Consider the following 144,179-nt stretch of genomic DNA (forward strand, 5'->3'; position numbering starts at 1 on the left):
GTAGCGTGGCTGCTGCACTGCATATCAGCAGGACACATTTGACACATTGTCTAACCTGGAAATTAGGACTTTCAAGAAATTATAACTTTCAAAAGTATAGGAAAACTACTTCCATTGTCAGTTAAGCATTAGTTACTCTAATATCTCCAAAATATATGCATTCCTCTTCAATCCTTGCACTGCACAGCATTCAGCATTCTACCCATGATGTATTGAGTTCCAGCTTGTCAGTAGTAAATCATGAAACTGCACAATACAATCGGTGAAATCAGTTGGTTTTCACACCCAGCTTTTATAAGATCTGGAGATATCATATACACTACCACGTCCTTCTGCTGTGCCAACTTTTCTCTGCCACCCACCCACCCCTCTCCCTCCTTCTTTTAGCTTTTCTCCTATCTATTCTCTCCTCCCCTTTTCCATCTCCCCACAAGTACACATTCTCCTTGCTCTTACGCATAATCTGAATGGTTTAGTCACTGCTAGTTGAAGCCTCTAGACGTCCCTTGGGTTACTGTGGGATAGTCGTGATGACAAGATTGCTTTGCTGTGGTCTGTGGAATAGCTGATTAACATGCCTATGGGGAGATAAGTGTTGCTCTGCCAGGCTCCGTCCAACCCTGTGTCTCTCCTACAGAAACCAACCAGTCTCCCACCCTCACTACCACTATTTTTGCCATGATCTCAGTGACACTGTTTGGATAACACGGACTGGTTTCCACAAGGCAGGTGAGTCTTTGTTCTTTTTCTTTTTCAGTATGCGTCTCATGAGTTTGATATTTTGATAATAACTTCAGTTACATTAGCTGGTTACATGAAGCATCTTGACTTAGAGTGAGTTAGATTTCTAACTTGTATTCAATATAACCATAAGAACACAGAGGCAGTCTTGTGCAACTGGCGACAGGTAATTAAGCTTTAAAAAAAATTGTTGATAGATCTATAGATATTAATGTGTTAGCATGGTATTCCCCAATCAGTGTTGAGTGAGATATACTGTAGGTCATCTGCGTGTCCTTAAGATTAACACTGTAGGTCATCTGCATGTCCTTAAGATTAAAACCTAAAGTTTGATTCAACACTTGCATGGGCCTGATTTCCCCTCTGTGACTTCCTGCCTTAATTGAAATCCACTCTGCATTCATTTGAGAATAATGGAACCTTCTTTTCAAAGTGCTTTTTTAAAGAGAGGTTTCTTGGAAGGCACCCTACTTTCCTGTACACTCAATTCACCTTCATCAGGGCTCTCTTGGGTGGTGATGGTGTATGGGAGGCATGTATCTGATTTAGAAGGGGTGAGGGCTTAGTAGGGGGCCTTTGACAGCATTTTATAAACTTAAAGACGTAATGCCATCCTGTGTAACTGCTAATGCATATTCATGATTTTTCATCAGTGTGAAAGTTTCACATGTAGTCTTTTCAGCTTTAGATTTTGTCCCTCTATGAGGTTGCTTTAACTGGTCATGTCTTAACAGCAAGAAAGTGTGTGTGTGTGTGTGTGTGTGTGTGTCTGTCTGTGTGTGTGTGTGCATGTGTGTGAATGAGGCCATATGTTGCAAGGCTGTAGTATGGCCTGCACTAATTAACTTTCTCATTGAAGTTGCATTTTCAAAGTTCCATAAACTGTTTTTACTTGTTTTGTACATTTCATAAGCAGCCTAATATACATACACTTTTAATTATATTCTGTGGTATTTTTTTGTATAAAAGATAAAGATGGGTTAAATCCAATTCAGCAGGGCCCTTGGCTTGTAAGTGAGTATTGTGTGAATTGTCCTGGTTTAAATGCATATTACCAAATGAATAGGACATGCGCATCCAAAATTTAGGGCAGGTGCAGGACAGACTTTTTTTTTTATCAGAAAAAGGAAATATAGTTTGCACACTGCAAAGCAGCTTCCGAAGCAGTTGCACATTTCAGCGTACATGCATTCTTCAGAATAATTCCTCTGTTGTGTGCAGAATGTATTCCCCCCTTTTTATTGAATTGGTTAGTCAACTATTTAAAAGTCTTTGTAGCTGGCCAAAATGACAATCCTGTGTAGCAGCATAGTAACAGTTGTTCTGTGTACATCTGTCTCAGATGCCTGGGACAGTCCTAGGTGTGTTTTAAAAGAAGTACTTAATTAAGGGGTGAGAGGGATGTTAACCAGTGTAGGACAGGGACATCATCTGCTCTGATGAATGGTAGAGTGGATAGTAAATCACCCACTGGGGAAGAGCAGTCAGATTCCTCTCTGCGGTGATGTCACCACAATCGTGCGTGAAACAGATCCAGACTTGAACAGCCCGGCCTGAGCCAGATGTTTCTGTTTCACAGCAAACTCCACGCCAGATAGCACGTACTCAGATATGCTCTGCGCTGGCAGAGGAGCGTAGTGGCTTAGATCAAACTGTTCTTATATTGACAGTAATGTAGTCAGACAGTCAGATAGTCAGAAGATGGTATGTAGCCTGATTTAATAATCGCCTAAACTATACTGTATAGTATGTATAGGTCATCTGGTGTTTTTTCAATGTTTGTATAAACTGTATTTCATGTCTCTCTTTATTTCAGGTAATATACTGCTTGATTCGACCATCAGCGAACAGGGATTACAATGGCTAACCAATACATCAAGCATAAGTGCCTTTGGATCTATGTTCTGAACTATGACAAAGTGTAATACGGAAAGAAATGGAGATTGTTCCAATGGTGAATTTGGAGGAACATCAGTCGCTGACAATGTCAGGATTGTCGGCTGTGGTCTTCTCAACACCAGATTCTTCCTCAGAATGTTCTGCTCTGACAGAGGACCCCTCCGCTACCAGCTCACAAGAGCACAGAGAGAATGAAAGTCTACCTGAACCCCAAATCTCTGAGCCATTGGGATCAAATAAGGGTATTCCCAAGCAAGAGAAGCATTTTTGCGGTGTCACTGAATTTATGGCTCCCAGGTTTTCTAAGGAGCCTGGCCATGAGCCACTTATCCCTGCGCGAGCCCCTTGGGAGCCTGCCCAGAACCATAATCTGCTGGTCTCATCTCACGAGCAGTGCATCGCACCTCCATCACCAAAGCCAGTAGATGACTCTTATGGTGAAATTCCAGATCCTGTCCCTTTCATAGAAGGACACCCAGACGTAGAGTATCAGAAATATTTTGCTGCTGGCATATCTGTTGAGGTTGTCAAGAATGTTGACTCTTTTAGCCTGGCAGAAGACTTGAACTCGGCTTATAAAGTAAAGGGCCACCTTAAGATGAATGGTCACATCATTACACCGTTGTCTCTCAAGGAGGAAGATTGCTCTATCCTCCCTCTTACACCTACTGTGGATGATTCACATATACCGTCTCTCCCTGTGACCGCCAGTGAGACCTCTAATTCGGGCCCAAGGTCCTGGGATCTACCGCGCATTGTAAAGCACAAACCTAGCTCCATCACCTTCTCGGATTATACCTGTCCCATCAGCGCGAACCAGGGCATTGTCATCAATGAGAGCTCTGATGGTGAAGAAGAATCTTCACTAGAGGACGATGGCGATGGTGACGGTGGTGACTGCGATGACGATGATGGTGACGACGATGATGACGTGTTCCCAGAGTTGCCTCAAAGCAGGGAATTCCTTGTCAGTCGCAAACGTAGAAACAATGGCAAAGACAAAATGAGGAGAAGTGCCATGAGTTCTCAAGCAGAGTCCATGGACATCTGTCACACCGACAGTAATGGTGGTTATGAAGCAGAACGAGAGGCCAGCAGTAGAGAGGTATGCTGGCTTTCATTTTAAAATGATCAACAGTTAATTTTCCTCTTTACATATCAATGAAACATTCATCTATATATATATGTATGTAAAGGTATAATTTTACCTCACTTATGCTTTTGGTTTTAGTACAAAAATCCAATGTTATAAAGAGAATAATCATTGTTTGCCAGATCTCATGTTGATATTATAGATAATCCATAATTAGAATCAGCGTTTAGGAGTAATATTGACTCCACATTTTTAACCAAATAGCCTTTATTAGTAAAACACAGGGCCAGAAGGAATGCAAACAACTTCTGCTTTCTCTCTCTCCACTCCTTCAGCTAGCAGCACTGTTTTGACAGCATACGTTTCGGGGCATGGTCACACAGAATTTATCCCCCCATTACCTACAGTTCCCCTTTGTTTTAACATGTCAAAGTTGATCTGTGTCCTTTTCTCTCAACCTTTACCCTGGCCTTGTTAATATCCATCTCATGACCTCATCCTCCCTTTTTTATTAGTCTTTTAAAGTTTCAACTTACTGTAACATTCATAAACAAGGTCACAAACGTCCAATATATTATTTTGTACATTACGGCCAGAGGGAGCATATCAAATAACACATAACTGTCATGCTTCTCTAAACTGCTGATAACGACATCCAGTGGTGTTGGCTTGACAGTTAGTTAGTGTGACACAGTGTTTTAAATGGGTTGTTTGGGAAAATCTTTGAAGAATGCAGGGAAGTCAGGAAACACATTTTAGCGAGGCATGCTGGTGTGCCGTGAGACAAGATTTTGTGACACACACAAAATATTGTTGCAAACTATACAAAAAGTTATGAATTATTTAATATATATCAGTACTTTGCGTACACTCATTTTCCAATACAGAGGCAAATTCTATACCCCAATTGCATTTATTTATGTATTTATTACCACTTTCAACCCACCATCCCTATTTCGGGCATGTATACAGTAGGCAAAAATATATATATATTTATTTTTTTAAATTGCGAAAATAGCAGATCTACAATCAACGCATCACTGTGCAATGCATTGTGACCTTGTAGATCAGCAGTTTTCACTATGAATAAAGTTGTGCCTTGAGATTTTGACTTGCCCATTGGTGTTCCTGGTGGACAAAAAGTTTGAATACCATTGGCAAGCAATTCTTGGAATGTTGAAATGTACAAAAATATTCAAATGCTGTACATAAGGAGGATTTAGTGCAAGGTGTTGAAGAAAGGGTTGATTTTGTGCTGGCACACGAATGCAGTTCTCCAAAATAGCCATATGAGGGCATCATCTGCACAGTGATCTGATCTGTGACTATTCATACTTGAATCATTTGTTTTAGCAATGATATATATATCCTACTGTATATGCCATTGCCTTTTCTAACTTCCCTGCTGTTTTGTGCCTGTGTTCAGCTCATGTTTTGTATCATAGGCTGTCAGCAGTGTAATTTATGCATTGTATTAGCCAGGTAGTCATTGCCCTTTCGCATGACCGACTGCTACATTCTGTTACCTCCATGGTGATCTGTGGCACTTGGTGGGTGGCGTAGCCAAGGCACGGAGCCCAGAGCTCAGACACTTAACTCCTCATTTCCATGTCAAAGACACTGTGTTGTGGTTCACAATGTGGCCAATTTGCGCTGATAAAGTTATAGTCGGTTCACATTTTATTGTCCACGGAAGATAACATTAATGCATTTATCTAGAGGATTGACTCATACCAGCCCGGTTGCCATGGCATGGGGGGTTCACACAATTGTTGGAACTGGAACAAGGAAAGCAATGAAGAGATGAATCAAGGGTACTGTCTGGTTTTAGTCTCAAGCCTTCTCTGGAATTTGCCTCATTCTGTGCAGAAGTGCCTTCATTCCAAACCAGCACCTTGTGCGGAATGCGGATGGCAAGAGACGGTGTGAATGTGTTCCAGATTTGTATTGAATGTGTGCCAAAATAGGGCATCAGTTCCTTGCCTCTGTGTTGGCCTGAATTTAGGGCTTAACTAGAAAACTGCACCACTCGCCAGGCTAGGTTGCCTATCCTGGTGGGGCCCTCCTACTCAGGGCCCGCAAAACTTGGAAGTCAGTCATCATGGCAAATTGAAATGGAATAGATAATGTGTACCGATCTGTGTGAGTTTTGGACAAAATCTGTAGTAGCAAAACTTGTGTTTTGAAGAAAACGCAAAATGGCAGAAAATCGAGTCTGGCACAAATGGCTGGGCCATATATGGCGAGTTGCGTCATGGTCCAAGGAATCCAGGTTTTGTCTTATTTTTATGTATGACCTAATTATAGGCCAAAACGTGAAGTGGTCTTTTTTTGGGGTGGTGGTTAACTTCCTTGTTCATTCCCCGGCTATGTAATGTGTTGAGGTGTCCCTGAGTAAGACACTTAACGTGCGCCCACGCTATCCCTTGGCACTATGCGTTATCCGTTAATTGCGGACAAGGCAGTTGGCGCTGCCTCTAAATGATATTGTGCTGACTGCCTTATTTGTGCTCGAAGGTGTGGCTGATGTGTAGTTGCGCTATCCGTGAAATTACCACACGCGTATGGGAATGGGAATTGCGGGTCCTCAGACCACCATCCTTTTGGTTATTTGCTAAAAAAGTGTACCGCTGTCTACTTGCCTACAAGTGCGCCGGTCATGGAGTGTTTTTTTTTTTTTCATCTCTCTCTCTCTGCGCAGCACATTCACTTTTACTGTAAAGTGTGACTGCATGTTAATTCCTTGTGTTTTTATCAGCAGTTGCCAGTTAAGTTTATCAAAGACAAATAAAATGTTGTTTCATCTGCGTTCGTTATAACCACACCAGACCATTCAGTTTAATTAATCCAGAACACAAGCAATTGCTGTAATTGAAAGTTATCTATAACAGCAATGTGTGACTGATAATTCTGTGTATCAAATATGAGTTCATTACAAAACAATCAAATGCTCCAGCTTGAAATTTCGGGATTGCATCTTCCATATGCAGAGATGAGAGAGTGTATGACAGCACTAGACATACTGTCCCAAACCACCATAAATGCCCAAACCACACCTATGCATAATGTAATGTGTTTTAGGGGTAAGGCTGGTGGCGCACGATATCAACACGGCCGTGGGAACGCCTCTTGCGCAATGCAATCCCCAAATAGCAAGTAGCGCAGCAAGAGCGCACGATAGGGCCCTTAACCCCTAACTGCTCCCTGGGCGCTGCCCCCCACATTTCACTGTATAATGCAAATATACAATGAAAAAAAGACCTTACAGGAGTGCAGACCAAATTATTATAATTATAATTAAATATTATTATTAAAAAGTGCTGACACACACCGGCTGGACAGGAGCAAAAACATAGTTTCCGGCATTCGGCCATCTAGCCTGGCAGAGACAGTATAAGGATTGCACCATGTTCCACCAATAATACATATGGCCTCCTATTTCCATAAGCAAGAGACACGTTTGTTTTGTCCCCTTTCTGTGACCCTGATGTAGGCTGTACCACTCCATAGAGCGAATGAAAGAGGAACATAGAAAAGGTAATAGTGACAGCAGCATACAGGATTTTCTTCAGTGTATGGGTTAATTACTAGATGATGGTAGTATTGCCATAATGTAAAGTATACTTAAATTGCAAAAGTTCAGGCAAACATATTTTACTATTAAGTGTTGACAGGGTCACTAGGCTGCATTTCAATATGAGATCATAGATTATAATCAGTAGATAAGTGATTTCTATACTTGAGAGTGTTGTACATGGTGAAGGGCTAACTATACACAGTGGGTGCTGCTGGCTGGGTTAAAAGTAGAACATAGTTTAAGGATATAACCTGCGCTATGGTTTAGACTTCTTTATTTAACAATATAAAGAAGTTTAAACCATAGCTTGGTGTGCCGGCTCTATCCTTAAACTAGAGTTCTGCTCTTAGGAGGCCATAAGAACAGCACATGATATTGAGTGCTTTTGGTTGCTGGTAAGTGCAAGTGAGTGCTAACTCTCTAAACACATTGATCCTGTGTCTACCATTCTATGCACACACTGGTCAGGCACACGCCTGGGAGCTACGGCAGCAAAAGGCAGCTCTTTCTCTCTCTCTCTCTCTCTGTGACCCCCGGCTATGTGACCCCAGGCCACCTCCCAGGCCCTTAGACGCCCTGAGAGGTCAGGAGGAGGGGGTTGCTGAGATTTAAGTCATTCCTTGGAGATTGAGCAGGGAACATCACTTGTCCTCTTGTGCTGGGGTCCATCAGCTGACCCTGGGTGGTCGATGAAGTCAATGGACTGACTGGTGTCTATTCCTTTAATTCCTTGTAACTTTGAGGGGGGAAACGGATCACTTTCAGCTTTGAAATACATGTTTTATACTGAAAGACTGATGCTTATTTCACACTCTGTCTGTTGGTGTCGCGCACCAAAAATAGGCAATCTATGTGTTCGTAGATTGGCTATTTTTGTCGGGTGACGCCATCCTACGACAAAGTATAAATCAGTCTTTAAGCCTCAGTGAACATGTACTGGCAAATACAGAGAACACATGTACACAGGGGGAGAAGACGACAGCCTCCACGCGGCCTCCCCTGCAAGTAACAAGAAATGGTGCAAGACCAACTTGTGAAACAAACATATGTCGCCAACCAATCATTGAGCTGGAAGACCAGGCCATAAGAGGCCAGGGGGACGCAAGTCCACGCCAGGACCATCTAGCGCCAAGGTCTTTCAGCGCTCCAACTCAATGTCGAGGGCCTTACCAATGCCAAATTGGAGGTCATACGCCATCTCGCCGAGTCCAATACAGTAGCTGCTGTCCTTCTTCAGGAGACCCACTGTCCATCTTATTTGGTGCAGCTTCAGTAGACACCATGGTCTGTCAACCTTTTGTGAGGGCTGACCTCAGCTGGACAGACAGATGGTTCCTCGCCTGGCTCCAGTGTCGAGTGACCACATCGGCTCTCCTGCTGGCACCCGCCATCTATGGGATTTCAACTGGGGATTTCAACTGTCGGCATACACACTGGGGATACAGCCACACATCTGCAGATGGAGAGTCGCTGAGCACAGATGCTCTTCTCCTGTACGAACCCAAAGAGCACCCAAGCTTCCACTCTGCCCGATGGAACACCCACACCAAACCGGACCTGGCTTTCACCTTGTGCCACAATGCTGAACCCACACCAGAGAGACGCGTCCTTGACAGGTTCCCCCGATCCCATCACCGACCATCCATCATCCAGGTCCCTTCTCTGGTGCAGCCAGTAGCCTGTCAGGAGGAGATGGAACTTTAGTTAGGCCATCTGGCAGGCATACACAGCAGAGACAGAAAGAACATCAGTCTGTCTCCCGGACCCAGATTCTCCGGATGTGGACGCTGTGTACACTGCCTACTGCGACGTCCTCTTAGGGGCAGCAAAGAAGACCATTCCACGAGGCTACAATGAGAGCTATATCCCAGGTGGGATGAAGAATTCAGCCACCTGCGTGACCACCAGCAGGCTATCGCCAGGGAAGATGTGGATGTAATGGCAACGGCACTTCTCCAAAATCTGGATGCCACCCGTAAGGCCAGATGGACTGAAGTCGTCTAGTCAGTCGACTTCACCCACTCCAGCCGCAAGGCGTAGCAGACCATCAACCGGCTGACTGGCAGAAAAACAACGCCCCCCACTTATCCGGTGGCAGCAGATGCCATCGTGTCCCACCTCCTCAAGAACGGCCACTTCCCTGGAGTGGATAAGACTTTGCCCGCCTGACATCGTGCAAGGTTTCTTCCCTCTCCAGGGCAGCCCGTGCCGATGCCAACTTATGAATTTAGTGCAGTCATCAGAAAACTGAAGCAAGGCAAGTCACCAGGACGTGATAACATCGACCCAGAGTTCGTGATCCACCAGAGTGCAATAACATCTGCCTGGCTCTGCGCGTTCTTCTCGTCTTGCTTCCGGAGGTCCAAGCTCCCCAAGACCTGGCGCTGTGCTGCTGTCATAGCCCTTCGGAAGCCAAACTTGCCTGCGGAAGACCCTAAGTCCTACAGACACTCTGCTCTGCGTCCCATTTAAGATCTTGGAGAGGATGATCCACAGCCGCATTGAGCCAGTGGTGGACCCACAACTTCCAAGGGAACAGGCTGCTTTCCGCCTGGGCAGGTCAACAGTGGACCAGGTAACACTGATCACGCAAGATCCTGGATACCGCTACATCAGTGACCCAGGAGATGGCATCATCGAAGAAGATCTACCACACAGGCAATGGACTCTGCTGAACCGCCTGCCTTGCTTCAAGTCAGGAAGTGGGGCCTGGCAGACAGCGCAGCATGCGAGTCTGAGCAGACTGCGGAACACATCATCACCATCTGTCCCCTGTACAGACCACATTCAGAGGCCGGCCTCTTCCAAGTGGGACCAGAGACAACGGCCTGGCACGGCGTGAGTTTGACATTTGACGATGATACACGAAAGAAAGAAGAATGAGATGTACACAGCAAATTCCTGAGTGTTATAACACGCTGAAGTTTGCTGTCAATTTTACACCGTACCTCTGTATATTGCTATTATAATTCGAACCAAACAAAGTCAGCCATTGCTTAAAAAATCTAAAACGGTCTCTATTATTCAACTTGGTATATCCTTCACATGCAGACGATGTATTTGATTGTCATCAATCGATTTACAGATTTACACTTTTCCAGAAGCTTACAGGAGCCCTCCAGACAGGAATCACATTTTGGTAACCCATTAAGAACAATAATTGCCTCTTTTTTTTATCTTTTTTTTATTTTTGCCGAAGACACCCTTCAATAGAATGATTGTGTTTGGAGAGAGTGAACTTCAATGCGAGGTTGTAGAAATGACTGGCTCCAATGGATTCACTCAGGCCCCAGACAATATTTTCAGATTTAATTCCAGGAAATGAATGAATAGCTTTGTTGTTTATGTCTTTGAGTCCAGTAGCTGTGCAGCAAAGCTCTGAATGGGAGCTTCAGTATTTAATTTCTAATTGACACATGTGTGCACATAGGCGCACAACGCACGCTCATGCATACATATATGTATATACACACACACACACACACACGCACACACACACACACACACACACACACACACACACACACACACACACACACACACACACACACACACACACGCTCTCTGTCTCTCTCATACTCTGTCACAAACTCGATCGACCAGCAAAAACATCAACTTGTTCTCATATCTGAAGTCATTTCTTTCTAATCAGCCTAATCCCATGAAGATGGTATTTTTGGCATCTTCAAGGAGTGGTTCCTCCATGCTTTCACACATGGCTCTCTGTAAAGACCATAGTCAAAGATGGCATTTCAGGTGACAGACCATAAGGCGTCACAGCCTTTGACCATATCAAACATCCTCATCATCGAGTGTGAAAATGCTCGATACATACAAAATCAAATATAATTTAACAAATACCTCGATATTGACATTGTGACAATAGCCTTTTTCCCCAAAAAAAAGTGGCAGATCTACAAGCTCACAATACAATCTATTTTTGCAAATTTTTGATCATTAAAGGACGACTTCACCCATTTTCAACCTATCTTCATATAATTGGTCCTCACTAATACTCATGATAAAATTGTACCCTTTTTTTCTCTACTCGGTCTGTGTCTCATAGGAGGGCTGTGGACAGTCCAGAAACCTGTCTACCAGTGACATCATGTCTTCTATTACAATGGCTTCTATTATTGCATTGCAACTTTCCAGGAATAGAAAGCCTGCCGTTTCTATTAGCTTGGATTCCCCATCAATGATGTCACTGGTAGACAGGATTCTGAACTGTCCACAGCCCTCCTCTTGAGACACAGACCAATTATATGAAGATAGGTTGAAAATGGGTGGAGTCGTCCTTTAAGTGATTAAAAAACAGGAAAAGACAAAACTTTCAGGGGTTGACATTAAGGCATTTTGTCACTGGCCCTACCAATGTAACCACTGCTTATTAATTGAAAAAATAATGAACTAATATGGTGCAATAGTAATGTATTTTAAAATGTCATTCTAAGTTGGAAGATATTCTGATACACAGTATTTCTAGAAGCCTGCATCTATCTCACATTGACATGTAGGATATAAGACTGCAGTGAACATGTACGCATCTCACAGCAGTGAGCAGTGAACTGCTTGCACTGCAGGGTGCGCTGTGCTGTGGGTGCAGACCAGTGAAGACAGCAGACGGCTCTGTCTCTCTGTCTGTCTGTCTGTCTGTCTGTCTGTGCCGTGGTGCAGACCGATGAGACGGCTCTGTCTGTCTGTGCTGCAGGTGTAGACAGCAGACAGCTCTGTTTGTGCTGCGGGTGCAGACAGCAGACGGCTCTGTCTTTCAACCACGGGTTCACAAAACAGAAAACACATTTGTTGTAGTGGTAATTACCCAGATGATTTAATATAAATTACAATACATTATATAGGAAATAATTATGTGAAATTATTTATTTATTTATTTTGAAGGCATTCGTTTACTGGCCCAAGTGGGCAAGTTGAAGGTTTGTTCTGCTGGTCCGTAGGGTTTAAATATTATTTATATTATATTTATAATGTCGATCCCTGTATGTCATATATAATGATATTGCGATATCCAAAACACCACACGATATGATATCACAATATCGGTATAATATCAATATATTGCTCAGCCCTAAGACACAGTGTCACTGCTTGATTTTTACCTGAACCATTTTCTGGCTCTGGAGTTGGCCAGTGAATCCATAGTGGAATTTAAATTCTTGTTCCTTAGTGCTGCAGTGAAATGAAAGTAGATTGTAATTAAATACCTAATGCCCTACCCCCCCCCCCCCCCCCCAACATTAAACACACAAACACACACACACACACACACACACACACACACACACACACACACACACACACACACACACACACACACACACACACACACACACACACACACACACACACACAAGCACAATGCTCTTCTTTCTCTGCCAGGCCCTGTTCAGATGGCAAACTAACAATGTTAATTTATGCCACAGTGACTGAGGTGCATCCTGCTGATTTATGAGCTTGAACCTCTGGGTCTTCAGACACAGCCCGTGTCTGTTTGTGGATGGTCTATTTATATGTACTGGGTGTCTGGGGAGTAGTGAAACCTATAGGCAGGGAATTCCATCATACTCTGTTTGGCACACATGCCTTGACTCCTCGTCATTTGCTCTTTCACCCTGGGCATTGGCTGAAGGGATAGTATTTCCTACTGCGGCAGTGGGGCAGGTTGGCTGTTGGCTCATCTGCAATTTACAAGATACTGTTTTGGGTATTGCAAGTAATTTTTGTTTGAATTTAGGCCAGCATAGTAAATCGACAGATGTCTTTCTCTAATTAAAAAGTTTGTGGGACTTGAGCAGGTTGGCTGGGCCCTACGGGTGCCCAACCAACCTGTAGGAGTAGCTATAGTGCAATGAGTGACAGATCTACGTCCTCTGCCAGTTTCCCACCAGCTAACATGGCAAATTGTGTTCTTTGGGAGCGCCTGGCCAAGCCGGAGGCACCATGGAGGAATAGAACCCCAGTCTCCCCGTTGGTGGGCAGGAACGTGATGTTACCCCTGCACTCTGACGTCCATGAACGTGACTTTTCGCTCAGAAGTGGCAGAGGCCATCGGAGTGTGTAATGATATTATAATATTGAGATTACTGTAGATTATACGAGACAAAGTAGATCATATGAGAAGTCTGTTGAACTGTTTTAAATCTCAGAATTGTTGCAGTGTCTGCGATGCCAATCCACCACGGTCGTGTGTCTTTAAAGGAACACAATTGGCCGTATACTGGAGAGCTGCACTTGCAACTCCCACAGGCTGTGGCGGTGCCTGTCAGCAAGTGGTGTTGAATAGTGAAGAGTAGTAGTATAATATCTATGCCTCTTGGCCAGTTAACAATTTTAAAAGAGTCACTAAGGTTAAATACAAAATAAAAGGACTGAGGTTCCTGGTAGGGTACAATAGCAATGGCAACACAGAACCCCCCCCCCTTTTAGAGGGGGGGGGGTGTTGCAGTGGACCAGACAGAATCCTTCTATTCTGCAGTACATTACACAGACCTGTTATTAGCATGACCATTCCAGCAGCTGCACCTTTAAGCCAAATGTATACTTCATCGCACAGCTGTGTTGCTCGCCAAAAATACCAGACTTTCAAGCTAACATTGACGCAACACATTGTAATGAGGATAGGACAGCCAGTAATGGTGAAAAATGCAATGAATTTTTCAGAGCTTTATTATATCAAGTTTTTCTTATTTCAGCAGCGTGTTCATTACAATCCAGTGATGGTTGAAAAGTAGGTAAATATGTGGTAAACAAAAATAAAAATATAATGTTTTAGAAGCAAATAATTTTGGGGCAAAAACAAAAGCGGATATATCCCTCTCGCAAAATAAAATGACCCTGATATCAGATATCCCTCCTGCGAAGACAAATGGCTTCTGTGAGCTGATGCCACTAGCTCTTTCTTTAACAAAAGTGAAACATAATTATCTTTATTCTCTGATTTCAGAGGGATCACGGTGTCTTTCTTTATCTCAGTGCTTCCTTGTTTATCCACAGAGATTTCCCCATGTCAAGTCCCCATGGTCTGAGTCTATGAACCAGCTGATGAGGAAACTGGACCAGCTCAACCTGGATATAGAGGAGGCCCTGAGTGCCAGCTCCTCCCCCTGCAATACTCCCTGCACCATACGCAAGAAACAGGTGAGAAGGTATTTTCAAATCATTTATTTTATCATGGCCATCAGGTGCCTCAATTTTGTCTGGATGCTCCAACAAAGACAATCGATTCGACAGCGTTTGTGCGTGGGAAGCCGGCAGGAGATCGTGTCCTTGTCGCTGCACTAGTGACTCCTACTGATCGGCCTGAATGCCAATTCAGCATGCAAGGGAACTGGAGAAGACAGCGTGAACCTTTGTGTGTTGCATTCTCCCAGATGCCATCAAAGAACAACACTGTGCAACACTGTGCCTCCGTCTCAAACACGGAACAGGAAGTAATCAGTTCATGGGAGCCCCTGTGGCGTGTTTGATATGAAGTTGCGCTGACTATGGTATCTATAGCAATACGCGTCATCGGTTCCTCCAGCAAAGTCTGTGACTGTGAACATGGACGTTAGACACTTAGGACTTATACATATTGTAATACCAAATTCCGCACACATTCTAATGGAACATTTAATGCAAATCTGCTCATGCTTTTTTTGCTTTCCAATATCAATTTACTTTTCAGTGTAGAAAGGAAGTCCCAATGGATTTGTAGGAGCATTCAACAGGATTTAATGTCCCAGTAGGTTGAAGAAGAACTGCATATACATTCAAACAAGTTGTACTAACTTAACCACTTAAGCCCTGTATACTTTGAATAGTGAAAATAGCCGTTCTACAAGATCTTGTAGATGTGCCTTTTCACTTCTTTTATTGCGACTTTTTGAAAATGAGACACTTTTCATCGATAAATGACATAATCAAAATAGGGATGCCAGGTTGAAAAGTGGTTAAGCCATGGTTTGGGGTTGGATATGTTTGATCTGTCATGAGTCATAAGCTTGACTGTATGACTTAAAGCTGTTGGATAGGGTTATCTGTCTATGACACTATGGGCTTTGTCCGTCTGTCTTTTACTATGTTACTGACTGGCGTCCATTTTATGATGCAAGTCTCTTAGATGTGACGCTAGAGTCTGCAGTGCTCCACCCGAATCTGGTCAGAATGGCATGGCAGAGACAAACAGCCATTGTGCTTTGAGGTTCCAACTGGGACCATGTAACGCTGTTCCTAAAAAAGGCTCCTCTCATGGTGGCATGTATCATGAAATATCCCACTAGAGTTAGCATTTGGGAACAAAAGTGCTCTTTTGGAGTCCTTATGTACCACACAGAGAGGCTGTTGTGTTGAAGGAAGATGTTTGTATGATTTAGTCCATTAGGAATGGTTGAGAGAGTGGTACATGCCTCGCAGGCATCTGCATAACCATCCCAGGCATTCACTATTACTCGCTTTAACTAATGGCAAGGAACCGGGCAAGACGAGACATCTTTACTGGGGTATTTGACAAGGTCATAATCTCTGTCCTCTCAAAGGACAATACACACATACGGGCTCCTTTGTCTTGTCTCTGTCAAGCTGAAGTGAGAGTGGAGATTTTGCTTCCCCAGCCGCTGACCTCAGCCTCTTGTTTTCTTTTCCCTTGGCCACCAAAGAGCCCATCCTGTCCTGGTCTCTTCTGGCAGAGAGAGAGACGGATCCAGTGTTGATTATTGTCCTGTTGTTGTTGCAGAGCGATGCTGTTTCAAGGACCGCATTAAACCAATCCCTCAACAGCCAAGCCCTCCGAAGATCAGAAAAGGAAGAATGCCAGAGCCACAATAGGTCCCCCACTCCTCGTAGCACATCCGTTGGAATAAGAACAAAAAACAAAAAGACGGTAAGCTCTGAGGCTCAAAGCCTTTTCTCCAGTCCTTCTAATTGTTTGCTTGACTTTGAAAATATACGATACATATGTGGTGGAGAACTTTACTACATATTTGTAGCCAAGTTGAAGAGCTCTTGCTTCTGTCTGTGAGCTCCCGAGTTCCTTGCAGTATACAATACTGAAAACATCCTTTCTTCAAATGGGATCTGATTTGGGATTTTTGGGTGACTGCCATGACCTGCTCAAAGCATGTTTCCTGTACTGCAAAAAGTAATTTAAAGATTGTACCCCCTCCCCTAATTCAAAGTTCCTGTCTGTTGGTGGCTGGGAAATTTTAGTTTGGAACTTTTCCCAAATTAACACAAATAATACCAATGAGTCTGTTACATTACAGCAGTCATCTTCAGTGATCCCAACATGCTGTATTGATCACATTGTATCTGGTTAGCCAATATGACATGTTTTGCCATGGTGAGCTATATTTCTCAAATGATTGTTCCTGAAAGGATGCTGAGACGGTAGATACAAGCAGGACAGGTGATTACAACCATTCCCAGGGAGGGAATCAATGCGTCTGAGTTGTCAACATTTTATTTTTTAAATGTGAGTATGGCTAATAAGATTAGCATTACCCTAGGAAAACACAATTTAAAGGTAGGGTAAGTGATTTTCTTTGGTTAAAATAGGTGTTAAATAGCTCTATATTCTGATAGTACTCATTGCTATAGAGTGTTTGTTCAGTAAAAGGAGTCTTCTTGTCTCTCCAGCTCTTTATAAAACAGAAAATGCATTTTCGTTGCAGTTTCAGTTTCATTTCCAATTTTATCCAATTAGGATAGAGAACTCAATCAGGATATAGATTAAACAAGTGAAATTGGAAGTGATGACACTAAGAAATGAGCATGCAAAATTGGAACTGGAAACTATACAAATGAAGCTTAAAAATGGGTACTTTCTCCTGATTGGCTGAGATTTTGACACCTACCGGAAAATGTATTTTCTGTTTATTAAAGAGCTGGAGAGACATGGAGACTCCTGTTACTGAACAAACACTCTATAGCAATGATTACTATCAGAATGTAGTGCTTTAACCTTTTAACAAAATACTTGGACATGGCATGGATGGCAGAGTGATTTACAGAAGGTAAAGACAAACAAATTAATTTGTAACAACTCGGTTATACTCTCTAACCTGTCCACTGGGATAGATGTCTTTATTTTTGTTTTTCATCTAAGCTTCAGTGACACAATGCTACAGAATGGGTTGAATCAGAGTAACACCTGGAGGTGCTAAAGCCTATGTTATACTTTGTCATACAGCAGTGTCGCTCGTCGTAAATACCCGATCTACACACTCACAACACTTCAGCAGTGTAAATAAGGGGCTATAAATTTATTTTTGCTATGTGCACTTCAGCAACAGATTTCATAGTCCACCTGTCCATTTTGTGGAACCCATACAACCTCTCAAGAATGGCAACAGCATAACTGAAAATCAGACCGAGGAAGACAGGTGGGAATGATCACATAAGTCAGAAACAATTCTTTTGGCTGTAGTTTAAGCTTAGGTATGGTGCAGTTACATGTGATAAAAATGTCATACGTGTTTAGTCACAGGCTATGTGTAGGTCATGGTTGAGGTGTCTTGGCAGTCATTGATTAGCTGTGCATTGCTAGCGTGTTTTCATCCAGTTTAGTGAGTACCAGGTTCTTTTACATTGACCCAGCAGGCTAATGATAAGCCTGGGTCTAATGCTCTACAATCCTCAGCTACAAGCTCCATCCCCAACCCCTTTTAAATGTGAAAAATCTAATTTCATACCAGTCACACTGATGACATTTGCAACCCAGTGGAGCTCAGATAACATGTTATGAAAGCAGTTTCAACATAATTCGGACAAAAATCACCCGCCTTCATTTTAAGGTGACTAGGTGAGAATGTACAACGTAAAATTCTCAACGTTAATTCAACGCAGAGGGTTTTACAGTGTAGTCGGGCTGTTTGTTGGGTGCATCTAGTTTTTGTCCTTCCTTCTCCCTGCATCTGCCAACTGCAGGGAGAAGTGAAAAGAATTTGCAGCTCTGATGGATGAACATAATACTGTAACAGGACCAATGTGGCTCATTAAACTGGGATTCGCTCTGCCTCGGAAAAGGGTGAGCTGAACCTTGTACCACGGTTTAAGCGTGACCTTGTTAAGCTTCAGAATATAGATAGGTGGAGAGGTCAACCACACTGCACACATTCACTGCACATACACTCCCTCTTTTCCTGTCATGGTTCCCTCACAGACCCCTCTGTATCTTACGTAATAACTATTGAGTCAGTATGAAACTCTGGGCAACAGGGTGTGAGAATGCAATGCAGATTAAATCACAGTTGCAGACTCTAAGAATAAACTGACCAAATGTGTGCGCTTGCTGGTTGTCCTATGCTTGGATGCGTAGTTATGAGATGTCTTTTGTTCATGTGGATGTGGATATATAGCATTAGATAACCCTCCAGCTATCATTCTACTTACAGTACATATAGTCACAGGCTGTGGTTAAATGGTAGAGCCTTGGCCTCAAGGCCCACAGGAAGTATCTGGGGCTATCCTTCTAGCTGAACCACAGAAGATGAATAAGTATGGTGGTTCACATTCTGAAAGGAAACCCTGGAGTGCTAAGCCAGGCTGCGTAATATTTATTGTGTATTTCTCCTCTCGTCCTCCCTTTTCTAACAAATGTACATGCCAGTTGGGCAAACCTGCCAAGTAAAAAATAAAAATAATCTTTGAATGAATAGCTCATGAACTGTGTTTTGGGAAGTCTAGAGGGGATATGTTGAGGAATTGTGTTTGCTAGGGGCCGAAATAATTGCATAATATAAGCAATATACTGTATGTGCATTATAGAATCATGCCAAAAACACAAGTAATCCAACAAGATTTGCTGAACTTGCTTGAACTTGCAGTTAAATGTCTAAGTCTCTTTGCGACTTACATGTACGGTATGTTCTCATCAGTTTTACTTTTGCTATTCAATGCAGGTTCAGATTGTGATAAAGGCATCTGGTGTGTCTCCCCTTTGCTCTGTTACATTGTCATTGAATAGAGACTATTTGAGTTGAGGGTTCCTAATTTTAAGTGGTGTTGACAGAGACTGATGGAACCGAGGGTGCAGTTCTCTGTCACCTGGCCTGACCAGTCGTGTGACTGTGCTGTTGACTCTCAGGGAGAGTGTCATTTGTGCTGGGAGAGCAGCTATCATTCACCAACACAGACCTGTCATTCCACATAAACATCCTTGTTGATGTTAGCAAGGGTAACGCTCCCACTGACAACAGTCCTGAAAGGGACTCTGTGCTCTTCCTGCATGGAGGCTGTCATTTGTCGTGACCCACAACCTTTGACATGTGTCCACCATCTGACTGGAATTAGTTTGAACTGGGGCGCTGTATGTATAAAGTGGGGCAGGACTAAAGATATGCTTGGATGGAATACTTTTTTGCTCCGCTGTCGAGGGAGAAAGTGATGTTTTCAACCCTTTTGAAACCTTGTAAAATAGGCTCATCTGTGCTGAATCTCAGCATTTTGTTCTTGGGAGCGCAAATTTTCATGACTTTCTTTTTGAAAGTAGGTCAGATGCTGTCTTGAAACTAGCTTATAGGTCATATTTACTGAAGCAACAGTTCCTTCTCAAGAAGCCATCACATGTGGGATGGTGAGCCAATAACCTACTGTACCCCCATGTTTGTACATTAAACCCTGTCTTTGAGCCTTGTGACTGAAGTGCTTGGTTATGTAATGAAATTCTACTAGGCTGTGCCAAATCTCACAGTCAATAAACAGGAATACTTTGGTAACAACATCAGTGACTGCACCTAATAGTTTACAGAGGCCCCACACCTCTGCACATTTTTCGGGCAGAAGTACAAATGTCGCTGCAAACTCCTCTTTATCACCCATAGATCTTTGTTATTCTGCTCCAGTTCAGGTGTTTTGCTCTTTCTTCGTCCTAATGGGACAACATGGCTTGGCTTGTGTTTGTTCTTATGTATAACATATATTATAGATATAGAGAGGATGTACTGTGCAAACGAACACCACCTGTTCCTTTTATGCAATCTATTGATATTACAGTCAAGTGGCAGCCATAGGTCAGTCATCGACAATAGACCTCTTTCTGAATTGTTGTGCCGAAAATAGCTGATCTAAAAGCTTGTTGAGAGTCTATGGCACGAGTTGTGAGTTTGCAGATCAGCTATATTAAGTGCACAACACCGGCGCACAACAGTACAAATTAAGCATTACAGTTGTGTGAACCTTACGCCATGGCAATACTGTGCAACCCTGATGAAAGATGCACTGTACAAATAATTTTGTCAAGTTAAAGTTTTCAAATTTCAGCTAGCATATTGTCGACCATTTGCCAATTGCTATATCTTTTTTGACAGCTGATTTACAGTAGTGGAGGAACCTGCACAGTAAAATCCATAGTGTTAATTTAACTCAGAAGAGTGTACAAATGTAATGGATCCATTTAATTACATGTGTAAACTCTCGGAATTAAAGATTTTACTGTGTATCTCCCAATGTCCTCCACCTGTATGAATGAATGAACCATTGTAAAGCGCTTTGAGCACTTGGAAAAGCGCTATAAAAATGCAATTCATTATTATTATTGTCACTGTATGGAACCAGTGTATCCACTTAAAAACAAATAGCAGCATCAACAAAGAAATACAGATAGAGCAACATTATGCCATAAACTGTTAGTCCGTCATAGTCAAGTCATCATAGTCTGTTCCATAATACATACAATAAATCTTAAAATAAAATTCTTAAAATATTATTATTCCTTTTGGAATTCAGGATAAGTGCTTTAGAGCCAAAATGTCTGTACAATTTGTTTTACAATGTAGAGCTGTACATATTTGTGTGCATTACTAATAGCCACTCTCTCTTTTTTTTTGTCTTGCAGATGTTCAGCAAGATGACCAATGCAGGGGCAGGTAAGACATTTTATGTGTAAATGGATAGGGTCCATGTTACAAAATGTAGTTTTAGACTGAATGGCTGAAGGTCTAGTTTAACTGAATTATTTCGTTCCCATCACCAGGTAATGGAATGTCCACTGGTGTAAAAATATCTATGTTTATGCTGAAAACCAAATGAAACATTTTACAGTGCTAGAAATGGCTGCTTTTAGACTTACTTTGTGAATATAGAAACTCCTGTAAAGTAAAACAACACGTCTTTTATGTTTTCAAAGTATCATTCTCTTTTCAGAGACACCTCTGAATTGGCCTATAATTAAATGATCATGAATATTACAAATACACCAGGCTGGACTGGGTTCACTCTGCTGTCTGGGGCAGTGTGTTGCAGACAGTTTCTCAAAACTCAACCTCCAAAGCCTCAGAGTGTTCTAGCCAGCAGGGTGGCATTGCTCAAGCCTTAAACAATGTGAACCAGAATGACGGCCACAGGTGTCCATGGCCTCCCTCCCAACCGATGTCTAGAGAATGTCCAACCACACCGTCTCTTATTTTAAAGGCCCTATTATATATTGGTCACTTGGCGGGGCACAGTTAAAATTAGGAAGCATGCCAAATCATTGTTTCTGTTTTGCTGAGGGGAAATATTTGGCCCGCCGTGATGTGGCCCTTGGGGGCAGCTGCAGGATTTGGGTAGATGCCATTTTAGGCTCAGGTTGCACTCTCACATGACCTCTGTTGTACAAGATGGTACCGGCGCACAAGTGTACAATGTGGTCTGGAAAAATTCCACTGCACTTTCGTGGTTTAGCCGACTAATGCGCGGCCTCTCAACGTGTACGTGATATGGATCGTGATTGATTGCTGGGCATACCTAATAGTCATTTTTGGAAATCCTAAGTGGGGGTGCGTGTGGCCATGGTTGATAACTTCAACAACTTTGTCAACACGTCTTTCACGTCCTTTTTCAAGGCATTAGTCATTCATTACCCTGTATTTTCCTATGGTGTACCGTCCTCTTTTTAATAGCACACTGTATATATAGCCACATGGCTGGTGACATACCATTTCCTTTTTAGTTGGGTATCTTGGCTGAAATAAACTGGACCAAAAGTGACCGTCAATGTCAACTTCATTTAGACTTCTCACAGCCACAATATACTTAGCATGATATAATGAAAATATAACCATGGAGGGTGGTATGGTAGTATCATAAAATGGTGAAAGCTCTGAGACATTCAGGCACATGTACACAGACACAGTACAGTATGTACGTTTGTACGCTTTCAGACTTAAATGAACGCTCGGGATTTTGCAATATACAACATTCCCAGCTTGTATTTTACAGCTGAGCTAAGCAGAGCTCCTTTATGACCCCACTATGAGGGGAGCAGATGGTCTGCAGTATGGACCTTAACAACAGTGTTCACTTCATTATGATGACATTGTCCAGTGGGTGAAAGCGTACTCCTTGTATCCAGATCCCAAACACCACAGTGAATGAAAGCCATGCTTCTCTGTGCTATAAAAGCGTAGACCCTGATCATTACCTTGATATGGACATGATTAATTCACACTACGCATGCATGCACGTGTGTGCGTGTGTGTGCACACACACACACACACACACACACACACATACACATACACATACACATACACATACACATACACATACACATACACATACACATACACACACACACACTCACATTTATTTTGTATTAACAGCTAGCTGTAAAAGGCAGAATGCTCAGTCTGTGGTCATCTCTGGGGCTTAGAGTCATTTGTCAGACAGGGTTTGTGTGTGTAATAAAATCCATTCAAATGTGTAAGTTTGAAAGATAAATACACAACATGTGTGTCACTGATTGAGTACAAATGGGCACATTGGTTTTTGAATGTGCTTTTATGAGGAAATCTCATGCAATATTTTTTGTATGAAAGTCAATTCCCCACAGTCTCTCTAACAGTGTTGTGGAAAGTAGCATTGCTTTTCTCTGGTAGATAATATAATGAGAAGAGGCTGGAGTTTTCATCTTTATAACCCCTGCAGCTTTAAGTGACATTAATCAAAGAGATAGCAGATGGCGATAATTTACCATTCAATTCTCCATATGGATAAGTAGCCAGGTCCATGTCAGAGTTATTGTACAGATACAATAATTCTCCATTCATCTGTTTTGTTCATTGCAATAACATTAACAATGCTTTGTTAATACATGTCTGTAGATGTGCTGCTGTAACATTTGTCAGACCATTGGGTAGCAGGCAAAATGTTGTGTGTTCCAAGCAATCTGCCATCATACAGTGTCCTCAAAGACTTTTAAATTGCTGTGTGCAATACTGTAAATTCCACTGTACTCTGCTAGATATTGATTTCTAAACACCTGTATAGTGGAGCATGATATTACTGAGGCTTGGGTCTAATTCATTATTCGTACAGCCGTTTCGCTCGCTGAAAATAACTGATTTTCAATGTGATTCATGGTGATAATTCAGTGGATAATTTGTTATTTTCAGTGAGCGACATGGTCGTATGACGAGGTATGAATTAGGCCTCAACCAGAACCCTGTCCTAGAAGTGTCAGGCTGCCCGCTCTGGCCCTCAGGATTCAGACAGACAGAGGCCATTTAGAGAGTCTCTGTGAATAAATACGCTAATCTACTTTGACTGTGGAAATCTCCTGTCACTGACTATGGGAGAAAACAAAGAGGTAGCTCTCTGAATCCCTGGAGGAGCTTCTTTTCTCTTATTAAGACCCTCTGTCCCTCACACCTCCATGTGAATGACTCTTGGGGAAGCACTCCAGAAACTTGGCTTACTTCCCTGACCAGAAATAATGGAATCTCTTTTTTTCTTCTTTGAAATGTTTTGGTTGAGTTGCCAGCTTTTTTTCCATTCCCTTTTAGTAGTGTAAAAAAAATCACATTGTGATGGATTCCTAAAGGCAGCTTGCTGGCCCTACTGACTTTGATTTCAGAACACTCTAATCAAGTCTCCAGATTCTAGTAATTTGCACGCACTATAGATTGTAAGATGAAATAGCCAGTGGAATGCAATCAACTTTTACACTGTAATATCCTGAATGTTGCTAAATTGATAAATTAACACTGACGATTTTTACTGTGAATTAGATTTAAATTTTGGTACTTTTTTATGCATTTAAATAACTTCTGAGACTTTCAGTGAACACAGTGAAACATATAATTATATGTTTTGGAATTATTATGTTGACAGAGGTAAAAACATTTAGTATTTTCCCATGACTCCCATAGATTGGTCAATGTGAGCATTCATCTTTGTGTGAAACGACCCTTTTGTAGGCCCCATGTGTGTATACAGTACTATAAAACACCCGTGCAGTTACGGTGGATATTATATAATGTCTGAGGTCTCTAATGTATTTCAACAATGCTGTCGTGTCTTCCTTCAACCGTCGTGTGTTTCTCCAGTGCTGTTCAGCTGTTCTCCCAGGCCCAGGCCCCCTGTCTCACCCAGGGTCACTGCGTCCCAGTGGTTATGGCAAGTGACCCCTAGACAGCTGCAGTCTATCTCTGCTCTGTCTGCGTCTCTGGAGGCCTGTCTCAGGCCTGCCACAGGGATACACACACCACAGGGCCTCATTGCATTGAATGAGGGAACAGCCTGTCACCTGCACGATCATAATCAGAACACGTACAACAAAGGAAGTGGGTGGATGGGTGGGGGGGGGGGGCATATTGGTATCAGATGTTGCTGAATGTCTAGAGCTATGAGAAGGGATATTAAGTCTATTCTCACTTGTATTCTATCCTCGCTGCTGTTTTCTTCATGAAATAATTTAGCGTTGTTAGTCAAGGTGCAAACTCAGAAAATCTAATAAAAATACTCAGTGGACTGAGTGCATTGAAAGTCAACAGCAGTCAGGTACTCAGTCTTTGGAAACACACAGTCCTTTTATTAACACCACACAGGAATAGAAACTAGTTTGATTTTCAAATGTTTTATAAAATGGTTTTATACAATTTTCAAATGAATACAAATACAATAATTAATACAATAATACGACATCCATCAAATTAAAAATAAAATAAATAATCAACCTCAGGTGTGATGGATAAAGTATCTAAATGTTTGAGCCGAGGCTCTGCCCTTTCAGACAGAACCTCGGCTTAAAGAAAAATGCCTTAGAGATGGCCTGAGAGGACTGAGCAACTGTAAACTTTTCCTTGGCCATGATGACCAAGCATTTTTTTCTACTCAGTGACTATTCAAAGGCCGGACACTGAAATATCTCTATTTGAAACTAGTTTTACGTTGTAGGGGGGGGACACTTTTTCATGTGATAATACTGTTATTTTCACTCCCACTCACTTCCATTGGTGAACAGGTGCCAAATCAATGACATCATGAGTTAAATTTATAAGTCAGTCGTCATTTGTAGATCCAGCGTAGACTATAAAGGGTGCTGCTGGCATGGCTAGTGCATGAAAAATTCCACACGTGGAAAAGATGGAAAATGACTTGTGGTTTCCTGAGTGCAGAGGCCAGCTTGGCTGTTTGACAGAAAGAGAAAAAAAGGAGGCCTGGTAGTATTTCGAGACTTTCCTCTGAATATACAGTAATTTGTCAAGGTTGTGAAAACATTCGAGAAAATTATTTGTTTAACTTCTGTGCAAAAAACTTTCATTGTTTTCTGTGTGATTTCAACATTTTTATTGCAATTATTATAGCTATCTGACATAAATGGCTCATAATTCTAGTTAATAATGCCTCACGGGCCCCCACACTGAATTAGATCATCATAATGTTTTAACAGCCCCTGTCAGGTTTTGATTTAATTTATTGCCAGGTATAATTCTTCTAGGTTGATTGCGCAATTTAGTGTGTACTATTGATGAAGCAGTTTGTGCAAAAATCAATGTCCTTTCTTTCAATAGGGAAACAGATTTATTATCCTGAGTACCAATTACAACCAAGCTGCCTATTAAAAGAGAACAGCCAGTAAATTTAAGAAACAACTTCCTTAGGACAAATAAGGGGTGTGTGTGTGTGTGTGTGTGTGTGTGTGTGTGTGTGTGTGTGTGTGTGTGTGTGTGTGTGTGTGTGTGTGTGTGTGTGTGTGTGTGTGTGTGTGTGTGTGTGTGTGTGTGTGTGTGCGCGTAGCATACATGTGTCTTTAGGAATTCAGGTCTGGGTTTTGTAAACTAACTGCGAAGGCGCTGTGAGGTAGCCCTGTCACACAGGCGCTGTGTGTGAGCGTGAACCAGCACAAAGACTAACTGGTTGGTCCAGCACTCAGCTGCCAGTAAAGAACACAGGCAGAAACACAAGATTTTGCAAGGAATTACCGAGCCAGTGGGTCACAGTACATCAGGTATTTGCACAAAAGTGTAACTAAACAGTCAACATTATGTGTGTGTGTGTGTATATTAGTTTCCAAGGAACAACTAATCTCTCTCTCACACACACACACACACACACACACACACACACACACACACACACACACACACACACACACACACACACACACACACACACACACACACACACACACACACACACAATCTGAGTTCAAGCCAAGACTATATCTGTCTAGAAGATATAGTAACCACATTGGCTGTCTTACTGGTCTCCCATCGTTCCCACAAAGACCACAGAGATTCCAGATGTTGCGAGGAGGCGAGCAGTCTGCACGTCCAGAGCCTGTTCTCGGTGCCAGGAGGGTACGTACGGCACGCGGGGCATGGCATGGCTCGCACATATCACACTGCACTTTTGCAGTGAAGCAAGGTTGTGTGTAACCACGCTGTTCAAGATCTACACGGCTTTCCATTTCCACCTGTATCCAGATAAAGGGCCCAAAGAAAAACAGCACGCCAATGAAAAGGGGCAGTGTTTCAGGGCAGTGTACCACAACAGCTTTCTTGTGGGTTTTAGATCTGATTAAACAATTTGACCCAGTAATCACAGAGCAATAAAAGACTGAGAGAGTGCAGACTTCCTGCTGTCTGGTCCTACACCTAGGGGGTTTGTTTGTGTTTTAGGTTGACTGAGCACAATGACTGTACTGTACTTCACAGCAGATTTTAGCAGCACTGATACCCATGGATGGTATAATTTAGTCCACATCTGTTGACAATTGTGTATATATTTAAGTTTTTGTTCAATTGTGGAATCAGTAAGGTGATCTAGAGACTGTTCTGAATTTGGAAGGTTCAGAGGGTTTGAATGTTATGACAGCCTTCTACCTGTCCAAGCTTCCTCAACTCCTACAGTACCTGTCCACTCGGGTTTAAGTTTAATATAGTTTGGTGCATCTGGCGAAGCAGGTGATCATGGGTATCAATACTGTGTGTGTGTGTGTGTGTGTGGGTGTGTGTGTGTGTGTGGGGGTGGGTGGGTGGGTGGGTGTGTGACTGTGTGTGTGTGTGTTCGCAGGGGCTTTGATGGATTTTAGCTTTAGGTAAAGCTGCTTCTCATCGCTTATTTGTCTGACTGTTGCCAGTTGTTCTCTTAGGTCAGTGCTTTTCTTAAAATAGATCAATACCATTCTTTAGTTAGTGTGTAATATAATATAACATGAAACAAGACACGAGCTTCCTATTGGCCTTGTGTTATGCAGGCTTACATTGTTCCCTCAAGTATTGCATACAAAGACTTTGTCAGCCTCTGTCATTTGACATCTGTCATAAAGGCACTTAATGTGTGTGTTTTAAAGAAACTCACACATCCTCAGTGTTCATTTAACTCTGACACTGAAAAATGAACCCATAAAGGGACAAATTTGTCCATATACGTAGCTGTATACAAAATGCAACATACTAATAACCCCCCCCTACCCTGACCAGAAATGTAATTACATTCACACATACCGGACAGTTGTTGTTTTTTCTGTGTGAAATGGTCTTACATCCTCTGAAGAAAACAATAGAAACATAAACCTGTATGACAACAGAAAACCAATCATCATTGTTAAGTGTGCATGTGTAAGAGAGAGGGAGAGAGAGAAAGAGAAAGGTACTTGTGATGTGATTAAATCCTTACTGTTCTAATGAGGACCAGGTGGTGAATGCTGTAAAGGTTTTCCCAGGGATTTTTTTGTGTGGGGGAATGGAGCCTTAAACCTGACAGCATTACATGCTTTGTCATTCCCCTCTTTTCCAACAATTAAACAATAGTCATGTACGCTTGTCGTGCCAGCTTTACATTCTTCAAGCCTCTTTATACAAAATGTCTTTGAGCCCTTGGAGCAGTCACTTCTACAACACATTTATGATGATCTAAACTAACATTCGAGTTATTTTTGTCTCACTTATTGTCATGCAGGCAGCCAGGTTATGTAACGTATGCCAATACAACAGGCAAAATGTAGATTGGCCTAAACCATAATGGTCTGTTATCCAGAGGATGGTTCATTATTCGAAACTCCACTCTCTGTATGGATCGTCTGTTGTCTTTTGAAAAACACAAGAGATGACTGGATCTAATTGATTGTCAGCGGGAGATTAACAGTTCCATGGAGGACATCCTCCGCTGGGAAGAGGTAACCATGACGTTATAGCTGTCCTCTAAGCAAACAGAATTAGTGACCGGTTTAAAGGATGGGGAACCGGACTCTGTGTATGCAGAGCGCGGCTCCTCCTTCCCCAACCCCATAATCTAAACCCAGATATACACCACATGTGGGACTCCTCTGGAAAATGAACTCGGCTTGGGAATATATGGTCAGGAAATTTATAGCACATGCCTGGGACGAGCCTTCGGGGGCCAGGGGGGAGAGCTCCCCGAGCCTTGTTTCCATTAGGCTGGGAAGTGTAATCTCCCAGACTATTCAAGGGGCCTGGTGTGGGACCTCCTGGCCAACAAATATGACCCAATCACAGACTAGAAATCGGTTTCCTCACATCTGGGATTTTCCCACTGCAGCTATCGGGCAGCATTCCACATCAGTCACCGGACACAAGCAGCACGCTCGCGCACGCACACACACACACACACACACACACACACGCACACACACACGCACACGCACACGCACACACAGACACACAGACACACACGTGTTATGGAATCTGGCAACTCAGTATACAAATAAATGTGTGTGTGGGTTGTGCATTTGCGTTTGTGTGACAGAGAGAGCGAAAAGGAGAAATAGACAAGAAGAGCGAACAATGAAATGGCTCTGAAAATATGGCAGATTTTCAGGGAAGGAAGAAATTTAGTGTTTTCTAACATTGTCTGGCCAAAACAAACAAGTGAGTGAGTCAGTGAAGGCAAACATTCTCAAGCTGATTGACATTTCCTCTTCTTGTATCTGCTATTACTTCCACTATTACAAACTGCAGCCACAGGTCGAGTCATTGTCTAGGCACAATAATATTTTACAAGATAACGACAATCGGTTTCTTTTCTTAAAGGATCAACACAACCTCTAGTGGCCGCTGGCGGAGCTTTTAGTCTCTTAATCTTGTTTTCGGGAAAAAGAAAAAAAGATGACAGTGGTACACTGAAATCTTCAGTGTTGATTTAACCACTTACTTGATCCCTATATACTTAGTTGTCCGGGGCCCCCCCCCGGACTCTATACTAGATACTCTAGTATTTTCCTCAACAGCAAAACTCTTTGCCGAATATAGCACACATCGCAGCGCAACTCTTTTGTTAAAAATAGATAAATTAACACTGAGGATTTTACTGTGTAAGCTTGCTTGCCTCTTTGGTGATTCATGCTGAAAGAGGTCCAAACCGGTCGTCTCGCTCCATACATCACTTTTACTCTCTTTTTGGTTGACAGGTATGGCATTTGTCCAGTCTAACCCTGGATTCCACACCCTGTCAGTCACTTAAGAGCTGGAGATGGACACCTTGTTTACAGCACTGCCATCCAAATACACTCATTCATTATCCTTCTTTCACCCGGACACTTTATATCAGATAATTGATTTGATTTTGTAGATGATGAATGGACAAAAGCTTTAGTGAAACTCTTTCTGTCAAAACGAAACAGAAGGACATGTTTATTTTTCTGTTGTAAGCTCAACTCCTCTAAGAAAGGAGACACTGTGTACTTGTGAACTTATGGAATGACTGATTTTTTTATTCAATTTAATGTATTTTGGCTTGTCTAAGGTATACTTGGTGTTGCTAGCAAAAGATAACTGAAATCAATGACTGATAGCTGATTTTTGCTGAAAATCTGTTATTTTTGTCAAGCGACACTGTGTTAAACGAAGCATGGTCTGATCTGATCAGACTTAACTTTCCTGTTATCACTGGAAAATAATGATCTCCTAAGAATCTTTTACTCTGAGGCACACGATCTATTGAAACAGGTTCTCTAGAGTCTAGACTGTGTGTGTGTGTGTGTGTGTGTGTGTGTGTGTGTGTGTGTGTGTGTGTGTGTGTGTGTGTGTGTGTGTGTGTGTGTGTGTGTGTGTGTGTGTGTGTGTGTGTGTGTGTGTGTGTGTGTGTGTGTGTGTGTGTGTGTTGTGTGAGAGAGAGAGAGAGAGAGAATGCATCCAAATATGCAGTTTTCTGTCCTGTAAGCATAGACACTAGACAAGTGGGGCTGAAAATAGCATGGCAGTCACTGTCACCGGTGAGAGGTCACACACTCAAAGACAAAAAGCAACACAGTAATGACAGTATGACATCTGCCTAGGTCCTCTTTAACATTTTTTTTAAGTGACTTTTTGAGTACTTGTAATGCATCCCTAAATAAGCTTCTACAGTATATTGTGTGGCGTAAAAGTTGTTTCACCTGACCAATATATCTTTCTAATGTGCCCAATTTGAGGCAGTTTACTGGCTCTTATAATGTGCAGGCTAAATTCTGACACTGCCATCATTTCAATTGAAGATAGGCAATGCTGTGCCATAATTGTTTCCATCCACACACAATGACCATTGGTAGCCGCACATTTTACGACAGTATGTGACCTTAATAGAGTGTGTGTGTGTGTGTGTGTGTGTGTGTGTGTGTGTGTGTGTGTGTGTGTGTGTGTGTGTGTGGAGCATGAGAGAAGAGAAGATTCTTAATAGTGAAAGTCGTGGGGACAGCGAGTTACAGGGGGGAGGTGGGGGTGACTGAGTGGTCTTTAGCCTTGCCTTGCCTACTGTGTGGATGAGCCTGGAGCCACACATACACACATCTGGTCTGAACTGAGAAGATCTAACTTGGTTCAGCTGCTTACATATCACTGCTTTGGAGACGGGACGGATTTCCTAACGGGACATGTACTCGATTATTTTTCAAAATGTTGAGGACCACCACGGCCGGGGTAACTTCGTTTGAGGACCACCAGCCAGCCAGAGCCACAGTAACCTAGCAGTAGACTAGTGTGTTTCAAGAAAGAAAGGTGCGCTTTTCGGGGACATAGTAACGGATCGTGGGAGAAGAGGATTGTGTTATTATGACCGAGTCAAGGACTTTATAATGACATCTAAACGACAGTCATTGAAGCTCAGGCGATCTTTCAGTGAGCAGTTAAGGAACTCAACGTCCAAAGCCTGGGATTTACTATGGAGGAACATCAGGGAGCGGCGGCTCGCAGGTCAGTAGGTAGTCTAATTCACTGGTTCCCAAACTTTTTAGTTGGAGACCCAAAATAGAAATTTGATGTCTCCCGGGACCCAAGCTAGTGAAAATAGCAGATCTACAAGCTCACCGTGATGCCTTCACGGCTATTTTCACTACTTAAAAGTTATATTTGTGGATTTTTATTGTAATCTGTTTCGTTTCATTTCATGAAATTATTTTGAAACATTTTAGAGTTGTTTTTATGTATGAAAAACTGAATATGAATTAGTTTTTATTACATTTATTTTGAAATAACGATAATTTCGACCAACAAAATTCGGTCCGCGATCCACAAATGCATTATTTCTTGTCCAATGTTTTTAACCGACAAAAAAAATACAAAAGCACCAATCTAAACTCAGGTAAAAAAAAAAGTTTATTCAATCTAAATAGAATTAAATTAAGCTAGAAACTAAAATTTAAATAAACATGGTTGGTAGGCTAGGCTTCCTTTAAGGATTCTGCGGTATTAATAGTCTACCGTACACACTGGAGAATTTTACCTATGAATTATATGAAATGTGCCGAACATGTTTCTCACAAATTCACTTTCTATTTTAAAGTAGCCTAGGGCTATTGTTGCCACGGGGTGGCGCTGATGCTTCGCTCTTACTTGCAACGCACAAAAGTAGGATACCCTGCCTAGTGCCTACATTTGTAACTTGCATTCAGTGGTGGAAAAAGTTCTAAATTGGTTTACTTAAGTAAAAGTATCAACACCATCATGTAGAAATATTCTGTTACAAGTAAAAGTCCTGAATTCAAAACTGACTTGAGTACAAAGTACAAAAGTATTGGTGTCAAGATATACTTAAAGTACCAAAAGTATAAAGTAGTCGTTATGCAGAAAGTCCCATTTTCACAAGTTTTCAAATGTATAGGCTAATCTATAAAAAACTTTTGAAAATAGCAGATGCAATGCATTGTGAGCTTGTAGATGGCTATTCTCAAATGGCCGAAATGTATATAGGGCTGAAGTGGTTAATGTATGTTTTGTAATAATAATCAAAATCTACAAAGTAACTAGTAACAAACATTCTCAAATGTAGTGGAGTAAAAAGTACAATATTTGCCTCTGAGTTGTAGTGGAGTAGAAGTAAAAGTATTGGAAATTGGAAATACTCAAGTGAAATACAAATACCTCAAAATTGTACCTAAGTACAGTACTTGAGTAAATGAACTTAGTTACTTTACGCCACTGTAAATTAGGCCTATGTTTATTTAGTGCGTCATCATCATGTGTCGGTGGGAGGGACTAGGGCGCCAAACGCGTCCACGTGTTTAAAATGGGTTACAGCAGGTGACAGATGATTGTGATCAGTTGACAGGAGTTGAATGTTGAATGGAGGGGAGGGGGGGGGGGGGAGATAGAAGCGCTTCATTAAGAAGTTCTGAGTGGGACCGAAAAAGTGCTTGCCGATTGGTTTATTTAATTGCAATATTGATAGTTTTGACACTTCTCTCGACACTTCTCTAGACGAACCTGCAGCCTATCAACCTAATAACTACGACTCAGTATAGGCACCTTATCCTTAATTAGCCTATAAATGTAATTGGGCTGTCATTGCCGAAAGCATGGCCCTATGTTTCACTACTTCCTTGTGCAACTTAAAAAGTAATTAAAACATGTTTTTATATAACAAATATAACATATTTAAAAAAAAATGTAATTGATTTAATTGTAAGGCACTGTTTCTGTATGTTTAGGGGGTTGTCTTATTTTTTGATGGTGTGTGTGTGTGTGTGTGTGTGTGTGTGTGTGTGTGTGTGTGTGTGTGTGTGCGTGCGTGTGCGTGTTGTGCGTGTGCGTGTGTGTGTGTGTGTGTGTGTGTGTGTGTGTGTGTGTGTGTGCGTGCGCGTATGCGTGTGTATATTATGTATTTAGACATTGAGTTTAAAGCTCTTGCCATTGGTCAGTAGCTCAGGGTGGACCATGATGAGATAATCAAAGTCTACCACTAGGTGCAGCAAAACCACACATGAGCTATTGCTCTAATAATTACAGCAATTAGAGTCTAATTGGATAACCTTCAGTGATCAGATGATAGCCTACCTTTGCTTTGTTCTCACTAAACCACAACTTAATTGAGCCTGTAGACAATTATTACAGTTTTCCAGATTCAGATGTGATATTCAAAACATTGGATTCAATATTTACATTAGTGCAGTGTTCTCTTGTGGTCTTTTTTATTTTGTGCATGAGATTTAAGACAGGCACAAGTTACAACCTCCATTGCAGCAGCCCACAAAAGCATTTAACTGCTGTAGCCTACAGGAGCAGCTGACTCCTGCATTGTTTGAACACTAAATACATTAATCACATTCCTTTTCCATTCCATGTGTGTTTCAGTGACGTGTCATGAATCTGGCAGCCTGAACAATCTTACACAGTAACATCCTGTGTTAATTTGATACATTTGGGCCCATTTGTACACTCTCAGAGTTAAATCAACTGTGTCTGGCCTTTGACTGCTGTTTATATGCTCCCTAAAATAATGAGAGATGATGTTCCTGGCTTACTGGTTGACATATGGACAGACTGCCTATCTGTCCTGTGTGCTGCTTAAAAAATGTGTCTCAATGAATGGTTGTTGTTGCCTCATTATGTTTTGTGGCATATGATAATGAGAACATTGCTCAGCTGTGGATCTTGGACTGCTGTGCAGTGCCATTCTCAATTTTAATTTAACTCTCAGATCATAAAACGTGACCCAAATAAGCACTTTTAAATTATCACAGAGTCTTACTGTGTAACAGCAGTGCATGTATGGCATGCAGTGAACTCTAGTGTATAAATGGTCATGCAGAACAAAGCATTTTTTATAAATAGATCTGTCTGTTTGTCTATCTAGATATCCATCTAGCTATCTATCTAATAGGCTATGCGTAAAAAATACATATCCAGTGTAAAACTGGATTCTGTATTGAGGTGTCGTCTGTGCTGAAGTGTGAAAGATCAGCATAATATAATTTGTGTTTTTTGATACTACATTAATAGAGCTGTGTGTGCTATTATAATAATCATATGTGAGAGGGCGTTCTTTACTGTGATTATGGGTGGAATGATGGTGGTGATGTGGCTAAGGATGAGGTTCAGGGTGGCCTGATGGTTTGAAAGACCATCCTGCAGGTTCTATACTGAATCTGTACCCAGTGGTGGAAAGTAACTAAGTACATGTACTCAAGTACTGTGCGTAAGTACGATTTTGAGGCACTTTTACTTTACTGGAGCTTTTCAAATCTTCAGTACTTTTACTTCTACTCCACTACATCTCAAGAGACAAATACTGTACTTTTACTTTTACTATATTATTACAAAACCTACATTAACCACTTCAGCCCTATATTTTGGCTATTTGAAAATAGCCGATCTACAAGCTCTGCTGTTTTCAAAAGATTTGTATACATATTGATCTTGTGAAATGAAACATTCTGCGGAATGAGTACTATTGGTACTTTAAGTATATTCTGACGCCAATACTTTGGCATCAGAATTTCAGATGTTGTATTTCAGATATCATTCTCAAAAACAAAACTAAAAACATAATCATAATCCTGTACAGCTTCCGACATAGGCCTACATGTGTTCGAGTGAAAGCCCACCCCTTGTACACAGCTGCTTAAGGGAGGAAGGAGGCCTTATTACTGAAGATGTGTCTAAGGTTTGAATACCAAATGATGCATGTGTACAACAAGAGCATTGCTATGCAGACACATTTAAGTTGTGAATCATAGTGGCAGCAGTCCCTGAAGTGGAATGCCTGCTGCTGTTACACTTCTATCATCCCCTGACACTTTGTTGATATTTGTGCTCTATTAGAAAGAAAAGACATCCCTCCATCATAAATCGTTTTGACTATATTCAGTTAACTGCAGTCCATCACCAGAATTAAACGCAGCCGGTCAGGCTGTTTGGATCACGGGGTGGAATTCATCGTCATATCGGGACTATTCTTAAGCCTTCTTCTTCCCAAACCACAAACATAGCCACGTCAGAGCCAAGCTTCCCTGGGCAGATTACACGTGTCTGCTTCTGAAAACATACCACATCAAACTGGTACCTAAACATTACGCAGCTCCCTCTGATCTCTCTTATGTGCAGCCCTGGGCCCCAAACTGACGCACAAATGAGAATCCCTTGTGACTACACCTGTCTGGATTCTGAAGTGATGGCTGAGTGCTGAATGACAACTGGACTTCTCTTACACAATGACGTTGCCGTTTCAATGGAATTTAATTGGTTGTTCCACAATGACATCAAGAGCATTACTGTATATAGAACAATACTACGTTTGTCATCTGTAACTGGACAAGGCTTTCCCTGTGTGTTTGTGTGTGTGTGTGTGTGTGTGTGTGTGTTTGTGTGTGTGTTTGTGTGCGCGCACGCGGAGAAGTATATCAATATTGCATTTAAAAAACGAAATCATGAAATCCCCTTTTTCTGCCACACTCAGACATGTGTGCGTGCGTGCGTGCGTGTGCTTGCATACGTTTGCATGATGTGAGACAAGACCTCCTTTGCCAATGCTGTCTAGTAATTCAGCTCTGAAACGTAGACAGGGCGTGTTAGAACAAGTTTGATAAGGACTGCAGCCACAGCGGCTGACACATGACACTCCTTCCAAGGACATAGAACAACAGCTATTTCTTCATGGCATGCAGCTCCAGTTAACCACCCAGCACTGCCAATACGTCTAGGTCTCATACACAACAATCTGGGAACCCATTCGGTAAAAAGAAAAAAGGAAAACAATATTTGTTTGCCTCCTTCGTTTTTTCCTCTGGGGGCACCACCTCCTTTTTTTGTGTAGAAACAGGAACTTGATTTGGCTCCTCCCCTTTCTTTGTCCACTTCATCCCTGGTGCTTCTGTTTATTCTGACTAACAACAACACTACATGTTTAGGGCAGTGGTGCTGACAGATTCTGCTAATGTCTTGAGATTACATACACAGTAACATCTGCAGTGTTCATTTAAAATACTTTTCAGTTTTATCCCATCAGGAATAAGAACTCATACAGGATAAACAAGTTCAATTGAAAGTGTTGAGCGGTCAGGTGATAAATGATATTTTTGCCATCTTTTATTTGATCCAATCAGGAGAGAGAACCCCACGCTCTCCCTCTTGATTGGATGAAATTGGTACACGACCTGAAAATGTACTTTCTGTTAACTAAAGAGCTGGAGAGATGGGGAGAGCCCTGTTACTGAACAAACACTCTAAAGCAATGATAACTATCAGAATATAGAGCTTTAACATTTTAGCAAAAAACTCCTCTCTCTCTCTCTCTCACACACACACACACACACACACACACACACACACACACACACACACACACACACACACACACACACACACACACACCACTATTAACACTTTACTATGTACTGTAGTTCGTTCACAATATTGTGCTAGACATTTGAGTGAAGGTACTGATAGAAAACATCTCAACATCGTTCGTTATGTTGTTGCAAAGTGGCGTGATTGATTTCGTAAGATGAGATGTATATACTATACTCAGTCATTTTCTTCTCCTCTAGACAGGGAGGTAGGGGGAAGTAAATGGGTTCAGAGAGGTTACTATGGGCACACCTGTCACTCAAACAAACTGCACATTTTTTTTTAGGATCTGGTACCTGAAGTAATTGCTACTCCTGCAATGTGTTTGTGTGTATGTACACAGTGAAATCCACAGTGTTAATTTGAATCAGAGAGAGTGTCAAACTGGGAGTGTGTGTATCTGAAAGATTAACAGTTGGGTCAACACATGAAATCATCTACTCAATGTCACACCACCACCCAATACCTGAGCAAACAGCACTGACACTTTTAAAATAGCTCCTGGTGGAGGTGTGTAGAACACCGTTACGCCCCAGACAGCTTATATGAAAATGTCTGGGGGGCTCTGAAGTGTGCTGCTGAATTGTGATCTTTGTGTGCTTAAAAGCTAGGGTGTGTTTTTTGCCAGTCACGATGTGGGACCAGACACAGGGGTTGTGTTGTGACTCTATTCATAATATGTATGGCCCCTGTGCTTTCATTGCCAAGGCGGTCTGTATGGCTGTCGAGAGTGGCTCGCTTTGATTGGGTGGGTGGGGTCTGTTTGCATGGATATGGACTCTATATTTCAGGTGTGAGGGGCGTTGTTTTCCATACTGTAAATCCATTGATACAGCTTGTATTTTAAGGAGCTTTACTTTATTTCTTATAGCATCAAATGAACATACGGTATAATTGCTTTAAAGCCATTCTATGTTTTGACAGAGAAATGACATTCTCCTTTTTGTACTATAAAATTCATGGATTAAAGTTTTCCGTCACCATGACTGATTCAGTCATTTGTATGTATACCATAGAGTCCAACATGTCTTTCTCTTGACTAACTCTTGGCTTTTGCTGAAGGAGGATTTATACTTAGTTGCTCACCACCATAACCCATGTGGCTGGTAAAGACAAGCCATACAGTAATAGAAGATATTAAAGTTCCTTAATGAAACAGAGTGAGGAGGGGAGGGGGGGGGGACTTGACCTTACAAAACTTTTACAGTCATGGGATTTTTATTTAGCTTACATGAGCTTTAGTATCATGCATTACACTAAAAGAGCACCGAAATGTTTTGACTTCCATTCAGTCAGTCTTGAGTCCATTTCAACTGAACAAAAATGTCAGGTTTTGATTGTAGGGATCTAGATTCTTCATTATATAAGGTGTTTTTCTCACACTTTGTGGAGACTTGCTGAGAGTTAAGAGGCTTTGGCTTGCTGGAAGCTGGGGGTTGCGTGAGGGGGTTGGGGAACAGAAATTAGCATTCTAACACCAAGAAAACAACCTCTCCCACCCTCAGTGCTTTTCACGGCAAAGCACAGACTTACTCTGGTAAAGTGAAACTGGCACGTGCGTGAACGGCAACAGCAGGCGAGTTGTTCTTGTGCTGGGTGGGTCTAAAGGCCACTATTTTCCTAAGCCTTCCACTACCTCTCCCCTTACTCAGTTCATAGGCATTCCACTGGTATTTATATTTCCCTCCAGACCAGGGGAAAGCTGACAAGCGCCCACACAGACGTTGGATTCAGTTCAGCATGGTGGGCAGGACTCCAAGTGCTTCCTGACCATTGGCTGCTCTGTGGTCACGTGACTTGGAGAAGGTAGAGTGAAGTGTTGGCACTCCTCCCCCTAAGCTCTACTCCCTCTGCTCTCTCTGCTCATTTTTTTAGGCTGTTGCGCCTGTATGTGAAGTCTGCTGTTAGTAGGAGAGAGTAGTAGTGGAGTGGTCAGGGACCAGTTCTGGGAGATCATACCAGCCAAGCCATGTTTAGGGAACTCCCAAGGTCCCCAAGCAGCGAGTGCCTTGGGAGTATGACCCCAGAGACTCAGGACATCTACCTGAGAATGGACCATCACAGGAGACGCTCTGGATACAGATTGGGAAGGATCATTGCCAGGCAGCAACTGTTGAAGAAGATTGCTGGAGGTATGAAAGGAGTTTGGATAGAAGTGCAAGATGTAAAGGCAGAAATATGGTCCTATACATACCTACCTAGTAGCCTACATTTTCTTTGACCAGCCAGTCATAGTGTCACTTAACACATTTAAAGTCTATGCTGTTGGCCTATCATTTTAATGTAACTTGTTGCTAAGCTGCAGTCAGATTGTAGAATGTAAACCTAAAGCACATTTTTAGGTTTACATTTGATTTTCTATTGTAGATGGTTTGGAGGTGATCAAATGCCAGGTGACCCTCACACACAAAGTTGTATTGTGCTACTGACTCATTGGTTTGGGGACAGCTGATGACTTTTGTCACAACAACTCTCTCTTGTTTTTCCTGTCACTAACCCCCACTGTCAACAAAAGATGGAATTCCATACAAATAATGTGTTGGAAAGGAAACACTGGGTGATCCAATGTTTCTTAGTCCCAGTCTAATCCCTGAAGTGCAATAACAAGGAACACCATACTTGACCTTCAGTTGTCATGGATTCCTTTTTTTGGCTACTCACTGCACTGTAGGTGATAAGCATCGCATTGCAGTAATCAGACATGTACCTAGAAAAAAAAGATGATGTAGAAGACAATATCTTAATGTCTGGGGGGGGGGGGTCATTGGAGGACAATTGTTGTATATATCTAGACAAAACAGTGCCGCTCCCCTCAGCTCCCCTCAGCTTTGTTCAATGTTGTCTTACGACTCGCTTGACATAAAATCTACCTGGTGTTTTTAGGCCAGGTCTGTGAGGATGGGGGGTGGGGCTCACATAACAACACTAGCTACCACGCCCCTCCTTCCTGCAGGTGAGTGGCCTCGAGCTGGATCAAAGTGGGGCCACATTTCATAACAAAACGTTACATTAGCAGAAGCCTCCGCCACCACTAATCGATCCAGAACATAGTTTTCCTCCCAGTCACAGTCCTTACACGGTGACACATCAGTTCCATAATGCACCCTACTCTGGGGGAAATAACCTGTAGCATCACAGAGGATTAAAGCAACACATCAAGCGTGTCTTTTGTTCGTTCTAGAAATGAAAGACCCACAGGACTGAATGATGTGCTGTGGAGCAAATGTTGATGGTCTGATGTCTCCAGGCGTGTGGAGTCATGTACCGTTACTGGGCATGTGTTTTCAGATTATAGCTGTCTGGCTTGTCAGCAAACCAACAATTTTTGTCATCTGTGATGTTCATCTTTGAAATGTGTTCTATACAAGCTTCAGTCTTGTTTTACTCCCTTATTTGCATCATTTTTTTAGCCTACTGCCAGAATAGATGCAGCTTGCGAAAGAAAATAATTTATGTTGATTTTGCAATCTGTCTACCACGATTTCAAAGCTGCCCAGTAGAACAGAGATCTTTATACCCCTACAGCTGGTACTGTAACTCCTCCCAGGAGTCTGTAACTCTGTGTGTGTGTGTGTGTGTGTGTGTGTGTGTGTGTGTGTGTGTGTGTGTGTGTGTGTGTGTGTGTGTGTGTGTGTGTGTGTGTGTGTGTGTGTGTGTGTGTGTGTGTGTGTGTGTGTGTGTGTGTGTGTGTGTGTGTGTGTGTGTTGGAGTGCGTGTTAGTGCATGTGAGTGTATGTGTATTCAGGGTGTGTTTTCAGTGTGCTTGATAGCATCAGCAAGGCCAAAGGCTGATCAAACTCACACTGATTGGATCATGAGTTGTCTCACACTGTGTCATTGTAAACAAAGCAGCACGACTCAATCAACTGATACAGAGGATAAAACAGCTAAAACAGCTATAACTGTATGTTCCAGAGAGTGTGTACTGTGTATCTGTATCTTAAAGTAGATTGAATTTAACCAGGAAACGTGTGTGTGTGTCAAAGGGTCCTCCTGCCCTTTAGGTCAGTAGTGTAACAATGTATAGGAAAAGTATAACCTGTATATGATACAATATGTTAAATAAATCCTATCAATCCTCTTCTAGCGTTGAGGTAGGACGGCAGTCTGGCGGGTCAGGAGAGTGATCTCCTTGCTTTGCAACGGCTTCTGCATTCCAGCTGGTCAGCCCTGTTGACATAGCAGACTGAAAGTGAGTGGGGGCCGCAGTGACTGGCAGAGTTACTCACATATATTGTTTCACCCTGAATTCCAGGGAGGCTTGTGGGGGTCTTAGTCATGTTTCCGATTTGATGGCATTTGAGTACCACCAGAACTACGTATGTGCGTGGGTCCTCATTCAGTGAATCAGTACACTCATGACCTGCTGTCATTGTGCCTGGAATCCATCACTGCTCTGTATTCCCTAAAATTATATATTGTCGTTGTTGGCCAGAAACCATTTAATCTTTTTATGTTTTAAGTTTTTTTTTTTTAATGGAAGCCCTATTTTCTAATTTGTTGTACGTATGACAATGTCGCGTAAAAGTAGCAAAGCCGCTCTACAAGCTCACGTGTCGCATTGCGACACATTGTGAGCTTGTAGATCTGCTATTTGGGCAAAAAATATTTAATGCTAGAAAATGGTCTCCTATAATGGCATGCCCTGGCTTAAAACGGTTAAGTCAGTCCGTGGGTTTTAAAAATATTAACCAAAGAAAAGTAAGAGCTTGTGACTAAATAATAACTACATTGCTCCAATGCAACACAGGTACTTTTCTTTTCCATTTCCTGAAAAGCAGTGGTTTTACAAGACAGCAACGATTGCCCGACATTATATGAGCACCCTTTAGAGTTGCTACTTAGTTTAAGGGTTTTGTTTTGTCTTTCTTTCTATAAAGTGTAATGGAACTAAATGACTTTTGACTGTGCTGCGGTAGTACATTTGTGCCAGCCAAGGGAAGGGGCCTGGTTTTATTGTAGAGGAATGTGTCTCTTTCCTGTCAATATTCCAGGGGTTTTGGAGCCGCATTCTCTAGTCTACCTCATCGCTCTGGAGTGGCTACTGTGCTTCTGCATTGTTCCCATTTTCCTCCTGTGCAAAGTCTCACACCATCTGGGGGCCAGATTCTCAGGATTTCTGCACCCATTAGTACTACTGATGCATCAGTATTCAGCTCAGCCTATATATGTTTCATTCAGCCTTACATATACAGCTCTATCACTTACCCCTTACAATTACTCCAGTTTTCCCATGCTTACACACACACACACACACACACACACACACACACACACACACACACACACACACACACACACACACACACACACACACACACACACACACACACACACACACACACACACACATACTACCTCCTCTGTGCGGAGTCAATGAGGTATTCATCCCGTTACTGAGAGGTAACTGCTAGATTCTTGATTTGCTTTTAACTTTCTTCATATTTTGTTCTATTTAGAGCAAATAGTGTCTGTTATAAGCTGTTTTCAGTGTCTCTGTGATGCTTTGTACAATGATCAAATGAATACTGTGTGTGTGTGTGTGTGTGTGTGTGTGTGTGTGTGTGTGTGTGTGTGTGTGTGTGTGTGTGTGTGTGTGTGTGTGTGTGTGTGTGTGTGTGTGTGTGTGTGTGTGTGTGTGTGTGTGTGTGTGTGTGTGTGTGTGTGTGTGTGTGTGTGTGTGTGGAGGGGGAGGTTTAGGGTGATTGTACGATGCAGAGATAGCCAGCTGTCCTGTAGGCATGTAGGGTATGACAAATCCCTTGGGGAAGAAAACATTCCTGCCTAGGATTACTTTTGCAACACACCGTTTTTTTTATTGAATACTTTATTAACAGTTTTCAAAAAGTACAGGGGTACAGTTATACAATAATGCTAAAAGGATAACACAAAAAGCAGAGAGGGCTTGTTTCTATTGTGGTCCTATGTATTCAATTCATCAAGACATATAAAGACATACAATACTATACAAGTAATCATCAATACTAGGAGCAGTAAGTATATTTACACAGAAAAACAGTGGGGGGGTAATTTATTTTGGCAAGCTAGAAGTAAACACTTGTATAGTGGGAGGACCGGAGCACTTGAAGTTTTTAAGATGACAAGCTCTACCCTCTTACCTCTCCTCTTCCTCTCCCTACTGGATAGCTCATTCTCAAAATCCTCCTCCATAAAGGGGCTTGAAGTGAGGTGGTCTTTTGTGATGTTGTAACAGTAAAAAGGTGTGTGTGATCTAGTTTAGATTCTGCCCTCCTCCCCTCAACACTACTCATTCAAAAGTACTGAATTATTCATCAGGGGCTCTCACAACCTGTAGCACTTCAGATAATCTGCATGTGAAACAAATTTAAACTGGCCTCGATTCAAATTGAGGTTTGATAAGTGGTAAGAGTAGTCTTATACAATGTCTACTCAGTACGCAGGCATGTAGGGTGGCTTATATTCATGAACCTAGCTAGCATACACCTGATTATTATGCAAATGCAGTTTGTTACCTTTATATAACTTCATAATGAAGCATTTTTATAATAAAAGTATTTTGGGGGGCGTAATGCTCTGCAACAACATTTTGTAAAGTTGCACCTCAAAATGGATCAACCTGTTTCTGCCTGGGAATTTAAATTAGAGTGGCCCTCATATTTGGTAATCTATGTATACAAATATTTAATGTAGTGAGAGCATACCAAGCAGATAAATACAAACTAAAGGCCCATGCTAGTCTATGGGACCAGACCCCTATGTTCTGTTTTGAAAACCACAGTATTGTACAGCACAGTCTTATTAAACTATCACATATTTTGACACTACTTGCTCTGTGGGAGGACACTGATGACAACAAAATAAAAAGGATTACAGGTTACAAGAAGCTGTTTTATCATCAATGTTATGTTGAAATTAGTTGTCCAGTAGATATATCTACATATCTCAAACAAATTAGCATTAAAAGTAGTTATTTGACTCATAATGATAAGGGAACCTCTTTTGGGGCTATCTTAATAAGGTGCTATATACCGTAGTACCTTTGTCAAATGGCGATATATATAGAACCATTATTGGTTTCTAAACTAAGCCGAAGAAACGGTAGAGAACCTATAAAGAACCCTACAGCAACTTAATGGTAGGGTAAGTTATATTTTTTGGTCAAATCAAAAAGGTTTTTGTTAAAAGGTTAAAGCTCTATATTCTGATAGTAATCATCGCTATAAATAAAGTGTTTGTTCAGAAAGAAAGAGAAAAAATACATTTTCAGGTGGGTTGCCAATTTCAGCCAATCAGGAGAGAGTACCCATTTATCAACTTAAATTCTGTAGTGTTTGAATTTACAATTTGTATCCCGACCGGAAAATACCTTTTCTGTTTTCTAAACAGCTGGAGAGACAGAGAGACCCCTGTTACAGAACAAACACTATAGCAATTATTACTATCAGAATAAAGACCTTTTTAACACTTAATTTAACAAACAAAACAGAAATAAAAAAAATCACTTACCCTACCGTTAACAGGTTGTTTGTACAGCCCTATATACTGTAGCATCTCAATCACCCCAAAGAGCCACTGAAGAACCAATATGTTTGTGTGTGAATGGACAAATAAGTGGGAAGAATTCATTAAATATAATTTCACAATGCAAAATAAATATAATTTCACAATGCAAGGAACACAATTTGTGCGATAATTCTCAAAGTGCAGCTTCTGTAAAATGTTTGGAAAACACACTAAGGTGTACTTCATAATTACATCTTTGAGTTTAATTTTTAAACCCTGTGACAGCTTGTATCAGTAGTATGAAGGGGGGAGTCTCTATGTGCGAGAGAGCACCATATATTTAATTTAATGTTCGCAGCAGAAAAACAAAGTTTATACGAGTCAAGACCGGCCCACAAACCAACTGGCCCACCAGTAATATTCCCAAACTTTGCGATGGCCATGATTTAGGCACAGAATGACCCAGTCCAACTTTCTGTAAGTCAGTCACTTTCATTTAGCTGATGTTGTAGATACTGTCTTCCAGATATACAGTACCTCTCTCTACCTAGAGGTGGCAGGATGTGCCCACGTTTTCAAGTATATTTGGCTATTACACGTGTGCTGTGATTCCTACACAGGCTAAGTGAGTTGACAGTTGCCACATGTGTGAGGATAATCATTGACAATAGGAAACAGTGAAATACCTTGGCTCCAGTGAAACAGGAACACAGTCACACATTAACAGAGCCAGGCAGGAAAACTTTCCCTGTTCAAAGGCCAATTGCATTCCACACAAATGCCAATTAACAGAAAAACCTTATTAAGCCATTTCCAATGAAAAGGAACAATACATAACAGCACCTTTGATGCAAATAATGTCCTATTACCGTTATAAGGACTTTGTGGAGAACAGCCTGAATGAGGTTGCGTCTCTATATCTATTGTATTTTGACCACTCTTTCTTTCAAAATGAAGTTTCCTGTTGGGTACACTTCTTAAGATAGTATTTGTTGTGTCTGTCAAGTAGTCTGTCAAGTAGGCTGTATTTACTGTGCCAAAAAAAAAAAAAACACTAGTTTTGGTGCTTCGCTGCCCTCCTCTGGTAAAAATGTATACAACATTCCATTTGGAGAATAATTGTGACAGAAAGGCAGAAGTGTGCTTTCAGACCACAGGCATTCAGCATGCTGTCTGTTCATGTTAAAGTCCTTTCAAATAGGTTCTGACTGTCAGAAGACCTGATCTGCTACGTGCCACTAGCCATGCATGAAATATCAGTCCTGCATTTCATATCGGCGTAGAAGTTCAGTGCACATGCTTGCTCTCACAACTCAGATTCTCTGATAAAGCACAACAATTGATTTGCACATTCCGAGAGTGTTCTAGATAAGCAGCCAGTCGGCTACATACCTCATTGCATAAGATAGCATGCCATGTGTTGCCCTGTGTGTCACATACTGTGATATGCATATCAGCTGTGCATTCCAGGGCTACTGAATCTTGGACCCAGATCCATGTGTGTCTCTAGATCACGGTTTCCCAAACACTGGGTCGGGACCCATTTGTGGGTCGCGGACACATTTTTATGGTTCACGAGTAAATATCCCTTTAACATTTGTTTCCTACATTTAGTTTTTAATTATTATTATTTCAAAACATTAAAAAACAAAATCCCCCAAAATGCATTTTTTCTTTCATGAACTAATTCAGTAATTCTTCAAACGCATTTCATGAATAAATGTGAAAATAGCCGATAGCATGACCATATCGCTCTTCCGAAGAGAGACCTGTGTTGTTTTTCACTTGGAAAAGGTTATTTTCAGAGAGCAACATCATTGTACGACAAAATATAAATTATGCTTGTGGCCATTCCCAGTGAAAGAGGGGAAACCCTTGTAGTCTCCATTCTGTCCTGTCTGGGAATCTGTCCAAATGAGAGGTGGACCCACTCTATCCCTGTAAGATACATCTGCAGACGTGTTTCCTCAGTATCGTCTTAGTTCTCCTATTTGTCTAGGACTTGATTTTTAACAGTAATGGCTGTAAATGAAATTTTAACTGCTTCTGAGTTAAGTGCGTGAAACATTTGGTTTTGTGTGGGACTTAAGGAACATATTATGTAAATGACCTGGCATCCAGTCAATTATTTTCAATGTTTGCGTAGAGATTTTAGGTCAGCTGGCTGGGTGTTTGTCAGTGATGCATAGCCCTCCCCTTCCAGTTGTGTTTTATACAGCGCTCTTGGAAAACCAAATTACAGTGCTTATGTATACTATCAAAGGGAAGGAAGAATTACAGCACAGAGCACACAAGCCTATATTATGACTGTGGAAAGCATGGCATGGCATGTAGCTTACTGCAGCAGTGCAGCTATATCATGCTTCAAGAGATACCCATATACTTAAACTGACTTTGAATCAGGACTACTCACACTCACGTGTAGAATAACCCATAAGCTCCAAAGACGTATGATACAGTAATGTAGTTGCTTATACAAATTGGTCATAATAATGACACAGAACTACAATTACCTCAAGTGTGCAAGAACCAACGTACAAACTTTATTATCCTCTCTTATTATTGTGAATGTTCTTTAATTATTATTTTTTTAAATATTGTTATTATTGTTGATGTAACAAAGTCTGAGGAACCAGATTTTTTTTTTCTTTGTTTACTATTATGCACTTGTACACAAGATGTAACAGTAAAAATCTTGAATCTTAAATCTTGAGAATGCAGCCGTACAATAGTTGGTATGAGGAAAGTAGAGGAGGAGTTGAAGAGACAACTGAAGAAGCCCAGATGAGCCTCGCTGAGAGGGAGGGAAGCATGAGACGAAAGGGAGGAGAAAAAGAGAGAGAGATAAGGGGAAAGAAATAATGATAGAGGGAACCAGAGAGTTGGTTGACAGAGAAAGGAGCTGACGAGGAGCTGTAAGGCAGGCCCTTGCTGGAGTCTTGCATCTGGACACAGGGCAGCACAAATGCCCACAGGTACAATATCTCTCCTAATCTCTCCCAGCAGGCTCTTGTTCTTTATATACGCTGGCTCAGCAGATTTGTCACGCTATTATTGCCTTTGAAAATAGCTGGGACTAACTTTAATAAAAACGTGCCTTTATTATGAAGACTAAAAGCAACAAGAGATAAAACGGAGCTATATGGTTGATGTTATCATTGTTTCAGAGAAAAGAAAACTATGGGATATGGTCATGCTTTGCTAGTCCCTGATGGGTGTCATTATGTTCTAACCTTCATCAGTCATGGTATGGTTTTGTTTAATTTACTGCAGACAGAACTAATAACCTTATCTCAACAACTAACACAGTGATTACCCCCACAAGAAAAGGATAAAATCACGTTTTGCTTGCAGAATCAATACAGTGGTGGACGGAGGTATGCCTTGATGAAATGAACAAGGAAATCTCCAAAGCCAAAGTTGATATTTTTCTCACCAAAGAAAGCAAATCCTTCACAAAGGCCTGCAAAATGGTTGTCAAAACACTTTAGCATGTGTGGGAAAATGGCTGGAGTCCAATGTCTGGAAGTGTTTATCTTGTTCACAGTGGTTTGCAAGCCATCACTCGCATGTATTTGAGGGAGCTCTACTGATTAATTTATGTTCTGCTCAGAGTTGCTGCCAGTGTGACATAGAGGCTGAAGGTTTCCGGGGATGGACGAGGTGTTTTAGCTCCCTAGGGACGGAGGGTCAGAGGTTCCCTTTCCTGGTGCAGGCTGTTGGAAGTTGTGTGCTGAACTGCCTTGTGGTGGTGTGGTTGGGGGGGGGGGGGGAACGAGACGAGCACACCTGCCTCTGAGTAAATGCACCCCTTACTTCAGTGTATGTTCAGAACTTCAAACTTTGGAGAGCAGCTACAAGCAGCTAGGGGAAGCAGTGGCTCAGGAGGTAGAGAATCAAAAAGTTCCCAATTCGATCCTGGCATTGTGACAAAGTATCCTTGAGCACTGCTCAAGGATTGCCGACTGCTAGTAAGGATTGGTTAAATGCAGAGGACAAATTCCAGGTATTTGAAAAGGCACTTGGCCAGTGAGACCTTTCCCCACCAGCTGGTTTGAACTTGAAAGTCCTGGCATGTTCACAGGTCACAGCCTAGCATTCCTTATTATTGTCCAATCAAACTACATTGCAGGGCTATCATTTCACATTTTAGCTGTTCTGAAACATTCTTTCAATTCAATTTCAATGTTACAGTGCCACATCACAACAAGTTGTCTCAAGACACTTAACCCGACATTGTCCCACCCTTTCTGTAGTATTGCACTTTATTTTCTCTCTCTGGTTCCTTCCCTTCTGTTCTGACAGAAACACATTTACAACATGTTTGTCTCTGAATGTGCACAGTATGTGACTGAATGTCGAGGAATCTCAATGTCATCGGCAGCATGCATGCATAATATTATAATTTATTAAGAGTAGGCACTGCCCAGTGCCCAGGAAGAGACCTGTGCTGATAGCAGAGAGCGAGAGAGTGAGAGTTTGAGTGTCTGCCTGAAGATGAAAGGGTCTCCCCTCTCTCTGGGTGTCCCTCAGAGGTGAAGGAGAGTGTTACCACAGCTGTGCTGCTCTCATTTGAGTTCAATACAGGACCTCTAGAGGGGGAAAAAAACAGCCCCAGATGACTTTTGACCCAGCAAGCTTTAGCAGTGGTCAACAGCAGCCTCTACCTCACATGCTCCTGTTATTTACTCCCAGAATCAATAAGCTCTTGCTGTGTGCGTCTACTTTGACATGAAAGGTGGACCTCAGTCTTTCACTCAAAGTGGGTAGTGGCGGTAGGGGGTCGCTCAAACAAATTCCAGGCCCCTTTAAACACATCCCTTTTAATTCTCTGAAATAGAGAGATACGTATGCAAATTCACTGTCTAATAGTATTTGTAAACTATATTGTAGGTGACTGAATGAAGTGAACTATTATGTGGGCTAAAAGGTGAACCTTTGAAATCAGCGATACAATTCTGTATTATTGTTGCATTGTTTATTGAATGAGAACTTGAATATCGTTAAAGCCCTGATAAATGCCAGCACAAATGCTAGTGGCTCCTTGGCACTGGTCGCACTGGAGCTGGCACAACATCCTTACTAGAGTCACAGTCCTCAGAGAAGCCAGGAATTCTATGGTCTACATCCACTTGTTACTGGAGACATCTCTGGCCTGCTGAAGGATTCTCTCCACAGGTCACCACAAAACCACAGGGCTAAAGTAGACTCAGGATTTGCTAAGTCATTTGTATTTGAGGAAACTTTACTTTGGTAGCTTAGCAACTCAGCATAAGGCAGACTAATTTTAAACCAGCATCCTATGTCGTCTGCGGGCTAGTGACCAGTCCCCTGGGTTCTCCACAGGATCAAATGAGAGGGTTGGAAATCTGCGTGTGACTCAGCCCACAGAATGCCTGTAATTATTGGCCGTGCCAGGAGAGCTAGCTCATGTGCCAAACACTCAAAACATGAATGAAGTGATATTCATTCACTGTGTTACTCACCTTTACACACAAATAATACCTCATTATGTTTGAGGCTGCTTGTAGAGATCAGCGCTGTTCTTTGACAAGGCCACATGTCTGTTATGATGTGATGATGATATGGGCAAATTCATACTTATATCTTTCAGTTGAAAATCAGCTATTTTGGTCGAATGGCACGGCTGTGCGACAAAGTAGGCTCTACATTTGGCTAAGAAGGCTGTGGATTGAAACCGAGGACAAGGGCAGCAGTGGTACTGGCTGTTAGGTCAGATGATTGTGGCATATTGTGCTGAGGATGCATGCAGACGCCCACTGGGGTTCTGACGGCCACGGGGGGCTGTGTTAATTAAAACCTACCGTGGAAAAGAGGGAAGCATTATTCCCACGATATTGGATGAATGACCTGGGGCACCACAATATTAATCCATCTTTTCTGAGCGCTGCCCTGTATTTTCAAGAGGACCATAACAACTTCATACAGAGCAAGTCAATCTCAAGGGGGGCTTTTACGGTTTACACACCATGTGGCTTCTTTTCTTTGAGCCATCGTTTAATGATGACTTCTGTTCTCACTTCCTGTTTGCATTTCTACGCGCAATTGAGATCTGTTAGACGGAGGGAAATGCTGGACTATTTTGGGCATGAGACATCAGATGTTGTGGTTTTGGGCAGACTAGAGCAGAGGGGGCACTGTGTTTCCCCTGGCAGTCTGTCTAGCCTTGCTTTTACAGTAAGGGTGACTGCTCACCGTGAGTGGGTGTCTGTATGTAATCAGTAACATGAAGAGGAAGAAAGGAGGCCTAATTTCCCTGCCTCCCCGCCTCTTGTCACTCACAACACCTTCCTCAGGGCAGTCAGCCAGCCGACCACTGGAAACGATTTTCCAAAACCATCTCTGTCTCTCTCTCTGTCTCCTTCCATCTGTCTGTCTGTCTGTCTGTCTGTCTGTCTGTCTGTCTGTCTGTCTGTCTGTCTGTCTGTCTGTCTGCGTCTGTCTGTGTGTGTGTGTGTGTGTGTGTGTGTGTGTGTGTGTGTGTGTGTGTGTGTGTGTGTGTGTGTGTGTGTGTGTGTGTGTGTGTGTGTGTGTGTGTGTGTGTGTGTGTGTGTGTGTGTGTGTGTGTCTCTCTCTCTCCCTCTCCCTCTCCCTCTCCCTCTCTCTCCCTCTCTCTCCAGGTGTTTTTGATACAGACAATTTCCAGTGTACAGTAATGGTCTGGAGTCTGGTGGGGGCAGTCTTTTTCATTGATGTATTGTATTCAACTAGCTTGTCTTGGCTGATTCATTCAACATTTTCTGAAACAGAGGTGTCTGTGTGTGTGTGTGCGTGCGTGTCTGTATGGGGGTCAGGCAGATTTTTAAGAGTATGATTGATACCTTTTGTAAATGGAAATCAGTGTAGGATACACCCTTTGCTTTAGAGTGCTTTTATCAATAGATGAAGTGTAAGCATTGTTTAGTGATTTGCTAATGTAACTGAAGTGGATTATTTGCATCATTTTGTCTACTGTACCTTTTCTGGGCCCCAGTAAATTAGAAAAGGTATGCTTAACCAGGGGAAATGGCACAAGGGTCAAACATAATTAGAAAAAGGTTACATTTGAAATTGTGCCACGCCAAAGCTTACCATTTTAAATGCCTGTCTTCATATCCATACATTGGGACTAAAGGAAATCTCCTCATTCATCACACACACTGTTCTTGTAAATATTTTACTGATGTCTTTTGTGTTTTGTGTGTGATTTGTAACCTGATTGAATTTTGATGGGGTTTATTTGAACAACGATTTGTTTCATAAAAGTAAATCCATTTTTAGATATTTATGAGATAGCTCTTCTTACAATAGTCAGTTCTTAGAATGATTTTTCCATCTATCTGTTAAGTAGCTGGCCCACACTGTACATGCTGTGTCTGACGACAAAGATCAGACAGTGCCTTTTATTCATTCATTCATTCTGCCATTTCCGTCAGACAAAGGAGTTGAGACCGAGACAGAGGCCGAGGAGATAGTTCTGGTGATGTTAACACTGAGCCTTGTAAGCCTGACTGGCTCAGCATGAATCATCGCCGCTGATTGCTGACAGTTTATGTCACGGTTTTCCCCCCACTATAGCAGCTGACGTCTTTCCATTCCGTCAGTTAGCTGGAACAACATCTGGGATTCTTGAATAAAACATTTTTCCTGGTTAAAATTGTTAAAAAACAATAGTATTAGAAAACACAGTGTTTGAATTTATAAATGCTCAAGATCTTCACTAAACTTAAGTGAAATTCTTTACAAGTTAAAAAGAATTCTGTCTCATACATTAATGTGCCATGTTGCGCATAGACGCGCTGCTTGCTCTTTGGCTACAGCTCAGGTCTTCTGTGCCAAAAATGTGCTGAGTGCGTTAGACAAGAATTGTGGTGGGCAGATCTGGGTAGGAGGTACTCTACAGGCACAAGGAGCTGAAGAAGGGGTCTGAATCAGAACACTGGGGAGCCAGCAGTAGCAAGGGGGTGGGAGAAGGACAGATTTAGTGGTGGGACAGGCATATGGTTGTTGGGGGTAGATGGAAAGGGAGAGGAGAAAGAATGAGAAACAGCGAGCCTTGGATCTGAGTTAAAACTGCCGTTTTCAGAGAAAGCAGGAATGTGGCTCAGCGTGGGAATGAAGATGCTTTGACATGTTGAGATACTTTGTTAAAGTCTTGACGGACAAGGACATATGAACCCATAAGATTCTATGATGAAAGTATCCCGTAAGTAAATTATTATAACTTATGTTGCTGGAAGTAATTTGTGTTGTTACTTGCTTGACAGATTTTGAAAATATTAAAAATTATGCATTACTTAAAAAAAATAAGTGGTAGGAAAGATATTGTCCATATGTCGGTTAGTGTTTCTGACAGAAGGATGGAGCTTTGGATACCACAACAAATTTAATGAAATCCTGAAAAGTTTGAGCCCACTCATATTATTGGCTCTAATCCAATAAGTACTTTGTGAGGGACTGACTGGAATGTGAAGGAGGCCTTCAAAACTGACATGTTTTTTGGCAATGCTTGTATCAGCTCAGAACTATCCAAGCATGCTGTATGCTGCTCTTCTTTGTGCATGCTGTTACATAGGCTACCATACCTCTGCCGTGTGTTGAATTGCACAATGAATTGTTGTTGACAGCCATAAAGTTGCATAAGTCGTATTGTAAAGGAAGGTGAGTCCCCTCAGGGACACTTTGGCACACATGCATTCGTGGTACACTGCTGTTGGTCATGCTGGGCCATTATCACGGCACTACTTGGTATCATATATTTGTGACACTGCAATTTTAGACTACACAATTTTGTAGGCAGCAGGCTCTTAGTAGTAAACTCAAGTTCACACCTTGGCATGTCGCCAACACCAGCCACAAGAGATTTCCTTAGAGAATGGATGAGGGGACAGAACGTCTCCGTTATGGAATGTCAAACACAGAGGAATTCCCATCTCAGATTTCTTGTTTCCAGTTGTTACACCTGTGGCTGTGGGACAGAGAGAGTACCTGAGGCTGCGTTTTCAATATGTGGTGCAGTGGAATAATACCGGCCTGATATAATCCAGGTGACATTAGGTGGGAACAGAGCATTGTTAAGCTGTGTTTTCACTACAGTGTTGTGTCTCCAGGAAAAAATGTTTCTAGGAATTCTTTTTTCATAACTTGCTGGAATGGCAATGGGAAAGACCGTTTTCACATGCCCTCTTTGGCAGCAAAAGTTCTCGTATTGCCTGATAAGCGACCGTTTTCATTTGTTTGTTAGTGGGAGTTCACATGTTGACTCAACTGCTAATCTCCATGCAGGTTAAGGGGGTAAACAGCAGATTTTTGCCATCCAAGGACACACACGCACTCACACGCACTCACTCTCTCTCTCTCTCTCTCTCACACGCACACACACACACACACACACACACACACACACACACACACACTCAGTTGTTGGTCAGTTTGCAGACCAAAGTAACGTTTCATTGAATATCAGGGATATAGACATATAGCGGCACAGGTGAGTCCTGGATTAGGGACTTGGGAACAATGGTAGTATTTTGAATGCAAGCATATATTAACTATACTTAACTATACTGTATTGTTTGATGAACGTCTATTGTTCAGTTATGACATACTGTACGCACACAGGGAGTGAAACATACACCGAAAGACCTATTAAAAGTCAAGGGTCTTTATTATTTATGACATTTGTTTTGTAAACTACACTGTTACATGATAAAGGGGTGGAGCAAAAGTTATACCTTTTGTGTGGCTCTTGTCGGGATCGGATATTTATACCACAGTCATGAGTCAGTCATTCTCATTCTCTATGATTTGGTGACCAAATCATTGGTAGAAATATTAGATTAAGTGGCAGGAGGACATTTACCAACTGTAGAGTAATGTTTATCAGTGGGAGGAGTGCTTGTAACTGGTAAGAATAATGTTAGAATTTGTTTAGATGTTTTGTTTATAGATATATGCAGGTTTAGAGATTTACTAACATGTGGATTGGATTATGGATTTATCAGTGAAAGTGAAAGAGTTGGGGTATTAAAGTGAATATAAGTGAATTTCATTGAGCTTCCTGTATATAACTATTTTCTTTCGTTGTGTAAAGCCGTTTAACTGCTGCTTTAGTTCTGTGTTGTCACCTTTGTCTTGTTGAGGCAGTAAAATGACACCCAACAACTCTATTAGCATTAATGGCACAGTGCCAATGTCCTGTTTCCTCTCCCCTGTCATCAGGGGATCTGGAGACTGGAGATGTCATGTTCTAGAGGTCAGAAAGGCCAAAATGTGAACCCAACTGCTTGGGGTCAGTTCTTCGGGAGAAAGCCAGTAGGGCAGCTGCTAGCTGGTTCATAGACCACTCGGCACCTCAAAGAGTTATCAGGGCTTTGATCATTTGACCACTTTCAACCAGGCCTCCCTATTTTGGGCATGTCATTGTAAGCAAGATTTTCAAAAATAGAGAAAATAGCTGCTCTACAAGCTTACAACGCATTGCATCGCAACTCTTCTATTTGTACAAATAGTTATCTGTCTTTTCAACTGCATGGAAGAAATATACAATCTATAGGGTATGCTGTGGGTTCATGTGATGACTGAAGGTGGTTTGAGACTTTTATTTTTTCTCAAACACAGCAAAAAATCTAAACACCTGGGGGCGGTCACTTCAGTAGTATAATCCGTTTTTATTCATTCCAGCTTTTAAAGGTTTTGTTCTCAGGTTATATCGTTTCATTTGCAGATGAGCTTACCAGACCACAGATGGTTATGTAAGATCTCATGTCCCTTCGTCATGGGAGTAGGGGGGTATTCAGTCTGGTCGGAACCTCCGACCAGACTGGCTAACCCTCAGGGATATAGCGAGGGTTGACCTCACACATCCAGAATAGAGGGTTCTATAGTCTCAGAGGCATCCTGCCCCCCGCCCCTAGTCTGCTGTATTCCTGATATGCCAAATGCATCAGGAGATGTCTTTCTGGGATAGTTGCTGTGGAGGTGTTGTCAAACTTGAAATGAGTTGAACCTGGTTTCTTTTGATTTTGTTTATAGGCTACTCATGATCATACTTTTTTTACGTTTCAGAAATCGAGGCGAAGGAAGCGTGCGACTGGTTGCGGGCAGCAGGATTCCCCCAGTATGCTCAGCTCTTTGAAGGTAACAAAATCCCTCCACACATGCATTCATCATGCCACTGGGAAACATTTGTTTAGTTTTATGATATAAAGGTTAATGAAGGAACGCAAAAATAAAAGTGCTCCTCGGTGCACAGATCCCCACCAGGATCATTGCCTACCCAGGGCGGCCAAAATTTGAAAGGCATTCATAGCCAGTTGGAGTGGAATCTGCAACATCTGACTGATTGAGCACATGACTCCAGAGATAATGTGTACCGATTTGTGTTCGGTCGTTCCGGCCTCCTGGCGGGGATAATAAATGCATTGTTACTCGTTATGTCTTTTGTGAAATTAGGCCTTTTAAGTTGATGACTGAATAACAGAATTGTTCATGCACTGTAGGATGTGCATATTCACACACAATTACACAATGGCCCTGAGGCTGCCTAGGGGCTACGTCAGTGTCCCTCTCACAAGAGAGGCAGGATAGCAAGTCCGACTGCTGTTGCTTTTACATCTGATCTTTTCCACCACATAAATATGTCCAGAGTACAAAAAGAAAGAGGCCATGGGGGAGACACTTGGCTTTGTTATAGCTTCTGGGAAAACGTTTGGTAAAAATAGTAACATTTTCTGTGAAAATAACCAATCTACAGGCTCACAACATGTCTCTTTGCGACGCATTGTGAGCTTGTAGATCTCCTACTTTCAGTGAAGTGATTTTGGAGGGAAAAACTTAGGGGACCAAGTATATATTCCAAGGGGACCCCTGTCAACGAATATAGGGTTAAAGTGATTAAACTAGCTTTAATCTTTTAAACACTTGCCTCTTAGCCACACATTTTGATGTGAAGTTAGCCACACATTTTGATGTTTATAGGGATTGTATCTGGTATCAGTCACTGTGCAGGGGTACAGTATAAGAGGTGATGATTCTGAGTTTCTGGTCATGTAATCACACCCATCATCAATGATGAAATACTCGGTACAAAATAATCAGCATTTCAAGCCTATTTTGAATGTCTACTCCACTAAACAAGAACAGGCTTGGTCAGAGCCTGTGTTTCCACTTAAATGACCGTGCTATGCTTTTCATAAAAAGTTTACGACACCACATGAATGCAGTGGAATGTTAGATTCAGAGGGCCTGGATTTTAGTCTCTTATGTTATGTAAGAGGGGAGCCATACCCAGAAGAAGATGTAATGCCTGCACAAGTCTGAGCGCTGTTATTTGGGCAAAGCCTGTCTCTTCCTATTAATATCATCGGATCCAAAACAAGCTTCATGCTTTAACGCCCTGGGATGCCTTTCTGGAAAGAATGTGGTTATTTGTTTTTTTCTGTGCCTCTTCTTATTTGGGGGATAGTATTAACACTTAATCACACAGTCTAAATGTTGAGACCACATTTTTCATATATATGCTACTTCTAATCTGTATATTTCTCCCTTCAAGATTCCCAGTTCCCCATTGACATCTCTCCGGTGAAAAGAGATCATGACTTCTTGGACAAAGATCTTGTGGAACCTCTCTGCAGGTATTAAAATAATGGCTGTTCTAACTCAAGCAAAGTTGGTGTACAGTAGAGTTAAGTGTATGTCCATAAATAAATGCTTTGGCGACAAAGTATCATGCAATGTGACGGTTGACAAAAATAACATTTTTAACTAAATAAAGTGCATTTGCAGTTATCAAGTGAGACATCGCAAGACACTATGTTGCAGAAGCATGAATCAGACTTGAGATTAAAGTGACTAAGACTCAGTCTGAGAAAGCAGCTTTGAGTTAAGACAATGGCAAAAGTTGAGTTCTTCAACTTCAAGGAAGTGAGATATATGCGTGGGAGTTAATGAGTGTTATTATAATGTGTTATATTACCTACAGCTATTTTTGAGTTAAAGACATCCCATGATGTAAATGCCATGACATACAGGGTTTTTCCCCCAATGACCACTAGCAGTTCAGCGTTGCTGTTACTTCACTTTAGGGCAGCCGAGTCCATGGGCGCTCTCAAACAGAGACCAAAACAGCATTGCAGTTACCACAGTCACTATGGAGACCGTCCCAAGAGGAAAGCAGGCGGGGGCCTCAATATACTTTTACCCTAAACAACACCAAAGCAACTCATCTAAATTCCAAACTAGCCAGCAGATGAATAAAAGACAACAGTAATTAATTCCTGCCTCCATGTGATTTTGTCCAGGACTTCATCGCACCTTTAGCCCATGATAAAGATAGCTTCATAAACAGAGTCACTGGCTCACACTGTGGTTGATAATATTCATAAACTTAATGTATAATTCTTTGAATCCTCACTAATCAGCCCCTGATATAACCATCCAATTCAAATCTCTAAGCCTGTGGAGTGAAGGGGCCCCCAGTTTTGACACTCTTGTGTCAACAGGGCCCTGTAGTTACAAGTAAAAAAGAAAAGGGAAATTGTAGTTTGTATGTTCTTATCACCAACAAGACAGCAGGATAGCTCAAATATGTCAATGAAATAGATTAATCTCAGAACCTTTATTTTTGTTAGCAAATCAATATAACTCATGAATCACTGCTGGAGATGTACAGGCAAAGGATTATTGTACCACAAAGAATGCATCTGTAACCATCACCCGGGTATTGTCGTCTATTACCATGTTATTTTTGGTTCGCCCACATTGTTTTGAGATACCTTTCTTTATTCATCCCATTTTGCCCACAAACCTCTAATCTGTAGACACATGCTCCCAGGCTTGGTCTTTCTTGTTCATGGGAAATATTATGAAGCGCCATGGTCGTTATGAGAGCTTTTGGATCACTTAAATTAAGGAAATCATAAACAAAACCGTTTAGAACGGTTTAGTTTAAAACCATTGTGGCTGGAAATGTGCCTGTCACCACTCACCAGGGACATAGACATTTCATAGACATATTATGTTGTTCCTTTGGAGACTTAATTGAGCCTCCCCTGGAACTGAGAAAAATTATTATGGTGTGAAAAGCATAATAGTGTCAAAGGAGGAGTAGGATCTCTGACTGTTGTCGTCCGTAGATGTTCAGAGCAATAGGCATTGCTAGAAAGATTTGGCCCAGAATATCAGACTGGAAAAGAAGTGTTGCCTATTAGCGGGTCACAACCTGAAGCTGAAAGAAAGAGTCCAGAACATGAGCCTTCATTAGGATTGGGCCGCTGTAGCCAATGGGCAAAAGCTCTGGGACTATCAGTTCAGTACACCCGGCCATTAATACAGAAGCTGATCCAATTAAGAACATCTGTTGTGCGCTGTAATAGGTCTCATTGTGGTGTCTGCTTTATGAGAACATTGTGTCTTCTTGTTTGTTCAGATATACGCATCTTCATGTTGGGATCATTTCTTTTTCAGACGGCTTAACACCTTGAACAAGTGTGCTTCTATGAAACTTGATGTGAACCTCCCCAAGAAGAAAGTAAGTTGAGTTACTAAATTTACTGTATTTAAAAAAAAAATATCTAAATGAATTGATTCATAAGGTTTTTATGGGTTTCCTTCGACAACATAGCTTGGTACATTACAATGTAACATTTTCCCTCACATTTTTTTTTTACTAAGTATCAGTTTCCTGCTGCAACAATAAAAATATATAATCTTGCTTCATCCTCCTAACCTAGATTCTATGTTATTTGACACAAAGCCATTGTCCATGTTTATTGAATAGGGCTATTTTATTTACCTTACGCTACCTTGGAATGTAACCTACTAACCTACGTTAATTCTATTTATGGGACAGTTGAATAAGGTTGGTATCTGGTGTTATATCACACTGATTGAATAATAGCATTAAATCTGAGAAGACATATCCTCAGGCTTTGTTGCTTAAGATCCCATGTTCCGTTCTGGCACAGACTGTGATATAACACACCTCACCTCACCTTTGCAAGTCAGCTGTTCCTTTGAATTTCCTACCAGGTACAATGGAAATAGAAAATAAATAACTGAAAGAGTATATTGTGTTTGCAAGGATAATGAAAAGTTAGATTTTTAACAGAACCTTTCTGCATCTACTGTAATTCACTCAATGTAAAGTCCTAAGAATGGTTCTGGGTCAGCTGTGATAGTTCTAGTTCTATTGTAGCACTAATTATTGTATATTGCATGATTGATTGATGATGAAACATACTCATTTTCCTTCTTGATTTCTCTGTATTTTGCCAGAGTGAAGACTCAGATGAAGAAGACCTATTCGCCATCAGTGACAAATGGACCTTTGAGTGGAGTAGCCGACGCTGGTCCAGGCTGCAGGACATTGACTGTCTTCTGGTACACCCCGGAGAGGGTCAGTCTTCTAGGGACGGCGTAGCCCTGAGGACCACCACCAGCAGTGAGAGTGTTCTGACGGACCTGAGCGAGCCGGAGGTCTCCTCACTGCACAGTGAGAGCAGTGGGGGCAGTGGCCACAGGTGCCTTAGCACAGAGGATTCCGACTGCTCCAACCGCACCTGCTCTGACTCCGCAGCAATGCCGGACTCGACCTCTCTCACCCTGTCCCATATGCCCAAAGACATCTCCCACTATGGCTCTCTGCCTGGTAAGCATAGCAGGACGGGACGCACGCGCGCCAAAGACTTCCTAAAGCGCATGGAGACCCTGCGATCTCGAGGAACACTAGGAAGAGGTCATAAGAACCTGGTCATAAGTGCACCAGTGTTGCAGCAGGAGGCTCGGGCTCTGAAGACGCTCCACTGTGTGGAGATAATGAATGGAGATGGTGGGGCACTAGATCCACTGTCCAGTAGGGCTCTGCCCTCTCAGTCCAGCAGCGAGGGCAGCAGCCATTCCAGTGGCAGCGCTGTCAGTACACCCAGCCTGAAGGAGCGCAAGCCTCACCGGGCTGACCACAAACGCAGCGGCATGTACCTAGAAGACATAGATGTCTTCTCGGGTGCCCAGGTAAAGAGAGTAGCTGAGCAAAACCGCAAGAATGAATTCTGCTCCTATGAGGACCTGGTGGTCCATATCCCAAAAGACCACAAGCCAGGAACCTTCCCCAAAGCACTGTCCATAGAAAGCCTGTCTCCCACACACGGAGCCTCCATTAACTGGCACACAGGCAGCTTGCACCTAGACTCCCCCATACGCTCATGCACTAAAGAAATCAGGCCCGTCAGTGCCGTCACACAGTGCTGCCCCAGGGGCAGCCGCATAAGTGTCTATGACAATGTTCCTGGCTCTCATCTATACGCCAGTACTGGAGACCTGATGGACCTGGAAAAGGAAGACCTTTTTCCTCATCTGGACGATATTTTACTACATGTCAATGGACTACAGCAGATAGTGGACCGCTGGTCTAAGAATGTGTTGCCTGGTGGAGAGGTTCTGGTGCCAGGAAACGGGCAGGGAGAGGATATGGTGGGTCAGGGTCTCCAGTCTTCCAGTCAGATCACACTGGACTTTGAGGGGAACTCTGTGCTAGAGGGCCATTCCACCTCCAATGATGGGGACAGGGATAAAGTATCACTTGTCGAGACAGACTGCACAAGACTCAGGGAAAGGAGAGACTCAGGAGTCGGGGCTTCGCTCACCAGGCCCAATCGGTAAGTAATCATAGATTAAAAATAAAGTACTGGTCATTTAAATAATTGCTGCTTTTTGTTTTACAAAAGGTGAAAGAGGAGCTTTCATTTTTTGTTAGTTAAAAAATATATTTTTGATTTCTGATAGAATTTAGAACTAACTTGTTTCTACTATATTCCAAATGCTTTTCCTGCCTTTAGGTTACGATGGCCCAGCTTCCAGATATCAAACCGCCTTAGTCACTCAGTAGCTTCCTTGCAAATCACCAACCAATCAGCAGGTCAGCTGAGTTTACTGCAGAGGTTTTCTTTGCTTCGCCTTACTGCCATCATGGAGAAGTACTCCATGTCCAACAAGCATGGCTGGACCTGGTGAGTCTCACAGAATATCCCAAGGGACATTGTGTTATCAACCATTGGTAGCTCAACAGTTCCAGAGCATGTTTTTCCTATCCTTTTAAAGTTCTCTAGTCATGAAATTGTTTGTGTTGATGTCCCTCTCAGGTCTGTGCCAAGGTTTATGAAGAGATTGAAAGTACCAGACTATAAGGACAAGAATGTGTTCGGTGTGCCCCTCATAGTGCATGTTCAGCGCTCTGGACAGCCTCTGCCCCTCAGTCTGCAGCAGGCCCTGCGGTACCTGAGGAGCCAGTGTCTTGACCAGGTCAGTCACAGTAAAGCTTGGAATACACAGATAAAGCCAATTAACCGTCAACTGAAAACAGAGAGAGCGGTCTGAGTGTTGGGGGTAGTGCTTGGTGTTTAGCGTCTGTTTGTTGTGTGCATATTTTCAGCTGCATAGTTATAGTTATTATAGCTATAGTCAGACCTGACAGAAGAGGTCGGGGGCCCAGTTCAAAACATTTATTGGCAGATGCTTGGGCGGTGCAGGGGTAAAGTACCTGTTCACCACCGTGGTGTCTTGTGGATCGAATCTGGTTTGGCCAAGCATCTCGTCTGTATGAAGACAGTTGGCCCGTGTTTGGGGGAGAGAAGCCGGAAGGGTATCTTTTGAATGAGAGGAGTAGGATGGAGGGGTTACATCCTGCCAGAGGGAGCTACTCACTAGCAAGTGAGCTAGTAGTGTATGACAGCAGAGGCAGGACAGAAGTGAGTTGGGAGGACTTAATAGGCATAATGACTAAACTGGGGAGATTTTTTAATTTTTTATAATTGGTTTCTATAAATAAAATGGCGCTTGGCCATAGCCCGTCGTAACATAATTTCAAGCCAATCAGACATTTTCCACACAGAATTAATTTGGTTGAGAAAGCGACCAAACAGCGCTGTGAGAACACTCTGTCGGGAGACTCGAAATCACTGCCAACCCTCACCACTGTGACCCCCACTGTTGTCAGCTTGGTCTAATTTGGCCTTTAGTCGTACATAATGTCGAATAAAGTAGAACTGATCACATGTTTCCAACTTTTTTTCATGCACATGCATGAATGGTCATTTTTCTCCTCAAAGTAGTGACAAGTTACATTTAGCTGATATGTATTTCATACAATGTAACAAAATGATTCACCGTCTTTTCAGATAGGTACATATGGCTACAGTGAATTGAGGATGCTACTGATTTAGTTTTCTAATAATCTAATACTCCACAACAGCCTTTATGGTAAAGATAAATAACATTACACATTTCTGTCTGCAAGGTACCTAACAATTTGGTTTCTTTCCAGGTGGGTCTCTTTCGGAAGTCAGGGGTGAAGTCTCGTATCCAAGCTCTGAGGCAGATGAACGAGATTTCTCCAGACCATGTCAACTATGAGGACCAATCTGCCTATGATGTGGCAGATATGGTGAAGCAGTTCTTCAGAGATCTGCCTGAGCCTCTTCTCACCAGCAAGCTAGGGGAGACCTTCCTCCACATATATCAATGTAAGGACTCCAGCTGCATTAAAAGCTGACTGAGCTCATGTCTGGTGCTAATGTTCTGAAATGGGGGGGGGGGCTTTTGTGACAGAACATTAACTTGTGATGTTGTGATTACAAATCCGTCTTGTGACCTTTTTCATTGTTCAGTAGAGGAAAGTGCTGAAAATCTGTTCTCTCATACACACAGATGTTCCTAAGGACCAAAGGTTGCAAGCTGTCCAGGCAGCGATCATGCTCATGTCAGACGAGAACAGAGAGGTGTTACAGACACTGCTCTGTTTCCTGAGTGATGTCACTTCCTCCGTAGAGGAGAACCAGATGACACCCATGAACATTGCTGTGTGTCTGGCTCCTTCCCTCTTTCATCTCAACATACTCAAGAAAGACAATCTCTCCCCCAGGTAAACCATCAGAAGTTGTCCTACATAATGGTCATACATGCAGTATGCTGATAGTTAATCAGACCTGAACAGTCAGAACTAGTTCAACATCTGGCTTTTTAGGGCAGTGATATTGCTTAACACGCGTGCCTCAAATAACTAATGAGCAACGCACACAGGCTTCTATTAAAAAACCCTAAAGGTTACCTCCTCCTGTGCTGTTGCTCAATAAAGGTAGAAATAAAACAGGTTAACAGGATTTGTTGGGCCCTCAGGGGTACAGTAGATCACCATTTCTGGGTCGCTTTTTAAAGGATATGGATTTCCGTGGCACTGCAGTGTTTTTAAGACTCTGTATTTTACGAGACCATGCTGTGTACAAACAAAAACAGTCCTCTAATTTACCACATTCAAACGGTTGTTTAGCAGATCAAAGGGGTTGCCTGGAGAGTGTGAAAATGGGAGAGGAGGTTTATGAACTGTGTACAGTAGGCACCTCAACTTGGGGACCCTGCTAATAACAGTCTTCTCGCCCCATAATCCACAGGGCCATGCAGAAGAAGTATGCCACAGGCAGGCCCGACCAGAAGGACTTGAATGAAAACCTTGCAGCAACACAAGGCCTCGCTCACATGATCATTGAGTGTAACCGTCTCTTTGAGGTAAAACACATTCAGATCATGTCATGCTACATTAGATAATAATAATAACAATACATACATTTGAGGCCATATTTTATACTTTGCTATATTTTATACTACTAAGCAAAAGTAGCAATCTGCTATTTTAGCTATTTTTTGGGGGGGAAATCCACAAAAAAAAAAAGAAAAGAAAAAGAAAAGAATTGAATTTTCTTCTATAATGATATGCCCAAAATAGGGACGCCAGGTTGAAAGTTGTTAAGTCTGTCTGTGGGATTTATAAGTATTGAATCATTGAAAAGTATCAACAAGAGCTCGTGACTAAATAGTAACTACATTGAATCCATTGGAACACAGGTTATTTTTTCCATTCACTGCAAAGTAAAGGTTTTGCACAAGTTTCTGCCCGACAGCGCCGATATTATATATAAAATATATTATCCACAGACCTCCTGGTGCATAGTATACCTTTGCCTGAGTCTAACCTTTACGTCCCACACATTCACTAGATCCCTCATGAGATGGTCACTCAGTCACGTAACTCGTACGTGGAGGCTGACTTGCACGCTCCAACAACTGAGGAGCTGTGCAAGCAGCTGGAAGGGGATGATGGAACCTACCAAACGCATATGGAAGGGAGACTTCAGAATCTCCTCAAAGAATCTCGGGAGAAGTCCAAGTACTGGGTGTCCTGCACCAGCACCGACAACACCGAACTCTACTATAAGAAGGTGAGTCATTCTTAACAGTTAACCCAATAAGGCCTGAGGTTCTGATTCTACAAAATGTCTTCTAAATCCTAACAGTTTTCTGAAAAACCTATGTTGCTATATCAGTGGTTCTCAAACATTTTCGTGTCAAGGACCTCCAAAATGATATGTATTTGACCGCCGACCCCCATCTGAAAATGTTTTGTTCCAGGGACCCCCAGAAGCAAAGATTTGAGTCACAAATGTTTGCTTTAAAAATATATATATTCAAAGATTTGCACAAATGTTCACGATTTTTCAAAAATAGCAGATCTACAAGCTCATAGCGCCGCGCTATGAGCTTGTAGATCTGCTATTTTTTAATGGCCAAAGTAAAAAAATATGGTTTAAGTGGTTACACAGATGCGTTACCGGTTTTATTGGGTTAATGGAACTCTAGTATTAACCCTATATGTTCACATGCACCTACATTAGCAGCTATGGCATACATGGGTACAAACAGTATGTCAAAACGGGTCCTAAAACAGCACACCTTTCAGCGAATCCTGTATTGGCTACAGATTGTTATGGTTTGCATGCTTATAGAATCAGCTTTATTGTCACATCATAGATTACTTTACAGAAGTAAAAAAGTGGGTGAAATTAGTTTTTGTGCAAGTTCTATCGTTTTGTCATCGTTTTGTTATTCCCATAGAGGGGCGGCCATAGCTGAGTGGTTAGTGAGCCCGCCTAGGGAGCCAGAGGCCCTGGTTGCCCCAGGTACGATTCCAGGCCAGGCCAGCAAATGTGTCGATGAAATGAAATTTGTCCCTGAGCAAGACTCTTAACCCCTAATTGCTCACAGGCCCTCATTGGAAACAAGACCGCAAGGACTTTCATGAACGGACCTGTTAAAGGAATTATCCTTATCCTTATAGAAAAAAGAAAGGGAAGAAGAGGGGGGGGGGAAGAGAGATCAATCAAAGAAAACCAACAAATTATCTACATATTTACATATAGTACCTGAGATAAGATATAAAGGTGCGTGAGCCTAGCAGCAGATGTATACTGTACATAATATAATATGGCCGTTAGTTAAGGTGCGAGAAAAACACACACAAAAAAAGACAAAGGTCAGCACGTCGTACATGGGATTAGGGTGCAAAATGTCAGCGTGTGTCGAGCGCATAATCCACATAAAGTAAACTGACACTGGTATAATCCGCTTATGTCTCACTCAGGTGGGAGGTGGGAACCCTTTGAGGCGCTGGAAAGTGTCAGTGGAGGTGGAGGCTCCTCCATCGGTGGTACTGAACCGCGTGCTACGGGAGCGCCATCTGTGGGACGTGGACCTGCTGCAGTGGAAAGCGTGTGAGACGTTAGACAAGCAAACGGAGGTGTTCCAGTATGTCCTGAACCGCATGCCCCCTCATCCCAGCAGGGACTTTCTAGTACTCAGGTGAGTGGTGTGATATAAAGAAAAGAGTCAAGTAAAACGTTTCTGTTCTGTTATATTCAAATATATCCAACCGATCATAAGCCCTTTTGTTGTACTTTGTCGTACGACAGTGTCGCGCGAAAATAGCTGATCTATCTGTAAGATCACAAAGAGCTTGTAGGCTATTTTTAAATGATTGAATGCTCAAAAATAGGGACACTAGGTTGAAAGTGGTTAAGTGACAAATGCATTCTGTCTGTGAAGAAGACATGAAAATATTTCTTCCCTGTCTTTATTCAAGGTCATGGAGGACAGACTTGCCCAAAGGTGCCTGTTCCTTGGTGTCTGTATCCATAGAGCATGAGGACTGTCCTCCAATTGGAGGGATACGAGCTATAGTTCTGGAATCCAGCTACCTGTTAGAACCCTGTGGCTCAGGAAAGTCCAGACTGACTCACGTCTGCCGAGTTGACTTGAAGTAAGTATGAAAGTATGAAAAGTGCACATGAATATACATAGTTGGGCTGCCTTGATAATAAATAACTGATGGTGCTGACGTTTGCTAAGTATATTCTTCTAATGTTTCAGGGGAAGAACTCCAGAATGGTACAACAAAGCCTTTGGTCACCTCTGTGCTGCTGATGCTGCACGAATCCGCAACTCCTTCCAGCCTCTCATTACAGAAGGCCCAGAGACCAAGATCTGACACTCTAGCCAGCCATGTTTGCGCAGCCATGAGAATGGATTGAGCCCATCTAAGCCTAATTTATACGTTGCCTGTGTTGCACTGAAAATCTGTTATTTTTGGCGAGCAACACGGCAGTACGACAAAGTATGAATTAGCCATTCGTTGGAGCTAATAGCCAGGCACAGTCCAGTGATGAGGCCTAAGCACTAAAGCACAGTTTTATGCCAGAGCACAGATGTTTTGAAAAGTATTTTGAGACCCTCTGTACTTGCACAATGACAGAAGAGGACATCTTATACTGTAGGTGTAGGACATAATTACCCAATGGGAAAGAGAATCATCCTGCCAATGTCCTTAGCATTAGAATTTTGTTTTGATGTTGCTATATATTTTTATTGTAATATTGTCTAATTGATATTGTCATGAATAATATTATTGTTGCTATAATCTACAATGTCTAGGACATTAATGCTCTTAAACGCTTCTGGGAAGCATTTATATTTTATTCATTTAAAGATTCTAAGCTATGTTATGACCACGTAAATGTCTGTATATATGTGTATAAATACATACTGAACATGTAAATGAGATGTATATATTGTATATATTTGAAAACGTAATAGTACATACATGGTTTCCTATATATTTTAATCTAGTGTCAGCATTCTTGTAATACATATGGTACAAAATTGTAAACTGGTTTTACTTTGCTTCAGTATTGCTGTTGTGGAATGGGTGTAATTATATTATACTTTGACCTTTTATGATTGTGGAAAAAAAGGACATAAGGTTTGACTTGTTCATACCTGCTTTAGGGTACTGGAATGTGCAATCAAGTTCCAGTCAGAGATATCTTTTTTTAATAAAGACTATCAAAAATATAAATAGGTGTTCATTCTTGTTTAAATATTTAGGAATGGCTGAGTTACATGAAAATACATGCTCTAGGAGTCCATTAATGCAAAGCAATGTCATTACATTTTTACCCAGGGGTCATCGCCATGCTGGCTTATAGTGGACATTTTCATCAAAATTCTATTTTTGCCATGGACATACAAAATTAGTAGACAAACACATAAAGAGATATCCCTAAAGTCTAACTCTGAGTGTACAAATTATGTTACATTATGGTTATGGGGGTCCACCTTGAAAATAAAACGTTTGAGAACCACTGTCCTAGTGGACTCCTAATGTGCCATACACAGTGTCATTGTAAATCAGTGTCATACATATTCTGAAGAAAACCTGGAGACTGACATTCAGCATTTGGGTCTTATGATCAAAATAAGATATTATAATGTTACGTAAAAACTAAATCTAGAATTTGCCACGGAACAGGCCAAGTCTTGCCACAGACAAATGTACGGACATATTGATGACCCCTGTTTTTACTACTTTGCTTAAACATAAAACATACCACTCACCTCCACATACTGAATATACGATGTTCACTACAAAATTCTCCCTGGGCTGAGAGAGGCCTCTACTGGCCAAATGGAAAGTTGTGTGTCACAGCTCACAGTCAGTCTGTGGTCACTGCAGTAGACTGGTAAAGTTACATTTCAACCACCACATGCACACAAATAATTTATGAATGATTAATTATTCAATAGGCTAATTGTGGGACATGGAGAAAAACAATAGGCTAAAGAAGAGGATCATAATCAATAATCTGTTTAGTCTATTATACTATTTTGGATGATGAATAGGCTAATTGGCTAAAACTTTTTTCCCATCATGAGTTGCAGCAAATTATGATGGATTCAGCAGGCCCAGCTTTCACATAAAAACTACTTCTTTGGGTCAGACTGATTAGGATAGGTTTCAGCAGCGGTTTGCTGTTGATAAGGCCTTAATACGATTTTGCCTGACTGAATAAGATGGTCGTTCATTTAGCTATACCTGTGTAGTAGGCTATAGAACACAATCACATACTGTTTACATGCAGAACAGCAGAAAGTGGACAAGCACAACACAACATGCATGCTGATTGATCAATACTGTTGTCCACTAGATGGCACCTTCTTACCAGCTCATTCATTTCACTCGAGCGCATCGCCTCCACAACAACCAAATGCAATGCAATATACATTTTGTGTGCTGTGTTGTGGGTATGATCTATCAGTGGTGTAAAGTAACATTTACTCAAGTACCGTAGGCTACTTTCAATACTTTTACTTCTACTCCACTAGAGGCAAATAGGCCTACTTTACTTTTACTCCACTACAATTATTTCAAAACTTTAGTTACTAGTTACTTTGTAGATTTTGATTGTTATTACAAAACATACATTACCCACTTCAGCCCTATATACATTTCGGCCATTTGAAAATAGCCGATCTACAAGCTCACAATGCCTGTAGATCTGCTATTTTCTAAATATGTTTCATACATTGTATACATGATAACTTTCTGCATAATGGGTATTTTAAATATATTTTGATGCTAATACTTTTGTACTTTTACTCAAGTACATTTTTGATTATCAGAATTGTACAGTACTTGTAGTATTTCTACATTGCAGTATTGATACTTTTACTTAAGTAAGAAATGTGAGTAGGCCTACTTTTTTTCACCACTGGGATGGGATCTATAGGCCTACAGTGTCTGTTTTATGGCATAATGGCTGAAGTGGCTTTAATTTCCCTGAATTTCCCATTCCTTTCATGGTCTGTTTTATGGCTGCAGCCAAACAATTAGGTTTATTTTGAAGGCAAAACAAACTACCAAAATGCAAACTAAAATGTAGAAGCACTATGCTTCACTGCTGTTTTTAACAAAATGTAGGCTACTTTTATGGTGGCTTCTATGTTGTTTTGTTTTGTTTTTTTTTTCCCCAGAAGGGACAACATGGATTGATGGATATCACCTAAGGCTTTGTTTGCAGGTCCCATGTGTGTTTGGACCTTCTGTTTCCATGCGTCTTAAAATCCTGAATGGTAGGCTAAAGATGGTAAAGAAAAGAAACACCATAGAAAAATATGTTCAAGACATTATGGACACAACAGGTTTACAGCAGATAATCTACAAGATAGGCTACACAGGTTACAGAACAATGGGATGGGATGGCTATACAAGTTGAGAAACATTTTAGATTTCAACAACACTAATAAACGTAAAATTATATGTATTTTCATTAGATAGGAGAGCAAACTTGATTGTCAGATTGTTCTGCATATTGTATAATCAAAAATTAAACAAAGTGGTATAATGGCATGGAAATGAAGTTATAGCCTATGTCAAGGTATTTGAAGCCTGACATCATTTCACCTCCCTTAGAGCCATGCTGACACAGATCAGCTTAATGAGGCTGGGAAATGCAAGCTCAGCTTCTGACTGTCAGTCAGTACAATCACGGACAGGATTGCCAAGCCATCAGTGTCAATCTGCTTCTTTTTTTTTTAAATATCCCCTGTGAAATCAGGGCTCTTCAGTTCAAACATGGTGAATGGTAAATGGTGCATTTATTTTATAAAGTGCTTTTACCCCCCCCCACCCCCTCCCAATTTGGTCCTTCCTTCTGTCAATTTCCCTGGTTCTATAGTCCAGTGTTGCTGCTTAAGAGAGAGAGAGAGAAAGAAAGAAAGAGAGAGAGAGAGAGAGAGCTGTAATCATGCCTCAAAATACCCTTGTAGTCCATTGTTGCTGCTGAAGAGAGAGAGAGAGAGAGAGAGAGAGAGAGAGAGAGAGAGAGAGATGCTTCACTATAACTGGTCTGCAGAAAGGTAACTTTGTCCAAATCTGTCAAATATATACTGTACATGCATGATTCACAATGATAATTAATGGTAGATGACCTCCCCAGACAGAGACTCATTATATTGAAAACCTCATTACAAACGCATTAGGCTACTCCTCACAAGCTTTGGCAAAAAAAAAAACTGGACTTACTATTTTTCTTTTTTTTTACTTACATTTTTATCCCACGATTTTGTAACCCCATTTTTTACACCCAGTGCCAATTGTCTATGTAATCCTGGGCACTACCTTCCCTCTGCCAACCTAGGGAGGCCAGGGCCGAGCTCATGCCTCCTTCAATGCATGAGAGCCAACTGACCTTCTTGTCACCTGACAGGGGGGAGTTTCCCTGGTTGGACGTAGCGCGTGGAAGGAACACGTTATTCCAACCAGTTCCTTTCCCCTCCATCAGGCGCCCCGGCTGGCAGTATAGTGACCAGGATTACGGCATGTTTTTGTGAGGGTACCTAGGGCTTGAGTCTACAGAGGTGCAAGTGACTGGAGACAGTCTCCAGCCATGTCTCCAGTCGGTCTCCAGGCGTCGGGGGGGGCCCCCTTGTCTCCAGTCGCCCCCCTCATAGACCTCCATTCACTCTCCAGTCTCCAGAGGCCCCCACCTTCCTGAAAATCTCTCTCGTTTGCCTGTCCCCGCCCCCTTCACTGCTCTCTGAGTTTCTCAACGGCAGCCATCTTTGTTTGCATTTAGATGGACAGGAACACTCTATGCTTTTTAATTCATTATAGACCCCCACAACCAAACAATGATGGTCCCTTGGTGCTGGTTGGGACCCAATAACATTTCGATTTTATGTTTTATATGTTTTTGATGACGTTAAGGCCTGGATTTGGACTTCTCTCTCCCAGCCTGCAGCAGCACAGTTGCCAGACTCTGTGAGAGAATCGAGCAACCTGGTCTATGAAAACAAAGCCCAAAAGAAGCGACTATATATGGGCCACAGGAGCCCCCACGGATGGTCTCTTTGTGCTGGTTGGAACCCAATGACGTTTATATTTGATGTTTTATATGCTTTTGATGACATCCAGGCGTGGATTTTTACATCTATGTCACAGACTCCTGTCACAGCCAGCGTTGCCAGGTTCTGTGAGAGAAACGAGTGACTGGGTGTGAGCCCTTTTAAACCTACTGTATATGTCAATTTGAAAATAGCAGATCTACAAGCTCACAACGTGTCACATCGTGACGGATTGTGAGCTTGTAGATCTGCTATTTTCAAATAAATCTTGGGGGACATAATAAAGCAGACCTGGCTGCAAACATTGGTGAGAGCATATGTCAGACAGCAGCAGCATTAGAAGACAGGTAAGGTGCCTTGTAAACAGATGTTTAATGGCTCTAATTGTGCTAATGGAACATAATCATTGATCATTATACCCCTTAGTCCCTAAGGAAGACCCGATTTTATATTGAATATGATTTTAAATGTGGGCTGAGAGCTGCTTAAAGCTAACAAACAGTCCATGCTAGACACATATCATTATTCATAGAACATCACTGATCAACATTGAAGCCTCGATTTTATATTTCATATTATTTAAAATATTTTTAGCTTTGTTTATTATATAGGAGTTTGAGGGAAAGAGCTCTAGCTCCGTTTTTGTACTGTTATTTAACATGACAGTTTAATGTTTTGTGGTCATGGGTCAAGGTGTGTTGGTCAAGACATGTTTACCTCCATCTGGGGTGTGTGGGTTTTGTAAACTGCTCAGTGTAACATGCATGATATTATACAACCCACATGCTAAATGAGGAGAAATCAAATTAGTGATTGACTGTTTCAGACAATGTAATGTATTGTAGATGTTGATTCTAATCACTGTATCTGATCTGTTTATTTATGTCAATTTTTTTCTGGGGACCCCAGTACAGTTCATCAGTAGGCCTACAGTTATTTTAATAATATGATAGGGCAGTGGTTCTCAAAGAGAGGGTGTACAAATGGAACCAAATGGACCCATGAGGGTCCATATGGTTCCATTTATACACTCTTAAGAGTTAGGATTGTATAGTATAGATTGCGGTCCCAGAGGTAGAAAATGTTCAAATAGGGGTCTCTGTGATAGCGCATACTATGCGTTCATATTATTTGAGATATTTAATTATGTGTAGGCCTTTATGTATAGTCTACATGATTGTGGATGTTGTGTGTTCATTATGCTCCCAACTAGTGTAATAGAGTTGAGGCTTTGGACAGAGAGAGACTCAAAGCTGTTTATGTGAATAAAATGTTCATCCAATATGTGTGTGCTATTACAGTAGTTCTCAAACGTTTTCATGTGAAGGACCCCCAAATGAATATGCATTTGACTATAGGGTTTATTGATGATTTTGATGTTATATTAACACATTTTCCTGGAGACCCCCTGGAACCCCCTTAACTCATTCACTGCCAGAACTTTTTTTTTTTTGCGTTTGCCCACTGCCAGAGATTTTTCATTGAAAAAAAAAAGTACTCAGGAGCCGAGATACAAAATGTTTAAGTTTTAAGTTAACAAGGAAGTGGATGGGAGTCTAGATCTTCAAAAAATCATATCTCCTTGGTCTTTGGGTTAAAAAATAAATAAATAAAAAATATGTATATATATATTTTTTTTAAATTAAAAGTCGTTTTAGTCGTTCTTGGCAGACAGGGCTTAAAAGACAACTTTGTTTTTTTACAACCACGGTTTATATTTTAGCTTGTAATTAAGAACCCCTGGGGGTCCCCTGACCACAGGTCTTTATAATATTTTCTGTATCACATGCAAGTAGGGACATGGTGGTGTCACAAAGCAAACAAGCACTGGTAGTTAGTACTTCTAGCTTATGTTGGTTTCAGGGTGCAAGTCCCTGCAGTGCTGTACCCTGCCGACTGTCTCACCTTTGTCCTGTATGTTTACATGAAATGTTATCACTCAATTAGTTGTCACGCTGTCCAGTTAACACATTTGGTTCCATTTGTACACTCTCAGAGTTAGGATTTTATAGTATAGATTGTGGTCCCAGAGATAAAAATCAAATGGGGGTCCGTGGTCTAATGCATATCAAACTGGGGGTCCTTGAAATTAAAAGGTTTGAGAACCACTGTGACAGGGGATACTGTGTGTTCATATTTGAGACAGTTATTTATGCAAATATTCCACATTCACTTTTCACTTCATTAATGTTTTTAAATAGCCGATCTACAAGCTTGTAGATTGGCTATTTTCAAATAGCTGATGTATATAGAGCGTCGCAGTTCCCGCCCACTTCCTGTTTTTTTTGGTGCCGGAAGAAAAAACTCAATGCATTTTTCCATTGACATTTCCAAAAATATTTATATCTATTAATTTAAGCCTCGAATCAAGCCATCACGAGATGACATGAATCATGACCATAAAACGTTTTTTTCTGTGATTTTTTTTTATTTTATATTTAATTATATGATGTACTATATTTAATAAATACCCTTTGTTTTGCCGTTTTCAACAAAAAAAAAATCACAGAATCAAACGTTTATGGTCATGATTCATGTCATGTCATGATGGCTTGATTCGAGGCTTAAATTAATAGATATAAATATTTTTGGAAATGTTAATGGAAAAATGCATTGAGTTTTTTCTTCCGGCACCAAAAAAAACAGGAAGTGGGCGGGAACTGCGACGCTCTATAGGGTATATAGTAGCTTGCTGATTTTGATGCTATAGATATTAACACATTTTTCTGGGGACCCCAGTACAGTTCATCAGTACAGTTATTTAACATGACAGTGTGGTGCTAAAGCTGCAGTCGAAATCCAGCTCTTAGAGAACATGTGATATCCCCTGGTGTGTGTTCATATTATTTTAGATATTAAATGATGTGCAGGCCTATTGGCTTTGGACTGACAGAGACAGGCAGAAAGCTGTTCAATACATGTTCATCCTGTGTGCTGTTGCAGTGGTTCTCAAACCTTTTCATGTCAAGGACTCAAAATGAATATATTTTTGGCCATTTTAAGATTTTTTGAAAATAGCCAATCTACAAGCTTGTAGATCGGCTATTTTCAACCAGGTGATGAAAGGTTTAAAGTGGCTAAAATGTGTAACATGGATTATAGGCCAAATGCTACAGCAGAGGAAATGGTGAGAAATCAAATGAGTGATTGACTGTTTTAGACAATATGCATTGCAGATATGTTGATTCTAACCAAATTACTGTATCTGAGATATTTATTTATGTCTAGGCTCCTATGCTCTTGTTTAGTGTACATGATAGGGCAGTGGTTCTCAAACAGAGGGTGTACAAATGGAACCAAATGGACCCTCACAGGTCCATTTGGTTCCATTTATACAATCTTAGAGTAAATGTATACAATTTAAAATTATTTTAAAGTATAGATTGCTGTCCCAGAGGTAGAAAATGCTCAAATAGGGGTCCTTGAAATGAAAAGGTTTGAGAACCACTGTGATAGGGGATAGTATGCGTTCATTATTGTCTCTGCCAGGCCGAAAGGCATGGCGAGAGAGTATGTTTTGCACCCTGTCTGACCAGCTAATCTCCAGGACTGTTGGCATGATCGCAGCGAAACTATGCACACACACACTCCCTGGATGCCAATTCAGAACCTCTGCCCCAAATCTTTCACATGGGCCTGTTATAGCGCCACCAGGAGACCGCTTTTTGCAAAACCCATTTTTGACAGTACTCCTACAGATTCTGTCCAAACGTCACGTAAATCGGTACACAGTGGCCCTCATTTATCAACGGAGCGTATAAACCGGCTTATATTTTTCCATATATTCGGCCGTACACCAACGTCGAAGTCACATTTATCAACGAATCCTACACAGCCAATCCTAGCGTACATTGGGTCGGAGCCTTGATAAATGTCACGGCTGAAACCGAGCACCATTTAAATAACACGCCCTTAAATATTCTCGAAACGCCCTGATTTTACGACATGGAGAACCAGAATACGACCAAATAAAGCATGGGAAGCCAAAAGAGTTTCGCCGCCTCGCCTCGCTGCCTGTCAAGTCACACACGCACATGCACACGCCTCTCTCTGTCTCACACACACATACACACACACGCCCAACTGTGTCTTTCATGCAATCCGTAACGGTACTATCTTTGTCACGTAGGCTTGTAGCCTACATGAATTACATAATGATACCAATCACATCGCCATGAATGGGGTTTGTATATTCATTTATTTAACCCATACCGAGCAGTGCACAAGCAGTCATGTAGGATATTCCCCGTGAGACTCGGACGGGCGGCAGTGATCCCGTGCTGCCACGTTAATAAGAGATTCGATCGTCGGGTTGATATCCATAACCCAACCAGGTTGTGTAGCCTACATAACTCTCTATGACATAACTCCATAACATAGGACAAGCTACAGTAAGTTTGTAGACCTCACTGTCCATGAAAAGATGGTCGGGGCTCCCGAAAATGTTTTCGCAGCAGAAGCGCTCGTATATTTTGAAAATAGCAGATCTACAAGCTCACAACGCATCGGGATGGGACCTGTTGTGAGCTTGTAGATCTGCTATTTTCAAATAGCCAATGCAGCCAGATCTGCAAGCTTAACCGAATGACTGTTAAAGCATTTTGTTTAAATTACTTTATAAAATGTTATATTTTCACAGGGATTATTTGTTAGTGTAGATATACATTTAGGAGTGGATTATGTGTCCAGATGCCTGTCAGACAGTCAGACAATGCTTCTCCGCAGGTCTAGAATGGAATAAACGGGCGCAGCCAACGGCAACAACTGCTATCGACCAGACGTGAGATCTCAGCGTACGGTAGGATGAACCCATCGTCAGGTTATATTGATACATGCCGAAAGTTGCGGTGATCTCGCCGTACGCCCATTATTTGGTCTGCGCCACGTTGATAAATGAGGGCCAGTATCTCTATAGTCATTAAACAAAACGGGTCTTTCAGATTGAACTTTTTCACTATCATCAGTGTTTCCTTAATTCATGTTTTTTTGTTTACACATGATTTTTTTCTATTGATATATTGCATTCATGTTCATGGGTATTTTCAGACATTTAACCACCTGTGAGGGGTTGTGAGCTTGTAGATCGGCTATTTTCAAATAGATGATGTATATAGGGTTTATAGTGGCTAGCTGATTTTTATACTATATCAAATCTGAGAATCACTGTGCTATTGTATAGTGTGATTACAGGTCAATCAGTAAACACTAAAGGAAAGCTGTGTTGGTAAAGCCAGGTTAATCATATCTTTTCATACATTTTCATGCAAGTAAGGGCATGGTGTGAACATGGCAAAAAAGCACTGGTAGTAGGTACTCCTGGTTTCTGCTGGGAACAGGGTTCGAGTCCCTGCAGCGCTGTGCTTACTGTTTCACCTTTGTCCTGTTGTATGTTTACATACAAAGTTAGCACTCAATTCATAGATTCATAATACCTGAATGCACTTTTAATTATAGTACATCAAGCAGATAGCCCTGTGATTACATCTTTATAGCACATGGTTGCATTACAGTGCAACCACAATGTGATTAAGTTCTTATTCACTATGCAAAGTTTTTGTACTCCTATGTTATGGTGTATTAGTCAGCACAGTGGATTAATATTTCTATCGATCTGGGATGTTAAGGTTGTGCAAAACTGTGGTCAATGAATTGCCTCTTCAGCTAGATTAAACGGCAGTCACTTATAACTGTTGAGACTCCTAGAACATTAACAAGTGTTGACATGGATAGCTTTGTGTCTAATAACATCTCTGTGTTAATGAATGGGGTATGAGCATTATGTCATACAGTGTAGATTGTAGATCGGACCATGTCGTACAGTACATGGTCTACAGACCATGTACTGTAGACCATGTCGGTCTACAGTACAACAAACTATTAAGATGTTTGTAATTACAACATGTACTGCTTGGTGTAATGTTTAAAGCAAAGTAGGCCTTGCACAAGCCCGGGATCGAACCCAGGACCTTTTGACCATGTCATGTGTAAATGACATGCAAATGGTCCAAACAGGGACACACCCTAATGCTAATCTGATCCCTCCCACATTGACTGGAGAAACCTCAGCCAATCGCTGGCCTCACAGAATGCACTACGGTACGGCTCATCCCCCCACGGTAGGGCTTGAGTCTACAGAGGTGCAAGTGACTGGAGACAGTCTCCAGCCATGTCTCCAGTCGGTCTCCAGGCGTCGGGGGGGGCCCCCTTGTCTCCAGTCGCCCCCCTCATAGACCTCCATTCACTCTCCAGTCTCCAGAGGCCCCCACCTTCCTGAAAATCTCTCTCGTTTGCCTGTCCCCGCCCCCTTCACTGCTCTCTGAGTTTCTCAACGGCAGCCATCTTTGTTTGCATTTAGATGGACAGGAACACTCTATGCTTTTTAATTCATTATAGACCCCCACAACCAAACAATGATGGTCCCTTGGTGCTGGTTGGGACCCAATAACATTTCGATTTTATGTTTTATATGTTTTTGATGACGTTAAGGCCTGGATTTGGACTTCTCTCTCCCAGCCTGCAGCAGCACAGTTGCCAGACTCTGTGAGAGAATCGAGCAACCTGGTCTATGAAAACAAAGCCCAAAAGAAGCGACTATATATGGGCCACAGGAGCCCCCACGGATGGTCTCTTTGTGCTGGTTGGAACCCAATGACGTTTATATTTGATGTTTTATATGCTTTTGATGACATCCAGGCGTGGATTTTTACATCTATGTCACAGACTCCTGTCACAGCCAGCGTTGCCAGGTTCTGTGAGAGAAACGAGTGACTGGGTGTGAGCCCTTTTAAACCTACTGTATATGTCAATTTGAAAATAGCAGATCTACAAGCTCACAACGTGTCACATCGTGACGGATTGTGAGCTTGTAGATCTGCTATTTTCAAATAAATCTTGGGGGACATAATAAAGCAGACCTGGCTGCAAACATTGGTGAGAGCATATGTCAGACAGCAGCAGCATTAGAAGACAGGTAAGGTGCCTTGTAAACAGATGTTTAATGGCTCTAATTGTGCTAATGGAACATAATCATTGATCATTATACCCCTTAGTCCCTAAGGAAGACCCGATTTTATATTGAATATGATTTTAAATGTGGGCTGAGAGCTGCTTAAAGCTAACAAACAGTCCATGCTAGACACATATCATTATTCATAGAACATCACTGATCAACATTGAAGCCTCGATTTTATATTTCATATTATTTAAAATATTTTTAGCTTTGTTTATTATATAGGAGTTTGAGGGAAAGAGCTCTAGCTCCGTTTTTGTACTGTTATTTAACATGACAGTTTAATGTTTTGTGGTCATGGGTCAAGGTGTGTTGGTCAAGACATGTTTACCTCCATCTGGGGTGTGTGGGTTTTGTAAACTGCTCAGTGTAACATGCATGATATTATACAACCCACATGCTAAATGAGGAGAAATCAAATTAGTGATTGACTGTTTCAGACAATGTAATGTATTGTAGATGTTGATTCTAATCACTGTATCTGATCTGTTTATTTATGTCAATTTTTTTCTGGGGACCCCAGTACAGTTCATCAGTAGGCCTACAGTTATTTTAATAATATGATAGGGCAGTGGTTCTCAAAGAGAGGGTGTACAAATGGAACCAAATGGACCCATGAGGGTCCATATGGTTCCATTTATACACTCTTAAGAGTTAGGATTGTATAGTATAGATTGCGGTCCCAGAGGTAGAAAATGTTCAAATAGGGGTCTCTGTGATAGCGCATACTATGCGTTCATATTATTTGAGATATTTAATTATGTGTAGGCCTTTATGTATAGTCTACATGATTGTGGATGTTGTGTGTTCATTATGCTCCCAACTAGTGTAATAGAGTTGAGGCTTTGGACAGAGAGAGACTCAAAGCTGTTTATGTGAATAAAATGTTCATCCAATATGTGTGTGCTATTACAGTAGTTCTCAAACGTTTTCATGTGAAGGACCCCCAAATGAATATGCATTTGACTATAGGGTTTATTGATGATTTTGATGTTATATTAACACATTTTCCTGGAGACCCCCTGGAACCCCCTTAACTCATTCACTGCCAGAACTTTTTTTTTTTTGCGTTTGCCCACTGCCAGAGATTTTTCATTGAAAAAAAAAAGTACTCAGGAGCCGAGATACAAAATGTTTAAGTTTTAAGTTAACAAGGAAGTGGATGGGAGTCTAGATCTTCAAAAAATCATATCTCCTTGGTCTTTGGGTTAAAAAATAAATAAATAAAAAATATGTATATATATATTTTTTTTAAATTAAAAGTCGTTTTAGTCGTTCTTGGCAGACAGGGCTTAAAAGACAACTTTGTTTTTTTACAACCACGGTTTATATTTTAGCTTGTAATTAAGAACCCCTGGGGGTCCCCTGACCACAGGTCTTTATAATATTTTCTGTATCACATGCAAGTAGGGACATGGTGGTGTCACAAAGCAAACAAGCACTGGTAGTTAGTACTTCTAGCTTATGTTGGTTTCAGGGTGCAAGTCCCTGCAGTGCTGTACCCTGCCGACTGTCTCACCTTTGTCCTGTATGTTTACATGAAATGTTATCACTCAATTAGTTGTCACGCTGTCCAGTTAACACATTTGGTTCCATTTGTACACTCTCAGAGTTAGGATTTTATAGTATAGATTGTGGTCCCAGAGATAAAAATCAAATGGGGGTCCGTGGTCTAATGCATATCAAACTGGGGGTCCTTGAAATTAAAAGGTTTGAGAACCACTGTGACAGGGGATACTGTGTGTTCATATTTGAGACAGTTATTTATGCAAATATTCCACATTCACTTTTCACTTCATTAATGTTTTTAAATAGCCGATCTACAAGCTTGTAGATTGGCTATTTTCAAATAGCTGATGTATATAGAGCGTCGCAGTTCCCGCCCACTTCCTGTTTTTTTTGGTGCCGGAAGAAAAAACTCAATGCATTTTTCCATTGACATTTCCAAAAATATTTATATCTATTAATTTAAGCCTCGAATCAAGCCATCACGAGATGACATGAATCATGACCATAAAACGTTTTTTTCTGTGATTTTTTTTTATTTTATATTTAATTATATGATGTACTATATTTAATAAATACCCTTTGTTTTGCCGTTTTCAACAAAAAAAAAATCACAGAATCAAACGTTTATGGTCATGATTCATGTCATGTCATGATGGCTTGATTCGAGGCTTAAATTAATAGATATAAATATTTTTGGAAATGTTAATGGAAAAATGCATTGAGTTTTTTCTTCCGGCACCAAAAAAAACAGGAAGTGGGCGGGAACTGCGACGCTCTATAGGGTATATAGTAGCTTGCTGATTTTGATGCTATAGATATTAACACATTTTTCTGGGGACCCCAGTACAGTTCATCAGTACAGTTATTTAACATGACAGTGTGGTGCTAAAGCTGCAGTCGAAATCCAGCTCTTAGAGAACATGTGATATCCCCTGGTGTGTGTTCATATTATTTTAGATATTAAATGATGTGCAGGCCTATTGGCTTTGGACTGACAGAGACAGGCAGAAAGCTGTTCAATACATGTTCATCCTGTGTGCTGTTGCAGTGGTTCTCAAACCTTTTCATGTCAAGGACTCAAAATGAATATATTTTTGGCCATTTTAAGATTTTTTGAAAATAGCCAATCTACAAGCTTGTAGATCGGCTATTTTCAACCAGGTGATGAAAGGTTTAAAGTGGCTAAAATGTGTAACATGGATTATAGGCCAAATGCTACAGCAGAGGAAATGGTGAGAAATCAAATGAGTGATTGACTGTTTTAGACAATATGCATTGCAGATATGTTGATTCTAACCAAATTACTGTATCTGAGATATTTATTTATGTCTAGGCTCCTATGCTCTTGTTTAGTGTACATGATAGGGCAGTGGTTCTCAAACAGAGGGTGTACAAATGGAACCAAATGGACCCTCACAGGTCCATTTGGTTCCATTTATACAATCTTAGAGTAAATGTATACAATTTAAAATTATTTTAAAGTATAGATTGCTGTCCCAGAGGTAGAAAATGCTCAAATAGGGGTCCTTGAAATGAAAAGGTTTGAGAACCACTGTGATAGGGGATAGTATGCGTTCATTATTGTCTCTGCCAGGCCGAAAGGCATGGCGAGAGAGTATGTTTTGCACCCTGTCTGACCAGCTAATCTCCAGGACTGTTGGCATGATCGCAGCGAAACTATGCACACACACACTCCCTGGATGCCAATTCAGAACCTCTGCCCCAAATCTTTCACATGGGCCTGTTATAGCGCCACCAGGAGACCGCTTTTTGCAAAACCCATTTTTGACAGTACTCCTACAGATTCTGTCCAAACGTCACGTAAATCGGTACACAGTGGCCCTCATTTATCAACGGAGCGTATAAACCGGCTTATATTTTTCCATATATTCGGCCGTACACCAACGTCGAAGTCACATTTATCAACGAATCCTACACAGCCAATCCTAGCGTACATTGGGTCGGAGCCTTGATAAATGTCACGGCTGAAACCGAGCACCATTTAAATAACACGCCCTTAAATATTCTCGAAACGCCCTGATTTTACGACATGGAGAACCAGAATACGACCAAATAAAGCATGGGAAGCCAAAAGAGTTTCGCCGCCTCGCCTCGCTGCCTGTCAAGTCACACACGCACATGCACACGCCTCTCTCTGTCTCACACACACATACACACACACGCCCAACTGTGTCTTTCATGCAATCCGTAACGGTACTATCTTTGTCACGTAGGCTTGTAGCCTACATGAATTACATAATGATACCAATCACATCGCCATGAATGGGGTTTGTATATTCATTTATTTAACCCATACCGAGCAGTGCACAAGCAGTCATGTAGGATATTCCCCGTGAGACTCGGACGGGCGGCAGTGATCCCGTGCTGCCACGTTAATAAGAGATTCGATCGTCGGGTTGATATCCATAACCCAACCAGGTTGTGTAGCCTACATAACTCTCTATGACATAACTCCATAACATAGGACAAGCTACAGTAAGTTTGTAGACCTCACTGTCCATGAAAAGATGGTCGGGGCTCCCGAAAATGTTTTCGCAGCAGAAGCGCTCGTATATTTTGAAAATAGCAGATCTACAAGCTCACAACGCATCGGGATGGGACCTGTTGTGAGCTTGTAGATCTGCTATTTTCAAATAGCCAATGCAGCCAGATCTGCAAGCTTAACCGAATGACTGTTAAAGCATTTTGTTTAAATTACTTTATAAAATGTTATATTTTCACAGGGATTATTTGTTAGTGTAGATATACATTTAGGAGTGGATTATGTGTCCAGATGCCTGTCAGACAGTCAGACAATGCTTCTCCGCAGGTCTAGAATGGAATAAACGGGCGCAGCCAACGGCAACAACTGCTATCGACCAGACGTGAGATCTCAGCGTACGGTAGGATGAACCCATCGTCAGGTTATATTGATACATGCCGAAAGTTGCGGTGATCTCGCCGTACGCCCATTATTTGGTCTGCGCCACGTTGATAAATGAGGGCCAGTATCTCTATAGTCATTAAACAAAACGGGTCTTTCAGATTGAACTTTTTCACTATCATCAGTGTTTCCTTAATTCATGTTTTTTTGTTTACACATGATTTTTTTCTATTGATATATTGCATTCATGTTCATGGGTATTTTCAGACATTTAACCACCTGTGAGGGGTTGTGAGCTTGTAGATCGGCTATTTTCAAATAGATGATGTATATAGGGTTTATAGTGGCTAGCTGATTTTTATACTATATCAAATCTGAGAATCACTGTGCTATTGTATAGTGTGATTACAGGTCAATCAGTAAACACTAAAGGAAAGCTGTGTTGGTAAAGCCAGGTTAATCATATCTTTTCATACATTTTCATGCAAGTAAGGGCATGGTGTGAACATGGCAAAAAAGCACTGGTAGTAGGTACTCCTGGTTTCTGCTGGGAACAGGGTTCGAGTCCCTGCAGCGCTGTGCTTACTGTTTCACCTTTGTCCTGTTGTATGTTTACATACAAAGTTAGCACTCAATTCATAGATTCATAATACCTGAATGCACTTTTAATTATAGTACATCAAGCAGATAGCCCTGTGATTACATCTTTATAGCACATGGTTGCATTACAGTGCAACCACAATGTGATTAAGTTCTTATTCACTATGCAAAGTTTTTGTACTCCTATGTTATGGTGTATTAGTCAGCACAGTGGATTAATATTTCTATCGATCTGGGATGTTAAGGTTGTGCAAAACTGTGGTCAATGAATTGCCTCTTCAGCTAGATTAAACGGCAGTCACTTATAACTGTTGAGACTCCTAGAACATTAACAAGTGTTGACATGGATAGCTTTGTGTCTAATAACATCTCTGTGTTAATGAATGGGGTATGAGCATTATGTCATACAGTGTAGATTGTAGATCGGACCATGTCGTACAGTACATGGTCTACAGACCATGTACTGTAGACCATGTCGGTCTACAGTACAACAAACTATTAAGATGTTTGTAATTACAACATGTACTGCTTGGTGTAATGTTTAAAGCAAAGTAGGCCTTGCACAAGCCCGGGATCGAACCCAGGACCTTTTGACCATGTCATGTGTAAATGACATGCAAATGGTCCAAACAGGGACACACCCTAATGCTAATCTGATCCCTCCCACATTGACTGGAGAAACCTCAGCCAATCGCTGGCCTCACAGAATGCACTACGGTACGGCTCATCCCCCACCCGCTAGGAGACACGGGGAGAACATGCAAACTCCACACAGAAAGGCCCTTTCGCCAACCCCACCTAGGGTATGGGCACTGATGACGCGGAGGAGAGAACACGCCCCCAGCGCCCACAGCGTCCCCTGCGGGAATCGAACCCAGGACCTTCTAGCTGTGAGGCGACAGTGCTACCGACTGCGCCACCATGCCCCCAACTGGACTTACTATTGAACAATTTATGTCATTTCAAAGGGAACATAACCATTGCAAACAATTATCAAAGGTCATATTTGTGCAAACAAATCAGTGTGTAAACAACATTGGCCTACTACCAAAACCAAAAGGAACAAACCTTATTACTCCTTTTGTAATCTAAAAACGTTATTAAAATGATTACAAAGGAAACAAAAGTCGACAGCCTGGCCGGCAGGGACCATGGGAGATGTTCTGTTCTGCGCTGTTTAGAAGACAAGACATGATGATGCAACATGTCCATTTAATGTGAGCTTTTGGCACAAAGCACTAAGGACCATAATTGTCCTACCCTTTCAAGCATGTAGGGGTGGCGAGCAGTGGTGGAAAGTATGTAGGCCTACTCAAGTACTGTACTGTTTTTTTTAACTTTATTCAGTATTCTAAATATTTCTTACTTCTAACCCACTACATCTCAGAGGAAAATATTATATGTAAACTATGTAGTTACTTGTTACTTTGTAGATTTGGATTCTTATTACACACTAACCACTTCAGCCCTATTTATATTTTGACCATTTGAAAATAGCAGATCTACAAGCTCGTCATAATGCGTGGCCATGCGAAAAATGGTGAGCTTGTAGATCTGCTATCATTCAAATGATTGTTTATACATTTTGAACTTGTGAAATGGGACATTCTGCACAATGAGTACTTTTACTTTTGGTTTTACTAATTTTAATACCGAAACTTTTGTACTTTTACTCAAGTAAATTCAGAATTCTGGACTTTTACTATTCGAGTATTTCTACATTGCAGTATTGAGACTTTTACTTAAGTAAATAATGTGAGTACTTTTTCCACCACTGATTTCAAACACTCAGGGGTGGTGAGTGGACCCGCAGCAGCCGGCAGGGGGCGACAGCATGACCGCGACAGCAGCAGAGAGCAGAGCAGAGAGACGGAGGCGCGCATCCTTGATGAGAGCTGTTCCACACAGCTTGGTGCACAGCTTCTGTCTCTCTCTCTCTGTCCGTGGATTTATGGATATATGACACCTAATCAGAGCCTCGTTAAAGTGTTGACGGATTTACTTCAGTGCGACTGGTCTTGTGCGACTGACAGAGGATGTCACTGTGACATGTTTTTCCTTCTTCTTTTAAGTCAGGAGGTTCCTGAATGTTCTTCCCTCGTCTTACTTTAAGCGGTCTCAGTGGAACGTAGGTAGGTCACATTATACACCGTTACATTGGTGTCACAAGTGGGATCGCCGCACTGTATACCCGGGCTTCTACTGGCTTCGAAATGTCAAGCGAGAAACAACCGGTGACAATGCCGGGGGGCTCGATCATGTCGCTTTCGGACCGACAGCCAGCCCCAGGTCACGGGCTGCTGCTGCAGGGGGCGACAGGAGGCTCCACTGAGAACATGATGTCTGCCTCTGGCTCCGTGGTCCTACCGGCCGGGATGATCAACCCATCATCGGTTCCGATCCGGAATATCAGGATGAAATTCGCCGTTCTCATCGGACTGATCCAGGTCGGAGATGTTAGCAACCGGGATATTGTCGAGACGGTGTTGAATTTGGTAAGACTTAAACATTATTTCACACTGCTCGTACATATAGGCATCGTTGCTTTGAGACAAGTGGTCACTTGGATGTTGTATTGCAGTCATTATTACTTACGGCAGTGGTTCTCAACCTGTGGGTCGATTTTGAGGGGGTCCCTAGATGACAGTGAAGTGACAATTTAAGGACTTTTCAGACCTTTTTGATACACTCATAAGGAAAAAGACCATTATTGCGTCAAAAGTAATCAACAAACTATACTATAAAAACTGGTCAAACATTGGCCAAATTGTCAAATATTATAAGGAAAAGGCAAAATTGTGAAAACAGACGACCCATAAGCTTGTGAGCTTGTAGATCTGCTATTTTCACAATATTTATCTGTGGAACCGAAAATGTGATGCCTCAACTCCTACATTTCAAGTGCTTATCAGGGTGGGGGGGTCCCCAGTTCAAATATGATCATTTTGGGGTGTCATGGCCTGAAAAGGTTGATAACCACTGACTTACAGCATGTCTTGTTGTGGTTAACAATGCTTCCAATTTGAAGCAATTCACTCTGAAATAAGGGATTCTTACATTTTCACCATTCAGATCCATATGTGGAGACCAAAGAGCACTAATTGATGTAAATATGTGGCACATGCTATTGAGGGGAGTGGGATGCTGACAAAATATTGAAGTTTTCACTCTTTGCAGAGTTACAACTTGACAGCATTTGTAGGCAGTAGGCACATGTTACAACCTCTGGATGTTCAGCTGCACATATGCCTGAACTAATGTGTTTGGTTCCACTTCATGAAGATCCCATTCCCTGCAGATGTTGTCAGTGCAGATGATGATGATGATGATGAGGCATAACAGGCTGCTGGTGTTTCTGTGTGATGTGCTATAGCCTTTTGGTGTCATCTTCATCATTAGTGGGCCTTAAAGGGATAGTTCACCCAAAAAATTACTTATTTTCTATCAATTACAATCCTCATGAAGCCTTGAATTCATGGCTATTTGTTTGTTTTTGTCGCATTCCTAAGCCAATAATTTGATGACCGGCGGAAAGATGCTAATGTATCCGGTAGGAGACACAAAGTTGACACTTTGAGTCTCCTACCGGAGCCGCCGCCGCTCATCAAATTATTGGCTTAGGAATGTGACAGAAACAAAAAAAGCTCCATTAATTCAATGCTTCATGGGGTGTTTAATTGATAGAAAATAAGTCATTTTGGGGGTGAACTATCCCTTTTTAAGGGGCCTTCTTTCCAAATGGCACGGATATGTTAGTTAAGTTAGTTAAATTAACACTGAGTATTTTACTGTGTGAGATTTATTAGGCACTGTGATGCTGGTGAGTGTTGAAATCAGGCCAAGAAAGACTGGGGTGCCTAGTGGTTAAGGCGCATATACCACTTAGGCTCTGATGCAGCCTGACACCGAGTCGCGGGTTCGATTCCCGAGCCCGACAGCCTTTGCTGCGTGCCACTCCCCTGTTTCCTCACTGTGCTACCCTGTTTCCTCACTGTGCTATCCAAATAAAGGCAGAATGGAGAAAAGCCCCAAAAAGAAAGACCCAAGCCTTGGTCTTGGCCTGTTAACACTCGACAGCATCACTTAACCGATCATCACAGACTCTCTTGAGACTTGTGATGATCAGTTTAGAGGGGTGTGTTTGATTAGCTCTGGCCCAGAGTGACAGAGCTAGTGTTTCCGCTCATTAAAGAGGACCTATATCACCTGTCACTGGTCACGTCCACCTCTTACTGGCCTCACCTTGGTTTCAACTCCCATTGCAGGTGGCTAACGTCTGGACTGCGTGGCTTGCTGGATATAGTGACCCCCCCCATCAAACTGTCACACGTTTGATCTCTGCCATATTTCATGTTTATATTTCCTTGAGCAAGACACTGGCCTCTAGCCTGGTAAAGCCCTTCCCTCCGGAAATCTCATTTCCATTTGATTTCAGGAAGGAGTCTGGCATGAGGGCTTATTTGTCTTTTTTTCGTCGTCCACCAAGTGGACGAGCCTATCAGCGTCCTTAGCCTGGTAAAGCCCCTCCTCGCTCATCGTTCTGTGATTGACAGCGAAAGTTGGCCAATCAGGTGGCGAGTTCGAGTGAACCCAAATGGATCCGAGTGCAGCCGACCAAAATGGAACGGCAGCCATTGTTTTCTGTGCGCTGTTTTCGTCTCTCTTTTAAAACTTCAAAACGCTCTCTAACTTCTTTTTTTGAGGCACGGAATTTACTTTTAAGATATCGTTCGGATAGAATTTAGTTGTTTAACTTCATATATGTGGTCAATTAATCATGACAGAGCCTTTTTTTAAAATACAAATTCAGAGAACCGGCAGGGGTAGGCAGTGACACGCATGTATCCGAATAAGGCAACCTATTTTCGGCATGGCCCTTTCAAAAGTCCTGTTGCGTCACATTGGTCTGGTGGTGGTAAAAACGGAGTGCTGATTGGCTGAAGGGGAACAACTGCTGATTGGCTGAAGGGGTTGTCAGTCAACGGTATTACTCCCGCCCAACTCCAGCCCACAGACAAAAACAGTTCTCATGCCAGACATAGACATATAAAGGTAGACGCCTCCTCTGGCTCTGAAGCGTCTGTATGGCGGTCGCGCTTCCGCTTCCGGGGGGGGGGGGGGGGGGGGGGCAGCTGGAAATTTCCGCGTGCGTCACAGAAGGGGGCGTTCAGTTGGCCAATCAGAGGCAGGTGGGGGCGGGACAACTAGATTCTGACAAGTCCTGGAAAAGACTCGCTGTGGTTGGCCAGTAGTCTACTAGTCAACACGCTGTGATTGGCCAGTGCCCATTCCCCCCGGAAATATGGCAGCCACCATACCAAACAGATCGCTCCAACGAACTGCAGAGGCCAATGAGGTATCTAGGTTTCTATATCTATGATGCCAGGCTCCTTCCTGAAATCAAATGGAAATGAGATTTCCGGAGGGAGGGGCTTTACCAGGCTAACTCGGCTCTACCTTCTCATGCTTTGCACTTAATTCTGGATAAGAGCAAAATGTTAATGCTGGAAATTTTTATATCTATTTCTGGGATTATAGTGGCAGTATAGAAATTATGGTGACAAAAAAGCAGACTTTTTCTGTCAAGTTCTGTTTAATAATGAGGCGAGCCAGGGATACAAAGAATGTGTTGGTTAAATGTTGATAGGGCTTTGGGCTTTGAACCTATAGACCAATTATTTGTTTACCAACATTGAGACTGAACACACAGGTGATTGTTTCATGCAATCAATTCCCAACATAGGGTGCGTTCGGAAAAGCAGCAATGAGCGCACTGGCCAATACAAACTAATAGGCGAGTGCGCTCCGGTGCGCAATTTCCGAACGCACACTCGGTGCTGGACCTGCACGCGCAATACTGGTTCTTATATCTTGCAACCAGTGTGACGTCGTCTGTTAAGGGGTCTATGCAGCCACTATCAAGATGTCCTGTACTCTTATTTTGCCTAATCAGCTCTTGCTAAAGAATGTACTATCATAATGTGCTTGTAGAATGCTTTCCACATTTCCATATGTTTTACCCATCTACAGTAGCAGCGCAGCAGCAGCAGCATTATTGTGCACTGCACTGTTCGACTTCTTGTAAGCACACTAGAGATTAATTATGACCTGTTCCACCACAACAGAAAGCCTGTTTATGGAGCAGGGAATTTTTAGCCCTTGGCATGTACAGACAAGAAAGAACGTAGTACTGCAGTGGCCTTACTCTTTAACACCTTGCACCCTGACATTTACTGCACCATTTTCACTGGAACTGTGTGTAAGGAGTAGAGCACTACTACAGCTGCGGATCTCTTTTCAACATGGATTTTTCTACACCAGTGTCCCTTTATTTATTTATTTTTGCACCAGGGCCCAAAGTTGACCTTTCTTCTCCAATTTTTTTTTCACTTTGATCTAGCAGCATGCCAGCACTGGAGGAAAGGTCTGGCTGTTGCTACACTACTAAGTTAGGTCTTTCAGTAGTTCACACTATAGGCCAGTGTTTAAAATTAAAGGGAATGATAACCAATGTCTGTTTGCTGTTGGCCTATTGTGGGACGGTGATGATGACATTTGTTGGGAAGAAACAAGCAATTCTTCTCCAGAATAGAAGCAGAATGTCCTACTCTGTGAAACTATGATGAAGTCAACTAAGACACGACACATTTCACTTATGTGCATACGTATTACGTACCTAAAAAAAAACATAATTCTGATTCTGACATACACACAGATCTATCATAGTGTATTGTAATTATCATAGTTGTAATACATTATAGTTATAATATAACCCTATATTATAAATAATTATAAAGCATTATAGTGTAATTATAAGTCACTATAAGTGGTCATTGTGTGCTTTAAGTAAAGTAATTACATTCCTGAAGGGGTGTTCTTTCATAAATTGAATGTTATTTATTTTACTTTTATTAAAGCACCCAATGACCACTTATAGTGACTTATAATCCTTACTATATGGCATTATAACAGTTATTACAATACATTATAAAATCATTATAATGTATTACAAGTATGAGAATTATAATACATGATCCTGGCCAAAAGAAAAAGTCAGTGAGTGACCAGTAATTAAAGGAGCATTTCACCCCTGGAAGAAACTGCAATCACTCAATGGTAATAGTATTTGTAGTAGATAACAGTAGCGCAATTAAAAATTTGCAACCTATGGCCAGAAAGATTATGAAATCTGTGTGTTTGACTAGGGTTTGACTGGACTGCTGCATTACTACAATGACCATAATGCTTTGGTGCACTGCACCTCCTTGTGGCAGGGGAGGTCGCATGTGGGTGTGATCTCCAACAATAACATCCAAACAGCATGCCAGTGTTGCCATGTCTGCTTATTATAAGCGGCTTCTTTCTAAAATGTAGTTGATATTTGGGCTTGTTTCCAAATGTTTTGATTGCTGTTTAAACCAGTGGTTCTCAAACATGTTCATGTATTTTTCCACAGACCCTCATCTGAAATTATAATTTGTGGCAGGGAGCCCCTAACAAATATGTGTCAAAAATATTCCACATTTTGAAAAGCAAATAAAAATATTTTGCAAAAAAAAAAATAATAATCCACATTTTGGACTTTTTCCCCCTCAAGATTTGTTTGTAAATAGCAGATCTACAAGCTCACAATGGGTTGCGAAGCGTTGTGAGCTTGTAGATCAGCAATTTTCAAATATATAATATCCCATGTCTAGGTAAAGTGCTCTTGGCATAGTTATTTTTCTTTTGGGCTTGTTTTCATAGACCTGGCTGCTTATTTCTCTCACAATATCTGGCAACACTGGCTGTCCTCGCACACGTTCAACTAGTTACATATATGTCCAAGGATTCGTTAGTGATGTCATATCCCTGCAAATCCTTAGTATCTTTATGCAGTTTCACTTCCGTGTCGCATAGTATTGACATCACTGTCACATCCTTGGTATTATGATCCTAGCCTTTCGTGACGGTGTTTGTTTACCAGTGCTGCCACTCCACGCTGTATTTTCTTTTCAAGCTTGCGCTTATGAAACACTACACAGGATTATTATTTCATGTCAACATTCAAGTACAACTATCAGAAGATAACTCAGGTAAAGCAATGCCTCACTCTGCAAGGGGGGTTGCCCGCTGGCCACAGCTAATGGGAGTGGCCGAGTGGGGAAAGAAGGTTGAACAAAGTGTTACGGACACACCATTGGGTCTGTCTGTGGAGCTGGTCTGACTGAGACGCGCCAAGACATGTAGTGCGGAAAGGAATGAGACATATCTCTCATGACGCAAATAACGTCACGACGTTTGCGAAGATTACTAGATATCTAAAAACACAGATTATTCACAAAAAAAACCCAGGATCTTGTTTCTTGACTCCTAAACTTCATTAAAAGACGTCCAGGGGTGAAATGGCCCTTTAAGTACTAGGATGTGCGCTGGCCTAGTGTAGGATTTGCTCATGTGAAAGCATTAGATGTGTCAAGCAATGACAGATAAACCTGATAAATAATAACAATAAAAGATATACATTGTGTAAACTATAAAGTTATATATTAATGACAATGATCTAGGTAGCTATAGCTAAAGTAGCTTTGAAAGTAGCTTTTTTTTAACCTGGCACGAACGTCACGCTAAGCCCGGCACAAACATCACCAAAATCCAGCCAAAGTAACGTCTCACGAAGCCCTGTCTATCACCAGCGGTGTCGTGGTGATTTCTTTTTACTGGCAGGACGGTATTTTAATGACGTTAATTTCCGCGCGCACGGCACGCGCATGGCACGCGCACACCACACGCATTTTATTTTACCTTAAATTAGGAAACATGTTTGTATAGGAAATGTTTTTTAGCTTAGTTTTAGTCTTTTTAAACTAATACAAATTCAAGAAATGCCATGAATTCTAGAGTTGAAACTAAAAGTTTGCTTTGAACGAGTATCTTTCTCTTCTTTGACGGTGGCTGAGGCATTGCTGCGTGCAGATAGGATACTGGCAGCAGCCCTACTGAAGGCAACATGCTGTGTACCGGCTCTAATAGGTGTGAGGAATCTGAGGAAACATTTTCACACTCACTTGTAAACCCGTAAAGTAGCCATTTGGCTACTTGGCCATTTGGGTACGGGGGGGGCACGTTCTAGCGTGCACGTGCGTCACACGCATGCACTGTACCGTGCCGTACATTGCGCGTGAAAAAATTACTGGCCACACACCGCACTACCCCGTGTGGCCTCCACGACACCACTGCCTATCCCTAAGGTCTGACAGACCTACCAGAGAAGCCTCGAACCGATGCCTCCACCTCAGCTCAGACATCAGGATTCAGAAAGTACTGTGCCTCCTGTCCTCCCCAGGAACCCCAGGATCCATAAGCCCCTCCCAATTGCCGTTTGGCACGTTCATCAAGGAGTCATCTGAAGTTCACATCACGAATCTGGGACCATTTGGTCTATCGCTCCCGAGTTACGCCCCGGACAGATATCTGCGGACAGACATTTATTTTTGCGGACAGAGATTTGGTGGCTTATAGTATCCAAATAAAGGCAGAAAAGAGAAAAGCCCCAAAAAGAAAGACCATTGGTCTTGGCCTGTTATTACTCGACAGCGTCACTTAACCGATCATCACAGATCATCATAGTATGATGATTATGATACTTGACCTTATGAGTCATTATAAGAGGCTTTATAATGTGTTATGATTTCATTGAGTACTTGTGAATGATTGCTTATACCTGTAATTATACAGTGTTATAAGCAGATTACGTTGCATTTATATTTGACCTTATTGAGTTTTTATCATCCTATAATTCTACAAAGCTCTGTGGCTCTGTGTGTGCGTCTGTGCGTCTGACTGTGCGTGCCCCACAAACTCTTCTGCCCGGTTCTCCTCAGTGGCTGGAACGATTGATCTGCATTTGCACACAGCCATTGACCATTACCATGTGCACGGAACACCGAAGCCCATTATTTCGCTTTCCCCAAATGTGCACTGTTTATTAGCGGGTTTTGTGTTCACTGGCTCCCGGGTTGCCAAATCATGTGCGTCAAACAAGCGCTGGTGTTGCCACATCCGTGAAACAAGCGTGGATGCTCATATCCCCCGAAGCATAATAGACATGGGATGCATAGCAAGTGTCACCCTTTAAAAAACAATATATATATCTGCTGCTACTTGCGCAAGACACTGAGGTACCATGCCTTTATTTTTATTTTATAATTTATATATTGAGTACACACCTTATATGTATATATATTCAATATTTTTGTTTTATTATTTTAGATTTTACTTTTGATTATCTATTTTGTCACTGCAATTTATGGAGCTTATAAAGAAAATAATTTCATCCAGTCATTTACACCTCTAAACTAAACGAAGAGGACCTCGGGAACACACTGTTTTTTCCCTGCAATAATATCATATTATATTTTTAATCTGTAAATAATGTGAGTCATTTGTCAACCAATTTTAGTAATGGACACTGAGCAAAATAAAAGGGCTTATAAACACCAGTGTTCATCAGTCAATTACTGACACCTTAATAACACCAGTCATGTAGAAAGCTATTTAAGCCCTATTCGCACTGGACAGCTATAATCTGATACGTCAAACACGGCAAGCACGGAATATTAGGTGAGATGTGAAGAATATTTATTGAAATGTGGAGAGTCAGTTGGCAGGGTATGACATTCATGGAGGTGCTCAGATAGTCTCATAATTACATTATCTATTTGTCTTGATATTTGTCAATATCCCCTCAAAAACTGAAGGGGACACAATTACTATTTAAGTACAAAGTACACTTATTATTAGGCCGATGCCCGTTGGGAACGCGTTCCCCTTGGGTTATGCAATACCCATTGGACCTGTTGTCAGAGTACCCTCTGACCCGTTGTATTGTACCTATTGTCAGAGTACCCGATGTACCCGTTGTCAGAGTACTTAGCAGTATCCATAATCGTAGTACTTGGAGGTCAGTACTATGATGTGACATTGATGACATCAGGGATCTCTATATATCGGCATAAAAGGGACACAGACAGACTGATGACAACAGGGATCTCCATATATGGGGATTTGTGGATTTACAATATTGAAGAACCACTGAGCACTCCCTCAGGTCCTCGGTGGCACGCGCCGAGTTTGAAGTTAATCGGTTGGACGGTGCAGAGATGAACAGAGATTTTGTGCATTTATCGAAGGATGATGATGATGATTATCACCATGTGCAGCAGATACTGCACTATTATGTTGTATTTTTGACTATGCAATATATTTCACTAATATGGAAAGCATCGTTTTTGTTGTCGTAGTATCCTCTCCAGCTCTGTATCAAATCACCTGCAGTTTGTGGTCTGTTTCCTCAGAAGACTCACTCAAGCCTGATTTATACTTAGTTGTATGCCGGTGCTGTGCACCAAAAATAGCAGATCGACAAGCTTGTAGATCTGTTATTTTTGGTGAGCGATTTATTGCTTATTTGTGACTGCTTAGTAACTGCTAATGACAAAAGCACCATACTGAGAAACAACTGACGAGAAAGTTATATTTACTGCCTTGTCGCAAACATGCCAAGTTGCCGAATCAATTATTTTCATTACCATTAATGGCATAAAACAACCTATTATAATTAGCTTAACACACATCAGACTTTGATCAGTGACTGATCACTGATCCTTAACTATTAAGGAGTTACTTTCAAAGCATAGCATACGTGTGTACATTCTATTTATTGCCTCTTGTTTCTAAATGTGTAAAATCATTACATTTCAACTAGACAAAAATAGTTTTCTGTTGTATTCTATAGTAAACACTGCACAACTACTGTATGGAGCACTTCTAACTAAGTATAAAAAATGTGGTTATAAAAAACATCATATGACACTAAAAACGATTGTTTTAAGGCAAAAGTAAGTGCTAAATAACCAGATGGTTTAATGACGACCGTACTCTATTTATCAAGGCCAATTAAAAGCTGTGTGCGTGTTATTAATATTTCATGTTAAGGCAGCCAACAGCTGAAAGCTGTAATTAAGATAATGTGTTATAAATCAGATTTCCTTCCCAGTAGATGTCATTTCACAGGAATTAAATGGTGTAACAAGATTGAGCATGAGTGATACCAGTTCACTTAGTAATGTTATCAAAAAGAAATCATAATACCTCTTATGATAAGTGAAAATCACTTATCAAGTGATTACAGGCTTGATCATTAGTTTACTTTCTGTTTTAGTTTGGTATTATAGCAACCCGGAAGAGTTCAAAACCATGCGCCACACTTGGCACAGTTCCACATGACCGTGACAACAAAGTGACAAAGGACTGTATGATAGATGTGATAGATCTTTGCCAGCCAGCATACAATAACAATTTTGAGGTTTTTATAGTTTACTGTTTATGAGAAAGGGAGAGAGTACTGACCCTGCTGCTGAAAAGACAGGACAAGATATATCATCTGCGCTGATGCATTTCATATGCAAGTATTCAATCTCAGTATGAGTAATGCTCAGAATCATAAAAAAATGTTCAGCTTGACTAAATTATTCCAAGTCTTGCCAGACCATCCTATCTGAAATTCTAGCCCCACAATTGTGCTACCTCTCCTTTTGATGTTTTTTGGCCAGAGAAAGAAAGTTTAGATTGGTTGGATTGGATTGGTTTTGAGTATTTGTGACAATGTTCTTATATTTCAAGTCATTTCAAGTTAGCCTGGCTCCAGAGCATAGACTCCACCCACTCACTGAATAGACTGCTTCTACCGGCATTGTGTTTTGAACCTGCAGCTGTGTTGCCAAGTCTGCTTATTATAAGTGACGTTGGGCTTGCTTTTCTGTAAAGTCACTTATAAATATTGGTAGCTGCATTTTTTCATATTTGAATAGGTAAGTACTAGGGATATTTTGCATAACCACAGACTGTTTTTTTAGGTATTTTTCCACATGTGTACACTACGTTTCTCTTATTACATCGATGGTACACATGTCATTGTTGTGGAATGTCTTTTTTGTCTTGATCAAGACAGTTTGTTAAAATAACGCAGCACGCTGCGACTCGTGATAAACCTGAGCCCATCAACTCAGATGCTAAATCAAATGCAGGATAGGAGTAAAATGACAGACAGAGAGAGGTAGTGATTTTTTCAAGACTCCAGCCGCCAACAGGCACCATGTCAATGATCTCAAACGTCCATCAATGATGGTTAAAACACTTAAACTGGTATGTCAAATAGGGAAAATAGACAATCTACAAGTTCACGTGGCATCTCACTCTCAACGTGATGTGTTGTGGGCTTGTATATGCTATTTTTGCCAAACGTGCACAACTGCACATACATTGCTATATGTTCCCCTATTTTCGCAGAATGTGTTCCCGGAATAGAGACGCTAAGAGAGATTTGTTTTATCATTTTCAATACTTTATTTAACAGTTTGCAAAAACAAGGCACGGTGGCACAGATTTATACAAAATAATGCTAAAAGGATAACTCAGGTCCTGTGTATTCAATTCATCGAGGAATTCTTCAAACAAATCTCTATACATTTTTGTAGTTACATTTTGGACAATAATCGTCAAACAATATGTTTTATTTAAATATGAGTTTTGAAAAATGTATATCTAACATGCCTAATTATTCTGCACACAGTTACAGTATAGTAACAGGTGTGTGGTAAACCCTACCAAAGGAAACGGGTATTGCAATATTGGTATCAATTAGCAGTCTTGGGTCATCCCATTATTGATTTTTCAAGGGTGAACAATGAGGGGATTAAGATAAAAAAATTATAGAAGTCCGCACACTGTCCATCTCCATCCATCTTCAACCGCTTATCCGGAGTCGGGTCGCGGGGGCAACAGTTCCAGCAGAGAGCTCCAGACCTTCCTCTCCTGAGCAACATTAGCAACTTCCTCCTGGGGGATCCCGAGGCGTTCCCAGGCCAGTGTGGAGATGTAATCCGCCCATCTGGTCCTTGGTCTGCCCCGGGGTCTCCTCCCAGTGGGACGTGCAGCGAGGACCTCCCTAGGGAGACGCTCGGGAGGCATCCGTACTAGATGCCCGAACCACCTAAGCTGGCTCCTTTCCAAGCGAAGGAGCAGCGACTCTACTCCGAGTCTCTCCCGGGTGACCGAACTTCTCACCCTATCTCTAAGGGAGATGCCAGCCACCCGTCTGAGAAAACTCATTTCGGCCGCTTGTACCCTCGACCTTATTCTTTCGGTCATGACCCACACTTCATGACCATAGGTGAGAGTAGGAACGAAGATTGCTCGGAAGACCGAGAGCTTTGCCTTCTGGCTCAGCTCTCTTTTCGTCACCACAGTGCGGTACAGCGACTGCAATACCGCTCCTGCTGCTCCGATTCTCCGGCTGATCTCCTGCTCCGTCCTCCCCTCACTCGTGAACAAGACCCCGAGATACTTAAACTCCTTCACCTGGGGCAAAGCCTCATTCCCTACCCGGACTGCACAATCCACCGGTTTCCTGCTGAGAACCATGGCCTCAGATTTGGAGATGCTGATTTTCATCCCAGCCGACGCACACTCGACTGCGAACCGATCCAGTGAGAGCTGAAGGTCCCGGACCGATGGTGCCATCAGGACCACATCATCCGCAAAAAGCAGTGACGCAACCCTTAGCTCACCGAACCGTATACCCTCTCCGCCACGACTTCGCCTCGAGATCCTGTCCATGAAAATCACAAACAGGATAGGTGACAAGGCGCAGCCCTGTCTGAGACCAACCCCCACTGGAAAATAATCCGACTTACTGCCGAGCACACGGACACAGCTCTCGCTTTGGGCGTACAGAGATTGGATGGCCCTCAACAAGGTCCCCCTCACCCCATATTCCCGCAGCACCTCCCACAGAAACTCCCGGGGGACCCGGTCATATGCCTTCTCCAAATCCACAAAACACATGTAGACCGGATATGCATACTCCCAGGCCCTCTCCAGGATCCCTGCCAGAGTAAAGAGTTGGTCAGTTGTTCCACGACCAGGACGGAAACCACATTGCTCCTCTTGAATCTGAGGTTCGACTATCGGCCGGACCCTCCTTTCCAGTACCTTGGCATAAACTTTCCCAGGGAGGCTGAGTAATGTGATACCTCTGTAATTGGCACACAACCTCTGGTCCCCCTTTTTGAAAAGTGGGACCACCACCCCAGTCTGCCACTCCCTCGGTACTGTCCCAGACTTCCACGCGATGTTGCAAAGACGTATCAACCAAGACAGCCCCTCAACACCCAGAGCCTTCAGCATTTCTGGACGAATCTCATCAACCCCCGGAGCTTTGCCACTGTGGAGTTGTTTAACTACCTCAGTGACTTCCTTCCGGGAGATTGACGCCGATCCCCCATCATCCTCAGGCTCTGCTCCTGTCAGGGAGGGTGGGTCTGATGTCATTGGGTTTAGGAGTTCCTCAAAGTGTTCCTTCCACCTCCCTACGACTTCCTCACTTGAAGTCAGCAGAGCCCCATCCTTGCTGTATACAGCTTGGATGGTTCCCCGCTTTCCCCTCCTGAGGTGCCGTATGGTCGTCCAGAACAACTTTGGTGCCGCCCGAAAGTCCTTCTCCATGGATTCCCCGAACTCCTCCCACACCCGCTGCTTAGCCTCCGTCACAGCTGTGGCTGCCGCCCTTCGGGCCTGTCGGTACCTTGCAACTACCTCTGGAGTCCCCTGGGATATCATACCCCGATAGGCCTCCTTCTTCAGTCGGACGGCTTCCCTGACCACCGCTGTCCACCAGGGTGTTCGAGGGTTACCGCCCCTTGAGGCACCTAAGACCTTCTGACCACAGCTCACAGCCGCAGCTTTAGCAATAGAGGCTTTGAACATTGCCCATTCCTGTTCAATGCCCCCAACCTCCACAGGGATGCCAGAGAAGTCCCGCCGGAGGTGGGAGTTAAATTCCTTCCGAACAGAGGTCTCCTCCAAACGTTCCCAGTTCACCCGCACTACACGCTTGGGTTTGCCAGGTCTGTCCAGAGGCTTCCCCCGCCATCTGAACCAACTCACCACCAGATGGTGATCAGTTGACAGTTCCGCCCCTCTCTTCACCCGAGTGTCCAGAACATGCGGCCTCAGATCAGCTGATACGATTACAAAATCGATCATTGATCTTTGGCCTAGGGTACTCTGGTACCAAGCACACTGTAACTTTGCAAAAAGCGCCCGGTCAAGGCTTTATTGTAGATTAACGTTTAGACACAAGGTCTTCTTCAGAATGAGGCACAGGACACAAACAACACTCATAATAAGTGGTAACACCTCAGACCAGCCACCAATCAGTGCTGGGATGAAATGATCACACAGGTGCAATCAATGTGCTGTAGTCTTACAAAAAAAATCAAAAACTGCCTATAGTAGGACTGAACTATTTATATAGATAGATATACAACATCGAGAATACAAAATGGCAGAATACAAAAAAACAACAATGAGGGGTCCTAGAGCATGCCTCCATTTTGACCGATGGTCCTGGCTAACGCCTGGAACAATAACATCTCTCACGCGAGTAACAATGGCGGAGCGATCGTGAATACAAAATGAGTCGTTTCCCCCAGCGTAAAAAGTTTCGGAGTTATAGGGGTTTTAGAGAAGGAGATAGAACGGAAGCGGATGGGAGCCATGTTTTTTGACACAGTGATCCATCTGTCCTCTCCTTCTCAGAATCACCATGGGTGATTCCAGAGCTGCTCCAGCCCCTCCCGTGTGGAAAAAAAACAAAGACTCCAAACACTAGTGATGTGCGGGTCCGGTTTTTTCATGACCCGCCCCAACCCGCCACGGAACCCAACCCGCCTCGCGAACCCATATATAAATCTATGGCTCAACCCGCCCCGCGACCCGCGGTGGGAATATATATATATATATTATATAGCGCTCTTTTAAAGGGGTAGTTCACCCCCAAAATAATTTTTTTTCTATTGATTACTGACCATCTGGAGCCTTGAATTCATAGATATTTTTTTGTTTTTGTCACATTCCTAAGCCAATAATTTGATTATAATAAATGTGTCCCCATTGATTCCGGTAGGAGACACAAATGCATTTGTGTCTCCTACCGGAATCAATGGGGCTAAATTTATTATAATCAAATAATAAAGGAAGGAATGCGACAAAAACAAAAAAATATCCATGAATTCAAGGCTCCATGGGGTGAGTAATCAATAGAAAAAAAGTTATTTGGGGGGTGAACTACCCCTTTAAGTACCCAAAGTCGCTTTAAATGTCTACAGTAGCACAACATTGTCACGGGCTAAATAAAAAAGCATGTTGTTCAAAATAGTTTTTTTTTTTTTTTTTGCGTGAGAGCGGCTGACCCGCTCACCCGCAGCCCGCATAATTGCCTCTGAAATCCTGACTCGACCACCCGCGCCGCGGGTTGATTTGGGAGATTGTGCACAAGTGGAAATTGTGGCCTAATGGTGGCGCTAGAGGAAAGTTCACAGGGTCACCAAAATCATTAGGGTTCATCCGCATGAAGGTACACAGCAAATTCCACAGCAAGACATTGATGGTAGTCTTTGTGCTTTGGCCCAAAGTGTTAAAGGAGCTACACCATGAATTTAAAAAATATATTTGATATTTAATATCATATGGTGTATGTCCCTCAAACCTTTTTCAAAAGGTTTGAGCCTAAATCATCACTCGGATATACTCATCCCAAGTCAATTGTCTCTGGCTTATACAGCACTTTCAGCTGCAATACCAAAACGTCCTCTTGGGCAGGGGGGGGCTACTGAGCAATTCTGTTAATACAAAATTCTGTTAATAAAAAAATATATATAAAAAAAAAAAAAAAATTTGAAAAATTCTGCATAAAAAGAAGCATCTAAGAAAAATACAAAATCGAAAAAAAAACACTTTGAACATTTTTGAACAATTCCACCAAGTGTTTGAGGTGCCTGTTTCACCCACTTCCGGGGGGCGGAGCCAAAATCCGAGCCCGAAGTATTTGTTCGTAGACCCCCACTTAGGGGGGGTAGAAAAAGTTTCGGAGCGATTCGGGCACTTTTCATTTAACATTGGGTTTGCCATCAAAAATGTTTATGACCTCATAAACATTGCCATTCTGAGATCGCCTGTTCAGACACGCCCATTCTGGAAATCCATGAAATGAGAAGGAATGACTGAATTTAAAAAAAAAACATTTTTTGGGGTACAAGAGACACTGGGGACCCCAAAAAATACAAAAAAACAAGAAAAAAGTGATTTTCATGGTGTAGACTCTTTAAATCCACCAACCAAACCAACTGAATGACATTGACATCCATAGAGTCCCACGGCTCGTGGGGGTAAAAAGTAGGCCAATCATATATGTTTTCACAGATTGTATTCAATTTAAATTCAGTTAGGACCGACATTATTGTAAGTTGCAGCAAATACCTGGACAATTAGGCCTTGTTTTTAAGATATGTATTTTTTCTGTACTGCTGTTATCTTTGCTCATTCTGGAGAGAGGAGCAGTCCTCTGTATTAAACTACACAATAAAAACAAATGCCCCCCACCCCTTCCATGGCAAGATGTTAGATTTTGTCAGTGAAGCATGAATGCTTAATATTATTTATTATTAGTTTTCAACAAATGACAAAGAAATCTTGAACTTGCTAAAATAACACTCGGTCTGGTTCTGGTGACTACATTATGTTAAACTAGACGCGTTGCAATTCAGGGCAATTGCAGAGTGTGGTTGCGCCGACGCCGGTCGCAGGTTTCCGCCGCCCGGACTTGAGGAATATGCTTGGAGGAATACCGTCGGAGGCCGCGTGACGTGCCATTCGAATTTGGTGCTGATTGGATCCTGTGTTCGTGATACATGGCGTTTTGATTTGAAGAAATAGGCCCCTCCCACTAAAATAAATAAGCCCCTCCCACAAATGTAGCGGGCCAATGACATCGTCATGTCACTCCTGAGATCACCTGCTTTTCAATTTGAGAGGAGTGATCCCCCCAAAAATCATGTTTTTGCATCAAACGGTTACGTTTTGCACAGTTGTGGTGCCCCCTATGGGTCAAAGTGGAAATGCTTTTGGGGATTCGTTGAGTAAACCACCCTCGACATGTGATTCAAATTTGGGATAGATTGGACGTTTCGTTCGTGATTTTTGGCATTTTTGGTAAAACAGGCTCCTCCCACTAACTTTGGAAGCCAATTACGGACGAACGGTAAGGACTATCAAAATGCCGTTTGGATAGGTTTATCGCATGAGTGCATAGATCACGTGTACCGATTTTTGTGAGATTTGGAAAAAAAAATTAGGAAAAGGTGCAAAAAGTGTGTTTTGAAGAAAATTCTAAATGGCGGAAAATCTATCCTGACGCAAATGGGCGTGGCCTATGTGGGGAGATGCGTAGTGACCCAAGGAATCCAGGGAAAAAGACATTTTGATTTTACGACCTAGGGTTCAAGAGTTATAGGCCAAAACGTAAATAGCGCTGTTATAGCGCCACCATGTGGCCGATTAGTGTAATTATTTTTTCAATAATTTCGGACTAAATCATGAACCTCCTCTCCAAATCTGGTAACTCTAGCTCATACGGTTTGTGAGAAAAAAATACTTGAATTTGAGTTTTTTCACTTTTACATTAAAGCGGATGGGGACATTTAATGCACTAATAAATCAATATCAATAAAACTATGCAACCAATCTCTTAGCAAAATACAAGCACACGATTCCCGGTGAAGCCGGTCATTTTGACATATGGCACTAAATTGGGAAAAATAAACTGTGGGAGGAGATGCGCGGCAAAGTATTGTTTATCTGGAAGACCATGAAATAAAGTATCCCTAGAACTATAGTCTGGTTGCCCTGTTAGGGCAACCACACTAATAATACTTTGTTCTGATGAGGCTATTCCTTGTGTTAAACTAGGCCCTGGAGCAAGTGGCTAATGTAAAAATATACACTGTAAAATTTAGTGTTAATTTAACTCGAGTGTACAAATGAACAAATGGATGTTCAAATGGATTTCAATTTCAGATTTACTAAACTTAAGGATAAATTAGCACTCAGGATTTGTGTACTGTGTACATTACACAAATCTGTACTGTGTACAGTACAGTATGCTGCATGCCTTTGGCTTTTCATTCAAACCCTCACCCCTAAGCCCTCAGATCAAATGAACACTCAAATTATATTTTAGGACTGTACTGTATAGTTCAAAGCTTTTAACGCTTCATTCATAACATTGACATTCAAATTATAAATCAACATTCAAATGCTGAACTGGTCATGTTTAAAGCGGCATTTGTTGGCCGTGAGCAGTAAGTGCTTTCAGTTTCAACCAATTTCCCATGCTATGTGTGCGACATTAGTTTCTGTTATTTGAGTAGCTACTCACAAACTCATTCAACTTCAATGCAAGGTTCAATGATTGGGTTGACCTTGCATGAGCAGTTGATCACAAGCAGCCGTCATGGCTGCCATTGCCTGGGATGGAACTTTTTGCCCCATGTTAAACCTCAAGCATTACTTCATCTCAGGGTGATGCATATCCTGCATGTCTGTAGGATTGGCAGACTCTAAAACCAAAAACGTCCCTAACCCTCTAATATTAACTTAATAATTTGTTGGGGGTGGTACACTGTCTGGGGATGGGTGGATGGATGGATGGATGGATGGATGTATACAGATTGATTGATTTCTTCATCCTGAAAGAAATTCCAAGAGTGCTGGGTGACGACTGTATGTCACCCTGATGGGATGTGAGATACGAGCAAAATGGCAGCCATGTTTGTATGGCCAATTAAAACATACCTTAGGTGATCAAGTTCAACATGTTCCATTGAAATTGACCCATGACACCCCCCTAAAAGTGCAAAAATAAATGGTTGAGTTTTACACACTTTCAGCACTGATCCAACCATTCAGAGCTCATTGACATTCAGCTTGTGTGACATGATTAACAATGCATTCTCACTTAGCCTTTGACTTCACATCATCTCACCCACATTTCCGATATTAATCACAATCTCTCGAAGTGATGTTAAAATGCATAAAAGTGGATTCTTTTTTTTGGACAAGCCATCTGCTTTTCCATAAGCCTTACACGGTTTGTGCAAGATATAGCTGATGATGATGTGTGACAGAAAAGTGCTTGGGAATCACCATACCAATCATACATAAACATGCTTCTTTATCTGTGAGTAACAGTTCATTGTAGACCATGCAGACGATGGCTCCAGGGAAGACTTTTAATCTCCGGCTATGAAAAGGTTTCCTTTGCTCTTCATAGAAGCCATCTAAAATTCATGTTGCCCCACTTTCAAAGCATAGGCCTATGCCAAGCAGGCAATTTTAAAATAGATGATTTTTTTGTTGCAGCAGTAGCAGGTGAAGTGCTGTGGTGTTGGTGACTAGATATTCAATTTTTTATTCTTCTCTTTTCTTCTCTTTCTTCACATTTCTTCACATTTACAGAACCGATCACTTAATGAATTTATTGAGAAACAACAACAAAAAGAAAATACCCTACCTACACAATATAACAATAAAGAAGGATGAAATAATTTATAGCTATAAATGAAAATCAATTAGATTAAAAAAAAAATTGATACGGTAGCTCTAACCTTTTAATTTACCATAGAAGATTTCCCAAGAAGATCAATGCAAACTGTTTTACTGTACAACATACTGTACCACATGCTGCTGGGACAATCAATATCTGTGGAAATGCATAATAGATGACATAAGTGCAGTGGGACTGCTGTGGCCAAGTTGATTTTAGTTATGGTTGGGATTCTTGACTCTAAACATCCCTCTGTTTCCATCTATTTGCCACATACACCCTGGGACCAATCCTCAGTCCATATTACCTCAAATTATGCACAGTTTTAGCTGAAGTCACACTACAGTTATATTATTCTTTGTTTCTAGCATGGTGTAATACAAGACGGGACTAATAGTACATTATGGTTTTACTCTGGAGTCGGGAAATGAGTTTACCCACCTCGTCCACTTGACCAAAAACACTTTAAATGGTGTCAACCTTTTAAAGGGCATAACATCACAGAATACATCTTGTCCTTATCATTGGAATAATGTATTTACATTTTGAGATGGGTTAAAGGCTTAGTATTTAGTCCTAAGTAACCTTGCAATAATAGATTGAGGAATGTTGTGACATATAGTCACTAGTTAAATTAGTTTAGGTTTACAGGTTTATTATGCACTATAGACGGTCCCAGACTGTGCTTCACGCATACAGATTAAAATGTAAAATTTTTTCTATCTATCAGGAAAATAGATTAATCAGCTATAAGCTGCAAGGTAATGTTACCTTACATACAGTTTACATATTGTAACCCATTGTGAAGTAAGTAAATGTACAGATGCCTCACAGTGGCGGTTGTACACTTCAGTAATTATATACTTGCCCTCTATGAACTCCCAAGTACTGCTTACAACTGCAAGTCAAGTTCACAGCAGGGCCATGTGCTAAAATTGTGCATCCCTCAGTGAAGCTCATTCAGTATTAAGCCAGCCAATTTTCCCGTGCAGCAGCTTCCCCTGATCTGCTCGCTGATAATCTGCTTGTGAGCTAAATTGAAATTCAGATTTTGTGTACTTAAGACATTTGTTTCCTTTTAAAGTAATCTTCTCAAACTGTTGATAGAGGCATAGGGGAAATGCTGAAATGTATTTTTGTTGTCCTCAACTGGACGACATTGCCAGCCTGTAGTTTATGATATTTATTTATTTACTGCAGAGAAGGATTCCCTTCTCTTGCATGTCAGTGCTTTAAGGTTCAAGTTCTTTAAATCAGTGATGCCTTTGGTTTGCTTTGGATGTACTTTTCACAGTCTCATTGGAAACCAATGGTTAATGGCCAAGGGAATATTAAAGAGATGGACTTGCCAGTGCAACAGCCAGGGATCTATTTTCTCTCCACAAATGTCAAGTCTTGGCCCAAGTCAGACTTTACTCTGCAGAAATGTTTGTTATTTGACAACTGTCTACATCAATATCAGAGCTTATACTTGGCCATAGCTCTGCCCAGTGAATGCTTACCAGTGGTAAATCTTAATTGTGGCTCCCTGCCTTTATACAAGTATTTGGAGACTGACTGACTGACTGTCTTTGAGGAGAGGACCGTTTTACTATATCATAATAGATTTAGTCTTTGTGGCACTGTGCTGGAGGCTAGAGCATATTCTGTGCGTCAGAATCAAAGACATGGATGGTGAGGGGGAGTAGGAGGTTTCAACAGAAAGAAATGGTCTACTGCTTATATTCAAAATGTTTTGTAGGAACACAGAGAAACACACTCACAGAGGTGGAGCTGAGCTCATCAAAGTGCAGTACAGCAGGAGGGAACAGAGGGGCAGTTGGTTTCCTAACTTGGGCTTTGATTGAACTGCTCAGCACATACAAATATGGTTATCAGTCTCCTTTTATAGGGGGGGGGGACATTTATACTTTTTTATTTAGTTCGATCTCAAACTTTATTTAACCAGCCAGGCCAGTTAAATCTCCCATCTGGGGTTTTTCTTAATAATGGTCGTTTGGACCATGAAGTCAGGTTACACAATACTGACTGCCTTCTTAACCATGGTTAGTGTTAGAGTCGGCAGAATCTGTCCCGTATTTCAGCTTTAAAAATATATCTATATCTACCCAAAAGTTTTGGATATAGCTTAGTAAGCTTACTGTGTTGATCTTCCACTGAAACTTAGATATACTGTAGCATTCCAATAATGCTTAATCCTACTGTATTTGTGATCATCTGGTAGAAGGTGATGCATGCATCACATATTCTCCATTGCAGTGTCCTAAAAAATGTTTCCTTCCACAATTTAAGGGTAAAAAGTGCAATAAAAGCCAGTAATAGGTAACTAAATACCAGGTGAAAGCTCTTTAAGTACAGTACATCTCATACACATTGTTAAGCCCATGCCCTGTGCCCAACAGCAAGAACTTTTTCAATTGGTTGGCTTAGCATGGTTTAAAGGAGAATTCCGGACATTTTAAGTGTTGTCTTTGATGTGTCGTTACTCACCTACCGACGTAAAAAGTGGCATTGTTTATTTCCAGAGATTCCCCTGTCGTCATTTTTTCAACCCCCTCCGTTGTCATAATGGGAGCGCGTGGCTTAGGGAAATTCGTGCAAAGTTATTTATTTCTCTACTACTACTCATTGTAGAGTCTCATGATAGTCAAACATGCGCTGAAAGTTCCTGAGAGGCTAGCACTACTGCCGAACGATTTAACACTGGTTGCTTGTTTCTCTACCTGGCAACACCAAGTTGCCAGGTTCTGGAGAGAAACAAGCAACCAGTGTTAAATCGTTCGGCAGTAGCGCTAGCCTCTCAGGAACTTTCAGCGCATGTTTGACTATCATGAGACTCTATAATGAGTTGTAGTAGAGAAAAAAATAACTTTGCATCGGTTATAATAGACGAATTTCCCTAAGCCACGCGCTCCCATTATGACAACGGAGGGGGTTGAAAAAATGACGACAGGGGAATCTCTGGAAAAAAACAATGCCACTTTTTACGTCGGTAGGTGAGTAACGACACATCAAAGATAACACTTAAAATGTCCGGAATTCTCCTTTAAGACATGCTTTAAGACAAACAATGTGTGGTCAGTTACTGAACCATTGTTAACTAGACCTGTTGGATCAGCAGTTGAAGCAGTGCTCTGAAGCTTACTCCCCGATGGAGCTAGAACTGGCAGTCAACCAAATCCCATCCTGGGTGTTAATGCATTGCCTCTCCCCATAGGAACAGGGCCTACCCACATGCTCATTTCTATGGAGATGAGCTGCATCTTCCCATCAGCCAAACATGCAAAGCAATATTACTCACTGTGGCAGGATGACAGCCTGTTACATGTTGTTGACATCAAATAGCAGACACAGTGTATACAGAAACTACCTGACCTGTTGGCCAGACTTCTCTCAAAGAGCACAGGCTGTGGTCTCGACAGGTGTATGTGGTATTTACTCTATTATGCTTGGAACTGGAATTTGTGAACTGGCGTGAGTGAATGCAATGCAGCGATTTGGTATGCAGAGATGTAAAATCATTAATCATATCACAGATGATCTTAAATACCACTAAAGCCCCATATGTTACTTGTTAGATTCACCTCTGGTACTAACTTGGGCTCTGCTATACATGTAGGAATCACCCGGTCATTTGAGGTCTGAGGTTATCCAGCCAAATGCTGGACTTTGTTGACCACATAGACATACCCACAAAGACGATGAGAAAACTGCATATGAGCAACACTTTAATTGAATGTAAATTAGATTAACATTACTGTCAATGAGGAACTTCCCCGGCGAACAGAACTATTGTCCTGCTATGATTTACCAACAATGAGAGGAGCGAGTTGGCTGAAAACACAACCGGCCTCACCATGTGTTTTGGTTTCTTTGCGCCTGGATAAACTCCAGTGTCTCCTCAGCCGTGAATTGTACCAAACCATCTACAGCTACCGTGCTTGGCAGCCGAGTTCCTTGTGACATGGTTAGTTCCCTAAGCTGTGAAGTTGCTCGTGGTGTCAGTTTAGTGCACTGTGGTAATTTAGCTTGCGTTGATTCATGAGCTGCTGTATTATTCCCAGGGCTGCAAGCCTTGCAACCCTGTCAATTATTTTATTATGCAGGGCAATTAAAGGCTGGGTATGTGATGAAAATGTTTATTTAAGGACAGGTGAACCTTGTGTGCCCCCCCTGATTGTGATTAAGATAATTAGTGTCATCATACTGCATGTGCAAATGATATGAATGGCAAGGCTTTTCATATGAATATGAGATTGACACCGGTGATGGAAAAGCTGAATCCGACATTTTTTTATTATTAGCTTTTTTGTCATGTTATAAACCCTGACTGTCAGTCTGTCACATGAAGCTACATGTAGCCCATTTTAAATGACATTTCATTTTTATAGCGTGCAGTGATGTCTTTTTTTTTAAAATGAGGTCATGCCATGGTTTGTCATTTACTGAAGTCAGCTAAGTGTTACGCTGCTGAGTAAGGTTCCATTTCCCTCTGTCCTTTTATCATGTAGAGTAAGTGAATGGAAGAATAGATTCCGGTCCTCTAATGTGCCTACTGCCTAGTGTGCATTGTGCAATAAAGTACACCATCTGTAATAAGTAATGTGTGAACACTAATTTCCTGGATTGATGATTTTAATTTATGCATCCCCTTATCTGACTCCATGAGTGATTCAAAATATTCAAGAGATTATCCTACCCTTTTCCCTATTACGGAAGATGACAAATTCTGAAACTTGGGGTCGCACTTTTCTTCTAATAAATACAGTGACACTTTTTTCATTCTTTATTTTTTTCTTCAATTTTTAACTCTTCATATGGTTTCAGCTCAGCTGTTTTCATCTTGACATCCATAATGTTGCCATATTGGCACAGTTTTGAGTCACTGCTCTTGTTTCAACTCTTAAACTGTGAACTCAGTTACGTTTTTCTATAGGTCACCATTTTGGTGCTACTTTCATCCGCGTTCTTTAGCTTGATCATTTATCATTTCATGTACCTCGGATTAGCAGGCTACAGACACCGATACATTTTGACGATTGAAACAGCAGCCAATGTTGTCAAATGTTTGGATATGTCACGCTTTGTAAACAACACACATTAGTGTCTCTGTGAAATCTGATCTCCTCGTTGTTAGAGTTGGTCGGCCTTCTATAGTCATTGTTTTTTCATACTTTTCAGTTTTTCGCATTTGATGTGTATAACTATAGTAGTCACAACGATTCTCATTAGGAATGACTACATTCGAGGATCGGGGATAAAACCAGAGGGGAGAGGTTCAGATGGTTTGAACATGTGCAGAGGAGGGATGAGGGGTACTTTGGGAGAAGGATTGAAGATGGTGAGAGAGGACATGCAGGTGGCTGGAGTGACCGAGAAAGACGCAGAGTCAGAGACCAGACGACGCAGATGGATCCAGATGACCCGCGGTGGCGACCTCGATGGGAATTAGCCGAAAGAAGAAGAACTGTTAAAATGTTCATTCATTTTTGTTTTCTGTTTTCTTTTTGTTTTCTGTTTTCTTTGTATTGTATTATTATGTTGATATATTTTGTGTAAAAGGAAAAAATAAATAAACATATTGTTGAAAAAAATAAAAATGTTCATTCATTTTATATTGTTTATTACTAAAGCAATTCTAGATTCTTGTTTGGCAATTTCAGCCACCATCAGGAGTAGAAATTCCACCCAGATGGTTCGTCTGGTGAACCTGTGGTTTAACATACATGCAGTACGGTGCTGTATGATCTCCAAAAACAAGGTAGGGGTCTGGTCAGCCATCTGATGGTGAACCAGCCACCTGATAGTGGCTGGTTCAGCAGTTCGATCATAAAAATGTCAGCTTGTAGTGACAGCATGCTTAAGTATTTATGTATAAATGCTCAAGGCTAGTAGGCAAAAGAATAAGATGCAAAGCATACAAAGGACTAACTTTACTGAGCGCTCCTTTCTGGTTTACACTTGATTCTCTTTGGTCTGGGCGTTGTGTTCCCTGCAGTGTGTTGTCATTGGATGACTCAGCCCTGGGGGTTCTGTGTTCATTCCGCTCTTTCCTACTTTGCTCTCTGCTGTGAAGACTTAAAGGTTAATCTCCTTATATTTATTGCCCCAATACGACTGGGATGCTTCTGTAACCTGCTGAAGCATGAAGGACTCTGTGAGCTGATCTAAGAGAAGTGATGAGGCTTACTGAGAGTTAGGCTTTTTGATTAAATTAATAGTAAGATATCAGAATAATGAAAACAAGGCACCATACATTTTTATGGATCATTATCCTCTGAGCAACATGTAACAGAACTCTTTAGAATGAGTCACTCAGCCATATTCTTTTGCTGTGTCTGCGTTAATTTCCATTTCATTCAGTGCACTAAGTTAAACTTTGATGGACTCTTGCCAGGAAGCTGTTGCAGGTTTGCCATACATTTAATGGAACATCATGCACAGTGTCTTATCCAAGTGCCATTTAATGTCATCTTGCTTCCAGTTCACAAATGCTGATCATACATTTTTATGTAAGGCTAATGGCAACTAAACACATCAATTCACTTGAATTGAAGGCATTCAGTTGTACATCTCCTTTGTTATTTTTCTTTCCTATTGCATATTGTTTTCAGTGGCAAGAAAGGGTCACTCCACAATGTCCAATGAGTGGAGAGTGTGGGGGGGGGGGGGCTGAGTAAATGAAAATATTTCCATCATTAATGATTAAAATGTATGGATCGGATATGAAGGTACAGACGTGTTCTACGCCAGGCATGCGCCATCGCCATGTGAATATTAAAGCCAAACAAATGTGGTATATGTTACAGGGTGGTGGTACTGACAGTTATGGGTCTGTTAACTAAGAATTATCTGGTTTCAGAGGGGTATTGGAACTTTAATCTCAGGCGAGTCGGAGAGGGACTGCTTGGACATGTTTTTTTAAGTTGATTGACCATAGTATGGCCTCTGTGGAACACAGAACAGATTGGCAAGTTGGTAATGTAAGCACATGGTGTGGAGGGCTGTTGATGAACCCCTTCTTAGGGGCTAAACGGCCGTCCACACCAAGAATAATATAAGAATAATAACGATGTGTGCACTCAACGTATTTGTTATGTATGGGCAAAGCGTGTGTTCCTATGACTCGATCTCCTATCTCCGACAGTTACCACACACACACACGATGCAGCTCCAATCAGGTCGTCACAGACCCCCAGCGAATGCTTCGGGTCCGTGGACCCGGCGCTCTGCTCCGTTGTATCAATGAGTAAACAACACGCTAACGCTGTTAGCACCTGTAGCCCCGTAGCTAAGTCTACCCGGGGACTGGCCAGTGGTTGGGACCATGACTGAGTAAATCCGGGACTGTAACCATGACGACGACAGATCCCATAGGCTGAACTGGCAATTTCCGGTGATTACACACGAACGCTGATAAACCTTACATTTTGGGAAAGTGAAAAACAGGCGTCGTCATTTTGTGCGTATGCTAATGGTCAATGCTTGCCTGTGTGCAAGTTAAATGAGTTCAACCCGCTGAGGAGAAGCATGTGACAAGATGTCTTTGAACATATATTCAAAGTCAAATGGTCTTGGAATATATTTTCTATAAGTAATAAAAGTGTACTTATTGAAATAAACAGGCCACTCTGGGCCTCTGTGGTGCTGAAAGATGCAGAGTAGAAGCACAGTTGTTAATATTCTTAATAAAATGATAAAAGTGCTTTATAAATGTCGTATCTGCTATTTCTGCTCAAATTTCCTTTTTTAGATTTATTAATTTTTTCACGTTGGTGCCACCCAGCGCGGCAAATTGACTTGTGCCCCCGGCACTAGCCCGATGCATTGTATGGATAATCTGGCCCAGAGTACTTTTTTTTTTTTTTAAACTTGTCTCTCAGCAATGTCATGTGCCATGCTGAATGTCAGTGATGTGATGAATGTGACCCCCAGTAAATTCGGATGGATTTTGATTGGTTGTCAGTGTTTCTATCATTCATCAGCCACTGTTTTTGTCGTTATAGTTAAGGTGTGGACTATGCCATCCACTTGAGTAATTAGAATGAGTTTTAAAATGATATGTATAGTTATATATATATATATATATATTTATATATGGTGTGGACAGCACTTGGTCAGAAATATAAATGTTTGATCAAAATGGTCCATGTCAAGTATTTTTCTCACCCAAAAAATGGCCATTAAGGAGTTTTATAGCACCTTAAACTTGCCTCTGTCTTTGCCCTCATTTAGAATTCCAGTACCATTAATTATGCAGTATGCCACGTCTGTAGAAACAACCCCTCATTAATATACTAATATGCCACGCCCCTGGAATCAAAATGCAGAAATCCCCCCAGCCCCCCACCCCCCCCAAAAGAAAATAACAACAACAAACTCGGAACTAAACCTAAACACAAAACATCTCCCTCACACACCTGTATCACTATGGCAAGAGGCAATATTAGACTTATTAATTCTGCCTTATCAGGGCATTTTATTAAAATTGGGATTTATAAGTTATAAATTAATTGCGATATAGCAACCTAGTTTTGCCATAATGTTACAATGTAAGCAGTCGTAGAATAAAGGTTGTGTTCCTCTGTGCAAACATTTAGACAAATAACCTTGCATTTGGTAGAACGAACACACACACACACACACACACACACACACACACACACACACACACACACACACACACACACACACACACACACACACACACACACACACACACACACACACGTGAGCGAGCAGCCGTGAGGCGCCAACTACTCTCTTTCACATGTTACTTCCTGATAGTCTGGGTGTCCAACACTGGTATTTTGCCCAATCAGAGGATTTGATTGGCGTGTCCCAGACGACACTACCGCAGTACCTGAATTTCATGTCATGTGCCTCACCTGCTTTCACAGAGAGGGCGGTCTTGGGGCCAGTTTTGGGGGCAAAAATCCATATTAATGCTTTAGAGAAAATCATAGCCCTACTAGCTATACCCAAAAGGGCCAAAGTTGTTTTGACTGTTATATCGATCCTTAGATGGAAATAACAGTCTCCTACTCTCGCTCTCACTGGAGCCACAAAAAAAAGGAAAACATTACTAGTGCCAGAATTGGGGCAAAGCGTGTTGTACACTGAATGATCAACACATTTGTAAACAACAGCTTTGAAGTGAAATAAATGAAAGGAACACTTCACCAATTTTGCCAAAGGCTGTGAACCAGCTGATGCATACATACACGGGAAGGAAAAGTGAAGTTTGCGCAATATTTTGATGATTGGCCGATTGACAGCAAGTGACCATGTCTGCTGGAAACCTCGTCCCCTGGAACACGGCTGTAGCCAGCGGGCGGAACAGAAATCAATAGGTCACCACATTCGGGTGCCCTTCATACCTACAGTCCTCTAAAAAGCTCAGGTCGGAACAAAATGCACATTTTCTGTTACTATTTTCTGTCTCTTGAAGAGTTCGCTCAGCCCTCTTTCCCCTTCCTCAGTTGTACAATGGCGTCTTGTAAACACTCTACTCCAGCCTGGACCAGAAGTCCAGCCAAAATGGCTGAATTGCTCCTTAAAGTACCATACAAAAATATTAAAGGTTGCAAAGCTGAACTTTTGGCCTGTGGTGACAAAAAAGCAGTAGGGTTCATTCTCCAGGGAGCATGAATGTGTTTGGCAAGTTTCATGTCCGCCCATTAAATCTTTTGATATCTTGTGTGTATGTGGAAATGTCACATCTGGTGGCACCAGAGGAAAGGCCAGCTGGTCACCACAATCAGTAAAGGCCATTGTCTGGGGATCATGAAAGCAATCCAGAAAGTACTTTTTGAGATATCCTTTTTGGAAGTAAAGTGTGAGCTAGTGGAATGTTTTGGCCAAAAGGTGGCACTAGAGGAAGGGTCCTGGGGTCACCCAAATCGGTAGGGTTCATTCACCAGGGTGTACGTATGCACACAGCAAGTGTCATGGCAATCCACCCTTTCGATTTTGAAATAGAAAACTACTGTATGTTGTGTGCAAATTGGACATTTCTGCCAAAGGGTGGCACTAGAAGAGTGCCTTGGGATCACCAATATAGATAGGGTTAATTTTCCAGGGAGCATGAAGATGCACAACAAGTTCCATGGCAATCAAGCCAGTAGTTTTTGAGACAGACTATGATGAAGCTATTTCAAGTTTGACATGTAATATCTCTGGACTACAAATGGGCCCTCCTCTCTTGGCAGAATGAAGGTGAAGTATAAGATAAAAAATGGCCATTATATGAATATGGTCAATTGTGGTTTTGACATCTTTTTCATTTAGTAGTCCAGCAGAGAAGGAAGTAGTGGTTTTAGAATAGAAAGTCAGAGTGGTGCTAAGTCGGCACCTGTGGCAACAGCATGCTGTGACTGGGACTTGGCTCAGCTGGAGCAGCTCTTTCCCTCTATGACAGCTTTGTGTGGATCAATAGAATGTATGGCAGGTTCTGCACTGCATGAATGCCCACTTGATGGAGAGGTTCCTTGACAGTTCATTTTGCTGCTCCGGTCTTGGCATAATCACCACTGGGTGAATAATTCTCCATGGCTTATGTTTATCCCTGCTTGTTGGAGTTATATCTGCATTGCTACTGTAGTTTTACGCAGGGTTTTGTTAACCTATCCCTAAACATAGCTTTATCAGACAGGGGGAAGGTGGTGCGAAGGCATGATTTTAGCCAAAAGCTGAGGTCAACTTGAGGGCTTCCTCAATTCCATCCAGGTGTATAGAAGGACAGCTAAATTAAATCCACACAGCAAAATCTGGCTTAGCCTTTTTTTTTTTGTAGCTGCACACTGTGGATATTAATGCCAATTGTGCCAGCTAGGTGCACAGCATTACAATAGGACGTGACAGTTGACATTGCTAGTATTTTCAATCCAACATGTAGTAGTACCATCAACATTACTCATAGTCCAGTAATGTTAAGTGTCAAAACTTACAGCAGCCTCTATATCGATACACGTATCGTCGGGAGTATGAATCGATTTATTGCCATATCGATTAATTGAACACACCCCCAGTGTGAGGAGAAGCACAGCGTCTAGGTGCTGCTAGTGGGGCTTTTTTTACCAGCTGCTTGCAAAGCTGGTAAAAAAGCTGGGCTAGTCATCCTCGACAGATTCGCAACATGTTTTCAATCATTGGCTGTCCTGGCTGTCCTTCACTCCTTCAAGCCAATGGGGACACTTGCCTGTTTTGCTTGTCCTTTAAGCCAATGGGGAGCCGGGCCGTCCTCCCATGCTATGGGATCTTGCCACACACAGAGAGAGAGGGAGAAAATAAAGCATGCAGCTGGTATAATATGACTGTCAGTCATCATTACTTGTTTTCTTACTCCAGCCTCATCCTTCTCTCCCTGGTCTTGTCTGTGACATCAAGTGCCATTTCGTAGCATTCTTGTGCATTCCTGGGCCTTTTCCTGCTGTAGTTTGAGCGTCCATGTCTCAGCCCTGTGCAGCAGTACTGATTCTACTGTAGCCACGCCTCTTGAGGTTATCTCCATATCAGATTGCACTGTCCCGCTGGCACTAGCAATGGTTCTGTCCTCCGTGTTGGATTGCCATTACTTTAGTTTTCTTGGCATTGAGCTTGAGGCCGATCTTTCTGTGCTCCATTTTTACTGCCAGTTGTAGTTCCCTTCCTTTCTCTGCTGTGTCTGAGACTAGGGCAATGGCCTAGTGATAATATTCAAAGCTGGCCTTTCTATAATATCTATAACTTCCAGGAATCTATGCATGTCTTTCTCTGGCCTTTTCATATTTGGAGATCCACTCTAACAATCGCCTTCATATTTGTGTGTGTATTGCAGACACCCCAAGGAAGTGCAGCGTCTTGTGTGAAGTCAATGCCAACATACAAATAACACTAATGAAATTACACAAATACTGGATATCACCCGTGAATGGTGCAAAATGATGTGACGCAACCCAAATGACATGATGCATATGTTGTGATGGAAATGATGTGAAAAAGTGTTGAGTCCTTCGGATGATCGGCCTGCTCTGAGTAGGGGCCTGCACTAGTTATTATAGTATAATAACGGGTGATGTTGTTTTGTGCTTCTGGTGCCACCAGAGGCTTATCAAAATGGAACATGTTCATCATAGTGAACTGGTCCACAGGAACTGAGCCAAGCTATTCTGCTATGTCTATACTGGGAGCACAGATACTTGTCTGGGATGGATTTTTAGTTGTTTTCAGCAAATCAGTGCGCTACTGCCAAGAATCGTCCTTGAGGCATAAAGGGGTTTCGCATTGCCATATTACTGAGGCTGTAACTCAAATCTATTGTACAAATCTATCTAATCATATCAAACTTGGACTATCTGAGTCTTTTATGAGGTCATAGAATCTGCTGCGGAGCCAGTGAAAAGCTCCTTTGAACAGTTTGTCCATTCATTGCCACTTGAAATGCCAATGAAAATATGTTTTTAGATTGCTGGAACTGTGAGACTGTATTGACAAAGGATGAGGCCGCACAGCTCTTAGCCACGATGCAAAATGTTTATTTTAAAATGAAACCACCGTTTCGACAGTGAAGTCTTCCTCAGGGTTTGAGGAAGACTTCGGAACTGTCACAAGTCTGCAGACCTAGAGGTGCATTTGACAAAAACAACTCTGATGTCTGGATGTGGTGAGCAGCAAATCTGAATATCTTTTTCCCCCCTCTATCATGGCTGTCACGCTGTACTGTACATCAGCTTGAATATCATCTTCATGACCAAAAGTCTTACTACAGTAAATCTGCATTGAATTTTTTTTGGTTCAATTTGTATCTTACTATTATGTAAATAAGAAAATAGACACACAAAATGTAAAGTTAGATTTGCATCATTCCGTTTATTTCAATTGCAAATAGACTGTAAAGGTATATTACAGGCTGTGATGACTGTCTGTCTGTGTCGTGACTGTGTTCTGGGAGCTTGGTCCACTTTTCTTTCATTTCAAACTCGGCATTAGATTAGTAATGGAATGCCAGTAATTACAGTACATGGAGCTTACGTGTGCCTGCACATTTCCAAGTTTTGTTTTGTTTTTGTTGTTTTGGAGTTTTGGAAACATTTTGAGGAGTAGTGGCAAAAAGTGTTTTGAGGAAAAAACTAAATGGTGGAAAATCTAGTTTGGTGGAAATGGGTATGGCCTATGGGGAGTTGTGTCATGATCCAAGGAATCCAAGTGAAAATATTTTTTGATTGTACAAAGGTTATAGGCCAAAACATAAAGCGGGCTGGTATAGCACCACTGTGAGGCTGATCTGAATCATTCGGGGTGTAGTGTCTTCCTTGGCCTATTGGCAGCTTGCATGAGACATTTTGCACCGTTCCAGCTGTTTGCGCGATTAGCTGACCCCACACACATGGGCGGAATCATAATCTCCTTACCCAGCTTTCAGCCCAACAAGCAACATTTGAATGACATTATACATCATCCATGATGATTGACGGCATAAGAGAGAAGGTGGAAAGGGCCCTTTGAGTTGCCTGTTTCTGTCTGTGCATGGCATGCTGTTGTAGGCTAGCGCATAATGCAATTCCATATTTATGGCATTATGTAATTTTGTAGTGGGCATACGGCATGTGCCTGTATATCACCACAGGCAGAGAGCGATAGCAGTTAGGTTTGGCAAGAGAGAAATTGAGAGAAATTTGTAGGCATAAAAAGGGCACTTTAAAGGCAGTCAGGCAGGCACCGGTTGGCTCCTTTTTTAATATCACAGCAATTGCAGTTTTCATCATTCTGATTCACTGATTGATTGGCCAACTGATCTCAGAGGACAGAGCAAACCTGACTTCATGGCCAGGAGCCACATACTGCATGGGTTTAGTGAGGTTGTCAGGACACCTGATTCCATCCCATTCCCTCCAGCCAGCCACCAGTAGTCGTTGTCCAGGGTTCACCATAGTCATTTAGCAATCCAGTTCTTACCGTCCTGTCTCACAGGTACCTGACCATTGTATACACTTCAGGAAAATGAAAAAGCAAGAAATTGCCTGCTGCTGTCAATAACCTTGGTAAGAAATAGCACATGCTTGTACTCTTTGTTCAAGGTCATAGTGTGAAGAGTGAGGTGAGTGGATAAATTAAAGAGCAGTTTGTGGATAAATAGGTTTGTACTTTGTACAGGGATTCTGGAAAGTGCACTATGCTAGAATTGACCACACAGTAAATGTCATAGTGGCCTTGTATGAGCTTTTTGTTGTCTCCGCCAGGCCGAAAGGCATGGCGAGAGAGTATGTTTTGCCCCCTGTCCGTACGTCCGTCCGTCCGTGTGTCCGTCCGTGTGTCCATCATTCTGTCTGTGTACAGCTAATCTCCGGCACCGTTGGCTTGCTCGCAGTGAAACTGTGCAGACACACTCCCTGGATGCCACAGCAGAACCTCTGCCCCAAATTTTTCACATGGGCCTTTTATAGCGCCACCAGGTGGCCGATTTGTGCAAAACATATTTTTTGACAGTACTCCTACAGATTTTGTCCAAAAATCCCGCAAATCGTTACACAGTATCTCTATAGTCATTAAACAAAATGGGTCTTTCAGATTTTTCATATTCCATCCTGATTGGCAAAAAAAAATGGCTTCCAAAGTTTGCAGGAGTGCTCTGTTTTGAACAAAATGCCTCAAATCACGAACACAGCATGCAATTTCTTTGAAATTTTTCAAATCAGCCTCATGGTGGCGCTATAACAGGCCGATTCATGTTTTAACCTGTAACTGCACCGATCTGTGTAAAACTTTGTAAGCGCACTCCCTAGAGGTCAAGGAAAAACCTTTGCCCTGCATTTTCCACATCTGCCTTTTATAGCGCCACCAGGAGGCCGACTTATGTAAACCCAATTTTTTTGGATTTATCATATTCCATCCTGATTGGCTAAGATTGACATCTAAAGTTTGCAGTAGTGGCTTGTTTTGAACAAAATGCCGCAAATCATGAACGCAGCGTCCGATTACGGTCAAACTTTGCACGCACATTCACACTATGTTGAGGAGCAAATGTCACCCAAAACACATTGGCCTATTATAGCGCCACCAGGAGGCCACAATAACCTACCTGACCTGGCGGAGACCTGTGCTCCGAGGAGCACTTTTTCTAGTTTGTTTATTTGTTTTGCAAACTCAATCTTCTTCTGTTGGTACAGTGTTATGTTTCGGTCACTGCATACCATTGTGAAAGTGGGTTTATCTACCCTGTCCACAAAACTGTAGCTCATTTCTCCTACTGTGAGCCACTGAGCCGTCAACTTCACCTCAGTAAGCAAGAAAGATTTCACAGCACCTCTGGCAGTCCAGCTTGTTTTCAGCTGGACCAGTGTTTTGCTGCGACTTTATGAGGCTGAGTTTGACCCGTTATGGCGAGGTCATTGTTTTTAGCTTAAAAAGAACCGAGGGAACATAGAACAAGAGTAATGGGAAGAGAGCAGAGGTGAAGAATCGACAGAGGAGATGGGGAGAGAGCAAAAGGTGAAGAATCGACAGGGAGATGGGGAGAGCAAAGGTGAAGAATCGACAGGGAGATGGGGAGAAAGCAGAGGTGAAGAACTGGTGTTCTGAACAGCTCAACAGCCAGCATTCCTTCTACACAGTAAAGTATGCCGATCACAGATGTTCCAAATGTACAGTTGATAAGTCCAGCGTTACTGTACTTGTTATGTTACACGTAAGCTATCAGTATCATCTGAACTGCAACACCTGTGGTACAGAAAAGGGCCAGACTGGGAACACAAATCAGGGCAGGAAAGTAAATGATAGTGGCCCCCATGTCTGTGCTAATTGGCAGGATCTGTATCGGGCATTTTTACGAGTATGAGTACATGAGCAGAGTATCGGACCCGATACTGATACTAATGGTGGGTTGCAGCTGTCAGGACCGGAGGAAGGCGCATGGGAAAAAAGCATTTCTATAACACAAACATTTTTAAATGGTACGCCACTGCTTTGAGCCTGTAGATCGACATTTTCACCGGTGTACCACAGCAATTCATTATCATACACTTCAGTCTCTAAATCAGCCTTTTCTGTAAATCTGATTAGCTGCAGTAGTAATGTACACAGTAAATGCTGCATTTATGCCAGCATAAACCCCAATCAATACATGACGAATGTGGGGCCAGTGATCTTGAAAAGCGACAGGGCCAGTGGCAAATTTCCCTTAATGTCTACCCCTAGACATTAACTAGCGGTTTTGTATTTTCCTGCATATATGGAGCTGGTTACTGTTCTTGTTTAGGACAGATTACGTGGCTTCATGCTGTGGTCAAGCCCCACTGTTGGCGCTGTCAGGACCTTGAGCTATGTCGGAGCAATCTGGCTTGCTTGACCAAAATGCAGTCTGAGCATTGAGCAATTGACATGTGTTCATGCCCATCATCATTCAAGTTTGAATTGATGTATTATGTGTTAATATAATGTTATGTAAATGTATGTAAATGAAGAGAGGTGAACATTAAAATGGACAACTTTGACCAATTTACTAAACTATAAAGTATCCATGTTCCCTGAAAGTGTGCATGGTATTTTACACCAAGGAGAAATAGGTGCAGTGGATGGCCACAGCATGAACGCATGCTAGGAAAGATAACTAATTTTAAGATTCCCCAAAACTATGTAATACAAAAATATATATTGATTGCAAAGTCATGTCATATACTGTATTGTCATGTACTTGAGGAAATAAAATTACCTAGAATGGATAATAAGATCATTGCAAACATTTATTATGATGTTAGTTTTTTCTCTGTTTCTTTGTCTTACTTCGTGAACATTTCCAGTTTGTGAGAAGGAAGTAAGATTTTTCAATTCCTACTTTCCTCCTCTGAATCCATGGCTCAGAATGCAGTCCAAACTACTGACCAATGGTTGGATCCATATTGGCACTTCCACTGTTTTAATTGGCAAATTGTGTTTGATGTGATTTAATTGGGGATTTCATACAAAATCATTTGCAAAGGGAAATTGGCTTTCTTTTTTGTCTGGCACCAATTTGTTTTGTTATTTTTAAGGAAGCTGCTGAATATTTTTTTGCGAATATTCAGTATCTTTCAATTTTCCAATTGCTGTACAGATACATAAAAGATAAACCCACTAGATCAATACCAGTGAAGGTAATGAGAAAAAAGATAATTGAACAGTCTTGAATAAAACCTACTAACTGAGGACCATCTGCACTCCTTGTTAAAGATAATTTTGTGAAACCCCCTTAAATAACTTTACAGACTTTTCAGAGAGTGCAACAGTGTGCTCTTCCACGCTGTGCCACTTCATGAAGTTACTCAAACGTTGTTGATGCAAGTAATTACATTCAAATAAGAACATAATAGAACCATCAATCACTTTGAGTGCCTTTGTGCTTTGATCCCATCATGCCCAACATTCCGCTGCTTGTACTTGTATGGGTGTGTGAGAAGATTCAAGAGGGTATATTTATCTTTCAGAAATAAAAACCAGAAGAATGGCCTTTCTGGTTTTTATTTTACTCTGCCTGTTTCAGAGGAGCTATCAGAGCTCATTAGAAATCTCTGCTGCAAAGAGAAAATTCTACTAACAGAGTCCTCCAGACATTGGATTGGGGTGGATGCAGTATATCCCACATTATGTCAGTCTGCCATGTGGCTGTGCAAAAAAAAGAGAAAAAAAGGCAATGTATTGTATTGTCAGCTACTGTATCGATATGTCAGGAAATGCTGTGTGTGACGCAATTTTTAACTATAACATCACCTATGCTGCCACATAACACAAACGGCTCATCTGAGACTCAGACATGAGCTTATTGTTGCAACATTGTTTGCAACAAACACAAAAAATACAAGAGACAACTGAAAAGGCCATTTTAACTTAAACAAAGAAAAGAGAAAAAGGAGAATATTTTAATTGAATTTTTTGAGAAACTCTGGGATTAGAAACATAATATATATCTTTTTACTTGAAAGATCTCTGTGGGCCTGAAATGTAGGTTCTTTCATGCAATACTTCAGGCTTTGCCTTTTCTGTTATTCAGAATTATAAAGAAGAGTTCTTGTAGTCATGGTCATTATTCCAAATCAATATGTATCGCAATAAGTATCGTATCGTGGCCGTTGTAGGCAATACTCAGCTCTAGCATAGCCTTACCTATAAGATGTGATGGACTGTGTGCGTGCGTGCGTGCGTGCGTGCGTGCATGTATGTGTAAGCACCTGCTTTAATGTGTAACGTGCATGCACATCTGTGAAATTTTGCACACGCATTCCCATTAGGTCGAGGAAGCCACTTTAAACTTTTCAAATCAGCCTCATGGTGGCGCTATAACATACCGATTCCTGTTTTTACCTATAACTGCACCAATCTGTGTAAAACTTTGTATGTGCACTCCCTAGAAGCCAAGGAAAAACCTTTGCTCTGCATTTTTCACATTTGCCTTTTATAGCGCCACCAGGAGGCCGACTTATGTAAACCCATTTTTTTTTATATTAAGCCGTCCGATGTTTTCCAAATTTCACGCAAATCGGTACACATAATCTCTATATGTGATCAACTGATCTGTTTTTCAATTTTCATATTCCATCCTGATTGGCTAACATTGACATCTAAAGTTTGCAGGAATGGCCCGTTTTTAACAAACTGCCGTAAATCATGAACGCAGCGTCCGATTGCGGTGAAACTTTGCACGCACATTCGCACTACGTTGAGGAACAAATGCCACCATTTTAACATTGCCCTGTTATAGCGCCACCAGGAGGCCGCTTTTTGCAACACTTTTCTTTTTTAGATTACTCATACAAATTTTGTCCAAACATCATGCAAATCGGTACACATTGTAGTCAAGTGATCATTGGCGAATTCCGAACATTGCTGGCCCACAATAACCTACGTGACCTGGCGGAGACCTGTGCTCCGATGAGCACTTTTTATAGTTCTTTTTACATTCCCCAGCATGACTGTCAGGGATAGGGCAGTGGTAAGCAGTATAGATAAGGAACTGAAGAGTCACCCCTTACTTTCACTACCCGACTAAATGATTATCCCCGCCAAGGCCGGATAACCGAAGGGATTATGTTTTCACTCCTGTGAGTCCGTCTGTCAACCGCTAATCGGGCACCGCTGGACCGATCAGCGTGAAACTTAGCATGCAGACTCCCGTGAGGCCAAGGAAGAACTTTTGCCCCAAATCTATCGCCACCATGAGGGCAATGTTTGCAAAACATATTCTTTGCTACCACTCCTACAGATTTAGTCAAAACCTCACGCAAATCGCTGTAACTGACCTATTCACGTTTTGGCTTATAACTCTTGAACCGTCGGTGGTACAATAAAAATTGCCCATATAGACCACGTCCATTTCCGCTTGACAAGATTGACGATTGCCGTGAAACTTTGCACACGCATTCCCACTAGGCCAAGGAAGAACTATCGTACACATTTTTTAATCGGCCTCATGGTGGCGCTATAACAGATTGCAACAGCCCTGGGGTAGGGTACCTGGCAGGCAGTGCCGGACTGGGACCGAAATTCAGCCCTGGCATTTTGTCAACGGGGGGGGGGGGCGTTTTGTCAACGGGGGGGGGGGGAGTTTCACTGTTTCAGCCCAGCCCTGCACATGAACTCTGCAGCCGCACTGAGGCCCCTGCTGGAAAGCATCCCAGCCCAAACATTAACGTAACTAATAATTGGGCCGCGCGACCCAGAAATGACCGTAATAATCCTAAAACAGGAGCGAAAATATTATTATTTTTGGGTGGCCCAGCGGCCCACCGGGCATTTGCCCGGTACGCCAAATGGCCAGTCCGCCGCTGCTGGCAGGGATCTCCACTCCAAGGAGCGCACATTTCTAGTAGAGTTTTCATTTTGATACTGCCCCAGTGGTTGAAGAAAATGGTTGGCTCAGTTGCCACAGTTACTGGAATATTAAAGACTTGGCAATAGATCATTTAAAACTCTGCCTGGAAATTCTTATAATGATAATGTGAAAGAAAACTGAATACTAATAATATTATACCAGAATACTTCTGGTATAATATTACATTCTTATTAGTCTCGCGTGGCCAGACTGTTGCCTCCCACAATTTTCAAATGTTTCCGGTCATACAGACTGGGACTCGGAAGCTCTGATCATGATTAAAATATAAAGCGGATGTGAAGCCTCCCTCCACTTCCGTTTCGTCTTTACAGTCTCGCAAATTTATCCTAATATAAATCAAAATCATCTAAGTATATTTAGCTTGCTGCTTAGCAGAAATGGAAATTAAAGAATAAAATTTAAAGATATTTTAAAAGATATTTTTGTGAACGGAAGTGCCAGTTTAGTTCCAGACTCTATATAGCATTCGGAGATTGTGGAATAGTTGTCTGGCTACGCAAGACTACATTCTTATAAACAATACATTGTTTTATACATCTTGAAAAAAGGTTTGCTGGATATTTTCTATTTTCTTCCCTAATGTTCTAGTCACATAATGGAAATAAATAAATAATAACTACATTGGATCAATTTAAAAAAAATCTTTCCTAAAAAGTAACGGTTTTGATCAAGGATTCCACAGTGATGACAGGGGCTTCTAACATCATCAATATACATTTTATTTAACAGTTCCGTCAGGAACATTCTCATCATAGTTTTAACCATTTTATTGCAACAAATGGAAAAGGTCTACATTTATACAAGGCACTGATGGCTCCTCTCTTAAGATGCTTCCTTGAATTATCCAAGCAGCACGCTAAGATAAACCAGGGAGTGCTGTGCAGAATCCCCCTGTGGATATACTGCACAAGAGTGGGCCAAAACTCCCCAAAGCAAGAAATTGAATTTCAGTTTTAACCTTTGGGCCATGCAAGATTGAACTAGAAAAACGGATGCTGGGGTAGTGGAGGCAAAGATTTATCAGCAGCACCACGTGTGGCAGCAATGGTGTAGCAGAGAACAAGTGTAGGAGGGAGAAACTTGATCTCTGCTACCTGTGGAAAGCCTACTTTCTATTCCAAATCAACCAGTTTGATCCAGTCTAGAGCCTGCAGACAAATGCATGCACACACCGTCTCTGTATCCACTCTAGACCCAGACTAGATTAGCAACCTGTAAAGCGAATTGCTCCCAGTTTAAGGAGGGAACCCTATTTAAATGGTCCTTGTTGTGAGAATGGGCTGTGATTGGTGTGTAGAAATGCGTGGCTGATTAGAAACGCTGATTCAATCAACAGACTGGCAGGTCATTCATTACAGTTGGGGTGTATGACTCCTGTGTCCTGCATGAACTAACATGATGCTTTATTTAACAGTTGAAAGGGTTCCAGAGCATTGCAAGTATAGCTGGTTTTCAATGCTAAACATTTACAGTGTCCATTTATGGGCCACTATTCTACCAAGTATATTATAGCAACTTCCTCCACTCGTGATATCATGACTGTGCAATTCCATTCGACTACCCGTATAGGGATGTAACGATGAAAGATTTTGTTGGTACGATTATAGTCCGAGAAATAATCATGGTTTCACGATTGTCACGATTATTGCGAGTCAATCTATAACACATAAAATCACATTTATAAATTAGAGGTTTAATTGTATTTTCTCAACAAAATGTTCCATTCAATATATATTTTTATTTTATTTTATTATGAAAAATAAGCTAAAGATAAAATGTATTGGGCCCCAATAGAGACACTTTCTACCCACTTAGCTATATCGCCTAATCAATTAAGGAGCTAGTCAGAGCCAGGACTGCTGCAGATAAAATATAGCTATACATTATTCAAACTGGCATACCAGAATCGCAGATTACACCTGCAGCTATATGTAAATCCTCACAAAAGAAGAGAAAGACCTTCTTTTTCCGGTGAATGCTGTCATGAATACAGAAAAGATGCTCTGGAGTTGCGTCACTTAAGGAAATGAGGTTCCATGGAGGAAGGATGCAGTGGAAAAACTGTTTTCTTGCATAATATGGTGGATGGTCTGTGTGTCTTTCCATGATGGTCTGTGTGTCTTTCCATCATCATCCTATAATTCTACAAATAGTAGGGGGTACTAAGCACAAAAAATGGCCAAATCGTTACGCGGCGGATAAAAGCACCAAATTTGGTACACGCACTCTTTAGGATGTATCTCATCATCTCAGAAGGGGTGCCCAAAAATTTGGACCCATTAAAGGGTTTTTTAAAGGAAAAATCAAAAATGGCCGCCAGAAATGACCCATGATTCCTAAAAGTTGATATAATTCTGACATTTTGGCTGATTGTGCTAAATATAACTTTTACATTTATAGTAAATAGACTGATATTAAAGGATTTGGCAAAAATAACCCATGAAAAATGTCTTAAATATTTTTTAAACAACTCTAAATGCCCAAAATTGTCTTAAAAACCACTCTGAATAAGATGACCTTCCACATTAATCCTTTTCTAAGTGATATATTGTCAATGCCAAATATACTTAATTGTTTTCTAAAACTTTTAAAAGACCCTATGAATGATTACCAATACATAATATATTGTACAAATCTTCATATGACCAGAGATCAAGCCCTCTATTGGGGCACAACTCCATAGCGTTTTAATGCCCCAAAAATGTAGGAGAGTGTGGGAGCAGACAGGTTCTCGTGCTTGGAGTGTGGGAGCAGACAGGTTCTCGTGCTTGAAATTAAACAAAGTTGCAACCTTGTGCGGGAAAGCAGAAGATCAAAGACACACACACCAGCACCCCCCCCCCTTAAAAACGGTCTGGGGGGCTCACAAAAGCCTGAGTAGACGATAAAATGACCCAAAGTTTTTTTGAAAGTGAAATATCCCTTTAACATGTTGTCCCTGCTACCTGCATGTCACACAGTTAACATGTTGTCCCTGCTACCTTCATGTCACACAACAGTTAACATGTTGTCCCTGCTACCTGTATGTCACACAACAGTTAACATGTTGTCCCTGCTACCTGCATGTCACACAACAGTTAAGATGTTGTCCCTGCTACCTGCATGTCACACAACAGTTAAGATGTTGTCCCTGCTACCTGCATGTCACACAACAGTTAAGATGTTGTCCCTGTTGCCTGTAAGTCACACAACAGTTAAGATGTTGTCCCTGCTACCTGCATGTCACACAACAGTTAAGATGTTGTCCCTGCTACCTGTATGTCACACAACAGTTAAGATGTTGTCCCTGCTACCTGCATGTCACACAACAGTTAACATGTTGTCCCTGCTACCTGTATGTCACACAACAGTTAAGATGTTGTCCCTGCTACCACTAAGTGACTGTCACTTCCTGTCACTTCCTGTTTCAGATTATTTTGGGCACCCCTTCTAGGATGTGTTAGGATGACCCAAGGGACATATGTGCCAAATTGTATGCTTTTTGGAGATTCTATAGGCTTTTTGAGTCAATCGCCAGCACTGTAGGCGGCCATTTTCAATTTAGTCAATAACTCACTTCCTGTTGAAGACTTTTTTGGGCACCCCTTCTAGGATGTCTTAGGATGACCCAAGGGACATGTGTGACACATTTTATACTTTTTGGAGATTCTTTAGTTGTCTTTTGAGTCAATCGACAACACTAGGCGGCCATTTTCAATTTGGTCAATAACTCACTTCCTGTTTCAGAATTTTTTGGGCACCCCTTCTAGGATGTCATAGGATGACCCAAGGGACATGTGTGCCACATTTTATGCTTTTTGGAGATTATTTTGGTGTCTTTTGAGTCACCGGTCAACAGTTTAGGTGGCCATTTTGGATTTTGTCCATAACTCACTTCCTGTTTAAGATTTTTTTGGGCACCCCTTTTAGGATGACCCAAGGGACATCTGTATCAAATTTCATGCTTTTATCCGCCGCGTAACGATTTTTCACTTAGTACCCCCTACTAAAAGCTCTACAATTCTACAAAGCTCTGTGCGTGCGTGTGGTGTGCCCAAAACTCTTCTGCCCGGTTCCCCTCGGCTGGAGCAATTGATCTGCATTTGCACACAGCCATTGACCATTACCATGTGCATGGAACACCGAAGCCTGTTTTTCCGCTTTCCCCAAATGTCAGCTGTTTATTAGCATTTTTGTGTTCGCTGGCTCCCGGGTTGCCAAATCCGTGAAACAAGCGGACCATGACACACTTTGGGTGCTCATATCCCCCGACGGGTATGGTCTAGTGATGGTAATTGTGGTTTATCTGAGGCACGCTTGATGTCCTGCTGTTCTTGGCCAATAGTAGCCGGACAAGACATGACCTTTTGTTTCTGGGTATTGACCAGTACAGTAGTGTGTTCTACGAATACACGTTATATACGTAGTATGTTCTGTGCGAAAATGTGACAAAATGGGGGGGCTGGGGGTAGCAATTAAGGTTCACTTCAATGGTATAGCAGCCTATTCAGGTGATAATGATCGCTGCCCATGGGAGTTTCGAAGTAGTCAACACGTTTACTTAACAATAGATATAGCCTGGCTTGGTTATTGCCCACTTAATTAGTATTCAATAGAAATTGCACGTACAGCACGAGTGCAACAACAACACACAGTATAACCCCAGGGAACATTCGTCTACTCTGTAAACGATACGCAAACGATACGATCAAGATATATATATATATATATATATATATATATATATATATATATATATATATATATATATATATATATATATATATGTGTGTGTCACAGGGAAATTGGCATTCCAGGGAAATTGAAAACGGAGCGCTCGTTTTAGGCCCACGCCTAAAACGAGCGCTCCGTTTTCAAAAAAAAATGTTTTGCAAAAATCGGCCTTATGGTGGCGCTATGACAGGCTGATCTGAAAAATGTGGGGCAGTCCTACTGTGGCATCCAGGGAGTGTGTGTGCGCAGTTTCACAGCGACCGGGCCAACTGTGGCGGAGATTAGCTGGTCACAGACAGAAAGACGGACGGACGGACGGACGGACACACGGACGGACGGACGGACAGGGGGCAAAACATACTCTCTCGCCATGCCTTTCGGCCTGGTGTAGACAAATTTATTCCTTGGCCTACTGGGAGTGTGCATGTAAAGTTTGATGCCGATCTGTCCAGTGGTGTCCGAGAGGACAGGGAGAAGGACTCAAGGACTGGGGCAAAAACATATCTCAGCCTCCTGGCCTGTCGGCCTGGCAGAGAAAACCACTTAAATCCTATCAACTTCATTGACAGTAGTCCCCCAGGGTGGGCTTTATACTAGGTCCACTCTTTTTCCCCCCTCTACATTTTTGCTGAAAATAGCTGATATATCTTGTTGCGATGCGTTGTGAGGTTGTGAGGTTGTAGATTTGCTATCTTCTCAGCATGTTTGCCCTCAGAATACGGACGCTAGGCTTTATGTGATTAAATCTGATGGACTCACCAGTAATTATAAACTTAGGGACCAGTCGAAATTTACATAAGGGGGGGCATGGAGGAAATGTATGTGCCCTGATCTAAAATGCCATGACCCTCCCTTTGACAAAAAAAAAAATCAATGACCCTCCCCAAGTGATTACAAAAAAAAGAGTAACCCTCCCCGCCTAGAAGTGTCACGATATATTGTGTCACGATATAGCCTATCGTGGTATTAAAATGTGATGATAGGTATTGTCATGATGTCATACTGTATCGTAATATTATTTTAATTGTTTTTTTAATAAAAAAAAAAACACTTTCTTTTTTTTTGCCGGTGAAAGTTAGGAGTTTTTACTGTATGATATGAAATGTAAAGCTTATCATAATCATAGTAATTATTAATCATGTCCTCCATCATATTCAAGGTATTTTGGAGAGAAATGAAACGGACTCCAGTCAGTCACTTTCAGTTTAAAGCACTGCAGAGGGGAGGTGTTGTGTGTCAGCTGATGCTCGTTGACGCTCGTTAATGTGACATGCATCTGCACTCTCAAATAGGCCTACATCTAATCTAAGATTGTATTATACTGTATCTGGTATTATAGATGTTTTTTAGCTGTTGGAAATAACTAGGCTGCACTTGGTTGGTAAAGTCCAGATGACAAAAATATGAGGTTTGTGGAATTTATAGTTATGCAGTCTTATATTATATTATATTTGTTATATTAGTGTCTATCTGTCCTCTGAAACAATGGGTTTATAGTTAGTGAGAACTTCACTTCTCCATTAAGCTTGCACAAATGTAATTATTTGTGTACAAAGCACTTTGTAATTGTTTCTAACTTGCTTTATAACGTTATTTATAAGATGATGGCCAATGTTGATGATACATGAGAAAAGAACATTAATAATATATCATATCGATATCATGCCCAACATCATGTATCGTATTGTGAAATTCTTGACAACCCTAACCCTCCCCATCAAATACAACATGACATTTAAAACTGATATGTCCAATGTTTTGCTTTCCACATTGATTAGAACATTGCTGTAGTGTAGTCAGTCTTGCTAAATGCACAGTGTATCTGTAGTAGTGGTAGCAGAATGGATAGTGTTCTCATCTTACATGTGGGAAACCCATTGAATCCTGGTCAGATTGAAGAAAGTTGAATATTTGGTAACCAGTAGTTTAAAACTTTTGTCACTCTGCCCTTTTAATTATTAACTACAGTGACTACAACTACACTGTTGCCTACATAAAACAAATTAGGCTATCAATTATGGCCTGATGCTTCTGGTTTTACTTGTGGAGCTTGCATCTATACACAACTGTCCATATAGATCCACATTAATCACATGCACAGAATTACTTCAAATGATTATGAATATCCAGTTATAGTAGGCCTATTTATAATGCATCTCTCCAATAACGCCTGTTGAAGTTTTGCTTAATTGTTCAACCACCATCGTTAAGACGCTGAATAGATTTGACTGGGTCGTTCACACTCGCTGTGCGTTGATGGCTTGTTAACGACCGTCATTGATTCTAAATAGACAAGGTGTTACTTGATTTGAATTCTTTGTATCCTTTGAAATGGAGAGGGGATATTGACCACTGTTCTGCTGTACTAAAAAGGTATATAAAAAACGGACTATTTTATCAATTCAAAATTGCATGACCCTCCCTTGGATTCAAAGTAAAATTAGCTGACCCTCCCTTGGACCAAAATTAGAAAGGCATGACCCTCCCCTATTTTCCTCCATGCCCCCCCTTATGTAAATTTCGACTGGTCCCTTAGGAATAACTGATTTACAGGACTTTGCAAAACCATTTGCAGTGCTTATGTGGGAGGACATTGTACAGCACCCCATCTCAATCCCAACAACCTGCTTATCACATAACACCATGGTGCATCACTTCTCAAGCACAAGCACGGCCAACACAGATACACTGTATTCTCTGATATTTGGCCAGATTATCACTTTGTCTATCATTTTTAAATGGCTATTATACAATAGTTGGTTCTGGTTGAGTAATTTGATTGTGCAAGTAGGTATTCCATGAGTGTTGATATATTGTACAGCACAAAAGCACTGGTTATTATTTCCGGTTATTACCAAACTCTGTGTGATTGTTAGTCTTTGCAACATTTTTGTAGATGGAATGAAATATAATGTTGGTGGAGCTCAATAAATTATGAAAGCATAGTGAAAATCATAAACTGTTTTATAAAAGCAATATCACACTTGACTTGTGATTATCATGCTGATACATACAGTATAGTACAACATCTCTCTTACTTGTATCGTGATACAAGTTAAGCAACTTCAGGGCTTGATAATAACGCATTAATCATTAATTTGAATCAGCTGTGTGGAGGTACATCTAAAACATGTAGGATAAGTCATAATCCTGTTTACATGACTAACCTTCCAAATAATTGCAGCTGCATGACTGCAGGAGCGTCCTCCTGCAACATGAACAGCCCGCTGTCTGAATGACAGCTGTCATTATTGGTAGAACCCACGTCTTGTGTGATACGCGGTCAACGGCTGACTAATATGACCCTTTTTGATTTATTTTCAGTCCGGTTGTGTTCCCACATTATTATTTACTGACACGGATCACCGAAATGAATTGAATGAATGACAACTGGAACTGATGCCCACACTTTGCATATTCTTGTTTCCCCAGTAAGCTCCCTATAGGACATGTGTGGATAGATTAATAGAATAAAATAAGGATGTGAAAATTTAAATGACTTTTAGTTAAATTCTTAGCTCAAAATTAAATGAATGAAAAGTACTAAATGAACAAAAAAGTGATCAGATGTCAACATCTAAAATGCATATCACAAAGAATATGGCTTACACACCGCTGGACACACACATTTGGGAAGCATCCACTGTCCATGGATGGCACTCTGTTTTAGTTTTTTCCTATTGGTTAATTAACCTTTTTTTATAGATCGTTTTGAATTTTATCATGAACTCTCTGAATGCTTAATAGTTTTATGTTAGCTATAAACTACTAGCTACATGCCAATGTTTCAGCAGGTACATATAACACTGTTCCGCCTCAATCAGACGGGTGATTTTTTTGCTTTCATCCAGCTATTTTAATTGTACAATTATACAAAGTTGCACAATATGCCCATGTTCCAGCCACAAAATATTGCAATTTGAAACTTTGAAATCAACATAATTACTTTGCAATCATTCGGATGAACACACATGGCTTGAAAAGGATGGAGTAGACAATTATGTTTGGTGAGTTTATTTTTTTAGTCCAGTGTCCAGTGTTTGTCATTAAAAGCAAAAAAAGAGTTGGCCTTAGACTGCTACATTATGATTTTGGCTTTCATTGGGTACTAAATGATACCTGCCCAGATTTTTGTGCATGGTTCCCCCAGAAAATTTTGGCCATTTACAGCATTGTTTTTTATTCTCTAATGCAGATATATTAAATGGTTTGCTTTAAAATATTGTATGTACTAAAAAATATGTACTACTACAGCTAATTTGTAAAAACAATTTTTTGTTAGCCTCATCGCATAATTGCCTGTGTCATATTTTGGCCAAATTGTGATTTCCGCCTACTCTCCTAACACTGATTCACCCTGCCTTATTGCCTATGTCCTCAGCCTATCAGAATGCTTGTTACATTCCAAAATCACATATCTCCCTCAGTCAATGGTAGATAGTGATTTTGGAACGCACTCCTTGAGTGAGTTCCAGGGGAGTCTCCAGCTAAATTATTGATAGCTACTGTAGGAACCAATTGGACTCTTACAGGTCGGTTACCCTGAGAGCGTACAAATGGAAACAAACAGACCCTTATGGGTCCACCCTTATGGGTTCATTTGTATACTCATAAATGATAGAAAGCACTGCAAAGCAGAATACCTGCAACACTCCCGATTAGACAAACGTCCAGGTGCACGGCTCAACAATATAATGAAGGTGAGAAAATAGCCAGCACAAAATAATTGTCCCTTTCACTTAGTTTATTCACCTCTCCACGGACAGAAGAACAGACGCGTTTCAACCTAACAGGTCTTCCTCAGCGTTGTCAAATGATACTCAAATGATCACTGAGAATTGTACAGTTAGGGGTCCCAGAAGATAAATATAGCGTCAAATGGGTGTCCGTGGGATATCAAACTGGGGGTCTGAAATTATGGCTCTAAACAGCCATAATCACTGTGCTCATCAGAATGGGCAATGTTTACCCTGCATGACACATTTAAAGGGTACTGTGTAGTCAGTGGAAGGATGCTTGTTGATGAGAAAGGGAAGCAAGGATTTGAAGCATTTAATGTCACATGCCCTCTAGGCAGTAGAGTTGATTCCCCATATTGGAGCAGGCTTACTGTGTTATGTGCTGGTGTGGTGAGTACACAACTGCATGAGTGTTATAGGAATGAATGGTTTCTAGACCTACCGTATACAGAGTGCCGCCAAACACCTCTGGTTGTGAAGTGTTTGGTCAGAACGGTGGTTTCGATGTCTGGGTGAGATCTGGTCAGGTTGGTCTCCATTAACAAATGACAATGCAGGTTAAAAATTGGGAACCTTGGGTAGAGATGGGTAAGATATTCTGGGGTTCTTCATTGTGATCTTAGCAGAAAGAACACTATACTATTGCCTGATATAGGTTAGGGATGCAACATTAATTATTAATCATTCATTATATCGTAACGGACAATATCAGCCTTACAAATGTGCTGCTTACTGGTGTGGTGATGACCCAAACGCATGTCTGTTACATACTGGTGTGGTGAGGACCCAAATGCATGAGGCATCAGGTGGTGATCAAAATCCAAGACTGGGTGTTTACTGTTGCAGGTGACACATCTAAATGAAGATGGGTGCTCACACATAGATCTGACAAAGACTAACTGGGGAACAAGACTGAACAATACACATGGCAGGGATGATTACAAACAGGAAACATGGTGATGTAGAACTAATAGGGCGGATTCAGACTGGGTCCGATTGATTCGAACCGTTCCCAAGTACGATTGCCCTCTCCCTGTTCGCCAGCATTCACATTGGCCAAGATTCTTCCGTACCCGAGTACACTTCATTCAACTGTAATGGTACTTATGTGTCTCATGGGGGCGCTGTTGACTATGGGGCTTTGGGAGATAGAGAATGTCATGTCACAGAAAAACACTTGTCAATGTTTAGAGTGAATAATAAAGTTTGACTGTTCCTGACGTTGTCTTGAGTTATAATATTAACAGAACAACAATACACAACCAAAGCAGTGTCTTTGAAACATCTAACGTTGTCTGTAATTATCATATGACAGTGACGTCACTGACGCATTCCTTGGTGTCTTAGCAGTGACGTCACAGACTAATCCTTGGTATCTTTATCCGAGCGGCAGCGCTCGCTACACATGTGTTTTCTGTTTGTTTTTTCACGTTCGCGCTACTCAAACACTAGCAGGATTATTATTTCTTGTCAACATAGAACTATCAAAAGGTATAACCTGTGTAAAATAATTTGTCATTATAAAAATATATAAATGATATATGTTGATTAGCAGTCCACTTCCTTCTTTTGGTACGGATTGCTTTCACATTGCAGCGTTCCGTACCTGAGTATGCATCAAACGGACCCCAGACTACCTCCCCAGGAGTTCCCGGGTACCGGTACGGTGATCCGTTCCAGGGAACGATATGCAGCGTTCACACTCATCACAACATCTACAAAAATCTAGGTGTACGCAAAGATGATTTTAAACTCACCATGGTGACATCTGGTGATTTTTTTTTTTTATGAACAGGTTGAAAAGTATCTTGCTGAAAAAAAACTAATGTACGAATTCCAATCTGGCTATTTGAACAACCAAATCAAATATGAGGTGGACGTGGGCAAATACTGTAGCATGGTCATGCTGGACCTCCAAAAGGCATTTGACACCATAAATCACTCTATATTGATTGAAAAGCTAAATCAATCAGTGAACTGGATGCAATCCTATCTGGAGGGGAAAGAACAGGTGGTGGAGGTGAACGGAACCCTGTCCCATACTTGGGCCTTTACTGTTCCTAATATGTAAACGACATAACATCAGCTTGTGACTGCAATTTGTTCCTGTTGGCGGATGACTCGGCTCTCCTGGTCTCGGACAAGGACAAATTGCAGGTCGAAAAAACCCTTAGCTCTGAACTCTGTAAAATCTGCTAACAAGCTATCATTACACCTGGGCAAAACTGAATCCATTCTCTTTGGGTCCAAAATAAATCTCTGCGAGGTCGATGGCTTCACAGTAAAAGTGCATGACAATTTTATCACAACCAAAGAGGAAATTACCTACCGGGGTTGTATTTTAGAGGCTAATCTTTCCAGTGAAAAAATGGCAACTAAAGTACCGGTAATCAAAAAAGTCAACCAAAGAACAACATTTTTGTACAGGACCTCCTCACTGGTCAGAAGGAATACATTGAGCACTCTAGCTGGAGCACTCAACAAATGTCACTATGACTATGCATGCATGCATGCATGCATGCACTTGTTTAGAGAGAGATTTATTGAGAGACAATGCACATTAATGAACATTTTTGTTTCCACATCAATGTAAACCAGAATTAGCAAATGAGCTCATTTTCATAGTCCTCTCGTTTCTCTTTCCTCACTGTACTGAAGTATGTGAGGAGGGCGGGCTCTTTCCACGACGGACTGATAGTTGGCAACGCATTTCCAACAACTTTGTTTGGACACATTAAACGGTGAACAAATCATTTCCAGGACAATTCCCATCACTACCATAGGTCCAGTATCTCGGCTGATCATCACAGTTATTCTTCTGGTATCTCAGAGAATGTCACTGATCAATGTGACATTAGCATTGCATTTGACATGACGGTCAAAAAGGTATATTTTAGCTATACTACAAAGAGAAATTGGCTCAGTGTGCCAGAGTTCATATGCAGTATGTACATTGAATTAACAGTTTATTAAGCTGTGCATGGCCACAGAGGGCATGAGTACTGTAGTGTCATTGGACAGTTGTGAGCAGTTAGAGGCTGCAGTAAGTGTGTAGGATGCAGGGTGCTGCAGCATTCCCCTCAGCCTCATGCAGCATCATGGATACTGATCCTTGTGTTTAATCTTGTCCCCCTCTCCGTCTGGCTATTGACAAAGAGGAGCCACTTGGATGACCTGTGGAGGACAGATAGAAGAGCCTTTTAATCTCCTGCTCTTTTCATCTTCATGTTCTCTTTCCATCTTCTCTTCACTTCTGAATGTTAGGTCTTATTGTCTCCGCCAGGCCGAAAGGCATGGCGAGAGAGTATGTTTGCACCCTGTCCGTCCGTCCGTGTGTCCGTCTGTGTGTCCTATCCGTCCGTTAGCAGCTAATCTCCGGCACCGTTGGCCTGGTCGCTGCGAAACTGTGCACACACACTCTCTGGATGCCAATTCATAACCTCTGCCCGTTTTCACATGGGCCTGTTATAGCGCCACCAGGAGGCCGATTTGTGCATTTTTTTTTTTTTTATAGTAATCCTACAGATTTTATCCAAACGTCATGCAAATCGGTACACAGTATCTCTATAGTCATGTGATCAACACGGATCTGTCCGATTTTCCATATTCCATCCTCATTGGCTAAGGTTGGCTTCCAAAGTTTGCAGGATTGGTCCGTTTTGAACAAAATGCCTCAAATCATGAACGCAGCTTGCCATTTCCGTGAAATTTCACATGCACATTCCCACTAGTGCCGAGGAAGAAATGCCACCCGTTTCACATTGGCCTATTATAGCGCCACCAGCAGGTCTAATTTAGCATAACACATTTTTGGAACAAAATGCCTCAAATCATGAATGCAGTGTCCGTTTGCCGTGAAAGCCCTAAGAAGAAATGGCACCCTTTTTCACATTGGCCCATTATAGCGCCACCAGGAGGCCACAATAACGTACCTGACCTGGTGGGAGACCTGTGCTCCGAGGAGCACTTTTTCTAGTCATCTCTGTTTTTGTTTCATGCTGCTGATGTCTCCTTATCTTTAGTGCCTGCATTGCAGTCACAGTGTGTACATTTTTTCTTTCATCAAACAGATTTGTGTATGGGCCTTTAAACTACTCTCCTGCTCCCCCCCCCCCACTTCTACCTCTCTTTGTGTGTCCCGCTGTGTATTTTACAGCCTTAGATTTCCAGAAATGCTCATCTCTAGATATAGCCCTAGCCTAGTAGTGGCAGAATGTGCGTTTGCCTTTCTTGACAGGATTTATAAGACACCAGGAACAGAGCAAATACTGTATGACCAGTAGGAAAGGACAGTGCACACAGATCACCTTTTCAGATGGCTCACACTGTTTAGGCTTCTCCAGCTTTCTGCCTTGGCCAGTCTATATGTGTGTGGTGCTGTGCTGCTCTGCTGTGCCCGTAATGCGATCGCAATTTACAACCAAATGATGTCTCAAGGTCAAAGGGATTAATGCTCACTCACAACTGTTGCACACCAGCTAATGTGCTTAATTAGGAGAGATTTATAGAACTATGGTTAACTTCTGGCATGAGTTGAGACTGAGATTGAGAGAGGTGTTTCTTGCTTTCAGTGGTCCTATAGGCTAATTTATCCTTTGTCGTACAACTGCAATTCTTGATGGAAATAACAGATTTGGAATAACTTGTCAATCAGGTTTAAGCTAGAAAAATATATCAGTATTTCATTATTAATGGTTATTTTTTATTCCAATATCCTCTATTGGTTAATGGTTTACTAGGGTAGGATGGTGGGGAGAGCTAACCATGGCACTCTGTGTAATATTTAGCTTTTGTAGTCTTAATACATCAATCAATAGTTTCTATAACTTGTTCTGTCTCATTAACTGTGCTTATCTCAAGCTCCCAACCTAGCCACCCCAGAGTTACTGGCCATCTGTTTTTATTGCGAACGCGGAAGGAGCGCCTCCGTCCAAGTGCAGCTTACTATGACACCGTGCTCGGGGTGTGTGTGTCTCTGTCTGTGTGTGTGTCTCTCTGTGTGCAGTATGTGTGCAGCCGCGCCCCCATGTGACTCGCGCTCTCATTGGCTGCTGACAGACGCGCCCCCATGTGACTCACACTCTCATTGCCTGCTGACAGATGTCAGAGTGGAGCATAGGAGAACCATATCCCCCCCATTAACTTCAATACGAGGCGGAGGCAGTCACGTCACTTTCTCTCTACGCTCTCCCCATCACGGTGAAATAACACCGATTATTAACACGGAAGTCCGTAAATACACAACATAACAATTTCAAAAAGACAAAAAAAAAATAGGGCTGCGTTCGCTTCCAGCGTTCGCGCGTCTTACTTGTATTAACCACTTAAACTTTCTAGTCTTAGTGAAACAGACTTGAGTTACAACTGTACTCAGACCACTTTTTTCCATCTACACCAAATCTCTTCGCCAAAAATACCCCTTCTACAAGCTCAACACACGCCCGCTGCGACACGATTGGCTATTTATGCTGAACGTTCCCCCTAGAGTAGGCATGCTGCGATTCAAGTGGTTAAATGGACAATATCAAAATGTTGAACATTATCTCTTATATTATATGTTTTTCTACAAAATGGTTCAACTTGAAAAACTAAAATCGAAATCTGATATGCTCTAATCCCTAAAGTGTGCTCTGAGCCCAGCAGTGCCAACCGCCATGCTTCCAGGGTTTTCTACCCCCTCTTCCCTTTCGGGCAGTTTTTATTTCCCGCAATGCTGTCTTTCGATTTTCTTATTCTCACCCGCAGGCAAGGTGAGCACACCTGTTTGACAATTCTAGACATTCAGCGGCTTAAGGGCAAGATATGGGGGTGTGAGAGTAAGCAGAGGGATTGAAGGTGTTGAGCAGAAGTGACCACATGATACAAATCACCAGATACGGAAAAAAGCCTGTATTTATCTCCACAGTAAGCTGTGAATGGGAACATGGATTTGGGGGGAAACAGCCAGTCAGCTTGAGAAGTAGGTTGATGCTGGACCTCAAAGTGCTTTTCCTGCCGAGAGTCTAGCTCCACCATTTATTGGATGTGGCCAGCTAATAGGTGTGATTAAGTAGTCGAGTTTAACAAGAGCAATGTGGTCTTTACTATCTGTCCTATCCTAAAGTCCCTTCTCCATTTGCCAGAAGATTGTCTTTTTTTTATCAACCAGGTGGCTATGAAGAAGAGGACTGAACGCAGATGAAGGCAAGAATTCCATGTTCAGTGGCTGCTTAACATGACAGGCCTTGGTTTGGAATGCATGGGAGAATTTGTGGTAAACGGTGTCAGACATGCTACAATTACAAAGATCAAACTGCTTAACTGTTGTACAGTATGAGGATACAACATGTCACATTTCTAGAGGAGTGGCGCTGTCCGTAGTTCTGAAATACAGTCAGCCAGTGTCTGGGTAGCAACTGAGGGCCATATTTTCTGTATCAAGCCTTTTGCACCTTGTTTCAGACACAGTCTGTGCTTAGAAACATGTTCTTTATCAAACAAGCATGCTGACCAGGAAGTGCAGTCAGTGGCGCCTCTGGGGGCTCAATATTACATTTAAGTTACATTTAATATTGAGGATTGCCAGTCAGTCACATATAATTAGAATTGTGAGCGTACATAGTTTTTTTGAATCATTTTTTTTACATACTCACAGGTATATATACATATAGTCATTACTGAAGAAAATAAACAAGGTATCTCAAAACAGTCAAGAAAATGAGGATAACAGGATAGATAAATATCAAATAAGAAAAAGAAAAGAAAAAAAGAAAATAATAAATTGAATAAGATATAAACAGCAAAAAAACAAAACAAAAACAAACAACCCACACACACAAAGAAAACAGCAAAAAACAAAACAAATACACAACGTAAAATAGAAAACAATCCATGGTCTATAAACGCCACATTGAGTTAAGCAGTGTTTCCCCTAGCCAGAAGGTGAAGGTGTGGGGGAGGATGCGCGGTGTGGGGGAGGATGTGGGGAAGGTGTGGGGGAGGATTTCGGCGTGCGCACGCCGAAATAATTTGGCCTGCGCGCGGTTCTCAAAATGCATATTTGTGCTCAAACACAAATACTTATATAGTACATGTGCACAGTAATGAGCAGGAAAATATCTGTATAGTTTACATATGAATTGTCTCCAGATTTAGGAAAATATACTTTTATTAGACCAAGTAGTATAGACAAACTGTCATATATAACAACAAAGACAGTGGTGGAGGAAGTACTCACACTTCTTACTTAACACATTACCTGCCAATCACAGATATGTCCATGATTAAAAAAAAAAATATATATATATATTGTGGCGGTCGGATTTAAGGGGTGGCGGCCCACACACACACACACACACAACCGTTCGGTCGCGTGGCACACACACACACACACACCCCCACACACACACACACACACACACACACACACACACACACACACACACACACACACACACACACACACACACAGATCCTGAAGAATGTTTTCTGTGTACACGCGCGTAAATTAAAGTCCTTTAAGTTTAAGCACGTTGTGTGTGTGTGTGTGCGCTTGAGGCAGGCGAGGCAGGCGGCAACAACACTGTAACCGAGTGGGTGTGTGGATTCGACACATGCGCAGTTTGATCTCCCGTTGTTTTTTAAAACGCTAAAAAACAGCTGAGATTTGATGAAATTGAGAAACGGGCTTCGCAGTTGCGTTCAGATCGTAATGGTCAATGGCTGTGTGCAAATTCAGATCAATTGCTCCAGCCAGTGAGGAGAACTTCGGAGGGAGGACCAGACCTAATCTGCCCAGGGCACTTTTTTTTCTCCAAAGCAGATTTGTCTGGAACCAGGCTAGGTATACACCAAGGGGTTATTACATAACAGAATGGCTACTGCCATATATGCAGGTTACAAACTCAATCGGGTTCCGTTGGGGGCTCAAGTGCAAGATTGTCAATGTGCGATAGAAAAGGCTGAGCGTACGTACAGCTTGAATAGTATGCTACATTGAATCCCAATGCTCGTTTGTGCTCAGGTTTGACCTTGCGAACAAACAGCCTCTCACAGAGCTTGATCACATTCAGGTGGTATATTAAAAGAAAGGTTGATTACATTCATGTGGTATATTATCTTTTATTGCTGTTTTAAGGTGATGCTCAGAGTACTGCTAATTTGAGCAATACATATTGGATTCAATGTAGCATTGTTCATGTACACGAATAGTACATGCTGTGCCTTGTGGGAGTCACTGCATGTCATCTTCCTTGTGATTTATTAGCTAAGTGCACGGGATGATTGAAACAGCTGGGGTTCGTGCCTCTCCCAGGTGAGGGTTTCTAGGGTTTCTACTCCGTTGACTGTGGGGGATATTTGTATTCAGGCCATGTTTCTATGCTGCTGTGAGTTCTTATTCCCTTCCTTTTAAATATATCTCAATATAGGCTTTCTAGTACTTGTCGAGGGACTGCTGATTGGCTGTAATTTTCTGTGAGTTAGAAATGATTCCAGCAGTCAGTTGAATGAAACAATTCAGACTTGGTCAACGGAGGCCTCATGAGCAGAGCAGCAAGATATATATATATACAGTATATTAGGGATGGGTCAGAATAATCGAATAATCGTTTTTAGGAAAGAAAAAAAATTATGTATATATTATTATTTTTTGTTTATAAAAAAAGAATCTGTTGCAAAGGCTATATTGTCATCCAAACCCTGCCCATAGTAACTACATTTTAGAGGATACCTAGTAGTGTGGGCGTAATAGTTATTTATTCTCTATTTTGCGTTAAAAATGCTAAAATGTTAAATGTTAAAATGGAAGTGATAAAAATGAATTTTACTTTTGATATAAAAAATACGCAAAAATGGATTGACCATGCTCTAAAAGTGGTTGAATATTCGAATAATGATTATTAATAGAATTATTGTAATCAAATTTCATTTTGGTCACTTTAACACATCCCTACAGTATGATCCCGCGATTTTGTAACCCTATTTTTTACACCCAGTGCCAATTGTCTATGTAATCCTGGGCACTACCTTCCCTCTGCCAACCTAGGGAGGCCAGGGCCGAGCTCATGCCTCCTTCAATGCATGAGAGCCAACTGACCTTCTTGTCACCTGACAGGGGGGAGTTTCCCTGGTTGGACGTAGCGCGTGGAAGGAACACGTTATTCCAACCAGTTCCCTTCCCCTCCATCAGGCGCCCCGGCTGGCCAGGGGGAGGCAGTATAGTGACCAGGATTACTGCATGTTTTTGTGAGGGTACCTACCCTAGGAGACACGGGGAGAACATGCAAACTCCACACAGAAAGGCCCTTTCGCCAACCCCACCTAGGGTATGGGCACTGATGACGCGGAGGAGAGAACACGCCCCCAGCGCCCACAGCGTCCCCTGCGGGAATCGAACCCAGGACCTTCTAGCTGTGAGGCGACAGCACTACCGACTGTGCCACCGTGCCGCCTGTTATTGCTATTTTAGTTTGTTTTTTGTTGTTATTCTTTGCTTTTATTTGTGGCCTTGTGGTAGAGCTGGGACTTTGCACCAAAGACTGCATGGAAGCATGGATAAATTGCTCTTTTATTTCCTCTTAGAAATGAAACAAGTTTTTACATTTGAGGAGCAGACACCCAGACAACTTGTGGAGCAGACACCCAGACATTTAACAAAGGAGAAGTATGGCTCTGTCTGTTGCATGGTGAGATGCAGGCTGTAGTCCAGCGTGCAGAAGAGGCCAGGGGGATCAGATGAGGTAGCAATATGTGTCCTCTGTCAACCTTGTCTGGGAAATTATCCTCACTAGGCCATACCCGGTGA

General features: G+C 41.7%; 2 protein-coding genes across 6 annotated transcripts in view; both read left to right on the plus strand.

Moving 5' to 3' along the window:
* Positions 1-501: 501 nt before the first annotated feature.
* Positions 502-67,777, plus strand: stard13b (StAR related lipid transfer domain containing 13b). Of its 5 annotated transcripts, XM_080429580.1 has the most exons (18): positions 502-729; positions 2,558-3,745; positions 14,322-14,465; positions 16,042-16,188; positions 21,142-21,172; positions 55,622-55,693; positions 57,108-57,189; positions 59,021-59,084; positions 59,831-61,209; positions 61,390-61,560; positions 61,693-61,852; positions 62,874-63,072; positions 63,257-63,470; positions 63,997-64,111; positions 64,600-64,821; positions 66,021-66,238; positions 66,519-66,695; positions 66,806-67,777. In XM_080429580.1, the coding sequence occupies exons 2-18, from the start codon at positions 2,678-2,680 to the stop codon at positions 66,921-66,923; spliced, it is 4,581 nt and encodes a 1,526-aa protein (XP_080285706.1). In that variant the 5' UTR covers positions 502-729; positions 2,558-2,677; the 3' UTR covers positions 66,924-67,777. The 5 variants fall into 5 exon arrangements, with proteins under 5 accessions (XP_080285706.1, XP_080285709.1, XP_080285708.1 ...); XM_080429583.1 differs by lacking the exons at positions 502-729; positions 2,558-3,745; positions 14,322-14,465; positions 16,042-16,188 and adding an exon at positions 17,663-17,689; XM_080429582.1 differs by lacking the exons at positions 502-729; positions 2,558-3,745; positions 14,322-14,465; positions 16,042-16,188; positions 21,142-21,172 and adding an exon at positions 31,352-31,699.
* An 18,055-nt stretch (positions 67,778-85,832) lies between these two features.
* LOC308086198 (neurobeachin-like) overlaps positions 85,833-144,179 on the plus strand; it is a gene marked incomplete at its 5' end in the record, with an annotated part of 275,853 nt that continues 217,506 nt past the window's right edge. Inside the window, 1 exon segment of the mRNA XM_080429641.1 lies at positions 85,833-86,114. Coding sequence (XP_080285767.1) covers positions 85,833-86,114 — 282 coding nt within the window.

The sequence above is a fragment of the Gymnoscopelus braueri genome (genome assembly GCF_963280865.1).
Source record: "Gymnoscopelus braueri genome assembly, chromosome: 5".
Classification (NCBI taxonomy): Eukaryota; Metazoa; Chordata; class Actinopteri; order Myctophiformes; family Myctophidae; genus Gymnoscopelus; species Gymnoscopelus braueri.

Bases quoted from the DNA above. Each gene is read 5' to 3' on its own strand.
- stard13b (XM_080429580.1), top strand. From the start codon at position 2,678: ATGGAGATTGTTCCAATGGTGAATTTGGAGGAACATCAGTCGCTGACA. The intron at 3,746-14,321 runs GTATGCTGGCTT...GTTTATCCACAG, and splicing joins GAGAGGCCAGCAGTAGAGAG to AGATTTCCCCATGTCAAGTC. The intron at 61,853-62,873 runs GTCAGTCACAGT...GTTTCTTTCCAG, and splicing joins GGAGCCAGTGTCTTGACCAG to GTGGGTCTCTTTCGGAAGTC.